The sequence below is a fragment of the Trachypithecus francoisi genome, unplaced genomic scaffold, assembly GCF_009764315.1.
Source record: "Trachypithecus francoisi isolate TF-2019V2 unplaced genomic scaffold, Tfra_2.0 Lachesis_group2, whole genome shotgun sequence".
NCBI classification, from domain to species: domain Eukaryota; kingdom Metazoa; phylum Chordata; class Mammalia; order Primates; family Cercopithecidae; genus Trachypithecus; species Trachypithecus francoisi.
In genome coordinates this window covers 84,082,364-84,226,542 of record NW_022681465.1, presented here as the reverse complement: position 1 = coordinate 84,226,542, position 144,179 = coordinate 84,082,364, and the positions used below count along the sequence as shown (strand labels likewise).

The 144,179-nt window shown below is 38.6% G+C and overlaps 2 protein-coding genes across 4 annotated transcripts; one reads left to right on the top strand and one right to left on the bottom strand.

Moving 5' to 3' along the window:
* Nucleotides 1-13,670: 13,670 nt before the first annotated feature.
* Nucleotides 13,671-25,686, top strand: MOCS2 (molybdenum cofactor synthesis 2). Its single transcript, XM_033179548.1, has 7 exons — nucleotides 13,671-13,737; nucleotides 14,828-14,949; nucleotides 16,261-16,405; nucleotides 21,223-21,350; nucleotides 21,946-22,096; nucleotides 23,021-23,144; nucleotides 25,083-25,686. Exons 3-7 carry the CDS (start codon nucleotides 16,308-16,310, stop codon nucleotides 25,146-25,148), a joined length of 567 nt encoding a protein of 188 aa, XP_033035439.1. The 5' UTR covers nucleotides 13,671-13,737; nucleotides 14,828-14,949; nucleotides 16,261-16,307; the 3' UTR covers nucleotides 25,149-25,686.
* A 3,507-nt stretch (nucleotides 25,687-29,193) lies between these two features.
* Nucleotides 29,194-141,922, bottom strand: ITGA2 (integrin subunit alpha 2). 3 transcript variants are annotated; one of them, XM_033179546.1, is made up of 31 exons: nucleotides 141,350-141,922; nucleotides 127,459-127,579; nucleotides 103,278-103,398; nucleotides 81,725-81,834; nucleotides 80,727-80,818; nucleotides 77,050-77,164; nucleotides 76,758-76,885; nucleotides 73,933-74,081; nucleotides 69,773-69,923; nucleotides 69,312-69,477; nucleotides 66,743-66,819; nucleotides 64,502-64,640; nucleotides 63,468-63,613; nucleotides 61,587-61,730; nucleotides 59,396-59,599; nucleotides 58,523-58,659; nucleotides 57,253-57,392; nucleotides 54,250-54,401; nucleotides 52,142-52,252; nucleotides 51,492-51,574; nucleotides 50,928-51,069; nucleotides 49,712-49,804; nucleotides 49,048-49,124; nucleotides 48,881-48,964; nucleotides 45,270-45,372; nucleotides 43,525-43,635; nucleotides 42,447-42,548; nucleotides 40,700-40,813; nucleotides 37,087-37,176; nucleotides 33,734-33,850; nucleotides 31,155-33,276 (listed from the first exon to the last, which is right to left on the bottom strand). In XM_033179546.1, the coding sequence occupies exons 2-31, from the start codon at nucleotides 127,514-127,516 to the stop codon at nucleotides 33,196-33,198; spliced, it is 3,537 nt and encodes a 1,178-aa protein (XP_033035437.1). In that variant the 5' UTR covers nucleotides 127,517-127,579; nucleotides 141,350-141,922; the 3' UTR covers nucleotides 31,155-33,195. The 3 variants fall into 3 exon arrangements, with proteins under 3 accessions (XP_033035435.1, XP_033035438.1, XP_033035437.1); XM_033179544.1 differs by lacking the exon at nucleotides 127,459-127,579 and having other exon boundaries at nucleotides 29,194-33,276; XM_033179547.1 differs by lacking the exons at nucleotides 103,278-103,398; nucleotides 127,459-127,579 and having other exon boundaries at nucleotides 29,194-33,276; nucleotides 141,350-141,530.
* Between the last annotated feature and the right edge of the window lie 2,257 nt (nucleotides 141,923-144,179).

The window sequence follows — 144,179 nt, the reverse complement described above, 5'->3', positions numbered from 1 at the left end:
TCTGACCCAGACCTGGACCAGTTCTGAGCAAATATGAAATCCTCCAGGAATGTCAGCCACCCTGCTTACCTCCAGTTTTTATTGATTGATTGTTTTGAGACAGGGTCTTGCTCTGTTCTCCAGGCTGGAGTGCTGTGGCATGACCATAGCTCACTGCAGCCTCGCACTCCTGGGCTCAAGCAATCCTCCTGCCTCAACCTCCCAAGTGGCTAGGACTACAGGCATGCTCCATCATGCCCAGGTAATTTTTACTTTTGTGTAGAGATGAGGGTCTCATTATGTCGCCCAAGTTTGTCTCAAACTCCTGGTCTCAAGCCTCCCAAAGTGCTGAGATGACTGGTATCAACCATCACACCCAGCTCACCTCCACCTTCTTAGTGGCTGGTCACCTTTGCTATATGAGAGTATATAAAAAATAACAGTCACACTTGTCTAAGAGTGAAAGTAATTCTTGGGCTTAGAATTCTCTGGTACTCAAGGTATTCAAAGACAGGATGGTTAACTGTTTAGCAGGCAATTGACAGAATGTGTTCAAGTTCAGTTAGTTATTTGGGCTAAATAATCTTCACGGTCCCTTCCAATGTGACATTCTAAAGCCTTTCTATTTAGCCTAATGGCCAGCCCCAGTGAATGAACTCTCACTGCCATTTGTTCCTCTTTTATTCCTAAGATGGCCATGAAGATTTTAATGTAGTCCTTGCAACATGGGTCTGTACCTTCCCCTGAAATTATTCTTTCAAGTAAGCCATCAGGACCTTCAAAGGGCCATTTAAAGTACTCATTAGGCCAGGCAAGGTGATGCATGCCTGTAATCGCAACACCTTGGGAGGCTGAGGCAGGAGGATCGCTTGAGCTCAGGAGTTTGAGACCAGCCTGGGCAACATAGGGAGACCTTATCTCTACAAAAGAAAAAATAAAAAACATTAGCCAGGTGTGGTGGTGTGCATCTGTGGTCCCAGCTACTTGGGAGGCTGAGGCAGGAGGATCACTTGAGCTCAGGAGGTTGAGGCTGCAGTGATCCATGATCACATCACTACATTTCAGCCTGGATCACAGAGCAAGACCCTGTCTCAAAAAAAAAAAAAAGCGGTGGATATTTATCAGGGAACCGGGCCACAATAGTGATATGAGACCCTTTAATCATTAGTTTTAAACAATTATAAATAATCAAGGAATATATAGCTTATCTCCAGCAGAGAATTGTCATGTATAATTAAGGGTGAGATGCTGATTCATATAGAGAAATGTGTAACACAGAAGGCACAGGGGCACATATTCAAGGGAGACATGGAGGCATCCTGAGATGAAGGACAAGTGTGGGATTTGGGGTGAAACAACCCAATTCAAACCCTGGTTCTGTTTGTTGGTAGATGAATGGCCCTAGGTAAGTATCTGAGACTCCCATATTTGCCAAATAAGAACGATTGTATTTACCTCACAGGGTTGTTGCAAGAATTAAATGGCATAAAAAACAATGAGAAGCACAGAGCATAATACTTAATCCAAGAAGGCTCTCAAAAACTGCTAGGTTTACTTTTTTGTTTGTCTTTTTCTTCCCTCAACCTTTATTTTTGTGTGTCTGACAGTCTCATTCTGTTGCCCAGGCTGGAATACAGTGTTATGCTCACTGTAGCCTCAAACTCCTAGACTCAAGCCATCCTCATGACTCAGCCTCCTGAGTAGCTAGGACTATAGGCGTGCACTACCAAACCTGGCTAATGTTTAAAATTTTTGGTAGAGATGGGGGTCTCACTGTGTTGCCCAGGTTGCGCTAGCTTTTCTTATGGCCAGAAAGGGTCCTTGATGTTTAAGGATTTAATAACCAGGGGCTGGGAGTGGGGGGACAAACTAAACAAGTATTTCTTATATGAAATTAAACTGTGTTCACTAATTATCCCTGATAACCTTATCTGATGAATCAGGGGATGAGATCTCCATCTTCCCTAACATTTTACAATATTTTTCTAATAATATTTGATTACTGACTGAAGCACATTTTTATCTCTCAGCATTTGGATTCACACAGTGTGAGTGCTCTTGGCTACCTTGGAACTCATATATTTGTGTGAGCAGATTTTTGTAAGTTTGACCTCACTAGACTTTGCATTAAGGACATCTCTGAAAGCTGAAAGCAAAAACTTTTAGGAAACAACAGGTTCTCATCTCTACAGTGAGGAATCCCTGGAAACCTTGGTAGTTGAGCCCTGACTATTCAATAATTCAGTTAACTACAGAATCGGTTAGGTATATAAACTTGGTGATCACAGTTTTGCTAGGAATTCGCTTCTGGAGACTTAGTAGCATTCAAAGGATGCATAATTTAAGACATACCATTGAAGGATAGTATTTGTAATTTATTAGTTAAAATAGTGTCACCATGTGGCAAGTGCAAAAATAGCACATATTCAGACAGTACGTTTCAAAAATAGCAATTTCTTACTAATTTTTGATTAATTGATTTTGATAATTTGGTTGATTTTAATTAATTTGTTTTCATTTTAGTTACCATTGTTCAAAATGTTAGACAAAATTAGGCTTTTACTGTTTTTTATTTGGATGACTTCTAGTACATGTAATTCAAATGTACATAAACGGCAATAACCCTGTAATTTAATGTTTGTGTTAGGAACTTAATGTTAAAATGGATTCCTGGAGCTAAGTGAAATGTGATGAAGGCTGGACTTGGATAATGTTAAATAAGTATTAGATTGCCTTGCTTTGTTTAGCACTCTACTTAAAAATTTGATTGATTCCCTGGGTGAAAATAAATAGATAACGTGCTAGGAGAATTGACTAGCATTAAAAATGTAAAAGTGGGGCTTTATGGGCCATATGGCAGGCTGACCACATCCTTATTTAAATAAAATTGAAGCAACTTCAACAGGATACACAAAGAGAGAGAAGACACACACACACAGAGATAGAGAGAGAGAGAGAGAAAGAGAATGAGATTTCAGTGGATACCTAGAAGACAAAAAGCAGCTGGAGGAATGGAATGGAGGGAGCTGGAACACAGTCTAGAGTGTTTAAACAAAGGGCTACAACTGAGGAGGCTCTGGTTATGCCTCTGAAATCTGGAATGTGAGATAAAGAACAAAGGTGTGTGGGTGTGAGAACGCAGAGCAAGATATAGGAGTCAACTGAAAATATATACCTAGAAAAGTTGACCCTAAATTCTCAGCCACTAACCTGTCAGTATGCATACAACTCCAGGTATCCAGACCCTTAGATCCTAAGAAACAAACTGGAATGATCTCTTTGGCTTTTATTTCATATAATGCTTTAGAAAAAAAGCCTATCTGGTCATGATGGAGTAACATGGACCAGATTTACCCTTCTGGTATAAACAGCTAAAAAACTGGACAAAATACATGAAACAGTTTGCAGGACACTGACCATCAGAGATTGAAGAACAGTGACTCCTGAGAGATGGAAAACCAATGAGATAGAAAATACAATTGGCATAGCTCACTGCTTGGTGAGAATTTCCAGATTGCAACACAAGAGAGAAACCAGGCAGAAACCAGTGGTTTCCTTGACTTGAGGAGAAGGAGATGAGAATTTGGGGAAGCCAAGTAAGCTAGACCACCAGAGAGGAGGTTTGTGAACAGAAGGGGAGCTCTGGAGACCCGCTGGGGGCTCCTTTAAGCGTTCAGCTGAGTCCTGATCAGTACATGTGTGAGGAAACCACCCAAGGCCAGAGAAAGAACCAAGGCAGAGAATCTGGAAAAAAATCCATGGAACTCACAGGTCCAGAATTAGTGCCTGTCCCCAGCAGCTGACTGGAAATCCTCATAATTCACAAGATGTTGGGTAGAGTGCTCAGAAGAATTCTGACACAGTAGTGGGTAAAATTAACCCTAGACTAACACTGGTTTGATCCTGCTTAACAAAATATACAAGTAAATCCCAAAAGAGTTAATTTAGGATTGTTATGTCTTTTGCTTGAACGGGACCTTTTGTTATTATGTATTAATAATATCATGCTTTCTCTCTAATACTACATCTTGCCTTAAAATCTATTTTGTTTGCTGTGAATATAGTCATATTAGCTGTTTTTGGTTAGTGTTTGCACCATGTATCTCCATTAATTTACTTTCAATCTACCTGCTGTTTTCCCAAGCTTGATTTCCCTGTGCAAGTGTTTAGAAAATGTCCTCAAAGAAAAAAGCTAAAATGAATATGAGATTTGCCATGTGTGTTTTCCTTCTCTCAGGGTCTTTAACCCTTGCTATCAGGTGCCTGCCGATGATAGTGGTAGAAGGCAGATAATGTCTAGGCAGATGGGGCGCGTCCCCAGTGAAACCTGACCTTCAAGCCAGAAACTGTCACGGGGAAATTCTCCAACTGGATTCAAAACCCATCTTCCCATTTGGCGTACTTTCCTCTGATTGTTCCCCATTCTACACCTATGTTACACATACCTACCCTTTCCTAATTAGTTTTCTACCCTGTCATGCCCATATTTGAATGGTGTCTTCACTTTGACCTTTCTTTGGATACTCACAAAACAATCAGCAGACACTCCCTATTCTGAGCCCATAAAAAGCCCCAAGCTCAGCCGTATTGGGGAAATTTCCTGTCTTGAGGTAGGAGAACCAACCCCTGCACCCCCTCTTTTTGCTGAGAGCTTTCCTTTTGCTTCATACATTCGACTCCACTCACTCTTTGATGTCTGTGTGCCTAATTCTTCTGGGTCATGAGACAAGAACCTGGACCTAGCTGAGCAAAGGAGCCAAAATCCTGCATCAAAGACAGTTTTTAATACATCTTTTCACTTCTTACAGTTTTTGTGAAAAGGTAAGCGTGAATCCAGCTACTCCATCATGACCAGAACTGGCATTGTCCCATCTACTATCTAGCTTCCAACATTTTGCTATTGTTTTCTCTCCTGGCCTCCTCATCCTTGTGGGTTTATGCCTTTTAACATCGTTTTTCACAGGGAGAAAAGGTAAACAGGTGCTCATCCTGCCGTGTTTAATCAGAAATCCTCATCTCTGCTCTGCTGGAGTTTTGCCTGAAATTGCACCTCTGTATACTTGTCTGCTTTCTCCCCTTTCCCTACTTACCTTTCCCACTTCCTTGTCAGTATTTCTGGGGAGAATTTCCTTAATATATGACTTTGTTTTCTCATTTCAGGTGGTACTTCTGGGGAACCAGGCCTAAGGTAATTCAGCATACTGTAATATTCACCTCTTAAGTTAAAATGTATTTATAGTCTATAACCATAATTTCCATGTTTATTTAAACTTGGTTGTGTATTTAAATAGTTTGGTTTGCCATTGGTCTTTTTTACAGTGGCTTTCACTTTAATTCCTGTTTGATCAGATTTTATTATATGGAAGGTTTCATAAGATAGTCCTATGTGTACTGTATTTCCCAAATTATTTCATATTTGCCTGCTGTCTTTATAGCTTAATGAAAAGAGGTCTGAATGTCAGACATTTTAGGCTCAGTTTCTTTCCCTCAGCATTTTGCAGACAATGTTCTGCGCCTTTTGATACTGTGAAGAAATCACAAAGTAGCTCAATTTTCATCCAGGTGTAACTTTTCACATTCTTCCCAGATACCCGAAGAAATTTTATTCTTAAAATTCAATAAAGACCAGGAAAGATTTCATTAGGTTTCTAAATTTTATGGGAATACACTGTCCTTTGAATCTGTGATGTACATTTCTCCTTTATTTATGGAAGTTGTCTTCTATTATAACCTAAAATGTATGTCATATTCCATTTGTTTATTCTTACTCGGGGACACAGATTAACTTTGTATTCTGTGGGTTTTGTATCTATTCTCCCTTTATCATGTTATCTGTATTTGCTTAACCTATTTTCTTTTTTTCCGTGTTCATTGAAATTGACTCCAGTGTTTCCTCCAGAACTGCACTTGAATCAATAGCTGCTAGCCATGTGTGACTATTTGAATTTAAATTCATTAAATAAGTTATAAAGTTTAAAATTCAATTCCTTGACTCCACTAACCACACTTTAAGTGTTCAGTAGGCACTTGTGACCACTGCATTGAACAGTGCAGTTACAGAACATCACAATCACTGCAGAAAGTTCTTCTGGACGGTGCTGTTCTCAAGCAATAACGAGTCTCTAAAACTTGCGGCATTTTTTTCCTCTTTCTCATTTATTTACTACTTGCTTCAGTAATCGTATCATATTAGTCCTTAACACTTTCTTATAACCTTTTATTTCTATGTTATGATTTTATCTTAACCTCAAAGTCTTCTTATACAAATTAGTGCCCTTGTAAACTCTTGGGGTGTGAAGTACAGTAGGGAATTTTCCCTTTGGGAGGAGGTTTGCTTTCTACTAGAACATATCCTTTCATCTGTTATTTGCACACTGTCTTTTCACATTAGTTTTATTTATTTTGGGCTGAAATATATATTTTCCCTCCTTACACTGGTTTATGTTTTTCCTGTTTGTTTCTCTTTTTACTGAAACTTATTTGTCCAAACCTGGTTATCCTGTTGGTAATGTGGCTGAATTCTCCCTTACTTCTTTTCTCTTTTCCTTACTTTATGAACTATACTGCAAGGGCCAGCAAATATGGCTTGTGGGACAAATTGACCCATCTCCTCTTTTTGCAAATAATTTCACTGAAGCAGAACTACACTCACTCTTTTGCTCTTTGCCTCTGGCTGCTTTCATGCGCAATAGCAGAGCTGAGTAGTTGTGACAGAGATCACACAGCTTGGGAAGTCTAAATATTTACAGTCTGGCCTTTTACGAAAAATTGTGCTGACCCCTGAAGTGCAGTGAAGAAAGAATTATCTGTAGCCCAAGGGCATGGGGTAGGGTGAGAATAGAGTTGGAAGACATCCTCCATTAGCCAAACTGGGCTGTTTCTCATTTGCAGTTTTGTTAAAGGTCTTTGGCCTGGGTTTACTTAGTGTCTTCGTTGAGGCTGCCATTGTATTTCTCACAGCTCTGGAGACTGGAAGTCTGAGATGAGGGTGCCAGTATGGTTGGGTTCTAGTGAAGGTTCTTCCGAGTTGCCGATGAACAACTTCTTGCAGTATCCTCACATGGAAGACAGTGTGAGCAGGCTCTCTAGGGTCGCATTTATAAGAGCATTAATCCCATTCATAAGGGCTGTACCCGGATGATCTAATTCCTTCAAATACCACCAGGTTGGGGGTTAGGATTTTAAACTGTGTATTTTGGGGGGACACAGACATGCAGTTCACAACACATCACATCGCCAGGTATATTCTCTTTCAGTCCAGGGATAAACCTGAGATTCAGATAATCCTCAATCCTTAGTTCAACTTGGACCTCTGAATTCTGCTACTTTTAAGGAGATGTAGCTCAGTTTATACTCTTGCCCTATACTCAGGCATCAATCATTTCTACGGTCAGAGCTGAAAGGCTAATAAAAGGTGGGTCTGGCTTCCTCACTGAGCACTGTTAAGACTAGAAGAACATTACCCAGGCTGTCCACCAAGGACTCTGGGCTCAGGCCCTTTCTTACCTTCACTGCCTCAGTTCTTATTTCTATTTTGATGAAGACTTCTGCTTCACCAACTTCCCTTTGGTGAGATATTGCGGACTTTTTTCCTCAGCTCTCCTTTTTAACACATCTGAAAAGGCAGTGTTGGGAGCTTTCTAGAGCCCACAATATGCTCCTTAAAAGCAGTGGCTCATGCCTGTAATCCCAGTACTTTGGGAGGCTGAGGTGGGCAGATCATCTGAGGTCAAGAGTTCGAGACCAGTCTGGCCAACATGGTGAAACCCCGTCTCTACTAAAATTACAAAAACATTAGCCGGGTGTGGTGGCGCACGCCTGTAATCCCAGCTACTCGGGAGGCTGAGGCAGGAGAATCACTTGAGCCCAGGAGGCAGCTGTGTCAGTGAGCTGAGATCGCACCACTGCATTCCAGCCTGGGTGACAGTGAGATTCCATCTCAAAAAAAAAAAATAAAGCTTTGTTTTTTATGGTTCAACAGCATCTGTGTGGTATATTTTTCTGTTTCTAAAATCTATTTTTGTGCATATCTTAGATTTTTGCAGAAATGAAATTTCAAGATCTGGCTTTCCTCTGGCATCTGAAACTGGGGGATTTGATACATACATTTTAGAAAATGATCAGTGAAGAACATATTTGAAAAAAAGCTCCTGTAGCCATGTTCTTTCATTTTAACGTGAATGATTTGCAGTTGGAATAACCAACCACAAGGAGGTGTGCTTCTTTTGACCTAAATTTCCTTGAATAAACTAACAAGTACAATACATATGGTTTATTCTGGCTTTTGTTTTTATTTAAAATGACCGATGAATAAAAGTACACAACATGGATGCAGCATTTTAAAGTTACCTCCTTCAATTATAAAATTGACTTAACAATATTTTGTACACCTACAAGGTGCAAGGCACACTGCTGGGCTGTTTGTTAACAGCATACTATACTCTGTCTTCACAAGTCATTTGCATAGAAAGGTGTTTGAAATTCTGTGTGATTTGTTAAAATCAGTAATTTCAGATGGGTTTACTTCAAACAAGTGATACAATGATAGAGGCAGGAGGCAGAGAAATTTTAGGCAGAAAAGGGAGGGTCCCTGACAAAACCCCACCCTCAAGCCAAAAAGCCTGAAGCCGCAGCCCAAAGTGAGAACTTCTCTCCCTTTTGTCTGCTCAAATGTTGCTTTTTCGTAAACTACCCATGGCCCACCCTGCCCGCCATCCTGTGCTATGAAGACCACAGACTCAGCCAGCAAAGAGGAGAAGCAACTGGAAGTGAGGGACTATGGCTGGATGTCAGAAAGAAGTGGCTTGATTTCAGAGGGACATTTTGACGGTGTAACTTTGGAGAAAAATCCAGCCAGAGATGGCAGGACTTCAGGGGAAGATTACCTACCCAGCCCATCCCCTTTTCTGCTCTCCTTCCTGCTGAAAGCCACTTTCATTGGAAATAAAATATCCCACATTTACCATCCTTCAATTCTTTTGTGTAACCTCATTTTTCCTGGATGCAGGACAAGAGCTCAGGAGCCATGAGTGCAGATACAAAAGGCTGTGACACTGGTCCTTTACTCTTGCTGGTGGAGGGCAGCTGCCTTATGCAAAAAGGCAAAGGGTCCACTGAGCTGTTTACATTTAAGCCACCTACGGATGGCAGAGCTAAAAGGGCACTGTAACACATCTTCTGAGGCTCTGGGAGTCACAGGCAGCCCCTCAGTCACTGCTGCAGGGCCCTGCACAGAGTTTGCTCCTGCTGGAGCCCAAAAGTCTCACCCTGACTCCTGCATCCTCTCACCTGCATGCTCCCTCCCATGAGGGGTGGAACAGAGTGTGTCCAAGTGAGTGGAGTTTGATCCCACCAGCGCTGAAGCAGCTGGGTTGTTCCAGTGCTGGTGCACTCCAGTCCTCACCCTTGTTCACTTGTGTGCTCCCTCCCGTGAGGAGTTGTGGGCAGCAGGCTGAATAAACAAGGAACCTCTGTCGTGGGTCCCATGAAGGGGTCAGGGAAATATCCTGCTTCAGTAGTCCTTCAAAAAGTAACTACCGCATCATCTATTTTTAATAAGGAATTTAAATATTAAAATACATTAATGACATCAGTCCAATGTCTACGGATCTCACACTACATACTCCAAACTTCCTCAGATAGAAATATTTTCACTGCTCAAAAATTCTGCCACACTGGGAAATAAAGGAGTAGACATGGGCTGAGATTTGAAAATCTATTACCTGTATTTTTTTTTGGTCACAGGATATGATTATAAACCTCAACTTTATTATTGACTTAAACAAGATCACTGAAGCATTTCACGAAGAGTTCCTGATAATGGTCTACCGGATATCTAGGACTAGATACTATTTAGTAGCTGAAAATGATGGCAGAAAATATATGGGCAACAATAGAAAAAGAATGTGACTAAACATTTTTGGCAATTTGATATAAAATATTTAGATTTTTAAAAAAGTCTGTGTAAACGGATGAATAGGTTGGATTTTAGGGAAAAAAATAGGCTCAGTTCAATTAGAGACTGAATTGTAACATAATAAATCAGAATCAATGGTGGCAAGTTTTATATACTATTTTAATAGCATAGAAAACAAAACCAAAAAAACCTATTACCTATTGGTGAAACAACTGATGGAACATCTAATAACTTTTAAATCCCTGACGCTGCTTCCTTACAAATTTTAAGTTTGGCCTAAAGGTTTCTCAACACACAGTGAACTGTAACCTAACTGGATGTGTAAACAGGCTGTAACCTACTCTTATACCAATCACTGTGTTGCAGACAATCAAAGGCAGCCAACTGTTAAAACCCTCTTCAAGTAAGGTAAACACCAAGCTGTAACCAATCCAGCTGTTTCTGTACCTCATTTTCTTTTCCTATAATTTATTTGCTTTTTTTGTCCATAATTCTTTGATCATGTGGCAGCACTGGAGTCTCTTTGAACCTGTTATGGTTGGGAGAAGGACTCAATTCACAAATTGTTTTTTGCTTATTTTAATTTGTCTAACATTTTTCTTTTGACACAATGACTCTGATTCTGCCAGGTGTTTCTGGGAAAAATTGTATTCCAGAAAACACAATGAATGTTTTTGATAATTTGCTACTACAAGTATATCTGGAGTTGGTTCCTTCCGGTGGGTTCTTGGTCTCGCTGACTTCAAGAATGAAGCCTCGGACCTTCATGGTGAGTGTTACAGCTCTTTAAGGTGGCATGGACCCAAAGAGTGAGCAGCAGCAAGATTTATTGTGAAGAGTGAAATAACAAAGCTTATGCAAGAGGACCCCAGTGAGTTGCCGCTGCTGGCTGGGGTGGCCAGCTTTTATTCCCTTATTTGTCCCCACCCACATCCTGCTGATGGGTCCATTTTACAGGGTGCTGATTGGTCCATTTTACAGAGTGCTGATTGGTGCGTTTACAATCCTTTAGCTAGACACAGAGCACTGATTGGTTTGTTTTTACAGAGTGCTGATTGGTGCATTTACAATCCTTTAGCTAGACAGGAAAGTTCTCCAAGTCCCCACTCAACCCAGGAAGTCCAGCTGGCTTCACCTCTCACAAGCAAAGTTATGTTTCTGATCTTCTAATAGCGCCTTCTGTGAAGGTCTGAGATGCTCCTGCATTTCTAGTCTCATGGAATCTCATCTTTTTAAATCTGAAAACAAAATGGAAATGTTTTTGCCTCAACTTGTTTTTTTTCTTAACCAAATGGGATTCCTTATTGTAAAAATAACTGGGAAAATGGTGGCTCCAACTATGTTTTCACAAAAAATTGTAGTTTAAGTGAAATGCAAATGTTCATAAAGTCATTTTCTTATTACTAAAATAACTTATATACCATTGTGATTATTCACTGATTTAATTAATGAATTCATAAGAAAAGTAAAATCAAAGCCTATGGAATAAGCCTGGAATTTTTTGGTATCAGTTTTGATTGCATATCCACAAATTATAGATGAGGCTGGATTTTGTAAAAAAAAAAAAAAAGAACTGTGTCAAAATAAACAACGTGAACAGAAACTTCACAGAGAAGTATAAGTGCCCAATGAAAATATGAAAAGATTCACCTCATTAGGAATTAGAAAATTAAAAAAATGAAAGCAAGGCAATATTATTGACATACATTTACTTGAAATTATCAACAAAATAACTGGTGAAAGTGACAGGATTACAAATTGTCAGATTATTGTTTATTTGTAACAGATAATTGCTCCTAAAATATTTTCTAAAATAAAGAAGATTACAAAAAATATTAAGAAACCTGAATTGATATTTTGTAACTATGTGTTCGTACTTTGGACAGTTTCCATTTTTTAAAAATATTCTGATGTCATTTACATTTTATTTTATAATCATAATCCCATAATTGATGTCTTAGTTTTGTTTGAGTGGATTAAAATTTCAATGACAGCTTTTTTTTTAGTTTTTCATTTTTCCCATTAATACCTTTATTGTTGAGTTATTTACTTTGATTACTCTTGATTGAGTGGACGTTTTGCCCAAGAAGGATTTTTAAAAAGTGTTCTTGGGTATTATATTTTTGAGTTTTTGTTGATTTAGGAGAATCATGACCCACTACTTCGCTGTATGTAATATTACGGGGTCACGCTTTTGTTCTCAGCCTTTTTTATGTACTGCACATTGCCACCTGCTGGCATCAGATGGCACTGAGGAGTCTTAAGGCCGCTATCATCATTCCCTGATTTTTATGCCTGGGTGTGAATATAATTCTTTATCCTTGATGTTTAGCAACTTTACCAGCATATAAGTTGGTATTAACTGCTCCTTGTCAATTTTTTCTACCAAGGACTCTCCAGCCTCACTTCTCATCACCTCCTTCTTTGCTGGAGGCACACCTGTCTTGCCAACTACTTGCGCTTCCGTGAACTCATTATGCTTTTTCATATCCCTGTGGCTTGTCAGAGGCAAATGAAATTTCCTCAAGCTCTACTCCCACTCTTGTCATTTACTGCCACTATTCTAGCAGATTTATCTCCAGCATCTTCTCAGTGAGACTCACTAGAGCACACTCCCAAGGTGACACAACTACTTTCCCCTTCCACCCTTGAAATGATACATATCCTTAGTATTACAGGGAATTATCATTCATATTTAAAACTCTCCTACCCAGGACTGTGAGCTCTAAGGAAAGGGACGTGTAACTTACATCCACTTAATGATGCAAGCAATTTAAAGCCAAGAGTTCTTGTTGGCAAGAATTGGGAAAGTTGGATGGACAGTATACAGACAATTTACTCAGTGGCCAGTAAACAGGAAAAGTGGTAACAGTTCGAACGTTCTGACCAGGTGGATATTTCAAGTCTTTAAGAAACACTAATCATATATCTATGAAAGAAAAATATCTTGGGCACCATTAATCATATACCTGTGAAAGAAAAATATCTTGGGCCCCTTCAAACTGGAAATTGCTCAGGGCAAATTTGCCTCCTATTCTATGCAAGTCACCTCGTTTGCTCACCGAGATAGATGCATATTCTGATTGCCTCCTTTAGAAAGACTATCAGAAACAAAATAATACTACCATCGGTGTATTACCTACCTGTGACCTGGAAGTCCCCAGTTGGGGGGGGCGGGGTTTGCTTTTAGTTGTCTCTGCCTTTCTGGAAGGAACTAATGCACTTTTTACATATTGACTGATGTCTCCTGTCTCCCTAAAATGTATAAAACCAAGCTGCGGTCTGACCACCTTGGGCACATATCCTCAGGACTTCCTTAGGCTGTGTCAAGGGCATGTCCTCAACGTTGGCAAAATAAACTTTCTAAATTAACTGAGACCTGTCTCACATTTTCGAGGTTCACATTCCGTAGGTAAGTGTCAGAAGCCTAAAGGTGAGCGAGTGGAAAAGCACGAAGGCCCCTGCAAGGTTATTAGCTAAGCCTCCATAACGCAGGCGGCTAGTGTCCACGGGAGTCTGGCCTCTGCTCGCCTACACCACGACCTCCTTCCTGGGGAGGACATGCGTGGTCAGCCCTTTCTCCATTTCCATACTGATTGCTCCCTCTCACCGCCAAGACCCATCTCAGAAGCAACATTAATCCAGGCATAGAACAGTCCGCCAGAGTGAAACAGGTAGAGCCGGGCGCGGGGCGGAGCTAGTTGTGCGCATGCTCCGTGAAGGCGTAGGCGGGGGCCAAACGCCCTCCGGTTGCGACTGCGCACCGGCTACGCCCCGCGCCTGCGCGTCTGCGGCTGTAAGTTCGTCCTGCTGTCCCAGGAGGGATGGTGCCGCTGTGCCAGGTAAGGGTGGCGGGTGTGCGTGAGGGCCTGGGTCCGGAGCCCTCCTCGACGTGTCTCTCCTGCCCTTTCCCTTCATAGACCCAGCCCTGGTCAGTCGGACCTCCCCACTAGCCCCCAACTCACACCCACCCTGGCCGGCATCTTCGGTTTGGGGGCGCCCCCGCCCCCGCTCGCCCCGCCCCCGCCCCCGCCCCCGCCCCCGCCCCCGCCCTCGCCCTCGCCCTAGGGCCCTCAGGGCTTTGCTGCTTCTGCTGCCCCAGCAGAAGTCGGGTCCACTCCGAGAACACCTGTCCGCTCACGGCAACAAGGACAGGTTCATTCTGAAGGAGCCTCGACCTTTTGTGGCCACCTCTTTCCCAGATTATTCCTTTTGATGAAGCTACAATTTTAATCCGAAAAGAAATGCACCTCATTTCTGCTTCATCTGTAGATTTCCACATTCTTGATTATTTGCAAACCTGTAATTATTTCGTAAAGAGTAGTTTGCACGGAGGGACAGGTGCCTATTTTACTTCATCGGATCCCTTACATACCAGGCTGCTGGCACAACTTTGTTCTAGCAAATACCCGTCTGTCCTGGGTTTCAAACCTACTTGCTTCTGTAAATGTCAGATTTACTATGTTGCATAACTTAATCCTTAGCGTCTGGGGACAGTGTTATGCAGACCGGAATCTAAGGTCATTTGACAACCGTGAGAAACAGGTTTTTCGCTTATTTGTTCATTTATTTTATTTGTGTAACTCATCTCTTGACTCAGACATTTGTTCTTTGCTTACATGTTTATAAAAGGTGCTATAGACAGCCTTAACAGGTTTTCATAGAAAATAAATACTTAGGATTTTAATGATGGCACACTTAAGTTTATAAAACTAAAAGGCATCCAGAAATTAGTCTGAATTATATTTAAAACAACAAGTTTTCAGAATTTGAACTTGTAGATATAATGAAATTTTTTACGGGTTATTTAGTTTTCTTTATAAAATTTGTCTTTGATTAAAGCAATACATTTGGAAAATGAGAAAACTGCTCAACATTGACAGTCAGAAGACGAGTATGAGTTGTTATTAAAAGCATTTTCTTTACTTTCAGGTTGAAGTATTGTATTTTGCAAAAAGTGCTGAAATAACAGGACTTCGTTCAGAGACCATTTCTGTGCCGCAAGAAATAAAAGCGTTGCAGCTGTGGAAGGAGATAGAAACTCGACATCCTGGGTAGTGAAAAATTTGTAGAAAGCATATGAGTAACACTTAAATATTTTCAAAATACATAAATGATAAAAGTAAAAATAAGGTTAATTTCGATTTCTGTGCTTAATGTCAAAAAGAATCGTTAGTTGTATTTTTTTGGAACCACTGAAAAACTCTAAATATGCACCGTATTTTAAGAAAAGTTAAAGATATTTCACCCCAAAACACAGTGAACCCCAGAGGGACATAATTATATTCTCTTTAATGATTTACAAAACACTGCACATGTCACTTCTGCAATTTTATAACATTAAATGAATTTGTTACAAATTCAATTAAAAATGTGTGCTTTAAACTTTTTGTTCTGTCCCTCTCTTTAGAGAGCTCAACATAGACATTTCTAAGATTAAAAGAAAAATGAGTTACAACAAATCCTAGATGCTGCTGAATTTGAGTTTTTGTAATATTTAATTTTTTTTTCTGGTTCTTGAAAAGCTATGATTTTACTTCTGTCATTCCCACTTCAAGTTCTTTCTGAAACAAAATATAAAAGTGACTTATTTGAGGGTGATTCAGGAATATTAATTGTGTCACTTAAGCTTGTATAATTGTTTAAGCCTAATTCTGTGTAAAAGATACTCCACAATATATGTTTAAAAGCAAACTACTTCATGATTTCATATCTTTTAAGTCGCCCTTACAGTGGCCTGATAATCAATGAAACACAGTGGAATCTCCTGTTCTGCTTTACCTGGAGGGAGATAGCTGGTCTTGTATACATTTTCACTGTGCCTGAAAAGAAAGCTTACCGTTGTTCAGGTATAAAGGAGCAGCTAATAAAGCTGTGTTGCAGGTGGCTCTATGACCTATGCCATCTTTTCATCTTTCTAAGCAACTTAATTGAGTAGGATAATGTGTACAGGCGTAGTCTGTGGGCAGCTATACTTAGGCTTGTACACATGGGTAGAAGGACCCTGGAAAGGCCATGTACTGATAGAAGGACCCTGGAAAGGGCATGTACGGAAACTTTTCTTTTACCTGGTTTGAGTGTTGCCTCCAGTCTGGTGGGTTTTTTGTGCATTTTTTTGTTATTTAATTCCCCAAGGCATACAACATCCAATAAAGAGTTGACAGCAGCAGTTTAACGTATCTTTGTGGTGTATAAGTATGTTTAGTGGATATGTCCTTTCTCCATATACTATGTGTAAATTTAATTGGTAATTTTGCAGGTGATGCTTTATATAATTATATCTAGGTAGTCTCTCTAGTTGCAGCTGAAGAGATTTGAGGTCTATCATAGCATTGATACTTTGAGTCATACTTTTTCCCCTTTAGATTGGCTGATGTTAGAAATCAGATAATATTTGCTGTTCGTCAAGAATATGTCGAGCTTGGAGATCAGCTCCTCCTGCTTCAACCGGGAGACGAAATTGCCGTTATCCCCCCCATTAGTGGAGGATAGTGCTTTTGAGCCATCTAGGTATGTGAGATTTGTTTTCCTTAATCAGTTGTGTGGGGAAGGATCATACAGATGATAAAGTGTATGTGGTTTGCTGTTAATGTATATTCTTTGTAAGTCTCTCTGTACCAAATCTTTATTGATACAACAACTCTTCATTGGTGCCAATAAATTTATGAATATCTACCACCATCTCTGCATCAAGTCTATTGTAAGCTGTTTAATTACAATAAACATATCAGTTTGATATGTTTCATTTAACATGGTTTATTGAGATCTTACGTGTCAGGCACAGTGACATATTAATATCCATATTTTGCAGGTGGAAAAACAAATTCAGAGGACTTAAAAACCTTGCCTTTGATCACATAGCTAATCCCATAGCTAATAAGTGAAAGAGCCAACTTAAAAAGAATTTATTTAACTTTTAAGTTCAGGAATACATGTGCAGGTTTGTTATATAGGTAAACATGTATCATGGCGGTTTCTTGTGCAGATTATTTTGTCACCCAGGTATTAAGTCTAGTGCCCATCAGTTATTTTTTCGATCCTCTCCCTCCTCCCCCCCCCACCCTCAAGTAGGCTCCGGTGTCTGTGGTTCCACTCTTTGTGTCCATGTGTACTCAATATTTATCTCCCACTTATAAGTGAGAACATTCGGTGTTTGGTTTTCTGTTCCTGCATTAGTTGGCTAAGGACAATGGCCTCCTGCTCCATCCATGTCCCTGCAAAAAACTTGATCTCGTTCTTTCTTATGGCTGCATAGTATTCCATGGTGTATATGTACCACATTTTCTTTACCCAGTCTACCATTGATGGGCATTTAGGTTGATTCCATGTCTTTGCTATTGTGAATAGTGCTGCAGTGAACATACTTGTGCATGTGTCTTTATGACAGAACGATTATATTTCTCTGGGCATATATTCAGTAATGGGATTTCTGGGTTGAATGGTATTTCAGTCTCTAGGCCACACTGTCTTCCACAATAATTGAACTAATTTACACTCCCTGCAGCAGTATATAAGCATTCCTTTTTCTTCACATCCTTGCCAGCATCTGTTACTTTAATAATAGCTCTTCTGACTAGTGTGAGATAGTATCTCGTTGTGGTTTTGATTTGCATTTCTCTAATGATCAGTGATATTGAGCTTTCTTTTCATATGATTGTCTTCTTTTGAAAAGTCCCCGTTCATGTCCTTTGCCCACTTTTTAATGGGGTGATGTTAGACCTTTGTCAGACACATAGTTTGCAAAATTTTCTCCCATTCTGTACGTTGTCTGTTCACTCTGTTGACAGCTTCCTTTGCTGTGCAGAAGCTCTTTAGTTTAATTAGATCCCATTTGTCAATTTTTGCTTTTGCTGCAATTGCTTTTTGTAAATCTTTGCTTGTTCTTATGTCCAGAATGGTGTTGCCTAGGTTGTCTTCCGGGGTTTTTCTAGTTTTCAGTTTTACATTTAAGTCTTTAATCCATTTTGAGTTAATTTTTGTATGTGGTGTAGGGAAGGGTCCAGTTTCAGTTTCAGTCTTCTGCACATGGCTAGCCAGTTATCCCAGCACCATTTATTGAATAGGGAATCCTTTCCCCATTGCTTGTTTTTGTAGGTTTATCGAAGATCAGATAGTTGTAGCTGTGGAGCTTTATTTCTGGGTTCTGGGTTCTGTTTCATTTGTCTATGTGTTCTGTTTTGTACCAGTCCCATGCTGTTTTGGTTACTGTAGCCCTGTAGTATAGTTTGAAGTTGGGTAGCGTAATGCCTCCAGCTTTGTTCTTTTTGCTGAGGATTCAAGAGCTTTTCAAGAGACGACATTTGAACTCATATTATTGGACTGTCTCTGTACTTTTTTCCAACCACACTTACTAATACTAGATGATAGCTCTCCTGGCCACGGAGAAATGTAGAAAAATTACACAGCCAGTAATGCCTGAAAAGAAAGCTTACCATTGTCCGGGACTAAAGGAAAATAGCTTTATTGTTATGGCTTTGTTGCAGGTGGCTCTTCTACCCATGCTACCTTGTCATTTTTCTAAACAACTTAGTCCATATACAAGTCGGATAATGTCCAAGAACATTGTTCAGTATAGTCTAGGGAGATCAGGCTTCTTATAAGTACAGACAGAATGAGGCTTAATTTATTGTCAACTGAAGAACAAATTCAGTAGAAATTAACAGTCATCCCTGAATAAAAACTCTTGGTCAGTTAGGAATGAAAGAAGACTTTCTTAATTTGGTAGGATTTTTATTCAAAATCAGGAGTAAGTATCATACTTAATGGCAAAAACTTGGTTCCATTAAAGAAAGGAACAAGTCAAGGATGGCTTTTTATCTTTTTTACCCATTTTTTCCCCCACCCTCCTGGAGGGCAATGCCACAAGAAATGAAGAATCAGTCTGTAAAGCAGATTGCCTCTCATGTCGACACTAGGCTTCTTTCTCAGGCCTACTATCTGGACATACTAGAAGAATCTCTTGTCAGATACGTATCTCAATGCTATTTAGAAACTGTGGTCACCATATCACCACCATGATTTCAAGAGGTGGAATTTGGGTTTTTTGGTATTTGGAATTTATTCAGAAAACTATAGGTTGCCATTAAAGAGGTATTGTGGTAATTACAGTTGTTCTTTGAAAAGGTTACGAAGATTACTCAAAAGCATTGTGTGTTACTTTAATGTGTTTGGCAAGACTGGCATTATGCATTTTTAAAACCTGCCAGCTAGCTTTTAGTAGTCTTGTAAAATCAGAAGTTGCGGGAACTCAGTATGGTTTGAAGCTCATAGACCATATTTGTATTACCTATATTTTCTTGCAAGAAAAAGAGGTGGAAGACACTTAGGTGGCTTGTGCAGCAGATGAAAAATCCTGGAATCCAGTGGTATATGAAGAATAGTGCTGTTTCCGTGGTGGAAAGGAGATAGGAAAAAGAACATTGGCTTAACTAAGACTCCTTGGTTGGAATTTCAGCACCTTGAGTGAGTTCCTTAACTTCTCTGAGCCTTCTTTCTCTCATCTTTCAATTCAGATGAAATCTTACAGGATTAATAATTATATTCCTCATTGCTTGCAAGATTCTGCCTATCAGTTCAGCCTCAGCCTGTCCTGTTCTCTCCATTCGTTCTAGGTTCTGGAGCACATCACACCCTTTCTTGTCCCAGAGCCTTGGCATTGGCCACTCCCTCTCTCTGCCTGGGGGCCTGTGCCCTGGTTTCTTTACAAGACTTCCTCCTTATCTTTCAGGTTGCAAGTTTTCATACAGCCTCTTGAGAGAAATCTCCCCCAGACCCCAGGTTCTGTTTCCGAAGCCTGTTTATTTCCATGAGTTATCCCTATTTGTAATTCTGAGTTTCTCCTGTAATGCTTTGTTTCTCCTATTTGAATGTGAGCACCCTGAGGAAAGGAGCTTGCGCTTCTTTCCCCTGGTTGATCCCTAGTGCCTGGCCCTAGGCTCTGGCCCTTAGTGAGTATGTAGTAATGTTTGAGGAATTAAATGAGAAATGCATGGCAAAGGGCTTTGCACAATACCTGGTAAATAAGTGTTCAGTTCATTCCCTTATTTCCTCAGTTACTTACCTGGGGTTTTGCCAGGTTGTGAAGGGAACCCAGTTCCGGTAGAATCACTGTCACTTCTGTTCTCCCTTTTTTGTTGGATAAAGAAAAAGGCAGCTTTAGGTGTAGTGCTTGGTACCACAGTGGTGAGAGGGGATGGGCATGTAGGTGAAAGTGGCAGTAACCTCTACTGTACCTTGATGGGAGATATGAATAGCAATTACAGAATTTGGAATATATTGGCATTGAGATAGATTATATTTTAGTGATCATGTTAATGATAGATTACTTTTTGTGTCATGCCTGATTCATTATGAATATTTATACACATAATTGAGTTTTGCTAATTTTTACGCTTGCTTATTTTTATCATTCAGATTAAATCATGCCTCCTGACACATCTAATGGTCGGGAAAAAAAGGAAAGATACATTTTATCTGAGGAATGTGAGCCCCTCAGATAAAACATTAAGAGGCACCGATAGGCACTGGAATGAAATGGCAGTCATGTCACTCCCTCTTAAGCTGCATCATTACCTTTTTTTTTCTTTTTTTCCTTTTTTTGAGATGGGGTATCACTCTGTCACCCAGACTGGAGTGCAATGGCATTATCAATCTCAGCTCACTGCAACCTCCACCTCCCAAGCTCAAGCAATTCTCCTGCCTCAGCCTCCCAAGTAGTTGGGATTATAGACATATGCCACTACCACCCGGCTAATTTTTGGATTTTTTGTAGAGACGGGGTTTCACCATGTTGGCCAGGCTGGTCTCAAACTCCTGACCTCAAATGATCCACCCGCCTCAGCCTCCCAAAGTGGTGGGATTACAGGTGTGAGCCACTGGTCCCTTGAATCCACTTATGAGGGCTGCAGACTAGCTGAAGCTAAGAAACCATAAAATCCATATGCTGGACACTCTAACTTATACCCACCCTATAGTTCAACAGTGTACAGCCAATCCGTGATCAACATTATCTTGGTATGCCTGTGAGAATTCTTGGTGAAACTTTGTATCATTGTATCAGCCCACTTCTTGTTCCCTTTGCCTTTAAAAAGCTGCTTGCAACAAAGGCTGAGGGAGTGCTCCCCAAGGGAACTCCCTGAAGTATCTTAGAAGTATCCTGGCCCACTATCCTTGTCTTGGCTCATGTAAACTCTTTATATTTTGTGCCACAGCCTCTTCTTTTTACATCGACATAATGTAGAAAAAAATATAAATTGAAAGAGCCTGTAAGTTGTTGAGTGTTTTACCTCTAGGACTTTTGTTAATGTTTACTAACGTGTCATTTCTAGGAAAGATATAGATGAAGTTGAAGAGAAATCTAAAGACATTATAAACTTTACTGCCGAGAAACTTTCAGTAGATGAAGCCTCACAGTTGGTGATTTCTCCGCTCTGTGGTGCAGTATCTCTCTTTGTAGGTGAGTGTTAATTTTCATTGTATCTATCACTGCACAAGACAATAGAAATTACCATGTTCTTTCCATGTTCATTGTTAACGGAGGAGTTTAAAATACTGAACTTTAAACCAAGGTTACCCATGATGGTGGGTAGACTTTTTTTGTAGTTCTTATTTTGTTTTAGTAACCTTCAAATTAACCTATATTAAATTACAAGGCATTTTGAAAAGTAGGATAAAAGTCATTGTTAGGAGAGAGAATTCTAGATTTTCCAAAATTGAAGGTAAAAATGTACTTGATAGTCCTGGGAACATAAATATTTTCCTTTTAAGTATCTGTTAGTCAGGAGAGGAATATTGCCTGCTTTGCCAGGTGAGTGTTTTTAATAAGCTTGATTAATCAGTGCTGTTTTATTTCCTTATCATCTTTGTGATTGTCTGTTTTATTTTCCTAATAATCAAATTTCGTTTTTAGAAGATTTCAAAGTAGTTTTAGAAGAATTGGTATGCTGCTTGTTTACTATTAAAAATAATCCTTTTTTATTAACGTGCTATTTCTTTTGTAGGGAAAAACCTTATTTTAATTGTTTTCTTTTTCTATTTTTTTATTTTTAAAGGGACTACAAGAAATAACTTTGAAGGGAAGAAAGTCATTAGCTTAGAATATGAAGCGTATCTACCCATGGCGAAAAACGAAGTTAAAAAGATTTGTAGTGACATTAGGCAGAAATGGCCAGTCAAACACATAGCAGTGTTCCATAGACTTGGGTATGATTTCCTTTATCAATTTAAAAGTTAAGTATAGTTGTTTTCCATCTTTGTACTAACTCTGATTCTTGAATCTTTCTTAGGAATTCTGTATTACCATGACAGGAACATTCATATATTATTTTTGGAGGACAGTAGGGATGGCTGTTAGTACCTTTAGTGACTGCCTGGTGGGTTTTGATATTGGGAGAGCTCTTGTTGCCTCTGTTGCTATAACAAAGTGCACCTATGCCAAGACTTTCAGGCCCTTGGCCTACGGGCCTGTGCTAATGTGTGCTAAAGGCCTTGAGGCCTTTTGAGAGTTGTTTTGTGGTCTAGAGTCTGTTTATATGACAATCTGTGACAGATTCTTTTTGATATAAATGCCTCTGAAAGTCATTAAAGTGGTTTGCCTTTTTGTACCCCTAAAAAGACAAGAGTTCTTGGCTTTAAAAAGAAGCCAGTAATTGAGACTTTATCTATCATACTCTATTAGTTACTAGTTTGTTATTAATAACCAGTAGTTTTATTAATGGTTAATATTATCACTCCTATTATTTGATATTTATTATTTTAAATTTTGTATTATACTCGTTGGGACATAACTTTGTATATCTAGGCATTACCTGGCACTGTGCCTTGTTTGTTTGAGTCAGGCGTTTGCTGTATCAGTGAAAGGATTTCCCTTGGTGCCCATCAGAAGGGTTTAGTGGATAGATTCTAACAAATTAGCTGTAGCATGAGCTTCATCTGCTGCCTCTGCTGAATGCTACTGCGATGAACTACTCTTTTCTCACTGGATGTTTATGTAAAATAGAACTACAGTGTAATTCTAAGACTGCATACCTGGATTTTTTTTTTTTTTTTTTTTTCATCTATCCAGCAGATTCTTTAACACATAGATTCAGAGGTGATAGTGATTTTTTTCTCTTCATCTTGTTAAAGCTTGGTTCCAGTGTCAGAAGCAAGCATAATCATTGCTGTGTCCTCAGCCCACAGAGCTGCATCTCTTGAAGCTGTGAGCTATGCCATTGATACTTTAAAAGCCAAGGTGCCCATATGGAAAAAGGTAAGTTAAGAAAATAATACATTTTACCATGTGGGCCTGATTTCTCTCAGGAATTTTTAGATAAAACCCCCCATATTCATGGACTTTTTACTAACTGTAGTATCTTGTTTTCTTTATCTGTGAAATATCTTTTTTCCAAGATTTGTTAAGCATGAAAAATATGTGCCCCAAAGAATGCATGGCACAAAGTAAGCCTCAACGAGTGGTAACAGTGAGAATTCCTAGTCTGGACTGTTGGAGAAGTTAATATATGAAGTTATTTCTCTTGCATTATAATTCCCTTGAATTAGAAGGTCTTTCTGTTGGAGAGTGAGAATAATGCATTAGCTATTTAGGTGGTGGCTAAAACAGAAATTCTTTAAGGTGAAAGAGGCTTTTCCTAGAGGTCCTTTTTAGGGAAAAAAAAAAGGTGAGATATTGCTCCCTCTGAGAAAATGCACAGTGAGTGGGTTTAAAAACAGAAATAGGAACTTCTGGCATGTTTTCTGTCAATAAGGGCAAGTAATTCTCTGGTTAAATAGAGCATTCTGATGGGATGAAAAGGCCCAACTCCCTAGTTTCTCCTCTGGTGTAGTAACATTTCACAGTGGGATTGTTCTGTGGTTGTACATTCAATGTCTAGAATTGTCTAGAATTGCCTTCAGCATTATTGCTGACAGCAAAGCAGAAGAGTTAATGAACAGCTCAGTAGATCAAAAGACCAGAGCAGAGAGCCAAGGCTTTTAAAGGGCACTTCTCCCCTCCTTCTCAGGGGACCTGCCTCAGTCAGTAGTAGAAATAAGCAAGTTGGACTCATAACCACAGCCTGGAAAATTTGGTGACCGTGTTTTCAGAATAAAATTGAAGCCCATTGTTGTAAGAGAATACATAGGGATTAGAGGATAAAATATGTGAAAGGAAACTTAGTGAAGCTCAGATGTATTGTTCCCTTGCTATCAACAAGGCTGACACAATTTTGACAGAACAGGAGGCAGACCCCCAGAGAGGGAAGGTAGGAAGAGCTTTCTAAGATCTGCTGCAAGCCTGAGAGGCAGGGGTAGCTTTCTCTACCAGGGAGGAAAGGGTGCACAGTCAGTGGACAGAAAGTAGATGGGAGCAACCCCAGAAATACAGGTAATGAGCAGGAGTTGGGGCATATTCTTGTTTTCATGCTTTGAGGACTAGCTGGGCTTCGTATTTTGCTTTTGTTTGTCCATAGAGAGTCGGACGAAGTGCAGGAGTTCAGAGAACAGTTGTATTTGAATTCCTCTCCCCACAGAAATGGAATGTGACTAGAGAGTGAGAAGAAAAAGTGATATGTTTTTCTTACCACTTCTTTCCACAAACTATGTAACTTCTAGTCTGGTTCTAGTCTTGGCCTGTGCTTTGTGATCATCTGTGATATAGGGAAGGGTGGCAGGTAGGTAGAGTGCATATGTCACAGAACAACTCACACCAGAGTGCAGCTCAAACTTGTTTAAGAACTTCTGAGAGGTGATCACGTAATTTAACAGCTAATGAAGATATTTGCCTTTGGAAAAGCATATTTAGAAATGTTGAAGTAGTAGGTGTGTTTGGAAAGAAAAAAAATGTTTGAAACTAAAGACCTTCTATGTATCTTCCCCTATGTAACCTTCTGTCTTCCCCTGTGTAACCTTGCCCATGATGTGTCTCATCATGACCCCAAATAGAATTGTTTATTTCCTTCTGTGGTTGTACCCTGTTTTGCTATAGCTTCTTGTCTCTTATGTTTGCAGTTGTGTTGAGAGTCCTTAAATGTAGAGAACATGTCCATTCATTTTTCTGCTCTCAGTGCCTTATACAAATGTCTAATGGATTGTTGAAAGAGGAGCCATTGAAATAGATGTGATATGCATTTGTCTGATTTATTCAAATGTATTTTGTATTCATATATTAGAATGGTCTATTTTTAATACCTCTTATGATTTTGTGTTTTAGGAAATTTACGAAGAGTCATCATCTTGGAAAGGAAACAAAGAGTGCTTTTGGGTATCTAACAATTAATCACTTAGTTTTTAGAGCCTGCGATCTTAACTTTGTTAAACTATTATCGTTGATCACATTTTGATTTTTTTCTCTCCACATTAGGATAGTTTACTGAAGCAGAGTCTCTTATGTTATACTAGTGGGACAAAAGGGAGAAAAAGGAGCAAGATAAATGGGTATGTAGGATGAAGGGTTATTTAAAATGGAACTAAAGATAGAAGGAGGACTGTAGGAAAGAAATGGAATAATTTGAATGTGAGGAAAGATGTCTGTGGTAGACATATCCTTCCATGACTAATTTCTAATTGTAACTCAAACTCCCATTGAGGTATGGGCCCTCCTCAGTGACTTTAACTGACTCAGAAAGATACTCCCCCACCACCCCCACCTCACCACCCCCGTCCCGGTTCAGGGATAGCATTATTATCAAGGATGCATGACAGGAATGTTGGCAGAACTGGAGAGTATTAACAAATCATTATCAGACAGTCTTAATATATATTTTCAGAAATATATTAAAAATAATAAACTGAAACCGATTTCAAAAGTTTAAAAATAGTATTTTCTTTTTTTTTAAATTGCCTAAAATTGTTCTTACTATGGAGATTTCTGGGATTTCAGAATCTATAATCTTACCAGAAAACTTTTTGTTTTTATTAGTTGTTAATTTTGTATCAATATATAAATCAGGACAAAATTGTCATAAATACCTGTTATGATTTTGTGTTTTAGGAAATGTACGTGGTTTGTGTTAAAATGTTTAGGTAAATAATGCCCTAATTTTTAGTTGGTTAAGCTTTATAGTATTTTGATAGACTTGTATATGTAAGTCCCATATATTTCTTAAAATTTTTTCCAGCTTTATTGAGGTATACTTGACAAAAATTGTATATAAAGTATACAATATGATGTTTTGATACACATATACATTGTGAGGTGATTACCACACTCCAGCTAATTAACATATTCCTCACCTCACATAGTCCCTTCTTTTGTGTTGTGAGAATGTTTAAGATCTACTCTCAGCAAATTTCAAGTAAACACATAGCTCATAAAATAATAAAATACTAGCACAATTTGGGCAGTTGTCGTCATCACAAAAAATTTGCATTATGCATATTAAGAACAAAAGGTATACTTTCAGACACTTAGATTGAAGGATTTTTTTCTTACGTTTGGGCAAATAAGAAACCTAGTAATCCTATTTGTTATATCTAGTGAAAACATCTTTTACTTAAGGAACCCATTTATTCAACAAATATTTATTGAATGCCTATTTTGTGCCAGGCACCCACCCAGTGATCTTTTCTATCAACCTAAAATACCTCCGGGAACACTCTGCATCTTATCTGTGGCTGGGACCCACAGGACAGCCACACTGACTTTAGGAATCACCTGGTTACATCAGTTGATGCTTATTCCTGGAGAGATTGGTCCAGAAGGATACTGGAAGGGCAGACAAACCCTTCTCCTACTTCCTCTGCCGGGTTCGGGTTGCCTATTTGGTCTCAGCCTTACCCTCTCAGTTCAGTGACACTCACTCTGTGCTTGCCATCGAGCTTCAGCCTGTCCCCATTGGAGAGCAGGGGTGGGTGTTGGCTGTTGATTATATCTGAAAGCACATTATCATGGGGTTACTGGGTCACTGTAGATATTTCTAGGATTTTGTACATAGGTTGTGAAATGGATGTTTATTTTGTCATATGCAGTGTTGATAGGTATATGTGGATTTCAAGATTTTCTTACTTAAATATTTCTTTAGAAGTTCCTTATTGAGGGTAATGATGTTTTTAAAGAACATAGAACATTCTTTATATTTTAAAAGAATCATGCCTTCAGTAAGTAGGCTTTATTCTAAGTTTGGAACTGAGACTGTTATGCTTTTAAAGTCTACAATAGAGAGGTTAAGGAGTTAACCTGGGGGCATCCCAGAACTGGGATGCAATGGCCTTGAAAGATTTTAGTGCATTGCACTTGACTTAGATAGGATCTTTCCTGACCCTTGCTTACTTAGGAATGGCAGAGTTAATTGGTGGTTCAGGTATTAAGGGGCTACTATCACTCTGATATGTAGCTTTTCCATCTCTGTAACTTGTCTTCAAGTAACTGGAAGAGTAATAAAAAAAAAAAAATAGCCTTTAATCAGATTGCCTGCAGAAAAAAAAAAATAGCCTTTAATCAGATTGCCTGCAGTGTTTCATGGTCACTTTAAAGCCATGACTTTGCATGATTGCTAGGTAAGTTCACTCAAGAAATAGGAAATTCAAATTCTTTATGTTTCAAGTATTTTTGAACAAGTGGTAAAATGAAATTGATTTTTATCATGTGTAAATGAAACTAACAGCAGATATTCAATGAGTGACTTATTTTGTGGATATTTTTGTCCTTTGGATATGATGTATAGAGTCACAATATATTTTCATCTTTTTTGAGAAATTAGTGATTTGGATATCTTACATAGTTACTGAGCACCTGGTACAGTAAAGATCTCTTAAGAATGATTTGTGTGATGTAGTTAGGTGGACCATCCAGCAGAGGGCGGTAGAGCCAGGGCCATAGTAAAAGTTACAGTAAAGTTGCTTTTAGCAACTTGAGTCTTAGATTTAATTTTGCATAGAATCAAAAGTTCAGTTTAGTAGCCATTTTCTTTAAAGTCAGGCTGTAGTGGTTCCTAAATGAAAATTAGGCCCTGATTTTGTGTAAGATGATGTCCAGTCTTTGACACCTTAAAAATATTAAAAGATGATGATGAGGAAGGAGTTTTTAAAAATGCAATTTGTAGTTTTTAACAAGTGATGTAGAATAAATAAAAGGAAGTACTTTTTAAAAAGTAAGTATAAAATTATTTTCCAGTTAATTCTATGGGACAAAATGATTGCTTTAATACAGGTCTTTTAACAGCATTTCCTAACCTGCTCTGTGAAAAAGAAATAAAAAGTAGTGCTCTTTTTCTGTAACATTTTATTTTTTTAAGAGATGGTGGGGGGGAGTCTCATTATGTTGCTGGCCTTGAACTCCTGGGTTCAAAGGATCCTCCCTGCCTCAGCCTCCCAAGTAGCTGCAATTCCCACACTCAGCTCTCCAAGACTGTATTTGAATGTGAGAGATATAGCAGATGCACTTATTGATGGTCGTGCTGCAGTGAGCTGCCCTCCTAAGACGGCTCAGCACAACTGCGATGGGCAGGGAGGCATGTGAGACAGCACTGCAGACATGAATGGAGATGCTGGTGCATCACTATTGATGGCAGCACACACTCACTTTCCACCCCATCTTTGCATTACTCTGCCATCTGTACAGCGATGGTAGTCTGTGAGCCCAACGTGTACTTATTTTATAACTTCAGCACATTTATTTCGGCATACTCTTTAAAAATATTTAAACCCTCCTGCTTACTACTATTTTTTTAAAAAAACAACTATGCAGATGACTCTGCTTTTGCATGTTGCAGCAGTTTGGCTGATTTTTTTTCCCCTCTCTATTCAAAGCACACATTTTATTTCAAGAGGTAAGTTGTGCTTTAGAGCTTTAGAGCAGTGCTTCTCAACTTCAATGCAATATGAATCACTTGGGGATGCTGTAGAACTTCCAATTTGACTTGAATCGCTTTGAGTGGCCCCTGGGATCTGTGTTTTTAACAGGCTTCAGGTGATGCAGCACCATCTGTCCATGGGCCACACTTTGAGGAGCAATGCTTTCTGCTGTCTCAAAACTTTGAAGGCAGTTTAAAGTCCTACAAAATATCCTGTGGTCACTGCTAGAAACATAGACTGGACAACTATGGCGAATTATAGCCTCAGTCTTCTTTTATTGAGTCTTGGATGTGAGCAAAGTGAATGTATAAGATAAAAATAGTAAAATATATAACTTTTAAAAGCCCCCCAAAAATAACTTTATTTTCCAGACAATTGTAACAATATTCAATAATGTGGTATGAAAAGAGTGGTTTACAATTAATGAAACTTTTCTGTTTGTTATACTTGGATATGAGAAAAGCTATTAACTAGTTTATGTTGACAATTTAATGTTTGTTTCTCGTAAATCAAATGAATTCTGCAACTTCTTGTACGAACATGCATTTATTTTTATAGTTTTTGTGGAAAGGAAAGAGGCAAAACACATTTAATCAAAACCATCAAACACATTTGAACAAAGACTTATCTATTATGTATAAAGGAAAATATCCAAGACAATTTCTTTAAAATATACACAATTCTAACATCGTTATGCAATATATACATTCATATTTTGACAATCTGCCAAAATAAACAGGTACATATGAAACTATATTTACATAATGACTACAGTTTCGGTCTTTAGAGTTCAAAGAAATAGTTAATATTTTCACTTATTTCACACTTTTCCCCCATGTTTCTCATTCACCTCTAGATTTTAAATTAACCTTTCAAATTGGTTAAAATGGGTATGCGTACACAAAAGGGCATAGTCCTACAAAGTTGTTTATATAATTGTTTTATGTGTGGAAATTGAAATATGAAAGATGGATCAAGGATCTCAGTTTAAGGGATCCTGCCTTCTGTATGATGATGTCTTAATTTTTGAGATTTTCATATATTGGGTTATAGCTATATATCAGGACAGGTAAATACATTATAAAATTATGCACTTTATAACAATTTTTAGTATAATCACTTGTGTGATTATAATAAATTGGCTTTAGTTTTCTTTACTCTTCACAGTTTTGATAACTATTTTACAAAAATAACTTTGCTAGCTAGAAAAATTTCTGTCCAGTTAGGAGTTCTTATTTTGCTGCTGAAATGAGTGATGCACAATTTTAAATCTCTGTAGTTTCTTCATAAGTTATTTTACTATCTTACTATTTTATAAGCCTTGTGTGGCAGTCAAGTTTTTACCACATTCTATAGACCTTGTCTGTATACCATTTATGAAATGGAAATTTGATTTTGACATCTTTTATGCCCTCTACTGACTTTTAAAGCAAGAATATTGTTGAATAGGAACACATAGCTTTTATTTAAAAAATGGTTTTCCCCTGAATTTCTTGTATGAATACTCACCTTTGCTTAAAAGTGCTTGAGAAATACTGCCCCCCAGGAGGCATTTGACAATGTCTGGAGACATTTTTTGATTGTCCTGACTGCAGGGGGAGGATGCTCTGGCATCAGGTAGCTAGAGGCCAGGGATGCTGCTAAACATCATACCTTATAGGACAGGACTGCTGTCCTACAAGGTACAGGACATTCCCTGCAAGGAAGAATCACCTGGCCCCAAATGACAGTAGTGCCCAGGTTGAGAGACCCTGCCCTGGTGTGATAAATGGTGCACAGACAAGTGACTAATGGTTTATAGTAATTCAACTACTCCCTGTAAACAGTGTAAACTAGGTTGATTACCTAAGGCGAGGCTAACCAAAGCTTTCAAGTTCTGTATATGTATGTTTAGTACTTATTTAAGGAAGTACTCACCTAAAGAAGGTGAGACAGAGTAAAATAAAAGGAAGGATGTGCTATAATTCTTTGTATAGCACATTGAAAAGCTAATATTTATATTTACAGTACTTTTTTTTTTTTTTTTTTGAAACGGAGTCTTGCCCTGTCGCCCAGACTGCAGTGCAGTGGCACGATCTTGGCTCACTGCAGCCTCCGCATCCCAGGTTCAAGTGATTCTCCTGCGTCATCCCAAGTAGCTGGGATTACAGGCACCTGCCACTACGCCCAGCTAATTTTTGTATTACTTGTAGAGATGGGATTTCACCATATTGGCCAGGCTGGTCTCAAACTCCTGACCTCATGATCCATTGGCCTCAGCCTCCCAAAGTGTAGGGATTACAGGTGTGAGCCACTGTTCCCAGCCACACTGTTTTTTTAAATAGTCATTTTTTTGAGACAGGGTCTTGCTATGTTGCTTGGCTGGACTTGAACTCCTGGACTTAAGCGATCCTCCTGTCTCAGTCTCCCAAGTAGCTGGAGCTGCAGGCACACACCAGCATCACTAGCTGTTAAATATTCTTTATCAAGCTAATGACTAGTTTCTCTAGTCTTTTTTTTTTTTTTTTTTTTAAATAAAATTTTTGTTGGAACAAAACAGCGAATTCTCACAGCCGTTAAAAGAATTGGACTCTGGCATACCTAACTAGAGAATACCATGCTATTTTTTCTATAAACCCCTGGCATTTTATGCCTTTTTTTTTCTTGTTTGTTTTGTGTTGTCAATTACAAAGTAATTCTTTAAACAGTACAGATGATAGCCCTGGACTGCCAACATACGGGCTGGGCCAGGGCAGTCAAGGTCGTCCATATGCACATGGGCAGATAACCTGTTTTCCTCTGACATTTTTTTCCAAGTCAAATTCTTGGAAGATTGTCTATTTGTATTATAGAAATCCAGACCATAGACTTTTAAAACTAAAAGCATCACTGCTGAACTCCAGCTCAGTCTTCCCATTTTATAATGAGGACTCTGAAGTTTATAGAGGTCAAGGACTTGTCCAAAGCTTTAGATGTGTGTAGTGTCTGTGCCCTTTTCCTCTAAGTTCCTTCTAGAGAATGTGGGGGCTCAGGAACAGAGAAAATAAGGTGCAAAAAGTAGAAATGGGTGGTGTTTCTCAAAGTGTGGTCCATCTGCATCCTAGTGACTGGGGTGCCTGTTAAAATGCATATTGCTGGGCTTTATCGCAATCTGACCAGATCATCTCAGGATCTACCTTTTGAACAAACTTGCCTAGGTCAAATTCTTTCTTATGGAAGCTTAAGTTCTTCAGAAACAAGACAGCCACAGAGGGTACACCTGCCAATTTGGTGGCTTCCAATGCCTCATCTGTAACTTCTCATGAAATCCTGAGATGTTTTACTTTACATTGTTTACATCCCCTCACATTCCAACATTTAGAAATTCACTCGAGCTTATTTTTCTTACTTGTTTAGCACTAAATGAAAATAGCTTCCTGAAGGTAAGGAGGTTATATGCAGTAATTCATGCAAGTGTGTAAATTAAACATGACTTTTCCCAATATCTAATGCACAGCAGCCGTCCTGAAGGAGTGGGAACTTTGGATGAGGGGTAAAGGAGGGGATAACTTTGGACCACTGGAGAGAAAGTCAGGCTGTAGAGGGCTTCTATAATAATGGGACCACCAGGAGGTGGGAGAGTGGTTCAGTAAGGGAGGAGGAAGGTTGCCAAAGAAATACTCATCTTTCAGAAATTCACTAGGTTACTGCCAGTCACCCAAAGAAGTCCTAAAAGATAACTGTTGTGCCTCCTAAAAGAGAAAGGAAATGTCCTTTTCCTTCCTCTGGCACGGGATGGGCCTCTAGCAGATGGGATTTTACATAAATGTTATATTCTGAGTTTTAAACAAAATTTTGTGCCTCGGTCTCTATATCGCCCCCTCTCCTAACTTAAAGGGACATATAGGAGGTATACTCTAAGCTCAGTTATTCAAGCATGTTTTGATCATTAGAGCAAGATGGAGTGTGGAAGGGGCAGCCGTGCTCTAAAAGGAACCAACAACAAATTTTACTTAGTTTATAAATAAAATTATCACTTAGAAGTATCATCTGTGGCAACTTTGGATGAGCAGCATAAATTGAAAAACAACCTGTGTTTTTGTTAACATCAATAGTCATTAAAATATACACAAGTGGAAGTACTTACATATCAGGCACTTCCGCTTTTGTTGTTGCTGTTTAAAGACAAGTATTTTAAAGAAAACAGTTTTCCCCCTTAAAATCTGAGAGTATCATATTTTTCTTTAAAAGTTGTCATGCTTGGAAGCATTTCATGTTTCTGACAAAATGCACATTAGAATGTAAACTCTGGGCCAGCCAGTGTAAAGATTACTTTTTTTCCCCATCATATAAAACAAGTCTTTTACCCATTATATTCCTACCCGCCCCCCGCACCTCCCCAACCCCCCACAATATCTTCATGCCAAACTGACCTGCAGTTTTCTCTTAAAATACCAGGTTAGTTTACCTATGACATGATAAAAAAAAAAGGGATTTAAAAAGAAATCCATTCACGCAAACAGCAAACTCTGGCTGGGATGCTGCCAGTTCCCATTGCAGGTAGGTCTGCTGGTTCAGCTATTGAGTTCTGTGGTCTCGTCAATCTCATCTGGATTTTTGGTCATCTTTTCATATTTTCTTTTGAAGAAGCCAAGCTGTAAAGGTGATGATATAAAAATGTTACCACCCGTGGCTTATTTTGTAAGGTGCCTCTGACTGCCTTGGCTGCCCACGTCCTCTGACACACCTCTGGGAATCCCTGAGGCTCTGAAGGGAGGTGTGCAGACTGATGACCTGGTACCTGTCACCCGCTAGAAGGAAATTTATATCTAGAGAGCTCAGCTGCATTGCATAAAGCTACATTTTTCAGCGTCTACTTATTTGAAGCTGAACAAAACATGCAGGGCTCTGGATAAAAGGAAAGTTTAAAAGAAGATAAAATCCTTACTGGTTGTTTTTAATGACATGAATAAGAAATTGTAAACAAACTTGCATTTCTTTTCTCCTTGTGATAGAGAAGGTACCATATAAAACTTGAGGTTGGTGTTTTGTAAGCAAATTCAAGGCTGGCCTTCAGGAGCCCTGTATTTTAAAATATGAAGCTTTTCTTACCTTCCATAAAATTGCAACCAGAGCTAACAGCAAAAGGATTCCAGCGATTATACTTCCTATAATAACTCCTATTGGTACTTCGGCTTTCTCATCAGGTTTCATTATCATCAGGGGAATCTGGAAATGTCAGTTTACAGTTGAGTTATTTTAATACCACAAAAAAAGTGGGGAGATGGTCTAGTCCAGTTCTCATTCTGTAAGTGAAGGTCTACAGCTCTAGAAAGGTGACATGACTTGCTCTTGATGGCGTATCTCAAACACTAGCAGAACAATTTTAGAGGAAATCCTCCTGCAAAGTCCATCCAGCTAAAAAATACAACTTTTCTAGTTTCCCTCCTTTAACGTCATCAATGTCTTGTGGCTACTTCATGCCTGAGAATCTCAGATGCTTATTTTACTTAGGAAATAGAAACTTCCATTTCTGGCATACATTCAAATCAAGTGAAAGCATCATCAAGTGAAAGCAAAGAGCTTTGGGGAGAGGAGTCAAAGAAACTCATTAAACCCAACTTGATGGTGATGAAACCACCGCTTTGTATTGGGTCTAAAATACTAGTTTCACTTAAACTTCATTCCAAGTTGATATTGTTGGAAAAGTAGAAATAGTATCTCAAGGGTCAAGTTGACCTTTTCAGTGGGAAAGTTGTCTTTGAGGCTCCTTAGGATTCTTTATGTCTGCTTCCTGGCAATCTTTGAGATGCTGTAATGGAGTGGCTGCCCTGAGTTTTAACAGTAAAACTGTATATTCAGTTTTTAATTAATTAGGGGAAATTTAATTAATTGGGGAAAGAGTCTCAACCATTCTCTTTAGAAAATATTCCTAAAGAGCTATATGTAGAAGCAAAAGAAAGGGATAATATGTATTTTATTTACTTGATTTAACATTAAGTTGCAGTGGCAGATGAGCTGCTTTTTGTCATATAATTTATGGGCTGCACTAAACTTGCAGCTGACCTTGGCGACTGTGTTTCTTTTCATTTGTATCTTCAAGAACTAAAATATACGGCTTGATAAATTTATGAATAAAGTGATGATAAATTCGTGTAGCTCACTGCTTAATGGCAGTCATAAGCTTTCTTCTCTCTTTTCCACAGCTTTCTAACCCAAGGAACCACAGATCCCTATGGACCCATGACTATAGCATTTTGTGGATCAGATTTTTAAGTGGGCTAGGGATTCAAATAAATATAACAGACACTTAGAACATGTGAAGTTGTTATTTAGGTTAGACACCTTATTCAAAAATTTATCCAAATTGATGTTTAGATTAAAAACATTTTCATAGACACAACTGAGTAATATTAGGCTGGTGTAAAAGTAATTGCAGTCTTTGATATTAAAAATACTTTTTCTTTACCTTTTTTTTTGAGACAGAGTCTTGCTTTGTCATCCAGGATGGTGTGCAGTGGCGCAATCTCAGCTCACTGCCACCTCTGCCTCGCAGGTTCAAGTGGTTCTCCTGCCTCAGCCTCCCGAGTAGCTTTGATTACAGGTGTGCACCACCACACCCAGCTAATTTTTGTATTTTTAGTAGAGACAGGGTTTTACTATGTTGACCAAGCTGGTCTGAAACTCCCAACCTCAGGTGATTCGCCTGCCTCTCAAAGTGTTGGGATTACAGGTTTGAGCCACCGCGCCCAGCCTTTCTTTACTTTTAATGGCAGATACCACAATTACTTTTGCACCTAGTAATTGGCTTCTGTTATTTATTAGTATTGCTCAGAGAAAACCAATAAAAGAAGAATCTAATGGGTTTATTAAAGTTGTTCATAAAACAAACAAACAAAAAACAAACAAACAAAAAAAAGGCCGGGCGCGGTGGCTCAAGCCTGTAATCCCAGCACTTTGGGAGGCCGAGGTGGGCGGATCACAAGGTCAGGAGATAGAGACCATCCTGGCTAACACGGTGAAACCCCATCTCTACTAAAAAATACAAAAAACTAGCCGGGCGAGGTGGCGGACGCCTGTAGTCCCAGCTACTCGGGAGGCTGAGGCAGGAGAATGGCGTAAACCCGGGAGGCGGAGCTTGCAGTGAGCTGAGATCTGGCCAGTGCACTCCAGCTTGGGTGACAGAGCGAGACTCCGTGTCAAAAAAAAAAAAAAAAAAAAGTTCATTTGAATTTCCGATTAATTAATACTGCTTTCTAAAAATGGTCTTCAGTGGAGTTTCACATATTGTCTGAACACTGTTTTTCTAAAGTGAGCTTTTTAAAAAAATCTATAATACTTCTCCCCGATGCTAAGTTCATAGCATTTTGAATTTGAAGTTTGCATTTCCTTTGGCTCTATTTCTGATTTTCCAGGCCCTAGTCTCTGAAGAGAGGGTGTGGGCTTTCACTGAGGCTCCTAAACCAGAGGCAGAGAAGTAAGCTCTGTTGTGTGGAATCCTTTTTTCTTGGACAAGAGTGGGCCCCAGTGCTGTGAGCTTCACTTGCAGGCATGGAGTGAGGAGGCCTAGAGTTCATGGGGCCATAACTTTTTGACCAAGTCTGTAGGCTGGAGCAGTGGACTGAGGCCAACTGCCAAGCTGGCCTTGGGGGCCGACTCAAACTGGCTTTCAACTCCTAACACAAGCATTGGGAGGAAAATGCTCAGGGCTCTGCCAGCAGATTAGCTGGGCATGGAAATCCCACTATATCTAAACATGGCACAGTCTAACCAGAGATGTAGTGCAAAGGAAAATTATCTCATGCCAGCTTGTGGAACAGAGAGCCTTTGTTTTCTGTGAAAGTACATTTCTCTGTAAAAGCTTTTTTTTTTTTTTTTTTAAATCAAGGGGAGCATTTATAGTCCTCCAGAACGTAAGATCTAATGAATGGACATGCCACACAGTATCAGTGTCTAGTTGTAAGGAGAACTATTTTTAAAAACCCTCTAATAAATGCATTCTTTATTAAGCATGCTTCAGTACCTTTCTTTGAAAATTATTCAAAATACAATTTTTGATTTAAATAAGCATAATTAGGTTTTGTGGCCTAAGCTCCAGACCATTTTGTGTAAGCAGGAGGAGAGAGGAAGAACTGGTGCTGCTGGCTTAGTCATGAGAAGAGACACCCTGGAGTCCCAAACAACATAGAGTCCCTTTTGTTGTGCTTCTCACTGGATCACCACTTCTAGGAAAGCCAGCTTTGCTGACGTGGGTCGGGGGCATGGAGGAGGGCAAGTACAGCACTGAGCTTTTTAAGTAGCACACACCCTCGCTGAAATCTCAACAGAATAAACATCAGATCTTTAAAGTTTTAGTAAGATGTTTCTACATACATGTAGGTGAGAAGAGTGACTATTCCGGGCTTTTAGAAATAGAATGCCTATCACAGACCCTGAGGCTCACAGGGAAGGTGTGATATGCTCACCGTAACAGTGTTATCTTCGATCACGTATATCTCAGGGTTATAGGTGTTGATTTCTGCAGCTGCCGTTAGCTGTACTGTCTGGAACGTTGACTGGAACATAAAGGAATATGTTTTATGCTAGCAGCAGAAAATGCAGAAAAGCTGGCATGCTTCTGATTTATGTATTTATTTCCTGGTGGAATGTGACAAGAGCAAACAGTTCTGAAAACCTGTCCAGAATCTGTGTGTGTTTAAACCAGTGCTGTGTAACAGGACTGCCCATCAGAAATACCTAGGGTAATTTTAAGACATGTAGATGCCTGCACCTTGCCACCACAAATCTCCTCTTTGGGGTGGAGCCAAGACATGAGTGGGTTAAAATATCTCCCTAAGGAGATCGGAACTTGAGAACTGGGTTGAAAAACGAGGATTTAAAAATGAATTTTTTTAACTTGGAAGATCATAGTTTAGATTTTTTTAAAAATAAAGTTTATAACATGAGAGAAAATTGTAAACTTGGCATCTTTGTATACTTACCTGAACAAGTCACACAATGGAATGGAAAACCGACATTTAAAAGGGAAGAGAATTTTCCTTCTGGGTACATGTGTATAAAGTAATACTGTTTGAAAGTAAACTTGAATTTGACCACCCATGGCCCTGAACCTTTCGGCTTGTTATATCGCATCAGTATAACTTCAAATTTCCTACCTAAGTGTTTCTATCAAATAACACTTAATTTGGGGCAGGTATGTAGGAAGGATATTTTATGCTGCTGTTACTGGTAACTTCCTAATTCAAAATAACTTTACATTCATTCCTCCATCTAGTTACAGAAAAAGAGCCTAGTTTTCAGCCAGGCACAATGGCTTATATGCATAATCCCAGCACTTTGGGAGGCTAAGGGGGGTAGATTACCTGAGGTCAGGAGTTCAAGACCAGTCTGGTCAATATGGCAAACCCCTTCTCTACTAAAGAATATAAAAAATTAGCTGGGTGTGATGGTGGGCGCCTGTAATCCCAGCGACTTGGGAGGCTGAGGCAGGAGAATCACTTGAACCCGGGAGGCAGAGGTTGCAGTGAGCTGAGATCAAGCCACTGCACTCCAGCCTGGGCAACAGAGCAAGGCTCGTCTAAAAAAAACAAGGTTATTTTTCAATAGAAACATTATTGATGTGTCTGTTTCACTATTTTCTCTATATTAGGTCTGATGCTACTGTAAAGTAGAATGCAGTGCTCAGATGTTAGAGCTGCTTTCACATGATGTGGCTACTAGGACTCAGTTTTTCTGGTTACTAGGGCACATTGTTGGACATACTCTATGAGGTAATTTACTAAACAATATCTGGGAGCCAGAAAGACTGTATTTCCAAAAACTGAGCATTTTATTTCCTTTCCACTGGCTCAGTCTCTGGTTACTGTTAATTTTCTCAAGATAGATGACTAGATCAGAAATTAACCATGCTCACCAGTCTCTTAAACATATTATTGGGGGAAACATTAAGAGTATTGATAATGGTTTAAGTTTAAGAAAAAAACTGACAGTTAAGTAAATACTGGTTTCATAATCCCCAAAGACTAAAGATGAAAGAATTTTTCTTATAGCATTCTCAAAATAGGCCCTTCTCACAGGCACACAATATCCTACTTATTAACACAAGGTTAGTAAGTAGAGGTAGGCATGCCACACACATCTGGAGAGTGAAGGAACGCACCTGCTAGCATTCAACAAGACTTCTCCTTACAAATGGCAGTAACTCTGTCATCAATTTGGAGGCCTGATCAATCACTTTGTAATGAAATTACTTGAAATGTTAAGTTGCCTTGCACTACATCAGAGAAAGGGTAGCAACAAAAGGCAGTGCATCAATGGGTTCAAATCCAGGAAATGAAATCCATACTTCAGACTGGACCTCCTAAGTGGTCTGAGAAACATCCACTTTGCTGCTTTAAATTGCTGGAAGCAAGGTGAGGATAAACATTTGACTTTTCATGAAGGAGGAAGATATGTAGGACTTGACACCAATCCTTGTATGTCATTTGACATCTCAAGGGTGTTTCCTTAGTTGAATCACCATAGCCACATTAAAGTGGCATAAATACTACACTTTCTAGGAAGTTTGCTCCCAGAAATAAACTACTGCTTCTGAAGATCGTTGGGAAGGTACTTTAAAAAGTCTCACAGTTAAAATGATGTAGTCTTAAACTCGAGAAAATCCAAATGTGTTTTACAGAGCTGGCATGCATGCATTTTGATGTGCAACAGTCAGTGTTCCTTCCAGTTGGCAAAATTTGCTCTGAAAACATTTGTTCTTCAAATCCAAGGAGCCAAGAACCAATGGAGCAAAACTAAGCACCACACGGCAGCAGCTGGGAAGGTGGTAGAACTAACAGCACTCTTTACATCGTAAGGGACCTAGAATTGTCCTGAAGGCTTGAAACAACTGTGACTAACAAGAAAACAAAGTAAAAGCAAGCAAGCCAGAAGAAATATTCAACTCCTCACTTCCCCATTCCCCAATTCTGCATTTTTTCTAACTTTTACTATTCATTTTTCTTCCATGTCTTTATCCAAGAATATTACTTATATTTGACTCCAGGGATGAGTTTGGAGGGTGCTGAGTTCTCCAGTTTTATAAAACTCTATAGCAGGAAGTGGGTTTATTGAAGAGATCATGAAATGGTAAAAAGCAAAAAAAAAAAAAAAAAAAAAAAAAAAAAAAAAAAATGAGTAGCGTTTGGCTGTAAGCACCTTGGGAACGGATTTATTGTGAAAAAGAAAAAAAAAAAATTAGTAAGAGCTACAAAGGTCCCCAGGAGGTTTCAGACTAATTTCTGTTTTTCTTCCTCAGTTGGAGCTCATGTCAGTAAAAGGAATGCTAGCCACACAAGCAGTCCAATTTAAGGAGGCCTGTCTATCCTTATATTTTTTCATGCCAGATTGAAATTCTGGCTACCAAAATCCCTGCTGAAAGCAAATATCACTAGAGCAGATTCACAGTTGCCGCATGGGAAAACAACAACAACAATGACATTGTTTTGGCTTTTTCTTCAAACTTTTCATGGGGATTGAGATGACTTAGAAGGTCATGTGCCCACTGGGCTCTTCCATCAGGGAAGGTAAAACAGGAGAGCAGGGTGATGACCTGGCTGTAATATAGGAAGACATATCCTTATGCTAGATTCATCTACTGGGTGGTTTGAGATCAATCATACAATTAACTGAGAGTTCAAGGAGTGAGACAGAGCACAGGCACTTTGATTTGGGTGTGGCAGAGGAGACTGGGAAGATGGAGAGTGGGTAGGTCCTAGAGCGGGACAAAGCAGGCTGCCTCTTGTAGCCCAGGGCCTCAGAGATGACCTTGACACCATTCCCATGAATGTGGTAGGTCGCATGGAGTCTGAGAAACAGACCCTTTCACAAGTACCCCAGGTGACTCTGAGGCACTATGATAAATTGGATGAGCATTGGAAAGGGATGGAAGTGTGCTGCCTTCCAGGGTAAAATGCTCTGGGTGATTTGGCCACTGCAGACATTAGCTAGAATACGTATTTTGTCAAAGGGAAGAACTTGTCAGTGCAGCCTTACATTTCCTTGCTGTTGATAAATCTAACAAATAAAACTGATACTTACTGAGGCAAAAGTCCCGTTCCAAATTCTTGTAGTCACATTAACAAAGTATTCTCCTTTCATGTGAAGGTCTTTCAACCAGCAGGTAACATTACTACAGGAAGCAGTTCTGCAGTTCTTATAGTATGGAGTCAAAGGTAAAAGAGAGAGAAAGTTAGTAGGAGTTAAAAATAAATGCTAAAATTTTAAAGATAGATAAAACCCAGTGCTGGGATGCATCTAGGGAAACAGACAATCTCATGAGCTATTAGTAGTTCTAACCCTCCTGCCCTCCTTCAAGGGATTTTGGGACTATATCTCAAAATGTACAAAGCGCACACCCTTTGCCCCATCCATTTCCTGTCTGTATAGACAGCCTCGGGATAATCAGCAATGTGTGGAACAAAGTACCCCAAGCCTGTTTATTGCACTACTATTTCTAAGAGTAAAAAGACCTAAAAACCCAACCCCCCCAAACTGTAACTTGTTTATCAACAATGCACTAGTTAAATAAATTATTAAACATACACAAAATGTACTACAATTTTGTCATTAAACCTAATGACAGACTCCCTAGATTTTAAGAAAAGTTGACAGAAAGAGGATCAGTGGTTCCAAGGGCTAGTGGGGCGGGTGGAATGAATAAGCAGAGCACCGATGATGTGGAGGGCAGTGAATATACACTGTATGATACTATAGTGGTGGATACATGTCATTTTACATTTGTCAAATTCCACAGCATGGATTTTAACAACAAGAGTGAACCCTAATGTAAACTATGGATTTTGGTTGATAATGATACATTAATGTAGTTTCATCGATTGTAACAAGTATACCACTCTGGTGCAGGATTTTGATAGTGGGGGAGGCTGTGTGGGACAGGGGGTATATGGGAAACTTCTGGACTTTCCACTCAATTCTTCCATGAACTTAAAACTGCATTAAAAAATGAAGTGATTAATTGAAAATCTATGACATATTGACTATGTTCCAGGCCAAAAGGTAGCATGGCCCACTTCCGTTACAGCATGCATTTACCTATTTGTAGATTAATACACATTAAAAGAAACATAATTTTATTCTTCTGGTTTCCTGTTTTCCCCATCCTTCACAAAATAAAACAATCGCAATCAGAGAAAACCAGGAGAATTCCAATACTGTTCATAGGGGAGAGCTGTGGTTTGTTTAGGAGTTATTGCTTACTAAAGGTTTACTTATTTCAATATTTAATATGTGCCAAGCACCATGCCAGATGCTAGACTCGTCTCTTTCCCAAAGAAGCAGGCATAGCTTGACTGCAGGAAATAACAAAATATTGAAAAACAAAGAAGTGCAGCAGCATATTTCACAGCTAAATAAAAAACATCAGTATTATGTGGAAGGGGGATTTAAAGGGCTTCTCTGTAGCACACACCCAGTTCCTTCACAGCTCTTTGCCTTATTTCCAAAGTGCACAATGCATAAACACAATAGCTTCACATGAGTTTTTCTGATGTCATGAAATCTGGAACCTGTATTTTATAAGAAGTGGCATAAGATAATTCCAGTAACCTAGATTTGAACACGTATTAGGTTGGTGCAAAAGTAATTGTGGGTTTCAAAACCGTATTTACTTTTGCACAACCTAATATTTTCTAAATCTTGACTCATATAAGCATCACAGTCAAAATAAGTAAGCTCTATGATATCAGTTGGTAGGAGAAAAGCAGCGTCCTGATCACAGGTGAAATAAATGAGTGAGGGGAGCTTTCACACGTTAACTTGTCCTCACCAATTCTTTGGTGTGCCTGAAATTTTCACTTTTGAAAGATACAGAAGATGTTTGTCCTGTTTTCAGTGGATTGATATCTGCATTACAACTGATGTCACCAGCCTATAAAAGAAGAACACCTGATCAGACTTCAGAAACAAAACAGTTTATAATGTTCCTTTCAACATGTTAGGAAATCCTCCTGTCACTTGTAGGGGCCTGGGAAGGGCTGTTAGGGTTCTTTCAATGACGCTGACCTGGCCACACTTCATGTAATTGCCAGGTGAACATGAAGTATTTAAATGCTCCTGATGTGAACTGATGAGGTGGGCTAGGTTCTTATAGCCCACATATGATGAGGCAAATCTGTAATAGCTAAACACTGTGAATAATTCAGGGTAATTTTCTCTGGAACATTTTAGGATTTTGATTTTCCTGTAGCCCCCTATGCACACTACAGGAATAAAGCAACTATTGAATAATACAACTGTTGGACTGAAGATGAGCCAGTGTCAAGGGGTTTGGCTAGAGCTGTGCTTGTCAGCCCAGGATGCGTGCTAGAACCACGGGGTGGATGGAGTGGGGGTGGTTAAAGAAAAACCCTAGTGTAAGAATCTTATCCCTAGAGATTCTGATTTAATTACCTGGGTTAGGTCTGGGCACTCTTATTTAAAAGAGCAAACAGAGGGATTAAAATGAACAGCCAGGGTTGAGTATTACCAGGAGAAAGTCCAAGCTGGCTGCTTGAAGACCAGCTCCTCACTGCAGCTGTGAAGAAGACCTGCTATGCTTCCCATACAGGTTCAGCCTCTCACTTCCCAGCCTGCAGAGGGCCTGTCAAAGTCAGATCTTCACCTGGCCAAAATGGGGTTTTTGGAATAATTTCTGCCACCTGCAATTCCCTAGACTCAAACATTTGTTTTCTTGTAACAATATTCTTCTTCTGATATGAAATTAACTGCTAGTCAGTTGGCACCTGGGCTGCACAGGAGTTACCGTCTGGTTCCCATCCGTAAAATGTCAGACATGATCACCCTAATCTCATGGGTTATTTCCATCTTGAAAGTGCATATTTTTTAGGCAATTTTGTAATCTTTACCTTGTCTGTTTGCACCCCAGTTAGGTACATCAGTGGGTTCTTTTCTTTGGTATATTGAGGGATGTGGATGATTACAGTTGCCATGCTTACTGGAACACTTCCTGTTGTTACCTATGTAGAGAATAAAACGTGCCAGTACTGCAAAAGGATGTACGTGATGCAAGGAAATTCACCAGTAACCCCTGTGTTGATGAAGGGCAACTACGAGGTGGTAAGACTGAGTCCAAATGAAAGTGAGCCATCACTTTATAGTCACACTTCAAGTCTCTGTGTCTCACCTCTTAAAACACATTTATGCCCGAGGTTGCATTTTTTTTGAAATTTCAATCATACCTTGGCGATGACCTTGAGCAGTAGGATATAAGTAACTTCCACATGCTTCGTGTTCCAATAATGGAAGAGTAGGCATAAATGGCTCAATGGAAAAAAACTCAACATCTACAATGTTAATGGGTAAGTAATTTGTGACTTACAAGACATGTGGTATAAATGGTTAAAAATGGCATCTGTGGAGTTGGGCTGCCAGGGTGTGCTGTCCCAGTCTGCTGCTGATTAGCAGTGTGGCTTGGGCAAAGAACTTGACCTCTCTGTGCTTTTCTTATTTGTAAAATAAAGATGATCAGAAATTCAGTAGGAATGTGCTGGCACAGGGCACTTGTACAGTATCTGTTCTCACTGGTGGGGGTTTCTGTTCTAATTGGCCAGGGCTCATACCCTACTGGTTATTTAAATATTTTAAATAACATATCTGGAAATAATACCAAGCTCAAAACTGATCTGGGAACTAAATGGGATAACATATGTAAAGCACTTGATACAACGGCTGGTACTTATTACACACTCTATGAATGTTATTACTACTACTCCGATAGATGCCCCATTAAAGAATGTAGTTGCCAAATACCATCCACATTTTATAAATTCTATTAAAGTATCTAGATCATAAAGATTCTTCTAAAGATTTTTTTTATCACAAAATTGCAGGGTTGCAACCATGTAACAAACTAGTGAGAAATGAACAAAAAAAAAATGGTATTGACTTAGGATAGTGGATAGATTCTTTTTACTTTCCAAAGTTATTTAATTTTATTACATTATAAAATAGTTATTCTTTCACAAATTAATTTATCTTCATATATCTGGTAGTAATCTTTAGATTAATGATTGCTTACTAATAGTAAATAGAATTTGGTTCAAAAATATTTTTAGATACTACCTAGTATTACTGTACAGATTTGTATACAAAAGGAAAACTCAAACAGAAGTGGTCTCTAAGGATAAATTGACATAATAATTATATTCCAAAGACTTTTACCCACAGCAATACCTTTATAGTAATACTCTGTTGGTTAATATTGAACATTTGCCTTCAAAATATATCAATTATCTCTTACCCAAGACACATAACTATGCACAAAGCCCAGTTGTTTATTTATCTATGATCTAGCCTATTGGTTATCAAAGTATGACACCTGGACCAGCAGCATAAGCATCACCTGGGAGCTTGTTAGATACGCAAATGTATAGGCCCACCCCAGACCGACTGAATCTGAAACCCTGGAGATAAAGCCCAGCATCTGTGTTTTCACAATTCCTCCAGGTGATTTTAATGCACACCCAAGTTTGAGAACCACAGATGTATTTCAATTTCTTTTTACTATTTCCTTTTATTTCTAGACTCATTTTTTTTTTTTTTTCTTCTCGCTTTCTCCTGGATTTGCCATCCTTATGACAGGCTTACCAACCTTCAGGGAGAAGATGAATTTTGGACCAATATCTTCAAAACTGTGCACGATTGAAGGAACATTCCCATCCGAAGAGATTTCATAAAAATTTATGTTGGTAGATCTGTTGGATGATGTTTGTAAAGCCAAATATTTTAGTTTGCTTTTGTTCTTGAAGGTTAATATTTCTTTTATTTAAGTATCTTATAGCTTAGGTTAAAATAAATTTTACTTTAGTTACAAAGGCACCAAATCAAAAGAAATGCTTGTTATGGGCTTATGGTCCAATGTATGTTTCTAAGACTAACATAAGTTCCTTTCAAAACATATTTCTTTGTGGACTTTCTGCTAAGAGTTTGTGCATTATATGTCTACCAATTGTCAAGTTTCTAAATAAGTACAAAAGTATTACTTTAGAATTGACAGTAGAAGTCTTTCCAAGATTACTGTTACATTGACTAGCATGTTAACATAGTAGACAGTCAGTACTTGTTGGTTGAATAAATGGATTTATAAGCCAGGGGTTTTCACCTTGCTGTGGCTAAAATGTAATAACAGGGTATTGAGCACCTTCAGTGTTCATTACTGGATGCCTGTATTATTCATTCTTCCTATCCTTCTTTAGTTGCAAACCAATTCAAATGGTTTAGTCTGAATGGGGTTGGTCAAATCTGTTTCTACCATTAGTGTAGAGACCACCTTTAAGATGGCTGACCCAGAGGTTTTAGTATTCTGGACCTAAAGACACTGGATTGGTCTTAACTTCTTTGCTTAAGATTGCCAACAAAGTTCTGCAAGCAAAGTGATGATGAGATCAGAGAAACCCTCATAGGACCACTCAGACTAGAATGAGACTGGGGACCTCCCCTCTCCTCACTCATTTCTGGGGCTCTGAGGTGGGATTCCAACTAGGGTAGCTTCTTTGGGTTGGGGATTAAGTGGTGAGGGTATGAGTGGTGAGGGTAGGGGTCTGAGAACACTGTGCATATCCTTTCCATTTATTCCCACTGGACAATTTATGTTAATTATAGAATGTTAATTCTATTTCTTAAAAACTTGGGGTGGGCATTTTCTGAAGTAGAATTTTTTTGGGTTTCTGTACTAAAACCTTGTCTTTCCCTCTTTTATGCCTTAACGAATTTTTTCCAAATCCATAAAAGTAAAATATGTCATAGGGAGACTTGAGTGGATGTATTTGTCAAGGTTATATATGAGAGGAAACAATGATTTGTCAGCCTGACATGGAAAATGGGAAAACTGACTAGGATTTGAAACAGAAAGCTTGGATGTGTGTGCAGGAATTATTTCCTATGCCTTCCAGAAGATCTTTGTGTGAGATCCTAAATGGGGCCAATTTCTAAATTAATATGGTCTCTCTTTGCATTTTAAAGAGATCTGACACTTTTCCATTTGTTACTTAAGTGTTCCTTAGGCTACTTAAGTGTTGATCAATATATTTATAATAGTAGTTACCTATACTCAGGGGGATCCTGCTTCAGAAATAATACTATTATCGCTATTTCTACCCATCTTTTTTTTACAGTATAACTGTACAGTTATACAGTATCAAAGTTGTTGCTAAGAAATACACTACGTTACTGGGTAGGATTTTTTTTCAAAAGTTTGTAAAGATGTTTGTTAAATTTTTTTGCAGCATTGCTTGTGATGGTTAAACCAAACAAAATAAAAATGCAAAGCAACCAAATATCTTGTTAATATTGAATTGGTTATATAAATTATGATCCAGTCAGAACTGGAATAAGTTGGGTCCGTATGTCCTCATATGAAAACTTTTCTAAGATTATGTAAAATGCAAGGTATAGAAGAGTGTTTTAGCATTCATTTTGGGTAATACAATGTGCATGTGTGTGTGTGTGTATATGTGTGTGTGTGTGTGTGTGTGTGTGTGTTATATGCATATATCCTGGTAGATAAGCAACCCTGTATCTGGAAGATATTCTGAAAAGTCTTGTTAGTCCCCTATGGGGAGTGGCACTAGGGAAGGTGGGGAGGGATGACCTCTCACTGTGTATCTTTCTCTAATGTTTGGGTTTTCTAGGTAGTAGGACTAGAAGCCATTTTAGCTTTTGTCCTTTATAATTCTCTACGTTAATGTTTTTGAGGATATATTTTAAAGAACATTAGAATACATTTGAATTCAAGTTGCCATTACAAAAATACATGCCTAATATGATAATTAGTAAAAGTAAAGTATCATTTCAATCTTATATTTATTTCATTCTTAAATATCTGGGAAAATATTGGCCATTGTAGGACAGTAGAATAATAAAAAGACTGCATTGACAAAAAATATTTAGAAGAAAGGATCAATATAAGAAGGAAAAAATTCAAGTAATGCGGTAACATCAATTTGGGTTGGTTGCATTTGTTTTCAATGTCTTATTTTAGCAAGTGGGGATCCTTTGAAGTCTGCAGTTACTGATGACTTTTTCAGAGATGTATTATTTGGACTGTATTTTGCTTCTGCTTGTGCTGTTTGCAACTCACTTGATACAGAAGCATTCTTTTCATCTTTGCTCTTTGGCTCAAGCTCTAGACATGATGACATATTTTCCTTTTTGTTTTTGCTCAGAGAACTATTGAATGATCTACAGATTCCATGCTCTTAGGGGCTGGGGTGATTGTGGTAGAAATTAGGCAACCCTGCTGCCACTGGATTTCTTGGGAAAGTGCTGCAGTGTGCTATTCAGGGGTCATTGATCTGTGCTGGGAAGCTGTCCTAGTGCTTCACCAGCTAGAGAACTCTGGCTCCCAGGCCTGTAGGAGGGCATCACCTGGGCCCAGTGTACCTGCACAACTGTGCCCCAGTTTGTCTGCCATGAACTCACTTTATTTCTGAGTTAAAGTGATATCAATCTATTAGAACCTGTGAAATGTGGATGTTACCCACTTCCCAAGACACCCGTCCCCCTGAACAATTAAAGACAGCTGGTATCAACCAGTAACATTTACACCACTGCTCTCAGGTTTGCTTGCTTTGGGCAGGTAAAAACAGGGAACAAAGCATTTCTTTATGGATGACCTCCTTTGGAAAAAACCTCATCTCCTCCTGGCTGGAAGAAAACCCTAATCTGGTATGTTAGGAATTTTTCACTCAGAAACTAGACTTGATCTAGTTTCAATATTTGAATATTCAAACCGTGACTAGATTCAATATTTATTGTGGAACTACTGTGTGTAAAACATTGTGCTTGGGGCCTCAATGTCCAGGAATGGGGATACCGCTTGAGATCTCATATACAATGGGAAGCAGGCAGTGAGAAGAAAGTGCAGACAACTCTCAGGACCTTTGAGAGTTCTGTTTCAACATTTTGAGAATGTTTGCAGCTACTCAGAGGGCCTGCAATGTGAAGTGTGCCTGTGATGTGTGGCTACAGGGATCTTTCTCTGCCTTTCTGGGCTGTTCTCATTAGTTTAATAAACCTAATGAGTCACTCAAGGTTTTCCTAGGGACTGATATGTCTGTGGACTTCTATTTTAGTTGACAAGAATTTTAATTCAAATTCTTCAGCTAAGAATGAGCATACAGAGGACTTTTTTAGCCATGAGCCAAAAATCTTCTGATCTAGAGTTGGTGTTAGTGATAACAGGTTACCCACTGCTTCACCTACCTTGTTAAGTGAATTTCAGCATCGTACAGGAGAGGAATTTTGAGGTTGACCAAATTATCAGCCTTGTTTTCTTCTTGGCTTTCACTATAGAAAGAAACATTAGGAAATTACTTAAAGAGAAATATAAAGCTATCCATCATTCCATTGATGACTTCATTATGTTTTACCTTAAGGCTTGGAAACTGAGAGATGCCTGATTCTGAAGGTTTTGAAGATTGAAGTCGAAGTTAATAGTAAAGGTCACCTAAAGACAAAATTAAAATTTCTCAGTCTATGATGCTTCATACTCAGGGGTCAATGTTAAAAAAAAAAATGCTTCCCATAAAAGTAAACTCACTCAAATTTGATTCTGAATTTTATATACCTTAAGTTTTCCAATTTGTAGAATATCTTTATTTGTCCACCTTGTTTTACTATGCTTCTTCACATTAGAATTAGAGAAGCTTGACTTCCAAGTGACACATGTAAGTTATCCAGGTGCATATACCTGTCTGAATTTAGAAGCTATGAGCTGATGTGAAACTTGTTAACAGGGGTTAATAAATGATCTCCGTGACTCTGTGTATAGTGCTTTGACCAATGTTGCTCGACATATTTACACAAAAGGAACCTTCCATATTGTGTGTACCTTTTGGAATGAATTGCGTGGAGAAAATCCCATTTTTATTAATAATTTAAAGAAAACATTCAGATATTGAAAACTTCCCCTAAGTATGTAGCCAGTTATTTTGTGATGCCTATCAAATGATGATAGCAGGATGTTATGTTGGTAAATCAGCATATGTGCTGAGGAGGGCTTGTATGGACTGGAGGATGAAATGCAAGTTGTACCTGTTGTTCTCTCTTTAAAGCAGGGTAGCCTACATCACAGGCAACAGACTTCTGAGATGCAGCCACCTGGCATGTTACTTCTGTCCCATCAACCTGAACAAGACCAAGGAAACAACAATGATCAATTGGCATATAACATTTGGCTGTGTATGCACACACCTGGTGAAAGAGGTACAGTGACATTTTAGCAGTAAGGTTGGCTCATACTGAAATAATTTATTATCCCTCAAGACTTGAAATTTTATACTGCCCAGGTGGCTAATATACTATTTTTACTGCTAGCCCTAAAGATACCTAGGACATCCAACAAACCAAAGAAAAGATTAAATACTGTATTTTTTTCCCCAGAAAAAAATAGTAAAATAGTTTTTAGATTTCAGATGCACAAATAGCTTTAATTCAGTATTTTAAAATGCTGACTTTAGGAATATGTTTTTCTCAATTTATTTGAAGCATTTTCAAGAAAAGAAAATAAAATCATATATTGGTGTTTGTATTTTAAATAATTTGAAGGTTTTTTTTTTTTTTTCTTAGTTTTCTTCAGGTTTTTCCCCCCCTTTAAAAGAAGTAGTTGCCACTTGGCACAGGATGTTTAAACAGCAAGGTCAGGTTAGGTTTAGAACTCTAAGCCTATTAAGATCACATTAACTTTAAATTAAATGAAATCATTGTTTAATCCTTTAATCAAGTAGTTCATTTGGAAAATCTCAGCTTTTCCTTCTCTCCCTTTTTTCTTCATCACTTGGTGGTAGGGGAGGGACCAGGGAGCACTCACGGTCAAGTGTGTTCCTGGTATAACGATCAAGTCAATGTGATTAGCTGGCTTTGCTGGTGTGCATCATCTTGGCAGCAGCAGCAACCGTAGTTGCAAAGCTCAGGCTGAGCTTTGGGACTCAAATATCTCAGAGCAAGTGCACCGCATCTGTGCAGAATGCAGCAGCCCCATCACACTGATGGCTCAAGAAGAGTTATGGGAGTGTCTGGCCACTGCTGCCAAGTCTCAGGATAAGGGAAAAACTGACCCGAGTTGTCAAGCAGAATCTAGATATAGAGCCAGACTATGTTCTCATGCGTTTAACTAGTCGGAAGCCACAAAGTTCAGACTGATCATGCTGAGGGTTAAGGTGCTTCTTTAAACAACTCAGAGGACATAGAGAAGACAGTGATCGATAAGTAGGAAGCATAGTGGAAGTAAGCGCAGGGTCTAATCACATACCGGCAGGGAGAATGATGCAAAAAACAAGTTTTCTGAAAAATCAACAACAATTCCAGTGTTGTATGCACTTTCCCTTTTGTTTTTCAGTGTTACTGAAAATGTTAACCTTTTGTTTTGGTTGCTGACAGTAAAGGGTTGTTCTCTGTTAAAAGCAAAAAGGAGGGAGGAAGCCATTACTGTTAAATAAAAAGGCCAGTATTTTAAAATTTCACTCATTAAAAAACTAAACTCTTTAGACTTACTTGCAATACCGAGAAAATTGCTTTGTAATAAACTATCTTTGCATTAAAATGATACTGACAACAAATAAGTAAATGCATTTGGATTTTGTTCTTTGTTGCTATTATATTAGAGGGAATGGAACCATTTAAATACAGATAATTTTATATTTCTTATTAATTTACTCTTATGTGTATGGTAGACATTGAAATTTAGTTTTTAAAGGTCTTTATTAGTTATGAATGTTTCTTTTGTAGAAAAACTCTATAAACATTCACTTGAATAAAGTAATCTAGTGTGTCTTTTATTTCCACATTTTACAATGAGCTTTAAAGTAAAACTTACTGAGCAGCTGGTATTTGTCGGACATCTAGAACTAGATCAGCAATGCAAAGTCCATCCTCACCACAGTCTTTGTGGAAAGGAATCTACAAAAAAGGAAAAAAAAGATCCATACATTTGCTCTTGGGTTGAAAAAGCAAATTATAGAAGAATACATACAGTATTATTCTATTTACATAAAGTATAAAACCAAACAATGTTCTAAGAATATATAAATGTTTAACAAAATAATAAAGAAAAGCATTAATAAACACAAAATTCAAGATAATCATTTGTGCAGGGGGAGCTAGATGAAAGTGTCTATGGTGGGGACAGCTATCCACAGAGCTTCATATGTATTGGTAATATTTTTTGAGTGGTGAGCACAAGGCATTTACTTTATTTTTATTTATTTCTTCAACAAATATGTGTTGAACATATACAATGGGCCAGGCCCAGGTCTAGGGACTGGAAATACAGCAGTGAACAAGAAAAACAAAAATCCCTGCTGTCATGGAACTTAAGTGTTAGTGAACTTTACGCAAATATAATTGTATTTCATTTAGAAAATTAAGAATTTACAGGCTGCATCCTAAGTATCCTTCAGACACTATTGTAGTGACTGTGAAACTTTGTTTGCCAGTCTAAATCCAGGAAGTGTAAGTTGCACTTACACTGAAGACCTTGGTAGTCTCAGAATAGGCTTCAAGGGCAGGGCTAGTGCCAGGGTTTTCCAGACTGATGTCCACACGCAAATCCAAAGAGTTGACAACATCAGAGGGCTCCTAAACATACACACACACAAACATACAGGGAGAGACAGAGTCAGTTTATTAGGGCATAGCAGCATTAACACAAGAAAACGATTACAAATGTGTTTACAATGAAGAGCACAGTCAGCTCTCAATTATGTAGAATATCTTTGTTTTGAATAATCAAGACTCTCACTTCTTTTCTTCCAACCTAATTCTGCTTTTAGCCTCTCTTCTACTAAGAAACCAAAGGAGACTTGGGTCTAGTAAGAATTTGAAGCAGGGATTCTTAGTTAATGAAGCTCCTCAGTTGTTGTCAAGAAAGCACTATGTCTATACAAGTGAAACCCTAACATTTGAATTTGCCTTTTCCTCAGAAGCGGTATCTTGGTATTCTTTTTTTTTTTTTTTTTTTTTTTTTTTTTGAGGCGGAGTCTCGCTCTGTCGCCCGGACTGGAGTGCAGTGGCCGGATCTCAGCTCACTGCAAGCTCCGCCTCCCGGGTTTACGCCATTCTCCTGCCTCAGCCTCCCGAGTAGCTGGGACTACAGGCGCCCGCCACCTCGCCCGGCTAGTTTTTGTATTTTTAGTAGAGACGGGGTTTCACTGTGTTAGCCAGGATGGTCTCGATCTCCTGACCTCGTGATCCGCCCGTCTCGGCCTCCCAAAGTGCTGGGATTACAGGCTTGAGCCACCGCGCCCGGTATTCTTTAGTCCATTCACAGGCAGGACTTACTCTTAACTCTTGGGGGCCTCCCAGAAGTCCTCCCAGAAAGACTTTCTCCTTCTGGGGGCCTGTCTACCATGACAGCTCTGGACTATGAGATGTTTCCTTGGCTGGCTATGGGCTTAGCAAGTAGGATGTACTTTAACTGGTATTGATATCAAATAGAGAAAGAGGATTTTTTTTTTTTTTTTTTTACTTTAAAGAAAAACAGCTTGGCTGTCTCCATTTCCTCACTAGGGATTACGAGTATAATCTGATCTACCACTTAGCACAGGATGGGAGAGAAGGGAAAAAAGATTTTTTCCTTTAAAGAATCTATAAAATTGTCACCTTAACAACAAAAAAGTCCAAAGTTTCTTCACAAACAAGAAACCTTCAAACTGAAAAATTAACTAAACAACTCAACTGATTTTAATTCATCTAACCGTCAACTTTATGTTTTTCTAGTGTTTACACTTAGCATTTCTTGAAGTAAGATCTCTCTGTACATTTACATAAGAAATATTTGCGGTGCTCCTTAGACCTGCATATTCCTTGGGCCTTCAAACCTAGATTTCTGATGGTAAGAACCCAGAATATACATTTCCCAAAAGTTTCCCTGGCAGTTCCTTTGCTCCTTAAATTCTGAGAACCATATTCTAAGAAAGTACTTAAATATCCTTTTTAAAAAAGTGGTTTCCTGAGTAAATTATCCTTTCAAATGCCATTACGTGGTTTCCAAGGTGGAAATATTCACATCATTTATAAAATAAATTTCTGGTTGGAAGTTTTCTCCTGAAAAGCATTTTTCTTACTTGGAAAATTTTCAAAATCCATGTTAAATACAGTAATTATAGCATACAATTAGAACAAATAATTGTTATCTCATAATCTACTATATTGCATCTATGTTAACTGAAATCTAATAGTAGAAACCACAATTGGACTTATTTTTCAGTAGCTGAACAATAAATAGAATTTTTCTCTGATAGGAAACTATCAAAATAAAATTTATTGCCAATGGAAAGTTCTCTCTGTTAAACATTTAAGAAAACACTGTACCTATGATTTCTTTAAGAATTGTATTTTTAGCCCTTCCACTGCAATTCCAAATGAAATCTGATGCTGCTGACTTATATAATAATAGATTGTGACCATAAGTATTAGCATAAAGTAAATATGCTTCTTATTTATGGAATTACATAAGAAAGGCATTCATTAGAAGGGCAAACATTTTCTAACTCATAAGCTTCCATTTTAGACTTTTACCACTCATTTGTCTTTAAGAAGAAAGAAAATGAAAAGGGATGGTCCTGAGGCCTCACCTGTATATAAATGATGTGCTCAGGGCAACTCTGTGCTTGATTTACTACCATATTCTTCTGCAGGCACCTTTCATTGTTTTCTTTAAATAACCCCCTGGAGGTTACTCTGGATGAAAATCCGTCTGCATCAAGGGTGATGTTATATACAATGGCTATGATAAAAAATCATAAAGAAATGTTATTTCAAATCAACTTATAGGAAAAAGCATCTCTGCTTTATTGTGTCTTCTTGGACAAAGTATCTTACATCAAGAAAATATGGAAATAGTCTTCGTATTGGTGGCTTGTGAACCATAGCTAGCATCACATACCATTTGTCATTCTAGCTCTGATGTGACATAGGTGACTGTGCATACAAAGAAATGTGATTCAGAGAAATGTGGCTGTGAGCAGTGGAAAGAAAACTAGACTTGCCGCCAGGAAACCTACTGTGATGAACCTGGGCAAATTGCTCACTCCCACAAGCACGGGCTTCATTACTCATAACGCGGAGACACAGAATGGAAAGGAACAGTTGCTGAGCACCAGCAATCGGACACATTCTCATATATGCCATACAAGTTTTACAATGAATCTGGAAAGTGAATTTTATTATCTTATTTTTCAAATAATGAACTAGAATAAGTGATGTAAAATAATTCACCTAAGTTCACGCACCTAGTCAGAAGTAAAAGTTGGGTATTTTTGAAATAAGAACTCATGGTCTTTCTGCTTCTATCCAGTTGTAAGAAATAATTGTTATTGTGAAGATTAACAGAGATACTCTAAGATAACATGGACAGTGCCTGGCCTATTCTAGATGCTCACATAGGGAAATGCATGCAACACTGCAGCAATAAAGTCTCAATCAGGCAGACTTGGTTTGAATCCTAATTCTGCTGTTTATGAGCTCTGTGACTTGGGGTAATTTACTTACCCTCTTTGAACCTCTGTTTCCTAATATCAACCCATGAAAAAAAATTATGTGATAATAACTGATGTCAGTAGCCAGTGTCTAAACTATCAGAATTATTACCTTCAACTAAAGTCCACTGGCCGTATGTCCAAAACTGAGAGAGAACATCTGGTGCCATTCACAGCATCAGCTGCCTTACTGCCTTATTTGGGGTTATTCTATCTTACTTTATTATTTTCAATATTTTAAAGGTTGTATAGACTTCCCAAAATATGAATTCTACATGTTACCTTGAAAAAAATCTATCATATATATTGTACAAGTTTTCTTGCTCTAGTGACTTAACAATGCCAACAAAGATAGATAAAATGTTAAAGAATTAAATAAACTAAAAATAAGTTGTGAAGATGATGTAAAGGAAAAACAATGGCAGGGAGGTGAGTGCAGTTAGGACAAAGTTAGTCCACGTTATAATGCTTTTCCTTTTCTTTTTTCAAGCAGCTTTGTAAAAATGATACATAGCTTTGTAGGCTATGTTATTAATCTTAAACTGGAGTGTGCACCTGATGCAATAAATGATAGAAACCATATGCTTTATAAATTCACTTTCCACAGTTGTGAAGATGGGATTCGTGTCTTACACACTATTATTGCCAAGCAATGGAGTGACAAATGAGCTCACAATCATTTCACTTGGCTTGTCTGTGTGGACCTGAAGGCATCAGGAAAAAAGATTTACAGTGAAAGATGCCCAATAGTAAGAAAGGCCAGAAACCCTCGGCAGGCTGTAGATGGAAAGGAAATTCTCTGAAAGTAGAATTTTTGAGTGTGCATTGCTATAAGGGTTGAAGTATAGTCAAAAAGGGAAGATAACGTGAGACACATCTTTGCTTCAGGGCCAGAAGAGCTGACCAGCCCGCTGTTTCTGCCAACTAATATATTTCCCAAGTTAATCTATTAGGCAGACTAGCCACAATGTTTATACAGCAATGGTGTTTGACTTAACTATCATGTGTGCTCAGTTAGATGTGCTACAAGGCAGGTCAAGTGAGATATGCCACTCAAAATTAGGTCAATCTTTGAACACCAGCAGGGAAAACTTCCAAATGGATATGAAAAGTAGGAAAATATGGAAAGCACGTTGAGATTTGAATCTAATTTTGTTTGTGTTCTCACCTTATTTGTATCTTGGTATGAATAATGGCAAATAAACTGCTTCTGTATTTTCAGTTTTAAGTTAATGTATTTGTCACTTAACTGAATTCGATAGGAGCTACAGGTTCTGAAGTTTAAAGCCAAATTCTGATGGAAGGGGAATGGGGACCCATGAAGCAGCGGTTCATGAAAGAAGGTAGTTTTGAATCAAGTGTTAAATTGCAAGTTATGTATTGAGCATGGTGAGATAACTGGGGCAGGAGAGATGAAGGTGAGATAATGTGCTTAGAAAAAGCTTCGAAGAGGAGGCAGGACCTTTGCCAGGCCTTGAAAGACAACTTGGCCAGCCCAAGAGAAAAGACAACAATTCCTGCTGACACTTGCCCACAATGATTTCCTCACCCTTCCCCATCTGATGAGACATAATTCTGACTTGTATTCATTTCTCTGTATTATTTAGAACATTTAAAACACTGGGCAAAAGTTATATATTGCTTTTCATGCTCTCTTTCATTATTTCATTTTTATTAATTCCTCAAGAACAGGAAAAATACTTGATACTTTTACTGAACCTGTCCTATATAGATCATGACATAACCAACATGATATAGTCATCTGAGTGACAGTTCAGCATAATCTGTGTATGCTCAAGGTTTTAAGTAAGAGAAGTGGAGGTAAGAGAAACTCAAAAGATGGAGACAGGAGGGCCCTTGGTTATGTCATAGAGATTACAACTTTTTGCAGCAGAACCTTCTAGAGATGTGGAAGGAAGATCTAAACTAACCTTCCATGACTAATGAACCATTCTCAGGCATCTCCAGTGTATGGAAACTTAAGTGTCTGTAACTAAAGACCCTTATTTCTCTTGGCCTACAAACCAAAATATGTTATATTCAGGACTAAAACTCTGTAAGCCAATCAATTTCTATACAGATTATTTCAGATCTACGCACCCACTTGATTATTTTGCTTAGTAGGTCTGAACTTTGCACTGAAGCAGAGTTTGAGAATTATCTGAGCATTCTTATTGACCAAAGTGATTTTTTCTGGTGTGAATGAAGCTTCTATAGCTATATCAGCAATACTTTGTGACCTAAAAGACATAAAGAGGAACAGATGGATGGATGTTATTACTGAGCACACGTATTATATCCTTTATCAAAGAGGACCCAGTACCAGCATTACTGAATTTTTCTCTCTAAAGCACATTAGCAGTAGTTTATATTTGAAGGCTCTAAGATGGCAGACAGACATAATTTTTTTTTTTTAAATTTGTGACTGCATCACTGACACAATCCACATTTAACATATTATTTATTTATTTATTTATTATACTTTAAGTTCTGGGATACATGTAGGTAATCTTGATAACACTACTCTGAAATGATTTTAACTGATTTGTTCAGTAAATATATTTTCTTGTTTTTTAATGTCTTAAATATTATTCTTGAGTTTTATTTTTTCCACATAAAAGCTTCATTCTGCAATAAAAATAATGCACTTCATTCTTTAAAAGCACAAGTGAGATTTGTAAATAGTATCATTAAACTCAGAAATAAAAAAAATCAATGAATATTATTCTGTTGTTCAAATATTTGGACTTTAAAGCACATTTTTTGACAGAGACAAATGAATGGAGATTCTTGATTGAATAATCAACTTCTTTCTGATTCTATTCCCTTGCCAGTTCAATATATTTATTTTTGACCTTGAATCACATGACCTTCATATTGTTCCACTTGAATCTTCAATTCCTATGGAAGTCAATGAGAGGTCAGCTAAACCTAAATAATGGCTTATTGTTTATGACTAATAATTTTAAAATATACCTTTTAGTCACATAGAAGTTACACTTTACTTGTGCTGTCTGAATTTTCAGTATTCTGAATGCACTCTCATGAGGCTTCCCTTCTGTATGCTGAGATAAGGCTATTTATTGGAAGATAACATTCAGAAATAGCCTGGATACCATTTTCAGAAATTTATGTTTTCTATGCACTGTTTTTACTCACCATATGAGGAGAGAAATGTATTTCTAATGGTGAGCAAATATATCTATTTTTCACACTTGGAAAAACATATTTATTCCTTTAAGCAAACTATGATACATCAATTTCCTATAGTCTTATAGAATGCATGTGGCATTTCTATAATATGAGTACAGACATGTTCTGCTTTCTTAGCAGGTAATTTGTAGTTTGTGTCTGGCTCTTGTTGACTCACCAGAGTTGAACCACTTGTCCAAAGGCACCAATGGACACATCGGTGATGGAATCCCCATTTAAATCTCCATAGCCATCCAAGGACCGCCCAAAGTACTGGAGATGGCTCCTAAAGGCTCCATCGGATCCCAAGATTTTCTAAAAGAGCAAGTTTGACACGAAATTATGGTACACAACAGCTGAACAAGAAAATGGCAGCCTCTGCATTTCATTATTATGTTTTCTATGTAGTCATTTTCCAGATTGTAAACACAATCTGGAATAAACATTCTCTACAAATTCTGAAGATTAGTTTTTAAATCACGTCTTATTATCTGATCTCTGTATCACTCTTACAGCCACATTTTCATCAAGGGGACAGCATACATCTTTAATAAAAATCATAAACCAGTGAAAAGATCAGTGGGCTGGGAGCAAATTGAGGCAAGTTCAGGTACAGGGTTCCGTTCCTAGTTCTTTTCCCTCAGGTCTTACTTCAAAATTGACTGCTCAGTGAGGCCTCATTAGTCACCCCTTCAACCACCTCATACTCTTATTTCTGAAATTTTATTTCCTATTTTAATTTCATTTGCTTTTAAAAAAATTTCTTTATTACTATCTGGAACACTTGGTCTTATCTACTTCTTTTTTTTCATTTGTCTCCTCCAATATCATATAAGGCACACAAAGATCAGAATTGTGTCTGTCCTGTTCTTATAGCATCCCCAGAGTCTAGAACAGTGCTTGGCACATAGTGGAGGCTCATTTAACATTTGTTGAGTGAAATAATGAAGTTAGAAAATAAGAGGGATGGATTGCATGGTTTACATGATGCTTTCTACGTCTAATATGGTAAGACCTACAAATAAATACGTCACGGCAGCTCCTGGATTACCTGGGAATACTTCGTGCGGACAGTGCCCTGATGACCATTATAAATGTATACAGCTCCAGAATTCTGATTTTCTAGTGGTGAACCAACAATCACATCGTTAAAGCCATCCATGTTGATGTCTGAAAGAGCTGCAATTGCTGAACCAAATCGAGCATTTTCAATGCCCTCGGGGCCTTCAAGAAATTGGTGCTGACCCAAAATGCCCTTGCAAAGGGGAAACAAAAGGATGGTTAGAGCAAACCTTACAACTTGTATAATTAAAATTCAGAGCAGCTGGGTGTGGTGACGCATGCCTGTAATCCCAAAGATTCCAGAGGCTGAGGCAGAAGGAGTACTTGAAGCCAGGTATTTGAGACCTACTTAAGCAATAGTGAGACCCTGTCTCTACAAAACATTTTTGTAAAAGGTTAGCCAGGAGTGGTGGCACACACCTGTAGTCCTAGCTCTCAGGAGGCTGAAGTGGGAGGATCGGTTGAGCCCAGGAATTAGAGGCTGCAGTGAGCTATGATCATACCCCTGCACTCCAGCCTGGGTAACAGAGCAAGACCCCATCCATTTAAAAAAGTGAAAAACATATGATAAAAAAGAAAATAAATTTCAGAGCAATCGATGACCAAACTAATTTTTTAATGTTAAAAATGGATAAAATTTTAAACCTGAACTATTTATGATCAGAATTATAAATAAGAATTTTAGTAAGGTCATAAATATCTGCTCCTAAACCAAGGTGAAAGGAGACAATTCTCTTTCCTGTAGCTGAACAGCATCAATTTCTTGGTCTCATTTTTCTCTCAATAATACGATCTTCACCTATTTCCAACCTTTTGATTTAAAATTTTTCTGGTGAAAACTACTAATATCTTGAATGAAATTAAAGCAGACACAGAACAAAATAAAACACAATATCTTAATTTAGGCTTTCTGTAAAAGTGACCAAATAGTGACATAATTATAATGGTACAGGAAGTCAAAAATGAGATTAATATCTCCATTATTAAAAACACTAAATAATTCTGTGTGAAGGAAAAGACATTTCCTTGTAAAACACAGTTTTTTTCCTTAGATTTCATAATAAAGTATGGAAATATTTCATGACTTCACAAGAAAGCAATGTTTCTCAACCATGAAACTGGGTCAGTGTTGATTCTTTCTCCTTTATTATAATCTTACAAAAATTGTTACTGAGTTTGACATGGTATTAAAAGATCTTTTAATTTTCAACAATTAATGACAATTCAGTATATCTCACAAGTAAGAAATATTTAAAGAATGGGGGATTTGTCAGTTTTTCAAACAAGCAAATAGGTCCAGCCTTTGTGGATACTCAATTATACTTTCTTTATATGTATAAATGCTTTAGAATTGTTTTAATTAATTACTTCTGTTAAGAGGTTAATGTTTACATAAATATCAGTACATCAGGTACGACAAAATATCACAACACTTAACCATAATATTTACTACTTTAACATTAGCTTCTCTTTTCCATCCTTTCCCTTCTGTTGTCATATAATTTTCTGTGTCAATCTGTGCCTTTAATTTGGTTTCCTTTTTTTATTTCAAGGAGTTAATTATATTTATATACATGGATTTAGAGAGTTCAGTCTACAAATTGGAAATATTATGCTTTTCCTTGTTCACGTATGGTGTTTTTTTGTGGAAGGACTTGAAACTTCAAGAGTTGGACACATGCCTAAATGTTACACTAAGCAATGACATTTCCTGACAAACTAATGTAGGAAGCATCTGGGATCACATGGAATTTACAATGTGCCTGGTACAACTTGTGTTTTTCACTGTCATCTGATAACAAGATAGCATTGCCCTGTTATTTCTGTCTTTATAGAAAAAATTACACGTGATACTAGAGAAATACACAAATGTTTGTGTGTATGCATATTTCAATAAACAATGTACACTTATAATGACTTTATTTGCATGAGACTATATATTCAAAGACCTCTCATGGAAAATGGCAGTACACTATACATTCAACTCTAGTTTTTCCCATTAATGTAATTTTAAAAATCATAACTTAACGGGGACATCCTCAAAAATGATGAAATGTAATCCATACTATCTGTGCAAATTATCATGCAATAATAATAAATTTTTCTTTCCAAATGCAGGTTAAATTGTCAATACTAAAGCAAATTAAACTGTTAGTTTAACGATTTTTTCTTTTTTTTACCTTTTTGATAGTAAACAGGTAGACTCTTCCTTCCTCTTTCTTTAGGTCATTCATGTACATTGGTGCACCTACCAAGAGCACATCTGTAATGGTGTCTTTATCCACATCAACTGAACACAGCACGCTACCGAAATAGGAGCCTATCTGGAGCAATAAAACATGTTAACCTTAGAATTCCTAGGATTCACATACTTCTAATATTACACTGAACATTTACTTGCTCATTCAATACACAAAAATTGAGTGTTTACTATTTGCAAAGTGCTAGGAATATGAAGACAGACAGCATAGTCCCTTCCTGCAGGTTCTAACACCATCTAACACCTGGTTCTTAAATCTTAGTGTGCACAAGTATCTCCAAGAAAATGCCTTTGAAATACAGATCCCTGAGACCCATTTCTAGAGATTCTGATGTAATGTCTAGAATGTGATCCAGAACACAGCAATTTAAATTAGCATTCCAGGTGTTTCTGACGCCAGGGGGTCAAAGGCATACTTATAAGGCAAACTTTACATAGGTATGTGAGGTCTGTTGTAGTGAAAGGCAGGAGAGGTAGAGGCAGGGAGAATAAATAATTAAGCTTCTGTAGTAAAATAAATTGTAATAGAGGAAAGTTCCAAATGCTGAGTGATCAGAGAGCAGGAGAGTCAGGAAGGCTTAGAAAGTTAAAATATCATTTGAATTGCAAAGTAAGAAGGACATGGAGTTTTCTAGGCGGAGGGAAGTGGTGAAGCACATATGATGATGTAAGTGTACAAGGCATGATATGAGACAGGTAAGCAGTTGCTGGATAGATTGGGACAGGAGGACTAGGTGGAGATAAATTAAAATAAGAAAAGCTGAGACTTTGAACATTCATCTCATTCAACAGCATTCAATGCATGCCTATGTGAACACTTTTTAAGGATTTAGAAATGACTAAGAAATGATTCCTTTCATAACACTATCACTGTTATTTTCTAAATTAAAAAGGAACTTCTTTAAAATATCAAAAGAGAGAGAAAGTATGTGACCATAGCTAATTTATGGTCATGGAAGTCAAGAGCTCAGGTCTTCTTACTCCTAGAAAATCCATAGCAATAGCAGGATCACACTTAATCTAAGAGAAGAGAAATCTTTGTAAGTTTCTCCAGCTCAAAGAAGGAAACCACTTTTTGTTGGTTGTCAGGGATTAGTGATGCTCATTTTAAATGTGTGTCAAGCCCCTGGGTCAAAACTGTTTAGTAAGGAAACAGGAAGCAATCAGCTGACCTTTGCCCTAGCAACAGATCTTTGCTGTAGTGGGCCATAACTGGGATTCATCATAGGGTCTAACTACCAAACTGTCACCCATCAGTTGAAAGTGGCAGAGAAGATAATTGCTTTACTTTTAGAATCTTCAAAACTAAAAGGACATTTTGACAGGTCCAGATGCAGAAGTTCAGTTTTTATAATGTTATGTTGCTCCCTTCTTCTGATTATTTCCTCTCCAAATCCTTGTTTCTGGTGTGTGCTTACCTACAAAGCAGTGGTTAGGTGCCTGCCATCACAACTAAATAATGTCCATGCCTTATTAATCCAGGGAGTCAAAAACATGAAGGGGATGTAATCAAACAGGACAACCTCTGAGTCCAGCAAGGACTGCGTTTTAATGACAGCTCAATCCATGGACACAGTGTGACCTAAAAAAGCTAGCTAAATTCCCAGTCAGTTGTCAAAAAGGAGGGCTATCTTCTTGGTATTGTTGTGACGATTTAAGGAATACACTAGTAAACTCAGATTACAGAGCCAATCACAGAGTAGGCACTCAGGTCATGTCGGTTTCCACTTCTGCTCACCCGACTCCCCACCTGCCCAGTTGCCCATAAAATTAATTTCACCTGCTAAACAGTGAGATTTACCTGGTCACCTCGGTGAGCCTGAATAACTGTGACATTGCCACTCTCATTCACACTGTACAGCACTATCTGGCCGGTGTAATTTGCCCGAGGAGCACCAGCAACAAAGTGGGTGCTTTCTCCAGTAGAAATTGCAGCCACAGAGTAACCTAAAAGATAAGGAGCATCAGAGTGATTACCATTGAATATCTGAGCAAAACAAGGTTAAAATCAGTTAGTAAAGGTGACCAGAGATCCTTTTGTGTTAGATGTGATGCAAAGTTTCTCGTGCTCCTGAATACATCACTGAGGACATGTCTTCCTTTTTCTAAGATGAATTACTCCTGTGCTTTGACGTGAAGCACTTCCCTGTGTAGATGGGACTTCTACCTATAAAACTGCCTCTAGATTCCAGTTTGTCCTCATTGGCCACCTGTGAACTTGGTATTCAACAAATATTTCTGGAACGAATGAATAAATGTATTTAAAAGGTAGTGTTGCACAGTAGAAAGAACACAGGTCTTGGAAACAGTCCGAGGTTTGAATTCTGGATTTGCCACTTACTAGGTTGTTGAACTTTAGACAAGTTAATCTTCCTATCTCTCAAAGGCAAAACATCCCCGAAAGACTGGTTGGAAAGATTTAAATGTTTATGTAGACAGACTAGCCAGCTCAGGAACTGTCCCATAGTAAGTCTGCAAAATCAGTAGCTGCTTATTATAAGAACAAGAAGACTAAGAGCTCTAAAACAATATAAGATTATCACTTACTGTATTTACTTTTGGGAACTATTTCCATTTTGGAGGAACACAATCATGTTCCAGGAATTACAACCACTTGACCAGTCAGAAGAAACTAGTGAGTATAATACAGTACTCCAACAAGTAGTTATGCCTTTAGGGCCGACTGGCAGAGACAACATATATATGTGTAATAAATATGACAATTAGATGACAGACAGTTCAAGGGTTTTGCTGAACACACTCTGAGATTCAACAAAGAGCTGGTTTAAAGCAAGGGAACTTAAGTTTGCTGAGCCAATTATTACTATGCCTTACCTAAATATGAACTGTGATTTCTGTCCTGCAGAATTTGGTCAAAGGCCTGTTTAGGAAAGATCAAATGGCCATGAGATGTCTTCTGGACAATGGTCCCACTCCAGCCAAAAGCTCCCACTGCACCCAGCATCAGAATATCCTAAAATAATTGAAAAATGAAGATCATTAAACAAACCATCTTTAAAGCATAAGAATGCAGGGGAGGCAAAACATTGAAATAAATTGTTTAGATTTATTAAAAATGATGAAATATATATGAACATATATTGATATATCTCTGAATTGTCTTAATATATTTGTGCTAGAGAACAAGCCTTCCCATTGGCTGTGTTATTTTGAACTTTATTTAGTATGACATGTTATACAGACAAACCTTTGTAATAACCTATAGTATAGGACAGGTACATAGCCATTTTCAAATGTCCCGTTCAAAGGCATATATTTGCCAATGGTAAACCCTTATGACCTTTAGAAAGGAGTCAGAAGTGGGCCTCTCACTCCACATATTTATAAGGAAAGCTCACAGCCAGATATGAGACATGCTTGAGAAACAGGAAGTACTGACACAGGAGAGACGGAGATGCTGCTGCTATCCCAGACACATCTTGGGAGGCCCTCTTCCGACTTGCTCTATTTTCAGCTTTCTTCCTCTCTCTTCCTGACCCCTTCTCAAATGTTCCTGTATATTCACATATTCCATCTATTTGATAATAGCACAGCTACAAGAGGCACTTATAGCTGTGATATTCAATCTATTGGAAGGAAAATAACCATTTGTCAGCCCTGTGGGGAGGGCAAAGGAGGAAGCCTACTCTGAATTGACTTGAAACCCAATCTAAACAGTCAAAGCTACAAATCATCACAGAAGGCAGATTTGGTGAGGATGAGATACACTATTTTAAATTTTTTATTCTTCCATCTTAGAACATACCAAAGATATGATGTTGGACTAAAAACTACAAGCCATGAAAAATAGCAAGTAAGGAAAAGATGTGTTCTACTTTGAAGATAAGAGACCATGAAGTTATGTGAATGACTGTAGTATTGAGGGACTCTGGAATGTGGGGTGCATGAAAGGACTTTAGGGTATGTACAAAAACCTCATGGGATTGTGTGGAAAATTCTCCATGCATAGATCCATTTATATATTTTGTTTTCTGAGGGAAAGATCCATAACTTCTTTTTTTTTTTTTTTTTTTTTTTTTGAGGCGGAGTCTCGCTCTGTCGCCGGGACTGGAGTGCAGTGGCCAGATCTCAGCTCACTGCAAGCTCTACCTCCCGGGTTTACGCCATTCTCCTGCCTCAGCCTCCCGAGTAGCTGGGACTACAGGCACCCGCCACCTCGCCTGGCTAGTTTTTGTATTTTTTAGTAGAGACGGGGTTTCACCATGTTAGCCAGGATGGTCTCGATCTCCCGACCTCATGATCCGCCCGTCTCGGCCTCCCAAAGTGCTGGGATTACAGGCTTGAGCCACCGTGCCCGGCCAAGATCCATAACTTCTATGAGTATATCTAAGGATTGATGATCGAGAAAAAGTCAGCTCCTTTGATTCTAGACAGAAAACAAGCTGTTTTTGGTCCTCTGACCTGCCAATGAAATCCTCTGACTTCCTATTGTTCCTTAAATATTTCCCAGGATCTCTTTCTCTTTTTCTTTTTTCCCTCCTTTCACTATCTCTCTCATCTCCTGACTCAAATTAGAATCAGGGGCCCAGGAGGTGGATGTTTGTGAGAGATAGAAATGAACTTCCCTGAGCTGAAAAGAGTGTTGTACTCCAATCCCACGTCACATTTTTCCTACCTCCTTATTTTTTCAACTCTTTTCTATCTGCTCTTAGAAAAAGACACTATGACAACTCAGAATTTGACCATGACAGTGATGACAACAGTGAATGTTTTTAACAAACATTTCCAGTAGTTAAAAATTGATTCAAAGACAATTCCTGCAGGAATAATACCTTAAGTTAATATACTGTCTATGCCCTGGAGTACTCAAAGACTTTCTTGTATACTATCAGCTTTCCCCCATATAAGATCCCTGTGAAACAGGGAAGGGAAAGACATTGTTAACCTTCACATTTTAGAGGTAAATCAGCAGCACAAAGAAACTAAACGACCGAGACTAGGAATCAGAAGGGCTGATCCCTAGATGGCTGTCTTCCCACTTAATGTATAAGGTTACTGTGTCTGGAAGTGTTATGCCAAATGACAACATGGCTTGAAGCTATCTGATATACACACATTTTGAGGAGAGTAATCTGCGCTGAATCCAACTTGTGACATTTCCATCTGAAAGTTGTCTCCTCCTTGAACAGTACCTGGAACATTCAATTTAAAAAATTTTATTACTGTCAGTAATTTTAAATCAAGTTTTCTTTTTTTTTTTTTTTTTTTTTTTTTGAGGCGGAGTCTCGCTCTGTCGCCGGGACTGGAGTGCAGTGGCCAGATCTCAGCTCACTGCAAGCTCTACCTCCCGGGTTTACGCCATTCTCCTGCCTCAGCCTCCCGAGTAGCTGGGACTACAGGCACCCGCCACCTCGCCTGGCTAGTTTTTGTATTTTTTAGTAGAGACGGGGTTTCACCATGTTAGCCAGGATGGTCTCGATCTCCCGACCTCATGATCCGCCCGTCTCGGCCTCCCAAAGTGCTGGGATTACAGGCTTGAGCCACCGCGCCCGGCCTAAATCAAGTTTTCAAACACAGGCAGACATGTATGTACATACACGCCTACAAACACAAACACACACTGTTCCAACACTCACCCCAAAATACAGAGCTTGTGTATTCTGGGAAGAAGAAATTACTAAGAAAGTGTTCTAGCAGGTTATAGAAATAACAATATTTCCAAGGTAGTGTTCATAGTTGGCATTAATCTTAATTGAACACTGATGTATTTAGCAGAATATGCATGACGTTCTTGATACCAAAGGACACTCAACAAAGGGTATAAGGTAAGGTGAAAACTGAGATGATAATTTTTTAAAAATTTGATCATTACTAACTAAGAAACTAACTGAAATTTTAGCTTTGAAATATTGGTACTGATAATGTACACATATCTCAGATGCAGGTGGACTAGCTGGGCAATTGATCTGTAGTGAAGACTGCTGGGAGATAATTGAGTTAGCTATTAGGAATCAGAATTCAAGACTGAGTAGGAGTTTTACCAACTGGGAAGTTTGTTCTGGTTCTGTATATGTGCTTGCCTCTGTCACTGACACTATAAGATCCAATTGGCGGCCGGGCGCGGTGGCTCAAGCCTGTAATCCCAGCACTTTGGGAGGCTGAGACGGGCGGATCACGAGGTCAGGAAATCGAGACCATCCTGGCTAACACGGTGAAACCCCGTCTCTACTAAAAAATACAAAAAACTAGCCGGGTGAGGTGGCGGGCGCCTGAAGTCCCACCTACTCGGGAGGCTGAGGCAGGAGAATGGCGTAAACCCGGGAGGTTGGAGCTTGCAGTGAGCTGAGATCCGGCCACTGCACTCCAGCTTGGGCGGCAGAGCGAGACTCCGTCTCAAAAAAAAAAAAAAAAAGATCCAATTGGTACTTATTTTCCATACAGTATGATCAAAATGGTTACATTTCACTAATCTCCACAAAAAGGAAGCTAAATTACTGGACTGACACTTTAACACAGAAAAGAAGACCAACTGCACTGTACAACGTAGTCTTATTTAGAAGATAAAATAATTTACACAGGATGAGTAGAGATAATTTTTAATAAAATAGAATAATGTTCCCCAAAGTCCATAATAGCAGATAATGCTCAAAATCATTTCTAGCTAGCTTGTAGACTGCAATTGTTCTCATTCATTCCATTACAAACAAATACAATTATCAGTGTGGATAGCCCAGTGATTTTGTGTTATCTCAGGGCACATTGGATTTAAATGGTTATTTAAACAACTTTGAAGCACCATGGGATACTGAAGAAGCAATAAAGCTTTTTGAGTAATTCCAGTGGATAATCAAATCAAGATTTGACTATATGAATGAATAATTTATGCAATACCTTTAGACCCAGACTCTAAGGATGTACCTGATACATAGGATTCCAATAACATATGTTCTTTATTGCAAAGAGTTATTTGGGTTAACCATCAAGAACTAGGATTTGGGTCATGTGTATTTTTTTTTCTTTTAACCCGCTGTGAAGTGTGTGCTAGTTCCCCACACAGTGAGCTCCTGAACATGTGATCTTTCTGCACTAACTAGATTTTCCAAGGCCACCTAAGTAAATTATTTTAGGTCCTATAAATAAAATTTTTCCTCAAAAACTGAACTATTAAAAATATTTGCTGTATTTTTCTAATTTTAAAAATATATATGCTTAATGTAAACAAATTCAAGAATTTTAGTACTTACATAACACAGTGTAAAAGGATAAAACCATTTATGATTCTAATAGATATGAATACATCATCCCCCAAAAGTCATAACAATTTATCATTCTATCAACAGTGTTTGAGCTTCTTTTCTTCCTGATAATCTCTCCAAGATTAAACATTATTATTCTCTGTCATCTTTCAGGCAAAACATAATGTTGGTTTAATTTATATTTTTTAATACTTACTGAAAGTATTTAGAAATATACTTTGTAAATTGGGAATCTTTTCTTATGTTTATCAGTCATTTGTATTTTATCACTTATAAACTATTCATGTTTTTCATCCATTTTTCTTACTAATTGTAGGAGCTCTTTTTATACAAGGTATACAAGTTAACATTGATAAAGCAAATATGTGATAATAAACAACTATTTAAACATTTTGAAAGAAAATTCTTGAAAGGAATTTTTTTTTTACCTTCAATGCTGAAAATTTGTTCTCCTAATGTCCCAGCCTTTTCTAGTAGAGCTGCTTCATCAGACACATTGAAAAAGTATCTTTCTGTTGGAATACTAGCGATTGCTTTTATTTCTTTTATTAAATTTTTAGTATCAAGGGCATTTCTGTTTAAGTACCCAAGAACCTTGAAAATAGAGGAAGAGAATGTACAGTCATTATTGCTGTACGTTTTCCCTATGAGTACATTCCAGTCTATTTTGAACACAATAGCCCTTCTGGAGAAGCAAATCAAGCAACATTTCCATAACCCTTTATTTAGTAGACAGGATTGAAAATTATCAAGAAGCAGAGATAGAGTAAGAACTTTCTTTTATATTCAACTATGAACAGCCAATGGGAAAGTGTAGCTTTGAGAAGTGAGGCTATAAAGGAAGATTTACCCAATAGCTGCAAGACAAATAAAAAGAAAAGCCACTTACTGCTATGCCAAACCTCAGTATATTGTCATGGTTGCATTGATCAATCACAGCTTTCAACATTGAACCATCATGTGATTCACCATCAGTTACAACTACCATTACTTTGGTAGCACTTCGTCGTCCACCAGAAGCTGCTGAATAAGCATATTTTCTGTGGCAGATAAAGTTAAAGACTTGTTATCAAAATACGAAGTTAATATGAGAACCTCTGGTTTAAAATAGAAACATGAAACTAATTCTTTAAACAGAATATATTGTAACTCCATATTAACTCTGGCAACATATTTAATGTTCCATTTGTAGCTTGGAGAGAAATATATACAAATGTAAGTCTTTCTTGACATTAAAAAGTGTCTTGTATGTCAGGGCATATGTGTGTATATGTGTGCATGTATTTATCCCAGTATTCCTTAGAATTATTTTCTTCTAAGAAAGTTGAATTAATCAGTACCAATCAATAGAGCAAAGATATTTCTGTTATAAATTGTATGCATTAGGCTTGTGTTTACTTTTTCAATACTTATTTTTTTAAAGTAATAGATATCCATAATAAAAAAAAAAATCAGAGTATTTGGAAAGGTATAAACCAATGTGACACTAAACCCCTCTCCATAGGTAAGCACTATTATCAGTTTCTTGCATTTCCTTCTAGAAAATGTTTTATTTAGATGTAATATAGGTACAAGCATAGTCTACCCCTTAAACTTTTACTCAAATGAAGGATCATTCTTTTTTAAAAATTGTTTTATTTCCATAGGTTTTTTGGGAACAGGTGGTATTTGGTTACACATAAATCAGTACTTTAGTGGTGCTTTATGAGATTTGCACCCATCACCTGAGCAGAATACACTGAACCCAATTTGTAGTCTTTTATCCCTCACCCCCCTTCCCACCATTTCCCCCTGAGTCCCCAGAGTCCACTGTATCATTCTTATGCCTTTGCATCAAATGAGGGCATATTCTAAACAGTTGTTTTTCACTCTGATGGAGACCTTTCCATATCAGCACATATATGAAGGTCTCATTATTTTATTTTATTTTTTTAAATTTTTTTTTTTGAGACAGAGTCTCGCTCTGTCACCCAGGCTGGAGTGCTGTGGACGGATCTCAGCTCACTGCAAGCTCCGCCTCCCGGGTTCACGCCATTCTCCTGCCTCAGCCTCCCGGGTAGCTGGGACTACAGGCGCCGCCACGTCATCCGGCTAGCTTTTTTTGTGTTTTTTAGTAGAGACGGGGTTTCACCGTGTTAGCCAGGATGGTCTCGATCTCCTGACCTCGTGATCCGCCCATCTCGGCCTCCCAAAGTGCTGGGATTACAGGCTTGAGCCACCGCGCCCGGCCCATTATTTTTTTTAAATGGCTGCATAATATTTATTTAGAGGACAATATGAAGGAAGACTGGTTTATTTAACTGGTTCCCCATTATTGGGTGTTTAGGCCATTTTGAGTTTTATAAGTAAGGCTGTGATAAATATCCCTGTGTATATATCTTGGCATACTTTTTCAAATCGGATAAAATCTTAGCAGTAAAATTACTGGGGCACAGGATACACACATTTCAAATTTTAAGAGATAATATCAAATACATTGTCTTTAAAACTGAGCATATCATTTTATTTCCTAAAATCTTTTTTGTATTCTATAATGTAGACTATAGAAATGTAGAAAACTTCTGTATTTTTCGGCCAAATTTGAATTACACTATTCACATCAGATCCTTTTTGAGTGTCACATACTCTTTATGACACACTGTAAATTTCACGTATGATTCTAAGGTTTTTGAGGACATAAACTGTGTCTCATTTAGTTTTAATTACCAGCAGTGCTTAAAACAATAAACTGCAACTGTAGGCATTGAATGAAATGAGGTGAATGAAAACATGGCAATATTTACTGAAATAATTTCAGATTATCTTCAATGTTTTAAAGAAGAGACGAGAGAGAGAGAAGAAATATAGAGGCAATTACATTCTAGGAGGGATGAGTAAAAAGTTGGGTGATTCTCCTAGCACTGGGTAGACTAAATCCTGTTAGCTTGGGAAATAAGCTAACAGTGGGAAGAGGGAGATAGACAAAAGTGCAAGAGAGAAAACCAAAGTTTTGAAAGATGATGAAAGCCAGGCAAGTCCTTCCTTAAGGGACAGTGGCCATTGTCCTGGAGAACAAAGCTCACCAGGGCCCCAGGCTCCAGACAGGGAAAAATACTACTCCCACCTTCCCTGCTGAAAACCAGGGCCCATTGCAGTTTCTAACTCCAGGAAGGCCATTTTTCATCTCAACTTCTTTGTCCTTCTAGTCCAGTTTGCTAGATCAGGAAGGGCACTTCACCTAATGGCAGCTGACCTGCTGACTGTCCAGTAGCTTATGAGATGGCTTGACCCAAAAAACCTTTATTGTCCCTGAATAGAGACAGTAATGATGAACTAAACCAATCATATCTTCTCTTGTGGGGAATCCGCTTTTGAGACATTTAGGATTGTCACCAGTTGATGGAAGCTGCAACTGAAATACACACACAGAAGAAGAAGACAGATAAAATAGGAAATGCAGAAATAGAAATGACAGGATGTGGCCACTGACCAGATGTGTGATGTAAGCAAGAGTGGAAAGAATAAAGGAAACCAAAGTTTTAGTTCGAATGACTGGGCAAGAGACAGTGGTACAAATCAAAATGGCAAGTTCATGAGGAGTGGCGGGGAAAAGAATAAGGCCAATGTGGGAGGGATTGAATTTGATAAGTGAGCGAACACTCCAAATAAAAATATTCAGCATCAGCTAGATGCCATTGTAAGTTTTGGGAGAAAGTGTAGGGCTGACAACATAGCAATGAGATAATCGACACAGTGCTGCTGCTGATGCCATGACAGTGGACAGAATTCCTACAGGAGAAGGGCAGTAAAGAAGAGAGGGCTCTGTTTAGTGACGAAAAATAGGAAAAGGAGCTAGTGAAGAGGCAGAAGAATTTGGCAGGAGTTCGAGAAGTGTGTGGTGTCATGGCAACTTGGTTAGGAATAGCAGAGTATGTTCATCATTATCATATGTTCAGAGGAGCCAGAAAGGATGAGGTTTGAGGTGGGACCACGGGGTTGGGGGATGAAGAGGGTCATGCTTATTTAGTGGCAGAACTGTAGGTTTCAAGGAAATGGAGGGAGGGAATAGAGCTGCTTTTTTCAAAAAGAATTATGGTGGTGAAAAGAAGGAATGTACAAGACAAAGAGTGAGAATAGGTTTAAGGGAAGGCAAGCTTGTTGTTCTAATTAATTTGTTTAACAACTGGAGTGTGTTTAGCATTTTTGTGATGGTATCTAGTTTGCAGGGACATGGATGAAGCTGGAAACCTCAGCAAACAAACACAAGAACAGAAAACCAAACACTGCATGTTCTCACTCATAAGTGGGAGCTGAACAATGAGAACGTATTGAACAATGAGAACACAGGGAGGGGAACATCATACTCCGGGGCCTGTTGAAGGGTGGGAGACTATGAGAGGAATAGCATTAGGAGAAATACCTAATGTAGATGACGGGTTGATAGGTGCAGCAAATCACCATGACATGTGTATACCTATGTAATGAACCTGTACATTCTGCACATGTACCCTAGAACTTAAAGTATAATAAAAACATATTAAAGCATAGAGTGAAGACAAAGGTCAGTGGATCTGAGAAAATAGAGAAATTGAGATAAGAACCAAGAGAGTGCTGTATAGTTATAATTTCATATTTCCCACTGATTGTAATAAGTGTAATAAACTTAAACTCATATGTTTAGATTCTGTGGCCTTTGTTAATTTGCACCAAGTGGCCCATGAGCTCAATTTGTCTGGATCTCTGATGAATCTTAACAAATTATGACAGATTGCCCCATTTCCTACTGTTTTAATCTAAGGTCTTCTCATTTCATTTATTTCATATAAATTCATATAAAAATCAGGTAATATCTTATAAATATCCTAAAATCAAACTTTTAACTTTCCCAATTGCCTTCTCAAAGTATTCAAGACATAGAATGCTCTTATGTTTTTTTCTTTATTAGTTCTGATTTAAGTTAGGTACCAGGTATATTATTTTTCTTTGTCTTTTCCTTACTTTTTCTTATTTATCACATAAATATAATGTTTTACATTATGAAAACATTGGCCTATTAGCCCCAAAACTTACCTTGCATATTGAATTGCTCCAAATGTGTTTGTGAGGTCCCCACCATATTGGGATGTCTGGGATGTTGCTACAATCATTTCTTCTTTGGTTTTATATGTGTTCAAGTTAAACACAACTCTTGGATTATTGGCATACTGAATTAACCCCACCTTCAAAAGAGGAGACATTTATTAATGGGCTGTCATTACATTATAAATAATTTCTACTTAACCAATAAAATGAAAATCAAAAGTACATTTAGACATGGGCCAATAGCTTAAAGGCATCACTTCCAACTTTTTTCTTGATAGTTACTTTTCTTTCAATGGAATAATTTCTTCTCGTTAGAGGCCATCAGTGTACAACAGCAGTACTATTGCCAAGAAAGATGATGTCCTACAGTGTATAATTTGATTCCCAAGGGTAATATTTGTAGTTTTTAATACTACCCTATAATATTTTAATATGGATGACTATTAGAACATTGTTTTTAACAGGAAGATTAAACTTGATTTAAATAAACATTCTAATTACCAGTGGACAGAAGCTCACAAACAACCATAAGCAATCACAGATGAAGAGTAACATGTCATTGAAGGACAGTAACTATGTAATAAATAATTAGAATTGAATACAACAAAAACCAATGTGCTCCTAATCAGTGTAGTCAATTGAGGTCTCTTTATTGTGCTGGATTTCCTCTATTATGGACTTCAGCAACTCTGGGAAGAAGATGCTATATGTGCACGTGGGGCAGGGAGTTTCTGGCTTCTAGAGAAAATGCCACTGGAAAGCATCTTATTTGAAAGCACTGAAAGAAAGAATTTCTGAACAAGATGTTTGGGAGCATTCCCTAATCCTAGAGATCAACAAGGTCACACCCTTCTGTTAATGTCTTTGTTTGTAAACATTGAGATCATCCTCTAAGCCTAGGAGATGGGCTTTCCACAACAGGAGTGGCAATGAGGGATCAGTGTAAGAGGCTCTCTGAAATACAGGTCAGTATATAAGGAGGTGGAAGGAGCAAGGACTGGATTTCTGAGTTCCATCTGCTGCGTTTTGCCAAGGGGACAGTAAGCTAGGCACTGGGAAGATAGTCAGAAATATAATATTCCTGGACCCCTTTCTCTAGGGATGTAAGACTTGAGAGGGAGGAAAGAATAAAAAATAACTGAGAATTTCAGAGTCTAATATGAGAGGAAGATGATAGTAATCCCATGACAGAGCCCCAGGACTTCTGTGTGAAAAAGAAGAAGAAAGATGTAAAGAAATGTGGTAGATTAGGATTTATAGGAAGGTCAAATTTAGGCTGTAAGAAAAGAGACTGAGTTAAACCACTTCTAGAGAGGAATCAGATGCACTGTGGTAGGAAGACACAAAAGAGCAAGACTGTGACTTCTATATAGGAGGCTATTAAATAAAATTAGTCACATTATGAGGGTAACTCATTTAGAAACAGAGGAAATAAGAAGATACATATGAAAACTTATAAGGGGCTATAAGAGTAGTGCTTTCTGGAAACCAGTGCTATATGTAGTTTTATTTAGCAGAATGTCCTGGAAAATGCCCACAGGGAAATTTCCAAGGCTTCTGTGGGTATTGAGATATTCTTGGTACTGAAAAGCAGTTTCAATGGGGGAAAACATATAACAACATGATAGTGAACAGGAAAGCAGAGAAGCAAATTTCAATAAAGATAGCTGGAAAGCATTTAGGGAAAAATACATCAACAATTTGTATTAGATGTTGGACATTGGAGTATCAGATGTAATCCACGAACATACACTGGTAACGGTGAACTGGTCCAGGCTGACACTGGTTCAGTATACTGCTACAACCAGAATGGCTCAGGAAATGGCAGAGTCAATCAGAAAGGGGAAAAAAAAAAAAAAAAAAAAAAAAAACACTAAAACCAGAAATTGAACTTTAAAATAATACTATTGAGCTTTGGTTGCCTACTTCAAGAAGACATAAAAGCAAATTAAAGACTTCTTAAAATATAAAGAGCTATATAAAATTATTGAAAAGACCTTTTCTGTAGGCAAAAGGACAAGCTAAACTGGAATATGATAAATAACTATAAAACATTATCATAAATGGTAGAACTATGCTTAGTGACTTATTTATACAAATTTCGGAATTCAATACTTGTTTTATCAGCAAGGAATAAACAAAATAAATTAATTATTAGTCCAAATGGACATAAAAATACATACTGAATTTTAAAATGTAATGCATGGGTTAGAGGGGAAAGACAGGAAACTAAAGGAAGATTAAAATGTTATATCCCGGCCGGGTGTGGTGGCTCATGCTTCTCATGCTTGTAATCCCAGCACTTTGGGAGGCGGAGGCGGGTGGATTACCTGAGGTCAGGAGTTCCAGACCATCCTGGCCAACATGGTGAAATTCTGTCTCCACTAAAAATACAAAAATTAGCTGGGTGTGGTGGCAGGAGCCTGTAATACCAGCTACTCAGGAGGCTGAGGCAAAAGAATTGTTTGAATCCAGGAGGTGGAGGTTGCAGTGAGCCTAAATTGTGCCATTGCACTTCAGCCTGGATGACAAGAACAAGACTCAGTCTTAAAAAAAAAAAAAAGTTATATCCTATACCTTTAATCTTTAATGCTTGTGTCAGAAATAGAACTCTAAGGTCAAAAGACCAGTATTGGGAAAAGCCACAGGTAGAACAACCCCAATGTAGTACAAGTTTCAATTAACTTCAAAAATTACCATTAAATGCATTTAAAATGGGGATTCGGCAAATATAAAAATTAAGACTTTATATCTAACAATTTTTTATCAGAAAGAAAGTCATAAGTTAGTTTATGCATTTCTGCTGTCCATACCTGTGTCTTTGTGGGGCCTATATCCAGGCCTTGTACAAATTTTTCCAAAAAATTCTTCACTGCATCCCAAGGATAAATACTATTTGATTCATCACATACAACCACAACATCTATGAGGGAAGGGCAGGCTACACAGGAAAAGAGAAAGAAGCAGATTTCCAAACGTAAGTCACATTTCACAGCCATATAAAAATGAGACTTAAGGAGGGTTTGGGTGCCACTAGTTGATAACCTTTTCCCCCTCTTTTAACTGTAAGGCATTGCTCAGACCATCTGCACATTAATAACTTACGCTGAGCTGCAGGTGAGAAGCTGGCTGAGAGCTGAAAATCAGGACTGATGTCAGAACACACACCTGTTGTGTAATACTGATTCCCACACTGCTGTGCCCACAGAGGACCACATGTCTTCAAAGAAATGAGAAAACAATCAATGGAAACGTATGAATAATGCTAACTTCTACCTCTCCATTATGGAGCTCAGAAATCATCTCTACTCTTTTCCAAGATACTAATAATTGTCAACTCAAAACCAAATGAGTCAGTAATGTATTTGGGGCAAGCAGAAGTGATGGAGAAGGCAGCAGATGCTCTGTGCCCAGTGGCAAGCCTTGTGAGAGGAGGAGTGCTGGGACTGTTGGGAGCAGGTGTCAGCGAAGGGAGGAGTCTGTGAGGTCTCCCAACAAGCTAGATAAAACAGGTGCTTTCCTTCCAGAGAACACCAAGGAGGAGAATGCATGCAAGTTTACTTTTTGTCTCTCAGTTACCTGGGCCTCAGGTGCTTCATCTGTAAAATGAGGATAACCACACATTCTATCTTTAAATATTGCTGTAAAGATTAAATGGGTCTATAGATATAAAACACTTAGAACAATGCCAGGTAAATAGCAAATGCCATATAATATTGTTAGCTAGCATCATTATCATTGTTCTTGTTGAACATTAGTTTTCTTCAGTTCCTTCCATTCATAGTGCTCAGAAGAAACCATAAACCTAATGGCAGTAACCCTTGAAGAGGGCTTGGGGTCAGGTATAGACATCATGGTGAATGAAGAACCCATGCCTATGTACAGACCACTGTGTTTTCTGCCTGCCCACTGGTGTGAAATAGGCTGTGTTGCCAGATTCCCTAATTTATAAAGGAGAGTTGAGAGGGCAAATTTTGTGTGAAAATTCAGTTCGAAATTACTCCATATGCTAAGCAAACACAAATGAGGTTCACTGACTACCAGTTTCTAACCTTGCCCACTTCCTAATTAACTGCAGTCACTAATTCTGAATGGTACTTGTCTTCTTGCTCACATTATACTTGCTCCAATCCTTAATATCTCCATTAATGCAATCCCAATTCTCTCCTTTTCAGGAGTCCTTGAATGCCAAGAACTCCTGATTAAATCACGATTAAATAACACAGGAAACATTAGATTAAATAACTTTAAAATTGAGAGATGAAAAAGGAGACAAGTGCAAAAGAGAATCTAATTAAGATCCTAAAAAATGCCTACAGAATGTAGCATTATGTAAAGTCGTGAATCAGTTATTTAAACTGAACAGAAGAGTATGGGCTTGCAAGAAGTAATTGGAAAAATAAAAGGAAACTTATTTGACCCAGTTTAACTGTCAAAGGGGAAGCAGCTTTGGCCATATTTCATGTGCAATGAACAAGGCATAGTTTTCTCCCTATAAAACTGATTTATTTTGCCAATTAATTAGAAGAAAGTCATTATTAATGTCTTTGGTTTGTTTACCAAATAACAGATACCAATCATTGGTTTCTATATCCCCATTCCTAAGCTTTTTTAAATCACTTTGAAAAAGAACTCAAGAAATATTCAAAAATTTTTTTTGTTTTAAAAGCAATGGAAAACAGCATTAAGAAGTTGAAATTAAAATATGCCAATTGTAAGTGCCAGAACTACATTCCTACTTTAAGCCCAGAACTTAAGAAAGTTCAAAAAAATGTGATGATTGTCAGTCTTTTCCACATAATTCTTAAGAGTATCTTATGATTTTGACCTTTTAAGTATGTAAAGGAAACTTTGGGTTTTTTCTTTTTTTTCTTTCTCTCCCTCTCTCTCTTTCTGCCTCTCTGCTTACTACCTGGAATGTTAATTAATCTCTCAAATTCTCTGGTTTTTTAACTTTTATTTTTTACTTTATCTGGAGTTATAGATTAAAAATTTTGAGGCACATTCTGTAATCTCTAAGTATCAGTATGTTCTTTCTTTACATTTTTGCAACCTTAAAATCAAACAAACAAAAAGATTAAAGAAACCTTATTGTAAAGACTTTGGAATATCATAAACCATAAAGATCCCTTGCAATATTCATTTATGCACTGATCTTAACACATATCACAAGCAATATCTAATTCACTTACTGGCAGCACAGTCATCAGAATAATAATATCCATTAGTAAAAATAGAATGACATTGTTCAAAATTGATTACATTTTTAGAATAATACAGTTATAAAACATAGGATTTTTAAGGAAGCATGCCAATGGTTGAGATAAAACTGATATAAAGTTGAATTACACTCTCTAAGACTTTTTTTTCTTTTTCTTTTTTTTGAGTGGCACGATCTTGGCTCACTACAACCTTTGCCTCCTGGGTTCCAGTGATTCTCCTGCCTCAGCCTCCCGAGTAGCTGGCATTACAGGTGTGTGCCACCACTCCTGGCTGACTTTTGCATTTTTAGGAGAGACAGGGTTTCACCATGTTGGCCAGGCTGGTCTTGAAATCTTGACCACAGGTGATCCACGCCTCAGCCTCCCACATTGCTGGGATTACAGCCATGAGCCACCATACCCGACCTCTTTAAGACAATTTTAACAGGGTTATACATACATATGCATACCTATGTGAGTCAATGGACATTTCAAATAAGATTGTGTTTTTATTTGTTTTTAAGCTTTTTTTTTTTTTTTTTTTTTTTTTTGAGGCAGAGTCTCGCTCTGTCGCCCAGACTGGAGTGCAGTGGCGCAATCTCGGCTCACTGCAAGCTCCGCCTCCCGGGTTCACGCCATTCTCCTGCCTCAGCCTCCCGAGTAGCTGGGACTACAGGCGCCCGCCACCTCGCCCGGCTAGTTTTTTGTATTTTTAGTAGAGACGGGGTTTCACCATGTTAGCCAGGATGGTCTCGATCTCCTGACCTCGTGATCCGCCCGTCTCGGCCTCCCAAAGTGCTGGGATTACAGGCTTGAGCCACCGCGCCCGGCCTTAAGCTTTTTTTTTATTGGTGTGTGATGCTTTTCCCTTTTATTATATAGTCAAATCCTTTCAACAATTTGCTATGTTTTTTTTTATTAGCTTTAAACTCAGAAATTTTTCCATCCTTCAGAAAATTTCCATTTTTCTCTATTTTTTTATATTAACTTTCAATTCACTTGACAGTGTATTTGGATACGTAAATATTAATCAATTAATTGTTCCAAAAGCACTTGTTAAATAAGGCATTCTATTTCACTGATTAGTGATGTCTTTTTACTCTTTTCATAACTAAATGAACGTGAACACTGATATGATATGAGAGACTGTTCCGTGCCTCAAATAACACCAGATTACTCAACAATTACAGGAAATGTTTAAAAACCAAAAATACTTTTTAGCTTTGAAACCTACTTTTTAAATTAGCAGTACCTATCTTGACTGATCCTACAGGAAGTAGAAATGAGATTTGGGATTCTGCTGTTATCAACAAATACTCAGCACACTTTTCAAGGGGAAAGAATCAGGATTCTTTTTGTTCCCTTTTCTTCAAAACATTCAGTAGCAGTGGTTTCGCTGAATATCCTAAAAAGTCTACACATCAACATTATTTTGAATATTCAACACTGGATAGCCAAATAAATAGCATAATTTATCAATAAGCTAGTTCTAAGCATCTAAACCCCCAGATTGGGAGGGATAGTGACGGGGATCTACATACTTTCTTGAGAGGAATAATGATTTGTAAAGTAAACACTCACGAGAAACCCTCCAGTTCCCATGTTCCTTGTGAGGGTCAAGCCGAGGCTCATGTTGGTTTTCATCTCAGTAACATTTGGAATGCTTGTTGAAGCTTTCAAAGGGAAAACAATTTTTTAAAGTGATTAAATATTTCTCATTTACTTAAAGATATTAAAAAAAAAAAAAAAAAAAACCAGGCGCACCCATGTTTTCATGTAGCATTGAATTTAGTGTCAATATAGGTACCTGAGTTATATAATGAAGTGTGGAGAAATGCAACGCCTTCAGTGATCTGGTAACTCACATTAATGTGTGAGGCTGCAGAGCATAAGGCAATAAGGAGTGGGCTCTAAAGAGGATATGACTTATAGATGTTTAATTATTATTATTATTTTTTACATTATTCTGGCCATACAAAACACATTTGAGGACACCATTTTTTCCTCTCTTTTGAAAGTCATAGTAGCTCTATCTAATGCCTTTTTTTTTCTGGGTCAGTAAGAATATCCTTGAAGTGTTATCAAAGAATGCCCTATGATAGAATCTGGCTCAAAGCAATAGTGGGTGAATGTTGAAAGGAAATTAGACTAGCCATATAATATACTAAATAAATCTCTCCACCTCCTGTCTTCCACTGACCTAGGGCATCAACCACTGTATCCATTCTTGAGTTATGTTTCCAAGCTTAATGGTTTATTTTGCAAAGAGGAGAGAAAGAAATATGGATGGTTTCGGACTTCTGTAAGTAATCATCAAAATTATTGTAAATGTTGATGGAAACCAGTCCATGGTCTGGAGGCAAACGGTCCAGGAGGCAGCACATTTTCCACACATCTCATTAAGTTAAGTCTCCAAACTCTTTTGGAAATTTGGATACAATTGTGCCCCATATTTCTAAAGACATAAGGGCAAAAAAAGCTGCCTATATTTCTTTAAGACAGAACAATGATTGTTTTGATGTTATTTTTCCATTGAGTCTAAGACAAATCACTTGCTTTGCAAGTAAATTTAAACTTACTCTGCAAATTTAGTTTTTCACATGTGGCAGTGGATAGGTCAACAGGACACTTATACACATCTCCCATTCGGTTCTCAGGAAAGCCACTCCAGGGTGAACCAACCAGTAACCTAGAAAGAGACTTTTTTTATTAGACACAAAGTGTTAAGTGTAGTTTCTTAAAGATAAACTTGATCACAAACAGTGAAAAACACATTTAAATTTCAATGTGAATAGTTTATATTTGTTCAGCTATGATTTGACCTGCTTCATTTCTGCTTAGCTGATCAAGAGCCTTGATCAATGTCTGTAATACTGCTGCTTTGCCACACACCCTAGAAGGTCTCTTTAAAGCAATGTCATCCAATAGAAATATAATGCAAGCCAAGAATATGAGCCACACATATAATTTCAAATTTTCTAGTAGCCAGCCACATTAAGAACATAAAAAGCAACAGGTGAAATTAATTTTAAAAATATATTTTATTTAACTCAATATATCCAAACTATCATGCAATCAAAACTAGCATGCAATATCAAAATTAGTAATGAGATATTTGACATTTCTTTTTCCTAAGTCTTTGAACTTCAGTGTAGACTTTATACTTAAGAGCACATCTCAATATGGAAAAGTAACATCTCAACTGCTCAGTACTCACATGTGACTCATGGCTACATATTGTTCAGCACAGCTCTAAAGAATGAAACAAAATTAAAATAAAGAACAACAACTAGCCTTTGTTCAGTGTTTTCTATGCCCTGAGCATTTTCATATGTTGACTCATTTAGAGAGCAGATATCTTATCTAAGTGGCTTTATGCTAACTGTCTTTATAAGGGGATACTTAGCAAAAATATAGAACAAATATGTTAGGAGCTATCTTTATGTGTAACAAGGTGCATATATCTAGAATACAGGATGAGATTGGTGTTTACATCCTTCCTTTGGTTAGTTTCACTTCCTTCAGAACTTCACCTAGAGACTATGGGTTTTCCTGAAGAAGAACTAACCTGACACTTGGAACCACAGAAGATTACACAGAAAGAGCCCAGGTATCAGTTTGATCTTTAGAAACTGCAGCAGCATTCAATTAACATGGAAGCATATTTGCTTCCATTTTTTTATGTCAATATTGGGAAGGATTAAAATATCAAAGAAACTAAAATTCTTTCTTGAACCTTCTGTATATATATTTTATAATTATCATTAAACAACATATGCCCCATGTTGAGGTACAGTAGATACAAAAGGATTAAAGCAGACTGCTGTCTTCTAAATCTAGTAAAACTAGATATATGTGACAAGTAAAATAAAAATTCAAATGACCTGGAATATATGATCTAGTTTACCAGTAGAAGAAACATTAAAATGGTCCAAGGTTACAAAAATGGACGCCAAAGGATGAAGGTTTTAACCTGAAGTGTTAGCAGACAGAATAGCATGAACAATCAGGGAAAAAGGAAAATACAGATTATTTTGAAAGTTAATAGTTCAGTAATAAGTTCTCGCCTCGTACATCTTATAAAATTATTCTCAAACTAATATAGAGCATTCTAAGATACTTTAATTCAGTTAGCCTTAATGTTAGAGTTGAAAGATTTTTTTCTTCTTGTGAGTTAACAATTTAGCATAATTTACCTTTTAAAATATTACCGTAGTTAGGTTTACAATAATACCAGGTAGATAGGTTAAGGCTTTTGAAAAAGATAGAAATTTGAATGTTGGATGTTAGTAAGTACCAATAGTCACTTTAATGAAGGGAGGGAACCAGTGCAGAATTGGAATGCGTGTTTGAACATATCTGATGTCTTTCAAATTCATGATAGCACAGAAGAAATTAGGAATCTTAGAGAGCCTGTACTGAGAAAATTGTCTTCCAGAGCCTTGATTTTCTCCATCTGCACAGGTCTTCATTTCGTAGTAGTACTACACAGCATTAACGCTGATTTTGCATGCTGGACATAAAGTATAAAAAGGAAAGAATCTGACTCTAACTTTCTTCTCTAATCCTGTCTTTTTCTATGCGTCTTCCTAAAACCACATTTCAGTCATATCGAATTTAGCTCCTCCTTGAAATCAGAGTCTCTGTTGCTTCTAAGCCTTCATACGTGCTGTTTTCTGCCTGGCAATGTTTACTCATTAGTTAGATCTCCTGTTTGACACCATTTCTTCTGGGAAGTCCTCCGGCTCTTTTAACTCTAGGTAACCCTAAGTACCTTCATAGCCTCTGACCTTTCCGCATCCCATTTAAAAAATAAAAAGTCATACTGCCCCATAGCTGCCTTCCCACTGACTAAATCCCCCACTAGAGAGGTAAGGTACATGAGGGCTAGGAAATCTGTGCCTGTAGCAATGAATAACCACTCGTTGAACAAATGAGTTAAAAAAAAAACAACAACAACAAATGAACAAGCAAATGAATGGATGATTCTATGCTATTATTTTATTTTATTTTATTTTATTTTTTGCTTGAAAAAATATGTAATCTCTTTTTTTTATTATACTTTAAGTTCTAGGGTACATGTGCATAACATGCAGGTTTGTTACATATGTATATTTGTGCCATGTTGGTGTGCTGCACCCATCAACTCGTCAGCACCCATCAATTCATTATTTATATCATGTATAACTCCCAATGCAATCCCTCCCCCCTCCCCCCTCCCCATGATAGGCCCCAGTGTGTGATGTTCCCCTTCCCAAGTCCAGGTGATCTCATTGTTCAACTCCCACCTATGAGTGAGAACATGTGGTGTTTGGTTTTCTGTTCTTGTGATACTTTGCTAAGAATGATGGTTTCCAGCTGCATCCATGTCCCTTCAAAGGAGGCAAACTCATCCTTTTTTATGGCTGCATAGTATTCCATGGTGTATATGTGCCACATTTTCTTAATCCAGTCTGTCACAGACGGACATTTGGGTTGATTCCAAGTCTTTGCTATTGTGCATAGTGCCGCAATAAACATACGTGTGCATGTGTCTTTGTAGTAGAGTAATTTATAATCCTTTGGGTATATAGCCAGTAGTGGGATGGCTGGGTCATATGGTACATCTAGTTCTAGATCCTTGAGGAATCGCCATACTGTTTTCCATAATGGTTGAACTAGTTTACAATCCCACCAACAGTGTAAAAGTGTTCCTATTTCTCCACATCCTCTCCAACACCTGTTGTTTCCTGACTTTTTAATGATTGCCATTCTAACTGGTGTGAGATGGTATCTCATTGTGGTTTTGATTTGCATTTCTCTGATGGCCAGTGATGATGAGCATTTTTTCATGTGTCTGTTGGCTGTATGAATGTCTTCTTTTGAGAAATGTCTGTTCATATCCTTTCCCCACTTTTTGATGGGGTTGTTTGTTTTTTTCTTGTATATTTGTTTGAGTTCTTTGTAGATTCTGGATATTAGCCCTTTGTCAGATGAGTAGATTGCAAAAATTTTCTCCCATTCTGTAGGTTGCCTGTTCACTCTGATGGTAGTTTCTTTTGCTGTGCAGAAGCTCTTTAGTTTAATTAGATCTCATTTGTCAATTTTGGCTTTTGTTGCCGTTGCTTTTGGTGTTTTAGACATGAAGTCCTTGCCCATGCCTATGTCCTGAATGGTACTACCTAGATTTTCTTCTAGGGTTTTCATGGTATTAGGTCTAACATTTAAGTCTCTAATCCATCTTGAATTAATCTTCATATAAGGAGTAAGGAAAGGATCCAGTGTCAGCTTTCTACTTATGGCTAGCCAATTTTCCCAGCACCATTTATTAAATAGGGAATCCTTTCCCCATTTCTTGTTCCTCTCAGGTTTGTCAAAGATCAGATGGCTGTAGATGTGTGTTATTATTTCTGAGGACTCTCTTCTGTTCCATTGCTCTATATCTCTGTTTTGGTACCAGTACCATGCTGTTTGGGTTACTGTAGCCTCGTAGTCTAGTTTGAAGTCAGGTAGCGTGACGCCTCCAGCTTTGTCCTTTTGACTTAGGATTGTCTTGGCAATGCGGGCTCTTTTTTGGTTCCATATGAACTTTAAAGCAGTTTTTTCCAATTCTGTGAAGAAAGTCATTGGTAGCTTGATGGGGATGGCATTGAATCTATAAATCTCCTTGGGCAGTATGGCCATTTTCACGATATTGATTCTTCCTATCCATGAGCATGGTATGTTCTTCCATTTGTTTGTGTCCTCTTTGATTTCACTGAGCAGTGGTTTGTAGTTCTCCTTGAAGAGGTCCTTGACATCCCTTGTAAGTTGGATTCCTAGGTATTTGATTCTCTTTGAAGCAATTGTGAATGGAAGTTCATTCCTGATTTGGCTCTCTGCTTGTCTGTTACTGGTGTATAAGAATGCTTGTGATTTTTGCACATTAATTTTGTATCCTGAGATTTGCTGAAGTTGCTTATCAGCTTAAGGAGATTTTGGGCTGAGACGATGGGGTTTTCTAAACATACAATCATGTCATCTGCAAACAGGGACAATTTGACTTCTTCTTTTCCTAACTGAATACCCTTGATTTCTTTCTCTTGCCTGATTGCCCTAGCCAGAACTTCCAACACTATGTTGAATAGGAGTGGTGAGAGAGGGCATCCCTGTCTTGTGCCAGTTTTCAAAGGGAATTTTTCCAGTTTTTGCCCATTCAGTATGATATTAGCTGTGGGTTTGTCATAAATAGCTCTTATTATTTTGAGGTACGTTCCATCAATACCGAATTTATTGAGCGTTTTTAGCATGAAGGGCTGTTGAATTTTGTCAAAAGCCTTTTCTGCATCTATTGAGATAATATGTGGTTCTTGTCTTTGGTTCTGTTTATATGCTGGATTACGTTTATTGATTTGTGAATGTTGAACCAGCCTTGCATCCCAGGGATGAAGCCCACTTGATCATGGTGGATAAGCTTTTTGATGTGCTGCTGAATCCGGTTTGCCAATATTTTATTGAGGATTTTTGCATCGATGTTCATCAGGGATATTGGTCTAAAATTCTCTTTTTTTGTTGTGCCAGGCTTTGGTATCAGGATGATGGTGGCCTCATAAAAAGAGTTAGGGAGGATTCCCTCTTTTTCTATTGATTGGAATAGTTTCAGAAGGAATGGTACCAGCTCCTCCTTGTACCTCTGGTAGAATTCAGCTGTGAATCCATCTGGTCCTGGACTTTTTTTGGTGGGTAGGCTATTAATTATTGCCTCAATTTCAGAGCCTGCTGTTGGTCTATTCAGGGATTCAACTTCTTCCTGGTTTAGTCTTGGGAGAGTGTAAGTGTCCAGGAAATTATCCATTTCTTCTAGATTTTCTAGTTGATTTGTGTAGAGGTATTTATAGTATTCTCTGATGGTAGTTTGTATTTCTGTGGGGTCGGTGGTGATATCCCCTTTATCATTTTTTATTGCGTCTATTTGATTCCTCTCTCTTTTCTTCTTTATTAGTCTTGCTAGCGGTCTGTCATTTTGTTGATCTTTTCAAAAAAACACCTCCTGGATTCATTGATTTTTTGGAGGGTTTTTTGTGTCTCTATCTCCTTCAGTTCTGCTCTGATCTTAGTTATTTCTTGCTTCTGCTAGCTTTTGAATGTGTTTGCTCTTGCCTCTCTAGTTCTTTTCATTGTGATGTTAGAGTGTCAATTTTAGATCTTTCCTGCTTTCTCTTGTGGGCATTTAGTGCTATAAACTTCCCTCTACACACTGCTTTAAATGTGTCCCAGAGATTCTGGTATGTTGTATCTTTGTTCTCATTGATTTCAAAGAACATCTTTATTTCTGCTTTCATTTCGTTATGTACCCAGTAGTCATTCAGGAGCAGGTTGTTCAGTTTCCATGTAGTTGGGCGGTTTTGATTGAGTTTCTTAGTCCTGCGTTCTAGTTTGATTACACTGTGGTCTGAGAGACAGTTTGTTATAATTTCTATTCTTTTACATTTGCTGAAGAGTGCTTTACTTCCAATTATGTGGTCAATTTTGGAATAAGTGCGATGTGGTGCTGAGAAGAATGTATATTCTGTTGATTTAGGGTGGAGAGTTCTATAGATGTCTATTAGGTCCGCTTGGTGCAGAGATGAGTTCAATTCCTGGATATCCTTGTTAACTTTCTGTCTCGTTGATCTGTCTAATGTTGACAGTGGAGTGTTGAAGTCTCCCATTATTATTGTATGGGAGTCTAAGTCTCTTTGTAAGTCTCTAAGAACTTGCTTTATGAATCTGGGTGCTCCTGTATTGGGTGCATAGATATTTAGGAGAGTTAGCTCTTCCTGTTGAATTGATCCCTTTACCATTATGTAATGGCCTTCTTTGTCTCTTTTGATCTTTGATGGTTTAAAGTCTGTTTTATCAGAGACTAGGATTGCAACCCCTGCTTTTTTTTGTTCTCCATTTACTTGGTAGATCTTCCTCCATCCCTTTATTTTGAGCCTATGTATGTCTCTGCATGTGAGATGGGTCTCCTGAATACAGCAGACTGATGGGTCTTGACTCTTTATCCAGTTTGCCAGTCTGTGTCTTTTAATTGGAGCATTTAGTTCATTTACATTTAAGGTTAATATTGTTACGTGTGAACTTGATCCTGCCCTTATAATATTGACTGGTTATTTTGCTCGTTAGTTGATGTAGTTTCTTCCTAGCCTCGATGGTCTTTACATTTTGGCATGTTTTTGCAATGGCTGGTACTGGTTGTTCCTTTCCATGTTTAGTGCTTCCTTCAGGGTCTCTTGTAAGGCAGGCCTGGTGGTGACAAAATCTCTCAGCATTTGCTTATCTTTAAAGGATTTTATTTCTCCTTCACTTATGAAACTTAGTTTGGCTGGATATGAAATTCTGGGTTGAAAATTCTTTTCTTTAAGAACATTGAATATTGGCCCCCACTCTCTTCTGGCTTGTAGAGTTTCTGCCGAGAGATCTGCTGTTAGTCTGATGGGCTTCCCTTTGTGGGTAACCCGACCTTTCTCTCCTGGCTGCCCTTAAGATTTTTTGCTTCATTTCAACTTTGGTGAATCTGGCAATTATGTGTCTTGGAGTTGCTCTTCTGGAGGAGTATCTTTGTGGTGTTCTCTGTATTTCCTTAATTTGAATGTTGGCCTGCCCTACTGGGTTGGGGAAGTTCTCCTGGATGATATCCTGAAGAGTGTTTTCCAACTTGGTTCCATTTTCCCCCTCACTTTCAGGCACCCCAATCAGACGTAGATTTGGTCTTTTTACATAATCCCATACTTCTTGCAGGCTTTGTTCATTTCTTTTTCTTCTTTTTTCTTTTGGTTTCTCTTCTCGCTTCATTTCATTCATTTGATCCTCAATCGCTGATACTCTTTCCTCCAGTTGATCGAGTCAGTTACTTAAGCTTGTGCATTTGTCACGTATTTCTCGTGTCATGGTTTTCATCTCTGTCATTTTGTTTATAACCTTCTCTGCAGTAATTAGTCTAGCTGTCAATTCTTCCACTCTTTTTTCAAGATTTTTAGTTTCTTTGCGCTGGGTATGTAATTCCTCCTTTAGCTCTGAGAAGTTTGATGGACTGAAGCCTTCTTCTCTCATCTCGTCAAAGTCATTCTCTGACCAGCTTTGATCCGTTGCTGGCGATGGGCTGCGCTCCTTTGCAGGGGGAGATGCGCTCTTATTTTTTGAATTTCCGGCTTTTCTGCCCTGCTTTTTCCCCATCTTTGTGGTTTTATCTGTCTCTGGTCTTTGATGATGGTGATGTACTGATGGGGTTTTGGTATAGGTGTCCTTCCTGTTTGATAGTTTTCCTTCTGACAGTCAGGACTCTCAGCTGTAGGTCTGTTGGAGATTGCTTGAGGTCCACTCCAGACCCTGTTTGCCTGGGTATCAGCAGCAGAGGTTGTGGAAGATAGAATATTACTGAACAGCGAGTGTACCTGTCTGATTCTTACTTTGGAAGCTTCCTCTCAGGGGTGTATTCCACCCTGTGAGGTGTGGGGTGTCAGACTGCCCCTGGTGGGGGATGTCTCCCAGTTAGGCTACTCAGGGGTCAGGGACCCACTTGAGCAGGCAGTCTGTCCCTTCTCAGATCTCAACCTCCATGTTGGGAGATCCACTGCTTTCTTCAAAGCTGTCAGACAGAGTCGTTTGCGTCTGCAGAGGTTCTGCTGCTTTTTTGTTGTTGTTTTTTATCTGTGCCCTGTCCCCAGAGGTGGAGTCTACAGAGACAGGCAGGTTTCCTTGAGCTGCTGTGAGCTCCACCCAGTTCGAGCTTCCCAGCGGCTTTGTTTACCTACTTAAGCCTCAGCAATGGTGGGCGCCCCTCCCCTAGCCTCGCTGCTGCCGTTTCGGTTAGATCGCAGACTGCTGTGTTAGCAATGAGGGAGGCTCCGTGGGCGTGGGACCCTCCCGGCCAGGTATGGGATATATTCTTCTGGTGTGCCCATTTGCTTAAAGCGCAGTATTGGGGTGGGAGTTACCCGATTTTCCAGGTGTTGTGTGTCTCAGTTCCCCTGGCTAGGAAAAGGGATTCCCTTCCCCCTTGCGCTTCCCAGGTGAGGCGATGCCTCGCCCTGCTTCAGCTCTCACTGGTCGGGCTGCAGCAGCTGATTAGCACTGATTGTCCGGCACTACCTAGTGAGATGACCCCAGTACCTCAGTTGAAAATGCAGAAATCACCGGTCTTCTGTGTCGCTGGCGCTGGGAGTTGGAGACTGGAGGTGTTCCTATTCGGCCATCTTGCTCCGCCCCTATGCTATTATTTTAAAAAGAGTTTCCTGCTTAAGGAAAAGTTAAGCAGAAAACCCTAACTTTTTTATTTTTTATTTTTTATTTTTTTGAGATGGGAGTCTCTCTCTGTTGCCTAGGCTGGAGTGCAGTGGCACCATCTTGGTTCACTGCAAGCTCCGCCTCTCAGGTTCAAGCGATTCTCTTGCCTCGGCCTCCCAAGTAGCTAAGACTACAGGCCCACACCACCAAACCTGGCTAATTTTTGTATTTTTAGTAGGGGGTTTTGCCATGTTTGCCAGGCTGGTCTTGAACTCCTAACCTCAGGTGATCCTCCCACCTTAGCCTTTCAAAGAAAATCCTTCCTTGTTCTTCTGGGGAGCATGTATTTTTGCTTGTTTGGTTCAAGTAAAAGTAAAAAAAAAAAAAAAAATCAACCAAGTTGAGAGAAAAGCATCATACATTCTGTTACCATTGTGTTATTGCATCATCAGTTCCTGACTCAGCCTCTGCATATCTACTATGCATCAAACTGGCATTTTTTTTTTTCTCAAACAAAAGCTTACTATAGAGTAAATGTAGAGAACAAAATAGCACCTTATAGCAAGAAACTATCATAGGAACTGTGGCTCTGCCCCTTGGTATTCATTAATTAATTCCTATCAATTATAGTAAAATTTTCAACATCTGGTACTATGTGATTATCTAATTTCATCTGCAGAAGAAGCCTGAGATTATCTTTTTCTTTTTTGAGATGGCGTCTTCCTGTGTCACTTAGGCTGGAGTGCAGTGGCGCGATCTTGGCCCACTGCAACCTCCACTTCCTGGGTTCAAGTGATTCTCCTGCCTCAACCTCCTGAATAGCTGGTATTACAGACATGTACCACTACGCCCAGCTATCTTTTGCACTTTTTTAATAGAGATTGCATTTCATCATGTTGGCCAGGCTGATCTGGAACTCCTGACTTCAAGTGATCCACCCTCCTCAGCCTCCCAAAGCACTGGTATTACAGGCGTGAGCCACTGCGCCCAGTCACTGGGGATGGTCTCATCTCCATTTTACTCTATTTCCATTTTACAGATGGAATCACTGAGACACTGAGACACAGATTGATGAGTGACTTGTTCATATTCCCATGGCTACTGAAAACCAAGTGCGGAAGCCCAGGTTCTTAACCTTTAGGCTAATGTCCTTCCTCTTAGCTGCAGGAAGGCCTGGCAGAGGGCCCAGATTGGGAAAATGATCTTAGCAGATGAGGTGGGTTCTAGAACTAGCATGGATTAGAAACCAGACACAGGGAGTCAGATCACACTTATGTGAAGGGGTGTGTGGCTGTGTGATATATGAAGGGGCTGTAGACTGGACACCAAGCACAGCTGTCCTGTGAGGGCACATCCATACTGTGGGGCCTAGGCCACACTGTTCTCAATGGCAGGTTGGAACAAGGTATGTTCAGACAACACCAACTACAAACTCAATGGCAGGTAGGAACAGGGTATGTTCAGACAATACCAAATGCAAATGCCAAATTCAGGTGATTCTACTATGCACATTTCCAACCATCCTCACCACAGTCCAAGAGAGGCTTGCTGAGAAACAAAAGAGGAGTGTGTCTGATCTAAAATTTAACTGTTTTGTTCATCAGAGCCTCCGGTGGCAAAGCTGCAACTACTAGCCGTTTTCTCCCTGAGCAGACTATTTGCTTTTTTTCTATCAACTAAGCACTCCCTGGACACTCTCCCTGTCACCTCCTACCACCTTATCTAAGAATTCAGGATTTGATAACCTTGCAGCTCAGGAGGGGTTATAACATCAAGACCACCTCTGTGAAAACTGCAGCTCTTCTAAGTTAATCAGAAAGAAAAGAAAAGTAAGCATCTGTGCAGTTGCGTGCCACTTAACAAGAAGGATGTGAAAGCACTTGAAATTCTCCGAAAGATACATGCAAATACATCTCTGACAGTATTATGCTATCTTAAACTCTTAACACAAGGCAATAGAAAATAGTGGAAAAATAAGCCATTTTGGTAACTCTTGAAGAACAAGGGTTTCTTCATCATGTATGACTCATTTCTTAAATATTGTGAACCACATTAGTAAGTAGGCTACAGGTCATGTTGGTGACTACAGAGAAGTCACTAACCTTTGTTTACCTTCTTTACTAGAAACATTTCCAGCAGACTCTCCTCCTCATTCATACCCTAAGGCCTCAGTGAAATCCTAGTTCCTGACAACTCACCCTCATAAGAAGAGGCTACGACATCACCAATGGCTATTCCAAGGAAATTGTGACATTCTTAACTTAATCAGACAGGAAGATGAGGGAGGCTGTTATATTTCTCTACGAAATCTTACATGCAGGAAGAGACACATCACGAGAGACTGTTACCAAGGTGGGAAATAAGATATGTTGGTAAGTATACCTGCTAAAGTATGGCAAAACCTTTTTGAAGTAATGGATTTAATTTAATCCCAACCAGACAAAAGAGTTGCATGAACAGGCATGTGTGCTGATTCTCAAAACAAAACAAAATCCCAAGATATAAACTTTTCTTTTCTTCCAGTGAAACTGGGAATTATTCCAAGACTACTTTAAATAACACTTACTGTTCAATTATCTTGTGGGAAAGTAGTGATTATGTAGACTTTCAAAACACAGCCAATTCGCCTACCTCCAGTGGAATTCAAAATACTTTGTTTAGTTAGCAAGCAGTATTTATGGTGGTGTAGGTAGGACAGTTTTAAACTCACAATCTACGTGCTGTTATAAATATCTTCCTTTGGTCTGTGAGTCTGTAAATTCTCCAAGTGTTTTCTTCAATACTCGAGATTTTTACCAGAGATTACTGACAGAGGTGTACTTAAGATAGTAGGGCAAAACATTTTGTTTTATTCAATTTTATAACAAATGTTTATTGCGCTCTTAGGGACTGAAATGATACACAACTCCAGTGGATACCATTCCTCAAATGGTGTGTCCAGGCCTTGTGCAATATACAATCTGTGAGTCTATACATGGTGGCCAGGCCTATTATGTACCAGACCTCATTCTAGGTACTGAGGATATACTAGTGAATAAATTAGTAAAACAGTTTCTAGCCTGAGGAGCTTATGTTCTAGTGGGAAAAAATAGACAATAAATGTAGTAAGTAAGTAAAACATATAGTGGTAGTGATCAGTGCTTTGGGAGTAAAATAAGCAGGCTGGACTTAGGAATGTGGGGTGGAGAGCAGTATAATCTTTATTGGAATGGTCAGGGATGGCCTCGCTGAGAAGGTAATTTTAAGTAAAAACTTGAAGGAGATTAAAGAGTAAACCTTAAGACTCTAGTGGCAGAATAGTCCAGGCTGCAGGAACAGCACATGCAAAAACCCTGTGGCTGGAAGAGAATGAGTGAGAGGGTAGCGGAAAGAGGTGGTAGTCCTATTGGTAATGATAGATTATGTAGTGACTTGTATGTAATGATTAATAGAAGGCCTCAGCTTTCCAACTGAGGGAAATTAGAATGCCATTGGAGGGTTTTGAGTACAGCATGATGTGATCTGACATATTTTAGAAGAATTTTGAAGGCCACACTGTTGGGAATGATAGTATTGAAGCACAGTTGAGTCGGGTAAAGTACTTAGAAGGCAACTGCAATCATTCAGGCAACAGATGATGGAGTGCTCATACAGGGCTGACAGAAGGGAAAGTGGTAAGAGATGGTCTTGTTTTAGACACAGTATGATGGTAGGGGCCACAGGACTTCTTGAGGAGTTGGTCTTTCAGTGAATGAATGAATGAATAACAGTGAAAGACAGCCTAAAGATGTTTGGCTGAGAAACTGAAAGAAACTAGTCACTACCATTAGATTAAAGGGGATGCTGTCAGCAGAGCAAGATTTTGTGATAGGGGAAGCTCAAGAGTTCACTGTGAGATATTTTAAGTTTGAGAGTTCTATAAGTCATCCAAGGGGATATTTTACTTTGGATTAGAAACTTATCATAGCTACATGATATCTACATGGATGTAAAAATTTTCAAAGTCTATAGTATATAAATATTGTTTCTTATATTGTTTAGTTCCAGGCCATGGACTTCACAAGGTGCTTGGTGAGCTCTAAATGATACCTGCTTTCTGCTGGTAAATGTAAAATGAGTTTGTGATGGAAAGAATTCACCCATGAAGGCTGCTCGTCTCTGGGAAGAAGGAAGACAGGTAAAGACAGTCATTTCATTTTTTAGGTCTTCTTTGGAAATACTGCTATTATAAATTTAATAATTAAATTCTTTGGCATATATTGAAAGGCAATTTTAGTATTTAGGTCTCATTATTTTGCCTCAGACTTCTAGGCTTCCACGTTGTTTCCTCAATTAGCGGGATGGCTAGACCTTCAACGTCTTTCAGTTCATGATAAAGAGTCCACCAACTTCACTACTGCTAAAACATTTTAAGCTAACTGTTCTGTCTCATAAAAACTCCAGAAATTAGCTTCGGCACTAGAAGAAATACAATCAATATAAACTGATTATGTTACTTCTTGTCATCCAACAAGTAGTTTTCTTGAAGTTAAAATCAAAAGCTAAAATATTAACTGTAAAGCCCTGTGATAATACAAACTCCTGTTCTTGGCTATTGGAGGGAAAGAGGGGGATAATTTTAAGACTACCACATTTTGCAAATCAAAGCCCATGGGCAACTAGGTGCTTTGGCAGATGGTTGTTTCATCGATGATAAAAACTAGAATAGCAACATTTGTAAACTGCTTTATAGCTCATAAAGCATTTTTTATGTGCATTATCTCCTTTGATCCTTTAAACACTCTGTGAGTCAAGTGTATAACTATTTATGTTTTCATTTAAAGAAATAGACTTTAAGGGTCTAAGCAAAAGCATTGCCTATATATCTGCACTCCTGCCCTTCTGTTCAAAATCACTGGTTCTTTTTACCATATTAAGTTCCCTTGGAACTCTCCTAGAGAAGCACTGTTTGCTTTCCCATCATATGGGGCATAGCAAGTTAATAAATAGTTTCCACTTATGCCACTTAGCATTCCCCAGATCCTTCTTTAGATGGAGATAGATGGATGTAAATGTCTTTGACAACCAGATACTAGGAAGGTGTGTCTGTAAGTTCTAATCACCTTTGTAAATGAACTTTATTCCAGAAACAGATATTCACACATTATCACAAAGGAAAGCTTAAAATTATAAGACTTGTTGGTGAGGCACGGAGGATTTTTACAGATCATTAAAGCACCCCAGACATTCTGGAGCAACATATCTGTCCCACGTGTGAGTCACAAACAATAGGTATGTATGTATTCATGTGTTTGTAGGTGCACACACAAACTTGTATCCAGAGTGAAGGAATAAAGAAGCAAATCAGGGGATATTCAAAGTGTCCTTCCTACTATAATTTTGTTTGTTTGTTTGTTTGTTTGTTTTTGAGATGGAGTCTAACTCTGTCACCCCGGCTGGAGTGCAGTGATGTGATCTCGGCTCACTGCAACCTCTGCCTCTCGATGGGGGGTTGTCATTGTTGATATGAGACATGTCACTTTGGATACCTGTATTAATAGTGTTGAGGATGGCTTAATTGTACAGCAATAGCATAATAACTGTTTATAAAAATTTTAACAATAAGTATTTAAAGTTAAAATAGAAGTGTAAGAATATATTACAGTTGGATTTCTAATGTCTTTACAGAATCAAACACTGGATTAAGTTATGAGTAAAAAATAAAATTGAATGGAAGAAGAAAAGGAATGTATATGTTATAAATTTAAAATAAAAGTAAAGCCAGGCTCAGTGGCTCACGCCTGTAATCCCAGCACTTTGGGAGGCTGAGATGGGATCACTTGAGGCCAGGAGTTTGAGACCAGCCTGGCCAACACGGTGAAACGCCGTGTCTACTAAAATCACAAAAAATTAGCCAGGCATGGTGGCGGCCGCTTGTAGTCCCTGTAGTCTCAGGAGGCTGAGGGAGGAGAATGGCATGAACCCAGGAGGAGGAGCTTGCAGTGAGCCAAGATCGCCCTACTGCATTCCAGCCTGGGTGACAGTGTGAGACTCCATCTCAAAAAAAAAAAAAAAAATTAGCCGAGTATGGTGGCCTGTGATTCCAGCTATTCAGGAGGCCAAGACATGAGAATCACTTGAACCTGGGAGGCAGAGGTTGCAGTGAGCCAAAATTGAGCCACTGCATTCCAGCCTGGGTGACAGACTGAGACTCTGTCTCAGATAAATAAATAAATAAATTTAATTAAGTCAAATAAGATAAAAGCAAACTCTGAATAAATGAAGCTGGCATGTTAAATGGTACTGCCAGAACAACCTAAGGCAAGAGACTTTTATCTTTGAAAGAGATATAAAGGATGATAATTGGCTAATATTTAAAAGGCTATATCATAAAAGACAAAGACATGATTATTTTGGAAAGAGGATTGGAATAGCATTCTTGGCCAAGAAGAAGAAGAAATGGACAGAAGCTAATCAATATGCATGGAAGCTAATCCATGACAGATGAGAATTGGTTGAAGGGATAGGAAGAGGTAGGGAGGACCCAGTTTTGTTTTTGAGACGGAGTCTCCCTCTGTTGCCCAGGCTAGACTGCAATGATGTGATCTCAGCTCACTGCAACCTCTACCTCAGCCTCCCAAGGAGCTGGGATTGCAGGTGCCTGCCACCACGCCCGGCTAATTTTTTATAGTTTTGGTAGAGACAGGGTTTCACCATGTTGGCCAGGCTGATCTCAAACTCCTGACCTCAAGTGATCCACCCGCCTTAGCCTCCCAAAGTGTTGGGATTGCAGGCATGAGCCACCGAGCCGGGCCCTGAAGTGCTTCACTTTTATTCTCACACAAGGTGCTCATAACATTCCAGTTTGATAGGGAGGGCATACTTTCTGCTCCAGAGAAGTTGTGTGACTTTCCCAAAGTCACCCAGCGGGTGGTGGGGAAGCTGAGGGAAAACCCTTGTGCTCCAGCTCCCGAGTATATTTATACAAGAAATTCCTGTCTATGAGAGGATGAAAAGATGGATGGTAACTATCATCTTTGCCCAGGAAACAGTTGATGGTAAAGCCAATGATGCTATAAATTCTGTAACAGAATTTTCCATTCAATATTCCGAAAGTTTCTCTTACTTTGTAAAGTTTATGTTAAAATAAAATTTAAATATTATTTATAAATGCCAGTTACATCCTGTCACTCTCCTTCTTGGATACTTACAAAAATATGTACATTTGGAACATTTTATCTCATTTTGCATTAGCTTCCCCTATCGTTATTAATTATCAGCTCTGTAGTCTTAGGTTAATTACTTAACCTTTCTGAGTCACACTCCTCCCATTTGTAAAGGGGGTAATAATTTTGCAAAGCTCCTAGAGTAATTATGGGTATTACATGTTTGGCGAGGAAAGAGTACTCAATAAATACCAGGTATTGTTATTACCAAAGTATCAAGTGACATAATCTTTGATATCTGTTATAGAATTAAACATTTTTTCTTATTTTTTTAATTTACAGTTCTCTTATAGGCACATCTGCAGATGACAATGTTATATTTACAACACACATAAAGCTTTATTAAAATTTTTCTCAATTAAAAAGTTAAAACTATATTCATATATAGGTGGATTTTTTTTTCTTTTTCTTTTTTGCTATGACACATGTTCTATTTCTCCTCTCTCTTTAAGGAAAAAGAATGTACTAGTCCTTGCTAGAATGAAAGACATTTCTACAACTGGAAATACCCTAATTCCCAGTCAGTCCTCTTCAACAAGTGATTGCAGTTCTCTCTGGTTTTTGAGTCACATAATGAGCTCAGATTGTTCTTGCAACAGGCCTTCAGATTAGACAAACAGAAAGAGTGCATATCACCACAAACTCCAGGAAATGATTTTAAACATATCTCAATCCTTTGTAGATTGTTTGTGATAAGAATTGCATCATCCACATTGGAACATCCTGTGTGTGAAGTAAGGGCTCTGAAGCGGGATGGCCCTCCGCCTACACTGAAAAGAGAACAGACCCAGCCTTACTTACAGCCAGAGGGCTGCCCAGGTACTCTGCTTGGGAGGTCAGCTTGCTTTAAAATTATCCTGCTCACTTGAGACTGTTAAAAAGGCTCCAGAATTATCAAAGCCATGTCACCACTGTTTCTAGAGTTGAAGTTCATAGTGCAATGAAAGTCTCATAAATGAAACTAGCAAAATAATTAAGATTATTTTGTTAAAATCTGGTAGATCCTGATGTAAATATGCCCATAAATTCTTAGAAACATGGCACATATGAAAGAGCTAAAATTGTACTTTAAAAATAACAGAGTATGATTTAAGAATACTCAGACTAGAGGCTTCGGTGAGTTGTTTGAGGGAAAGGCGTGAAGTCAGGACTTAAGATAGACAGATTATAAAGGAAGTCAAAGTAAGCAGAGGAAAAAGGTACCAAAATGACAGCTTCAGAATAAGCAGTAAGGGAATAAAGAAAACAAAGTTGTGTGTGTGTGTGTGTGTGTGTGTGTGTGCATGCATGTGTGCACATGTGCATGTATTATATGATAAATCCATGGAAAAAGGACTCACAATTTGCAAAGGAATAATTCATGATCATACCACTTTCTGTGTCCAAAGCTAACTTGATTAGTATCAGAAGGAAAGTCAGTATTTAAACAGTCCTTCCCACATCTGCTACTTCCATAATGCCTATGCAACTGTCATAAATTAAGAGTAGAGAAGGGCACAGGGCCCATTGTCAAAACAAACAGGCAATTCTGGGTTCCAAGTTTCATACGATTTTCCTTGAGCCTAGAGTCGTGAAGACTGCTTGTCCTAACGTGGCCCACTCTAGCACTGTAATGGGATAACCCACTCACCTGGATCCTGGCCACAGCCCTGCCCTCTGTGGCAAGGTACCTTGGCAGGGCTGGGTCATGAAAAAACCTTGTCTCTCTAATGATCCAGGCCTTGGGAAAAGAAAATGAACTCTTAATATTAAGTGATTATAGCTAGTGACACTAAAAGAAAACCAACACCATTAACTGCAAGGAGTTTACATTGAGTGATGTCTTCTGTATTATTCAAAGCTGTCTATTCTGCATATAAATCTTCCTCACTGACTCTATTCCACACTCCTTAAGGCCAGCAACTGCTTTGCACTTTCTGTACCTCGTGTAGTTCAGAAAATCATGTCCATGGTTTTGCATCTCTTGTTTCTTTGCTTCATAAGACCAGACCAACAAAAGGACCCAGACAGACTTGCCTGGCCAATTTTTGTTCTCTGTCCTTCCTGCTTCTCAATTCCATATGGTTCAGCCCTTCAGGTCAGACAGGTGCTGTCTCTTCCTCTTGCATAGTGGGGTATGCTTGTATCATCTGGTGGTTAGGCCTTGAGCCTAAACTCAGTGCTACACCTTGCCAGAAAGCTATATACTGTTGTTCAAAGCACTGGCCCAGCCAATAATAGAGTGGTGCCTTGCTTCCCAGACCTATTGTCCTGTGTTTATTCATCATTCAGTGATGTCATGAGAAGGTCTAGGCAGGATTTAGAAATGTCCAGTGTCCCTGGTCTTACTAGCACTATAATCTCACTATAAACTGCAAATATACTTGTCTTTTAACAATGTCTTGGATACTTAGAGGGAATCTTAGCTAGAGAAAGGAGATATGGCTGCCTCTCGTGTTCCCAGGACTGCCTGGTGGGATCCTCTCAACTCTGTGTCCGTTTTCGTCTTGTTCAACTTCCAACCTGCAGCATGGCCAGTGGTTGAGCCCCTTACAATCCTTGAAAGGCTTATCACCTTCAGTAATGTCTATTACTGATGTTGGCTCTTTCTCTTAGATTCACTCTGCCCAGGAAAGCTGTTACTTAAAAGAATCACTTCAAATTCAGTGCCAGATGTCCTCAGCTAGGACATGTCTATGGACTAGAACAGTGGAGTTCATCTGAACCTCCCTTTCACCTCATAGGTCCTAAGTCAGTCTACTATAGCTCACTTTGTATAGCACTTGGGATAAATCATTTAGAATTAGGACTTCCATGTAGTCATTTAACAAATAATTATTGATCTTTTACTCAGTGCCAGATATCAGTCTGGGTGCTGAGAATGCAGCAGTCAACAAAACAATGTCCCTGAACTCAGAGACAGTGGCAGGAGACAGATAATGAGCATATAAACAAGTATATATCATTTAAGATAGTACTAATTGTTAGAAAATAAATCCACCTGTAAGGCTAGAGTGACTCAGCAGTTGAGTGCTATATAGATAGGGTTGCTCTGAAAGGTCTATGAGGAGGAAACATTTGAGCTGAGACTGAAAGATGAAAAACATTTGAGTGATGATCTTAGGGAAGACTCTTCCAGGCAGGAGAAAAGAATTTGCAAAAGCTTTGAAACAGGAATGAGTTATGCATGTTCAAGGAACAGACAAAAGACTTAGTCCTTGGAGCATAGAAAGCAAAGGAGAAAGTGTAAAAGATGGTAATAGGAAAGACAGGCTGACACCCAATCACAGAGCATCCTTTAGGGAATTTTAATCTAGGGAGTGAGCTGTGGTTTTTGTTTTTTGAGATGGAGTCTCACTCTGTCACCCAGGCTAGAGTGCAGTCGTATGATCTTGGCTCACTGAAACCTCCACCTCCCAGGTTCAAGCGATTCTCCTGCCTCTGCCTCTGGAGTAGCTGGGATTACAAGTGCCCACCACCACACCTGGCTGATTTTCGTATTTTTAGCAGAGATGGGGTTTCATCATGTTGATCAGGCTGGTCTTGAAATTCTGGCCTCAAGTGATCCACCCACCTTGGCCTCCCAAAGTGCTGGGATTACAGGTGTGAGCCACTGTTCCTAGCCGAGCCATGTTTTTAAAAGTTCACACTGGCTAGAGCAAAGAGAGCAGAATAAAGCTCACAAGAAGGGAAGCTGAAGGCAGGTGGAGAAGCTGCTGCAGCAGTGCCTGTGGGAGCTGGTGTTGGCTTCTATCAGGGTGGCAGCAGGAGAGACAGTGAGGAATGGCCAGGTATAATTGGTATTTTGGTGATAGGATTAACAGGACTGGCTCATGGATAAGATAAAGGGGAGGAGAAAGAAGACAAGCCAAGCTTTTTGGCCTCATTAGCTTGTGCAGAAAATCAGATACTTGTGTTCTCCCAGTTAAGTTTGGTATGTCTACTGGCCATTAAAGTGGAGACATTGAATGAATTGTTTAATATAGCAGTCTGAGGGAAAAAATTAGGGCTGAATATGTAAAACTGTGGGTCACTAGCTACTTCATCTGCTAGATTCCAAGGTCAAAATATACTGACCATATCATCTTTCTAGCCTTCTCACCACTTTACGATTATCAAAGCATCATTTGATAATTGTTAGACATGCAACTCTCTCGTATCCCAAATGGTTACAGTAATTGCTGATCTTTAGTTTCCAACCAGATGTTCTTATCTTTCCAGATGATTGATAAATTGTCTCTACATGCATTGTTTTCCATGTCTCCTCACATTAGTTAATACTCATCTCCAGCCTCTTCATCCCAACTGCTTAAAACCCAGCTCACGATTTACATCCTCCAAGACACCTCCTGAGAAATGCTGCCCTCTCATGGGATGATATCATTTTGTTTCCTCATCAAATAGACAGGCATGCCCCAACATGTGATCCTGAACCTTTCTTTGAATTCAATTGTTTAGGGTATCAAATGGAAGTTCACACAGAAAAAAGGCTTATGTATTATAGGGTTTTTTTTGGGTTTTTTTGAGACAGGATCTTACTCTGTCACTCAGGTTGGAGTGCAGTGGTGCCAACATAGCTCACTGCAGCCTCAAACTCCTGGGCTCAAGCGATCCTCCCACCTCGGCTTCCTGAGTAGTTGGGACTGCAGGCCACCTCCATACCCAGCTGATTTTTAGATTTTTAATAGGGATGAGGTCTCCCGATGTTGCCCAGGTGGTCTCTAACTCCTAGGCTCAAGTGATCCTCCTACCTCAGCCTCCCAAAGTGCTCAGATTATAAGCATGAGCCACTGCACTTGGCCACACATTACAGTTCTTATTTGATAAGCCAACAACAGCCCATTTACTCATTGAAAAGAGCTCTACAGAGTGGAGATTCAGAATCTGAAGTTCCAGGGTGAGTGGGGATGGTCTGGAGCCTTCTGCTGCAACAAGGAGATAAGGTCCCCATGGCAGGACCTATGTCCACAAGTGGGCATTAACTCTGGCAGAATAGGAGCTATGGCTCTTCTTCCCAAATACAACTTTCAAATTACCTCATTTCTCTGGGTTCACTTGCATTATTATTATGGGAACTAGATTTCCATATCCATCGAGGTGGTTGTTTTTCACCTGGGTAGAATGGCCATGCTTTGAAAACATAACCATCACATAGCATGAAAAGACTGGGGGCACTTTGAGGCAAAAATAAAAAGTGTTAATATGCTAGAGAAAGCCACCTTTGTACATTTTGCATTGATGTTTGTGAGGACCCTTCACCACATGGAGGGGAGAAGGCTAACTTAGAACAAAGCAAGTAGACAAAACCTTGCTAAAGAAAAAATTTAGGGAACAATTCTACCATTTAGAAATGGCCCAGAGATAGCATTAATAACTAGGTGATGATTTACAAAGTTCAATGAATATCAGTTTATGTGATAAGAAATGAAGACAAATCTATCATTCTATCTATCAATCTACCTACTTATGTATTAGATGGTCAAAACTGGTATTATAAATTTGCTTTTGAATATTTAGAGACAATTTTCTATCCAGGTTTTAAAAAATGAACCATTATACCATCCCATTAATGATCAGTCTGCAGTTGTCAACTCTCAAAGTAAGATTGTTCATTTAAGGATATTTGAGGGCCACCCATTTGTAGTACATTTATTAAAGGCACCAATTTGAAAAAGCAATTGAAGTCAAATATGAAATTTATTTTGTGTTTTTATTGAAATCATAAAGAAGAGAATATTCTTACCAGTTGCCTTTTGGATTTATGAACTGCTGCACTGCATAGCCAAACTGTTCACTTGAAGGACCAGAAAATATTTTTGCTTCTGGGAGACCAACATTGTATGCCAAACAACAATTTAAAATGCCTATTAAGAAAAATATGAAACAGCACATATTTACAATTCATGAATATAAGTGTGTCATATAATTCTTGAAGGTCATTTTTAAGAAAACTTGCTTGACCTAATAATTATTACTTATCAACGATTACCCAGAAAAAGTAACTACTGCTTTTTAAGTACTTATTTGGAGGCCTGGCACCAAGCTAAATACTATATATGCATAATTCATTATATTATTAATCTCTTCATGGCAACCCTAGAAGATAGTTACTAATATTATCTTTGTTTTGTAGAGAATTTTGAGGTTCCAGGGGATAAGCATATCTCACCGCTGGAAAGAGGTAAGGATGAAGGCAAAATTTGAACACAAGACTTAAAACCACTAAATTACTTCTAAGTATTCTTAAGTAATTTGAGTTATATTTGTCTTTCCCAAAACAACAAGCCTCTAAGCCACCCAAGGGCAAGGGCTGAAGGGTATCATCTATTTATTCTGAATCACCTTGAATATCTTCACATGGACTCTATATGAAACATCTGTTGAAAAGGCATTGATGACTACATCAAAGAAGATAGAAAATTACAGCTCCTTGAAAATTGTATTATTTTCTTTCAGAAGAGATCATTATCATTTTTGAGGATGAAAATGTAGGGGTGTCATATCTTTTCTATTCCAGTGGGAACTGTCAAAAGTGGTTTTGTTTCTGATGCTTCTTTCTGAATGATTAAGAAATGCTAATCATTTCAAAAAACAGAACAAAGACCAAGGCAGATAAAGCCTTGATAAACTTTATTTTTTTTAATTCTTATTTCTAATGGAAAGGAAGTGAAGGAAAGGATAAGGCAAATCATGTTTCTCTGTCTGGCACTGACAGCATTAATGTTGCCAGTTCTTCATCCTACAGAAAGAAGGTTGTGTGTATATTAATGCTCTCTCTGGAGATGGGAAAGTGCCTTATGTTGCTTAAGATCAATATTTACCTTTGCAGACACTGAAGACAGAATGGAATCTTTAAAATCAACATCAAAGTTCCATTAACATGTGCTTTCACAAAGAAATGTCCTACTTTCTAGGCAGCATTACAAGTGCACAGTATTTCATATGTCTATTGTTTTAGGCACTAAAAGGTCAGAAGAAAAAGGCTTGCTCTTCCATTGGGCCTCTGCATTTCTGGGAGCAGATTCTATAGAGTGCTCCGAAAGGATAATGAAGTCAGTGATGAAGCAACAGGGACTTAAAGTAGTTAACGTGCCTCTGTAAGTGCCAAAATCACTCTACCAGGGATTTGTCCACACAAGGAGTTCAGCTCTTTATTTCTTACAAATAATGTGCTGCCATGAAGAGAAATACAAATACTTATTCTGAAATACTCTGTAGCAAAATCTACAAAGCTTAACATCTGCAAATTTTCTCCTTAACATCTATTTTTCATATGCATCATTGCTCCTTTTTATTTTTGAATAATAAAAAAATGCAAAAGAAAATAACAGCAAATTAAGCAGAGAACCAGAATTGGCATGCAGAATACTGGTGTTTTCAATCAACATTTATCTTCATCCCATTGTGGAGAGCTCAATAAATGGCATTTGAATATGTTATCAATCATCCAACATACTAGCGTGGAGAGATGATGCCAAACTGCTTTCACTTTTAAAATACCTAATGCTGGAAAGGACACATGTGACTGTATATACAACAACCTCATTTTCCCCCATTAATTAGAACTGGGCAGATTATGTAATGACAGGAAATTATGATGGAGTTCATTTTATCATTTAGCAGTTCAATTTTATCACATATATAGGCATATATGTGTTACTATATATGTATATATGTATATTATTAACTTAGGTCTTGTCATTGAACTGAGAATAAAATCTAATTTCCTCACTGTAGATTCAAAGGTCCTTCATGATCGAGCCCTGGTGTATCTTTCCGACTTCACTTCCCACCACTCTCCTCCTCCATCCCTGTGTTCCAGCCACACTCACTTCCCTTCTGTTTTTTGAACACATGCAGCTCAGTCTGCTCATGCGCTTTGCAGCTGCCTGTTCCACTGCCTATAACATCCTCCCCCAACACGGCATGTTGGACTTTGCTCAAATAGGTTTCTGCTCTCCCTTGCCCTTCTGTGTAGCAGCAGCACCCTTCTTTATCACCATATCACTACTGGAGCAATTAGCCAAAATTATCTTATATATCCATATTATTTTGTCTGTGCCTACTAAAATGTAAGCTCCTTGAGAAGTCAAACCTTGTTTCTTTTATTCACTCTTACTTTCTCAGCACCTAGGATAATTTTTCTAATAAAATGTATTTTAATTACTATATGTTCTTCAATAATGATTTGGAATATAAAGAAAACTGGAGGGAAAAATCATTCATAATCTTTTCATTCTACTGTAAGTACAGTTAATTCAGATGTATTTCCTTCCAGTATTTTTCCTCTATTTAAATTATAATGTTTATTCCAAATTGCATCCTACTGTTTCTTAATGCTTATGTGTGCCTATGTCAGAATCATCCTGACTCATTTGAGTGCCACAACAATCCTGTGAAACAGCAAAACCAAGCTATTATTAACAAATTACAAATTAGGAAACTGAAACTCATGAAGGCTAAATGTCTTTCTTGCGCAATGTCACCCACTCTGGGTCTAGGTTTGGCTCATCTTTCAACTTTATTGTCCAGAATTTCTATTAATAAATGATCTGCTCATTTTTACTCACAAAGCATGTCCTTCTTTATCACCATCCCTTCATTTCATTGATACTAAATATCCTCTTTTCTGCTACTTAAATCTTTCCCTTTATATCCTGCCTCTTTTGATAAATCTGGACAATCTCAAGTCTCTATACTTTTTCTCTTAATATGTATTTACAACTCAATTCTCTGTCATCATTTCACACTTGGCATATGATATTTAAATAGCTCATAAACATTTAATGGAAGTATTCTGTCTAATTCATCATCTATTTCTTCTTTGCAATCCCAACGCCTATATCTTCTGATGTCTGTCCTCATAGCTCAACTGAATCATATGGATAATGAGAACCATATTTGGTTCACCTTGTTTCCTTCCTCCAAATCATACCCATGTGTCTACACATACTTAAAAAATGGACCATTCAACATATATTTATACAGCTCCTTTGTACCAGGCATTTTTTAAGGTACTGAGGATATTGCAAATAAATAAAACTAAACTATCCCTGCTCTCTTTGCATTTCCATTATGGTAATTTTACTAAAAAGATGGCATCAAAATGTATAAGTGTTAAAATAAAGAGTGGTAAAAAGAGCCTTGAGCTCAGTATTGAGAAGAGGGTAAATCTAAGTTCAACGGTTCCACAAAGGAGGTGGCAATTAATCTGGATTTTGGAGGACAAGTTGGAATTCACTACATAAAGAAGAAGGCAAAGTTCATCCCAGGCACCAGAAACATCATGTTAAACAGGCCTAGGGTGTGAAAGAGAAGAGTATGGCAATGGTGAAAAGTCTGGCACAGAAAGTCATAAGTTGCTTCATTAATCTATACATTTCCAGTTCTCTATGAGATCCAGTGAGTCTTCAACTGACTTGGGCTTTGCCAGGAGCCTATTATTACCCAGAGTATAAATCTTCCTTCTTTGTCCTCATGTGAATGCCTGGAAATGGAATAATTGCATAGAAAACTCAACATATTTAACAAAGGTGACCTTGTTATACATGTGTTGACTGTAACCAGCCAAAATATTCCAGTAAATCTCACCACAGCTTACACCAAATACAAACATTTTACCTCATGTAGAGTTAACTAGTTTCCTCTATTTTCACAATAAAAAGGGGATAGTGTTTCATCCTAGATTATAACAGGCTGATTGCCATTTTAATATCCATAGGTAAACCAGATAATCAAACACAAGTTAACTAATGTAGATTTCTTATTTTTCTTAGAGTCTGAGGCAGGAGGATAGCTTGAATCCAGGAGTGCAAGACCATCCTTGGCAGCCCAATGAGACCTCATCTCTACAAAAAATAGACAATTAGGTGGGCATGGTGGTGCATGCCTGTAGTTCCAGCTACTTGGGAGGCTGAGATGAGAGGATTGCTTGAGTTCAGGAGGTCCAGACTGCAGTGAGCCATGAAGGCACCACTGCACTGCAGACTGCGTGACAGAGGCTCTGTCTCTAATTCAAATAAACAAAAATTTACAGGATCTCCTTTTCTGAGGATTCCTGACCATCTCTGAAATAATTTTTTTGGAAAAAATTTAAGAATTAATTTTAATAAATATGAAATGTATTCTACTTTCTTCTGGAGCCTAATTTTAAGTTATAATTCAAAAGAGAAATATATGATTGGGGATTGAATATAGTTAACCTATTTGTGTTCTAAAAATATAGCCAAGGCTAAGCATGGCAGCTCACACAGGTAATCTCAATGGCCAACTGAGACAGGAGGATCATTTGAGCCCAGGAGTTCAAGGCTGCAGTGAACTGTGATTGTGCCTCTGTAGTTCAACCTGGGCATCAGAGTTAGACCCTGTCTCCAAAAAAAAAAAAAAAAAGCAGTGAAACTCAGAAAGGAAAAAGTCTTTTAACAACAAGACCATAAATAATGTATAAAACAAAACACGTTATTTTATATTCAACCACAAAAATTTGGCAAGGGAAGTTTATTGATATCTATGATATCAGTGTCAGAACTGAAGGATGCATTTTTTTAGGAAAGGGTGGCCAAAAAGGTTCTAACTTTTGTGGTCAATGCAAATTTGAGCATATCTACATACACTGAAGGGCCAGGGGTAGGGATGGGTTTTTCATAGAAGGGACTCATTTGCAAAAGGTGCCCAGGGACATACATAGGAAGAAATTCAGGTTAAGAGAAGAGAGTAAAGGCCAAAAGCAAGAGGTGAACTTGGGAAGAGAGGTGTGGTTTTGACATAGCCTCTCAGATTGCAATTTGGCCCATTCCTGAAGATGCATGCTGCACTTCTAGGGGGAACAATGTCTCCATTAAATACTGAACAAAAACATAAGAACTGTAAGGCCTATCTCTAAATGTGAGCACCGAATGTCATTACTTTAAGAAGGTGGAGCACATTTCTCCCATGCCTGAGGGACTGGTCCTCAGTAGCTACAGAAGGATTGACAGGGAAGAGGGCAGATAATGGTGAGCAACTAGGGCATGCAGAGGGCAGGGGCCATGGTGCAAGTGACCAGGACACAGGGGATACAATTAGGGGCAGCAAAAGTTTCCAGGAGAACCATGCTCTAGAGTCTGGGAGAATGTTCTCTACTCCTGAAGAATGAGAAAACAGTGTTTAGGCACTTAGGCTCTCCGTATGTGTAAGTAGGTGGTTGGGCCCCAGAAGTTCTATTTTGTTAATAACAATTTTGTATTTTATGTCATCTCTCAGTCTTAGGTGGCCTAAGAAAACACACTTCATATATATTAAACAGCTTTAATGATTTCTAGCAATCTAAAATAATTAGTTGCTAATGACCACCATTAAAATTATCTGAATGTCCAAGATTAGGGGAGTGAATATGCAAATAGTAGCATATAAACTAGACGGAGTTATATCCTGCCATCAAAAAAACAGCAATTGTGAAGAGGATGAAAGTGCTTAACAAAAATAAAATACAAAATTATATTCAGAGTAGAAGAAGGAGGTAAAAATACATGTGAATATTAACAGAGCAAAGAGTACAATTATGAGTGTAATGTCGCTGCTTTTAAATTTTCCTTTAGTGTATTATAATACACTTGCAACAAATAAGAATCAGGATAAAAAAGCCAGCACGGTGGCTCATGCCTATAATCTCACCACTTTGGGAGACCAAGGTGGGTGGATCACCTGAGGTCAGAAGTTCGAGACTAGCCTGGCCAACATGGTGAAACCCCGTCTCTACTAAAAATACAAAAAAAAAAAAAAATTAACTGGGCACATATCTGTAGTCCCAGCAACTCTGGAGGCTGAGGCAGGATAATCATTCGAGCTCAGAGGTGGAGGTTGCAGTGAGCCAAGATCAAGCCACTGTCATCCAGCCTGGGTGACAGAGTGAAACTTCATCTCACCAAAATAATAAGAATAAGAATAAGAATCATGATAAAAATAAGGAAGAAAGAAAATTGCTACTCCTACCCTAGACTAGGACTGTAAGCATGAACTATTTGATTTCAACCTCATTTGCAGTGTCTAATCTGACTGTCACATGCACAAATATATCATTTATAATATATAAAGGGAAACTCTGGCCCATTGGGTTGCATTTGACTCTCATTTCATTTGCTAGGCATGTCCTAAGAATTGGATCCCTACATTTATGCCTATAGACTTAAAAGTGCAATGGTTATAAATGTCTTTCATCTCAATAACTCAAATGGTCACATAATAACATTTCGAGTCCATGGAACTCTATGTTTGTAATAAGTCTTGTATAAACTTGTTCATATCTGTATGATAACTTGTGATGTTTTCTCCATGATTCTATGGTTTTTCTCTCTATATTCAAAACTATCCATAATACAAAATTAATGAATTTATGCACATAGTTAATAAATAGATTTTATTTTCCTATTTATTTAATTTTTGTTCACTCAATAAACTTATTGAGTATGATGTGGTAAACACTGTTCTTAGTGCAGGAATGAGAACTACATTAATCCTATCTTATCCTAAGGGAATGTGTTCTAAGTCCCGGCATCCCACCCCCCCAACCAAGTAGATGCCTAAAACAATAGGTAACACCAAACCCTATACAGTATATACTGTTTTTTCTATATATACCTACCTATAATAACATTTAACTTATAAAATTAGACACAATAAGAGATTGAAAACAATAACTAATAATAAATAGAACAATTATAACAATATGCCAGCATTACTACTCTTGCACTTTGGGGCCATTATGAAGTAAAATAAGGATGACTTGGCCAGGTATGGTGGCTTATGCCTATAATCCCAGCACTTTGGGAGGCTGAGGCGGGAAGATCACCTGAGGTCAGAGTTCAAGACCAGCCTGGCCAACATGGTGAAACCCCATCTCTACTAAAAATGCAAAAATTAGCTGGGAGTGGTGGCACATGCCTATAATCCCAGCTACATGGGAGGGTGAGGCAGAAGAATCGCTTGAACCCAGGAGGTGGAGGTTGGAGTGAGCCGAGATCGTGCCACTGCACTCCAGCCTGGGTCACAGGGCAGGATTCCATCTCTGAATAAATAAATAAATACATACATAATTAAATAATGGTGACTCAGACACAAGCCCTGCAATAATGCCATGACTGTTGATCTGATAACCAAGACGGCTCCTACGTGACTAATGGGCAGGGGCCACAGACAGCATGCTGGACAAAGGGACGATTCACATCTTGGGCAGGATGGAGTGAGATTTTGTCACACTACTCAGAAAGATGCACAATTTAAAACTTATGATTTGTTTATTTTTGAAATTTTCCATTTAATATTTTTAGGTCACAGGTGACTGTGGGTAACTAATTTATATATTTTGCTCAAGATAAAAAATCAGTTAGTTTGCTTATTATATATGAATTACTTCTTTTATTCTTTGTAGTTCAATAAATCATTGAATCATTTTTAAATGATTCAACTTATTTTAATTTTTTAAAGTACCCTTTATTTTCATTTAAAAAACAAAATATTTTATTTATTCATTTGACGTTTATTTATTTATTTACTTTGAGATTGGAGTTTCACTCTGTTACCCAGGCTGGAGTGCAATGGCATGATCTCCGCTCACTGCAACCTCCGCCTCTCGGGTTCAAGTGATTCTCTTATCTCAGTCTCCTCAGTAGCTGGGATTACAGGTGTGTACCACCACACCCTGCTAATTTTTGTACTTTCAGTAGAGACAGAGTTTCACCATATTGGTCAAGCTGGTCTCGAATTCCTGACCTCAGGAGACCCAGGCACCTTGGCTTCCCAAAGTGCCGGAATTTAGAGGTATGAGCCACCGAGTCCAGCCTAAAAAACAAAATGTTTTAAAGAGCATTTTATTAATTTTAGATATGACCTCTTCAAGAATAAATGTAATTTCTATAAATATTTTATATGCTTTCTATAATCCTCTTTGTGTTATTCAAAAACTATACTAAGACGGAAGCCAAGATGGCTGACTAGAGGCAGCCGGGAGAAATCTCTCCCACCAAGAAACCAGGACATTGGGAAGGATGGCACACACTCTGAACAGGTCTTTGCAAGCAAGGCACTGAGAGTGGATGATGGAGGACGCGGATGCTGGGCTGAAGGGGGAGAAAGCTAGGCGCCCTACACGGCGTTGCCCTGCACCAGGAATCCTTCCTGGTCCCCAGCAACTTCTGGGGTGAGTTGAACAGAGAGGAGTGACTTGTTCCTACCACGGACTTCCGGCATCCTAGCAGCAGAACTCACGAACCCCACGGACACCTGAGCTGACACAAAGAGAGCTGCTTAGAGAGGTGGCAGAGGCAGGACACCAGCCAGCACGGAGCCCAGAGGGTTTGACAACGGCAGAACATGGCCAAAGACACCCATCCCTCAAGGTCTGCCATGCTCCTATAGGAGACTTTAGCTTTAGGGTGACTGTTGGACCTGGACAGAGCAGGGCAGTCTTGCCCGTGGGATGGGGCCAATCCTATCTGAGCATCTCCTGGTCTGCTGGCCTTTGCAGGAGCTCCAACTTGACCATGGCCGCTTGCAGAGCAGCTTCAGATGCCCAACCAGAGTGCTTCCTAGGGCACCTCATCAGAGCTCCTGTACTGACAGACCATGCCTGGCCATCAGGAGGGCTCCAGCAGAACAGCCCTTACCGAGGCACAATGGTTTACCTGCAGCCTCCCCCAACGGCAGCCTCCCCAACCACAGCCTCTCCCCACCATTTTGCCAGCATGCACTTGCCCACGCCCCACACCCCTCCACTTCCCCCTAACACTGCTTTGCTAGCCCACATATGCCAGAAGACCTTGTCTCTCCTCCCCTGCCAGTGAATGCTCATCCTACAACACCCCCGGCTGATGTGTGGGCAACCTGCTATGCTGGCATGAATGCACACAGGAATACTGGCAACCTCATCCCCACTGGTGCCCTGCCCCTGCTGTGCTGCTACCACGTACCACCAGCAGGAGCTCATGTAGAAACGCTGCCGCCCTGCTCCTTCTGGAGCCCCAACCCAGCTGACACATGTGCATGCAGCCATGCTGCCACAGCTGCTGTCACATAAAAGTGAGCATAGATCCTGCTGCCACCACCCCAACAAAGAGCTTTGGCTGGCATTCCCCATCGGAGTGTTGTGGACGATATAGACCGTGAACACTTTGGCCCCTCCAGTGCAGCAGATGCCTAACCCTGAGGAACCAGAGAACAAAGCCGGGGGCCCAGTACCAGTTCCTCAGAGTTAGAGTATGCAGCCCAGGAGTGCAGGGCTGAGCTTTTGCTCCCTATAATCTTACAGAGACAATGCCAGTTCACTAAACACCACAATGAACTCCTCAAAGGGCATCAAAGAAGATAAAAGCAAAAAACGACCCATCCAAAAAGTAGCAATTTCAAAGACTGAAGGAACATCAGCCCACACAGATGACAAAGAAATAGCCCATGAACTCTGACAACTCATAAAGCCAGAATGTCTCCTTACTTCCAAACAACAGCACTAGTTCCCCAGCAATGGTTCTTAACCAGCCTGAAGTGGCTGAAATGACAGAACTAGAATTCACAATATGAATAGAAATGAAGATCATCAAGGTTCAGGAGAAAGTCAAAACCCAATCCAAGGAATCTCAGGAATATAACGAAATAATACAGGAGCTGAAAGACAAAATGATTATTTCAAGAAATAAATAAATTCATCTGATAGAGCTGAAAAACTCACTTCAAGAATTTTGTAATACAATCACAAGTACTAACAGCAGAATATACCAAGCTGATGAAAAAATGTCAGAGCTCAAAGACCAGTTCTCCGAATTAACTCAGACAAAAATAAAGAAAAAAGAATAAAAAAGAATGAACAAAACCTCCAGGAAATATGGGAGTATGTAAAGAGACCAAATCTATGATCCATTGGTATCCCTGAAAGAAAGAGGAAGAAAGACAGCAACTTGGAAAACGTATTTGAGGATATCATCCGTGAAAATTTCCCCAACCTCATTGCAGAGGACAACATTTAAATTCAGGAAATGCAGAGAACCCCTGCAAGATACTAGACAAGATGATCATCCCCAAAACATGTGGTCATCAGATTCTCCAAAGCCAAAAATAAAATAAAGAACAAATGTTAAAGGCAGCCAGAAAGAAGAGCTAGGCCACCTATAAAGGGAACCCCATCAGGCTAACAACGAACCTTACAAGCAGAAATACTACAAGCCAGAGGAGATTTGAGGTCTATATTCAGCATTCTTGAATAAAAGCAGTTCCAACCAAGAATTTCATTTCTGCCCAAACTAAGCTTCATAAGTGAAGGAGAAATAAGATCCTTTTCACATAAGCAAATGCTAAGGGAATTAGTTATCACCAGACCTCTCCCTTACAAGAGGTCCTAAGGGGGGTGCTAGATATGGAAAGGAAAGACTGTTAGCAGCTACCACAAAAACACACTTAAGTACATAGACCATTGACACTGTAAAGCAACTACACAATCAAGTCTGTATAACAATCAGCTAACATGATGATAGGATCAAATTCACACAAATCAATGTGAACCTTGAGTATAAATGGGTTGAATGCCCCAATTAAAAGGGACAGAGTGGCAAGTTGGAGAAAGAAGCAAGACCCAACTGTATGCTGTCTTCAAGAGAACCATCTCACATGTGATGACACCTGTAGGCTCAAAGTAAAGAGCTGGAGAAAAATCTACTAAGCAAACAGAGAAGTGAAAAAAGCAGAGGCTGCTATTCTAATTTCAGACAAAATTGACTTTAAACCAACAGTAATCAGAAAGGACAAAGAAGGGCATTATATCATGTAAAGGGTTCAATTCAACAAGAAGATCTAACTATCCTAAATATGTATACACCCAAAATAGGGGCACCCAGATTCACAAAACAAGTCCTTAGAGACCTACAAAGACTTAGATAACCACACAATAATAATGGGCAACTTCAACACCCCACTGACAGTATTAGACAGATCATTGAGGCAGAAAACTAACAAAGATATTTAGGACCTGAATTTGACACTTGACCAAATGGACCTAATAGGCATCTAAGAACTTTCTGCCCCAAAACAACATAATACACATTTTTCTCATCTGCACAAGGTACATACTCTTAACACTGACCACACAATTAGCCATAAAACAATTCTCAGCAAATTAAAAAAATTTAAAAAGTCATACCAACCACACTCTTGGACAACAGCACAATAAAAACAGAAATCAATACTGAGAAGATTACTCAAAACCAAATAAAAATTAAACATCCTGCTCCTGAACGACTTTTGGGTAAACAATGAAAGTAAGGCAGAAGTCAAGAAATTCTCTGAAACTAATGAAAGCAAAGATACAACATATGAGAATCTCTGGGACACAGCAAAACCAATATTAAGTGGAAAGTTGATAGTGCTAAACATACATGTGAGAAAGTTAGAAAGATCTCAAATTAACAACCTAATATCACACCTACGGGAGCTAGAACAATAAGAACAAGCCAACTCTAAAGCTAGCAGAAGGCAACATATAACCAAAATCAGAGAAGAACTGAATGAAATTGAGGTACAAAAACCCATACAAAAGATCAACAAATTCAGGAATTCAGGAGTTCCTTTTTTTTTTTTGAAGATAGACTGCTAGCTAGACTAAAAAGAAAAAGAGAGGCAATTAAAATAAACACAATCAGAAATGACAAAGGGGATATTATCAGCAACCTCACAGAAATACTAAAAACCCTTAGAGTCTATTATGAACACCTCTATGCACACAAACTAGAAAACCTAGAAGAAATAGATGCATTCCTGGAAACATACAACCTCCTAATATTGAACTACAAAGAAATCGAAACTGGATAGACGAATAGTGACTTTTGAAATTGAATGAGTAAGAAAAAGCTTACCAACCAGAAAAAATCCAGGACCTGACGAATTCATAACTGAATTCTACCAGATGTATAAAGAAGAACTGGTACCATTCCTACTAAAACTATTCCCAAAAAATGAGGAGGAGGGACTCTTTCCTAACTCGTTCTATGAAGCCAGCATTATTCTGATACCAAATCCTGGTAGAAACACGATAAAAAAGAAAACTTCAGGCCAACATCCCTGATGAACATAGAAGAAAAATCCTCAATAAAGTACCAGCAAGTCAAATCCAGCAGCACATCAAAAAGCTAATCCACCACGATCAAGTAGGTTTTATCCCTCAGATGCAAGGTTGGTGCAACATATGCCAATTAATAAATGTGATTAATCACATAAACAGAACTAAAAACAAAAACCACATGATCATCTGAATAGATGTAGAAAAACCTTTCAATAAAATTCAACATCCTTTCATGTTAAATACCCTCAACAAATTAGGTTCTGAAGAAACATACCTCAAAGTAATAAGAACCACCTGTGACAAACCCCACAGCCAATGTCATACTGAATGGGCAAAAGTGAGAAGCATTCTCTTAGAGAACTAGAACAAGACGAGGATGCTGACTCTCACCACTCCTATTTACCATATTACTGGTAGTCATAGCCAAAGCAATCGCACAAGAGAAAGAAATAAAGGCATCCAAATAGAAAGGGAGGAAGTCAAACTATTTGTTTGCAGATGATATGATTCTATACCTAGAAAACGCCATAGTCTCTGCTCAAAGCTCCTAGATTTGATAAGCAACTTCAGCAAAGTTTAAGGATACAAGATTGACATAAAAAAATCAGTAGCATTCCTATACACCAATAAAGTCCAAGCTGAGGGCCAAAACAAGAAAATAATCCCATTCACAAAAGTCACAAAAAGAATAAAATACCTAGGAGTACAGATAACCAGGGAAGTGGAAGATCCCTACAGAGACTTATAAAACACTCCTGAAAGAAATCCTAGACGATACAAACAAATGGAAAAACATTTTATGCTTGTGGCTAGGAAGAATCAATATTGTTAAAATGGCCATACTTCCCAATCCAATTTATAGATTCAATGCTATTACTATCAAACTATTACTATCTAAACAGAAGTAGAAAAAAACTATATTTGAAATTCATATGGAATCAAAAAGAGCCTGAATAGCAAAAATAATCTAAGCAAAAAGAACAAAGTTAGAGGCATCACATTATCCAACTTCAAACTATACTAAAAGGCTACAGTAATGAAAACAACACGGTACTGGCACAAAAATGGACACATAGATGAATGGCACAGAACAGAGAGCCCCAGAAATAAAGTTGTACACTTACAACTGTCTGATCTTTGACAAAGTTGATAAAAAAAAGAAATAAATAGGGAAAGGACTGCCCATTTACTAAATGGTGTTGGGATAACTGGCTAGTCATATGCAGAAGATTGATACTGGACCCTTTCCTTACACCATACACAAAAATCAAGTCAAGATAGATTTAAGGACTTAAATGCAAAACCCGAAACTATAAAACCCTGGAAGATAATCTAGGAAATACCATTCTGAACATTGACTTTGGCAAGGATTTCATGATAAAGATGCCAAAAGCAGTTACAACAAAACAAAATTGACAAATGAGACCTAATTAAACTAAAAAGCTTCTGTACAGCAAAATAAACTATCAACAGAGTAAACAGACAACCTACAGAGTGGGAGAGAGTATTCAAAAACTATGTATCTGAAAAAGGTTTAATATACAGAATCTGTATGGAACTTAAGCAAATTTACAAGCAAAAAACCAAACAACCCCATTAAAAAGTGGGCAAAGGAAATTAACCAATGCTTTCAAAAGAAGACATACATGTGGCCAACAAGTATATGAAAAAATACTCCACACCATTGATCTTTAGAGAAATACGAGTCAAAGCCACAATGAGATATCATCTCATACCAGTCAGTGTGGCTATCAATAAAAAGTAAAGTAAAAAAAAAAAAAATAACAGATGCTGGTGAGGTTGTAGAGAAAAGGGATCACTTATAAACTGCTGGTAGGAATGTAAATTAGTTCTGCCATTGTGGAAAGCAGTTTGGTGACTTCTCAAAGAACTTAAAATAGAATTATCATTTGACCCAGCAATCCCATTTTTAGGTATATACCCAAAAGACTATAAATTGTTTTACTATAAAGACACATGCATGTCCATGTTCATTGCAGTGCTATTCACAATAGCAAAGACATGGAGTCACCTAAATGCCCACCAAGGGTAGACTGGATAAAGAAAATATGGTGTATATATATATGGAATATTATGCAGCAATAAAAAAGAATGAGATCATGCTCTTCTCAGCAACATGAATGGAGCTGGAGGCCATTATCCCAGCAAACTAATGCGGGAACAGAAAACCAAATACCACATTTTCTCACTTATAAGTGGGAGATAAATACTGAGTACACACAGACACAAAGAAGGGAACCATAGACACTGGAGCCTACTTGAGGGTGGAGGGTGGAAGGAGGTTGAGCACTGAAAAACTACCTATCAGGTACTATGCTTATTACCAGGGTGATGAATTTTCTGTACACCAAACCCTCATGTAACTTAATTTACTTATATAACAAACCTGCACATGTACCCCTGAACCTAAAATAAACGTTTTTTTTTTTAAAAAAGCTATGTTATCTGACAAGACCTTTAGGTAAATGTGATTAACTTAAATAGAGGCAGCATGACCTCCCACTTGAATCCAAGTCTTATTGTTTAAAAATAACAATAGAAAGCAATAAATGCTGATGCTTAAGACAGAATCATTTCTTCCTTCTCCAAAAGTAAAAATAGAAATTAATTTTTTTAACGTTCTTTAAAACTTTCCAGTCAATTCAAGTCACCATTTGGATATAATGTTGCTATCTGGTACCATGAACAGAAAACCAAAGCTATCTCATGTGTATTATGAACAAACTTATCCTTTTTTATCCAAATAAATCCAAATGCATCCACAAACATTACAAATTCTCAGCAAGAGTGTACAGTAGGAGAATAATTTCCCACCTTGTAGAAACTGTTAATCATCATTGAAATTCAAAATACAGTCCTCATCCTGAGGAAATCTCCACTCTAGTGTGTAGTGCAGAATGACAGCTAGGCTGTGATCAACTTCCTAAGACTGTAATGATATTTTACATATAAATAATCCCTTACTGCTCCCAAGGATTTTTTTTATAACCATGACAATTTCTTTGTACTTAATTTACACAGATTTTGCCAAAATCAATGATGACAAATTTATTTTCAAATACACTCATTACTTACATTTTAAGTTGGCAGATTCTTCCACTTGTAACTTTGATATCTGAATGCATGAGACCATATTCTCAGCCTTGAGGACCTTGCTTCTGTAGCTCTGACTGGTTCTAATTCCAATATCCTTCTGATTCCGGGTTTTCTTGGTCCCATCCTACCTTCCTCCATTATTATCAATTCCCTCACTCCCCCCCTCCCACTTACATATTCACCACCACTACATGGAATCTCTCAAAGTTCTTTTTAAACACTATTATTCTGATGCAATCATTTATTATTTAATGGGGAAAATATTTTATACTTATATTTTAGAGAGAAACTATCTTTGTGTAGAAAAATCCTTGATAAACTGAGGTGCAGATAAAACTTTTAGGGTATCAGTAATAAAGAGGTGGGGCCACTAAGGAGGAAGCTGAACAGGACTTTGAGGGAAGCAGGAACAATGACAAGAGGGAAAGAAAGGATGACCAGCAACATAGCAGTGTGGCTGGAAACTTGCAGAAACAGGGATGCCTAACACGGTAGTTTAGTCTGTTTGTATTGCTGTAATTGGCTTGCCGCGGATCTCACCACACCTTGGAGAAAGCTCACTACACACACAAAGGTTATATATGAATGATTCTGTGGGAAAGTTAAGGAAGAAAATTCAACCTTTTAGGCAAAATAAAGGGACAACTAGAGGATTAGTCTGCTGGGAAAGACAGTCCTCTATGGGTCTCTTGCCCCTCTGTATGTCTTAATGGATGCATTAGTTTCCTCTGGCTGCTGTAACAAATTACCATAAATGTTGTGGTTTAAAACAGCAGAAGTTTATTCTCTCACAGTTCTGAAGGTCGGAAGCGCAAAATCAAGGTGTAGGCAGGCTCTGCTGCTCTGCTCCCTCTGGAGGCTCCAGAGAAGAATTCATTTCTTGTTTCTTCTAGCTTCTTGGGGCTGTGAGCATTCCTTAACTTGTGTCTACATCACTCCAATCTCTATCTCTGTGGTCACATCGCCTCCTCCCCTTTATGTGTGTCAAATCTCCCTCTGTCTCACTCTTACAAAAACATTTGTCACTGGATTTAGGTCTCACCCAGATAATCCAGGATGTTTTCATCTCAAGATCCTTAAATTATACCTGTAAAGACCCCTTTTCCAATTACTGGTTCCAGTGATTAAGACATGGACATATCTTTTTGGGAGCCACTATACTCTGCCACCTGGCCCCCCAAAATTCACATTCATGCCACATGCAAAACCCATTCATTAAGGTATCTCAACATTTCCAAATGGCTCAACCCATTACAGAATTAACTCTGAGCTCAAAATCTCATCTAAATATTGTCAGCTCAAAAGTCCCAAATCTCATCATCTAAATTTGGTGTGAGTGAGGTGCCAGGCATGATCTGTCCTGGGGCAAAATTCCTCTCCATCTCTAGGTCTGTGAACCTAGAAAACAGGTTATTTGCTTCCAAAATATAATGGTGGGGCAGGCATCTGATAGACATTCCCATTTCAAAAGGCAGCAATTGGAAGGAGTAAAAGGGTCACCAATCTTAAACAAATTTGATACCTAGCAGGAAATTTTCCATTAGATTTCAAGGCCTGAGAATAATCCTCTGTTGCTCGAGCCTCTGTTCTGTGGGCTCTCAACCATAGGCCTCTGGGCTCTCAACAGCTCCTCTGGCCTCTGCCTCTCGATCACCTTCAGTCAAAGATGGCAATGTTTCTGCTGATATAACATTCTTTAAAAAATTTGTAGGTTTCTTATGTAGGTAATGCAGGATTCATGCCACTAAACAAAAGAGCTCTCCACAGGAAATCTTTCCTGGATAACCTCACTATTTTGATTGCTGCTGAGATATTTGAGAGGATCCAGCAACCACATACCTAATCTGTTCCACAAAAGGATGTCTAGCCACACCCTTTGCTTTCAGAGCATGCTTTTCTAACAATGAAACTCCTAATATGAGTGTCTTCGTTCTGGCTGTTATAACAAAGCACCATAGACTGGGTGGCTTAAAAACAACAGAAATTTATTTCTTAACAGTTCTGGAAATGGAAGTCTAAGATCATTGTGCAGCATGGTCAAGTTCTGGTGAGAGTCTTCTTCCAAATTTCAGGCTGCTGACTTACTGTTGCATTCTCACAAGGCAGAAAGAGAGCTCTATTCACATGACCTAATTATGTTCCAAAGACGCCATCTCCAAATGCCATCACACTGGGGACTGTCATTCAACACATGCATTTTGGAGAGACACAAACATTTAGTCCATAGCACTTAGCATATATATATATATATATATGCTATATATATGAATATATAGATTCATATATCATAAGACTTAGCATATTATATATATATATAAATATATATTTAATCTGAATAGGCTGAGAATTTGCCAGATCATCAAGTGGTGATCCTTCAATTTATCTTTTTCCTCTCACAATTTACTGTATCTAGCAGGGAAAAAACAGGTTACACCTTGAACATTTTGCTTGAAAATTTGCTCAGCTAAATATCCAATCTCCTCACTTAAAAGCTGTGTGCTTTCTGCACAACTGACCCAATTAGGCCAAATTTTCTGCCACTATATGAGGATATTTCCTGCAGTTTCCTACAGCATACTCTTCGTTTCCTTCTGAGCTCTCATCAGAAGTAGCTTGAGCCTTCATGTTATTACCATCAGTCTCCTCAAGGCAATCTACAGAAACCCTCTTTCCAAATAAGGTAATATTCATAGGTTTTGGGGATTAGAATAGAGACATATTTTGGGGAGACCACCATTCAACTCAATACAATGGGTATATCAAGAAAGCAAGGCCCTGACTACTATTTATCTGAGCCATTTCTTAGCGTTATGTTTATGGTGAATAATACAAAGGAGTGAAATAATCTCTTACCCCAGATCAAAGAGCAGGCTTGCTGACTACTTGCTATAAAGCAGCAAGTCCACCAAGCTCATTGTTTCTTTCCTGTAGTGCATCCCACTGTGTGCAGGTGTCTGTCTAGGGCCCTTCATATAACACCATGAGACTAGAGTGGGGAAAGGGGAACTGATAGAAGCATGCTCGTGCTTGTGCTGCCTACTGTGCTGTGAGTAATAAAGTCCTTCTCTGACTCATGCATGTCATGGCATCTGGCAGCATCCATGAGACAGTATCAGGATAATGTATTGACTGTACCTAGGGTCAAAATCAAATACCACACCTGGCAGAGTGGAGAATAAACACTCTGCAGTCAGGAAGTGAGGGCACAAATGGTAATGAAAATGCACATCTCCTGGGAGTTCAGAGAAATCTTGAGAGGGCATTGCATTTTCTTATAAGAATGGAATAGGTATTTGAAAAAATCTTATCTCAATTTTAAGAGGCAGAGAGACAGACTGTAGTTCACATCTGGTGACAACATCCTGCTTCATGATTTGTGGCTATTTGTTTTTTACAATGTGTCCATATATCATATGTTTGACACTTACTTTGTGTTCACATCAAAGAAATACATGAGCGTCACTGCCACGACCAGAAATAAACTCCTTAAAATACCATTAAGCCTAAGGAGGTGTTACAAACTGAATTGTGTCTCTCTCAAAATTCCAATATTGAAACCCTAACCCCCATTGTGATTGTACTTAGAGACAGAGTCTTTAATGAAGTGATTAAGGTCAAATGCGGTCCTAAGAGTGAAGCCCTAATCCAGTATAACTGGTGTCCCTACAAGAGAAGAAGAGACACCAGAGATCTTTCTCTCTCAGGACACACATTGGGAAAGGTGATGTGAGGACACAGTGAGAAAGCACCCATCTCTAAGCTGGGAAGAGAGACCTCGGTAGAAACCAACACCAACCCTGAGAGAGCCTTGATCTTGAACTTTTAACCTCCAGAACTGTGAGAAAATATGTCTCTGTTGTTTAAGCCACCTAGTCTGTGATATTTTGTTATGATATCCTGAGCTGACTAATACAAGGAGAAAGTAGATTACACCAGAAAATTCCAAATTACTATTTTAGGTTTTGAAGATAATTCTGTCCATACATTTGTGCACTGATATAAATATAAGGACAGATATATACTAATTCCAGTTGTATCATTTAAGGTTTATATGTTGTGTGAAAACAATCCAAAGTTGTTTTCATTTTGTTTGGTAACTGCATCAAGTCCTGGAGTACTGCGGCATGTGTTTAGATCATTTGGAGTCCTTTTCACATTTCAAAAATTCAATCTTCAGCCAGGAACATCTCCAAAAGCCCATTGCAATTGCCTCTAATGTCCATTTATTATGAGTTAGTGCTTCCTAACAACTCAATAGATTCCCTCTTTTCCATAAGATTGCTGGAGGGTAAGCCACCATCTGGTAGACTTGCTGTCTCTCAGTGACTGAGAGGAAGACAGTGAAATACAGAAGAAAGTGTGTTGGCCCAAGAGTTACTAGAAATACCATCTCATGAAGTCACTTTCTACTTCTCCACTTCTTCCTAAATTGCTTCTATGTGAAAGGATAAACTTTCTTTTTTCTCTCCCTCTCTCTCCCTCTGTTTCTCTCTCTCAAAATAGCATATTTTCTGTGTATTTAGCAAGTCTGTGCCTGTCACCTAACTTGCTCATTAGCAGGATATGTCTCACATATCTTGAGGCAATGTATGGAAAAACAGACATAACTGAAGTTAGTATTTCTTGTATTATGTCCCTGTTCACAAGCCACTTCTCTACAAAGTTCTGGTTGGGTTCTTTTCTGATCATCCTAGGCTGTACATATCTTTCTTCCAACTCCTTTGATGCTCACTATTGGCAGCTCTTACTGTAGTGTGCTTCCTGGAACTCTAACTGCCTGATGCACTTATATACCGTGTTTTTTTCCTAGTTTGGGGCTCTGCTCTAGATCACCTCTTCACATGACAGCGATTTTATCAAGTCATATTCTCTAAAGAGAATAAGAGAATTCATTTCTTCTTCTAGCATTCTAAATTGAATTGTTAAAATTATCATTATTCGTAGTTAGGACAAGCTCCTTTCACTTTCACACCTCCCTGTTTGTAATGCTATGCACAGTTTAGGACTGTTTTCTAAGTTTGCATAGGAGCTACAGCATTTCAAGGCACCTCATGCTTTGTTTTACAAGATTAATCCAGAAACTCTGAATTGATGAAGTCGATTAATGGATTCTTTTTTTTGATGTTCTTATTGTTGAAATATGTTGTGTTAGGATAGAAAAGAGATGGTGACCTTAACCTTTTGCATGTTGAATGAAAATATCTGGCACTGTGAAAACAGAGGAAGGGAAGTGCACAGGGAAGGCCCCTGAAACTTCAGCTTCACTTGTTTTATGAAAAATATGCCTCTGACCCTAACAGAGAAGGGTTGTGTCTATTTTGCTCACTGATATATTCCCCAGCACTTAGAGTAATGCCTTGCACATGGTCGTGGTTCAATAATAATCACCGAATAAACACTGATTGTTTCACCTTTCCACCTAACAATAAGTTATGAATATAATAGGAGATTAATAAAGAACAGTTTAATTAATAAATCCTCAGAGTTCTAAACTGATTCAAAGGAAAATGCTTGAATGCAGGCTACTGTGCAGGTATATACATCAATGAATTAAAAGACAGATTAATTTTTAAAATATATACCTATATATACATATGCAAATAATCACAGTGTACTTTCTACTTAGAATTTGACAGAACATTTAACTTTTTCAAAAATCTAGCTATAGGAGAACCCTAAAAAGAAGATTGACTATATTATGGGGTGATGGCATGACAGAAGTATGCTAATACCATTAAGAGATGTACATCTTTTTTTTTTTATTTCACAACTGTAACTTTTCTTTTCTTTTTAAATTTTATTTTAAGTTCTGGGATACATGTGCAGAATGTGCAGGTTTGTTACATAGGTAGACGTGTGCCATGGTGATTTGCTGCTCCTATCAACCCATCACCTAGGCATGAAGCCCAGCATGCACTAGCTACTTATCCTGATGCTCTCTCTCCCCCCGCCCCCACTGACAGGCCCCAGTGTGTGTTGTTCCCCTCCCTGTGTCCATGTCTTCTCATTGCTCAGCTGCCACTTACGAGTGAGAACATGCTGTGTTTGGTTTTCTGTTTCTGTGTTAGTTTGTGATGTGCAGCATTTTTTAAGCTGAAAGGTCCACTTACTGAGCAAAGCCAACAGTATATCACAGTGCCTAAGAGCTTGGCCTCTGAGGTTTGTATAGTTCTATGACCTTGAGCAACTTCCTTGTTTTGTATAAGCCATTGCTTTCCCATCTGTAAAATAGATATCATGTATATGTTTACCTCATTGTGGTCAGACAATGCATATAAAACTCTCGATGCAGTGTCTAACAAACGGTAAGTACTTAGTAGATTTTGTTTTTATGATTAGTATCATTATGCGCTACTGAGGGGGGCACACTTCTTGAAAAATTTAATAAGGCATACAAATGTATTATCCTACCTTCACCTCTTTTTTTTTGTTGACACAGAGTCTCTCTGTGTCGTTCAGGCTGGAGTGCAGTGGCACAATCTTGGCTCACTGCAACCTCCACCTCCCAGGTCCCAGGTTCCAGCGATTCTCCTACCTCAGCCTCCTGTTAGCTGGGATTACAGGTGCCCGCTATGATGCTTGGCTAATTTTTGTATTTTTAGTGCAGACGGGGTTTCACCACATTGGCCAGGCTGGTCTCGAACTCCTGACCTGCAGTGAGCTGTCCACCTCGGCCTCCCAAAGTGCTAGGATTACAGGCATGAGCCACCGTGCCAGGCCCCCACTTTCATCTCTAACATAAAAAGTGTATCCTGAGCAAATTTATATTTAAGTTTCTGAAAATTGCTGTCTAATGGGTAGGAGGACGACATGTTGTTGCATTTTGCTGAGGCACATAAGAAGCACACCACAAAAGCCAAGAAAATATTATCCATCCATGGACCCTCCAGGAAGTCACACAAACAGGAAGTGGGGTTACTCAGACCCTGACTCTGAACCTAAGCAAATAGACTTCAAACTCTAAAGTGTATCTCATCATCACTCAGAATATGCATGGCAACGGGAAATGACCACAGGTCACATGAGATCTTTTGAACGCATACGTCACCACAGGAAATCTCATTTTCCAAGGGCATTGTCTTCATGTTGAAAGGACAGTAATGCAAGTAGAAAGTCCTCCCCCTTCTCCAAAAATAAAAATAAAAAAAAAAAAGCAACTAAACTTAGAAGTTGTAGGCCCTTTGGAAATGACCACTGTGTAAAGATTTGAGTTCTATAATGTTTGGTTTATGACTCTAGTCCTTAAACAAAACATTAGAGCAAAAGCCAAAAGCACAGGGACCCTTACAACTGCTTTTGGAAGGTAGTGGCATAACATTTCCCCCTGCTTTTATTAAAAAAAGAAAGATGCGATTTTCTTAAAAAGTCCTTGCTTTAAGTGTCAAACTTTACATTCACTAAGGATCTAATGCTGCTATTTTGTACAGTCGATACTAGAAATGGAAAGAAGAGCTTCTGTAAAGGGGCTGGCTGCCTCAATCCTCCACTTCCCCAGGCCTGACATTCTGTGGGTATACAATAGGCACTCCACAAAAGTCTCTTAAGAAGGTCCCTTAAATAAATGAATAATGATAAAAATGAATGCATACCAAGTGTACTGATTTTTTAAAATAATGTTCTATGTGCTTTTACAATCTGCAAAATACTTTTTCACTTATAATCCCCTTTGATCTTCCCAATGACCCAGCAAGGTAGGGAATTGTTTGCCTATGACTTATCTAAAGTCACTCAGAAAAATGATGGGATTTAACTTACTCTCCAGAGTTAGAGTTCTCTTTATGTTGCCATGAACATTAAATGTGCTTAATATATGTTATTTAGTGCAGTGGTGCTCAACTGATGCAATTTTATCCCTCAGAGGACATTTAGTAACGTCTGGGCATATTTTTGGTTGTCACTTTGGGGCAGCTGGAGTAGTGTATTGCTATTAACGTCTAGTGGGTGGAGGACAGAGCTGCTGATCAATATTCTACAATGTACAGACCAGATACCCCCACCCTACCTTACTACTTCAAAAAAATTACCTGGCCCCAATTGTCAATAATATCCATACCCAAACACTAGTCTAAACAACAAATGGGGCCTCGCATGGTCTCTTAAAAGCTTGTAATCCCAGCGCTTTGGGAGGCTGAGGAGGGCAGATCACTTGAGCTGAGGAGTTCAAGACCAGCCTGGGCAAACATCATGAGACCCTGTCTCTAAAAAATAAAAAATAAAAAAAAAAAACAATCAATGGTCTTGTGAGGACCATTAAGTTCATTAAGTTACTACTTTGTTTAAAAATATATCTGAGAATTTTTTGACACTCCTCATCCATAGGTGGAATCTAAGTCTCCTCCCCTTGAATCTAGGTGAGACTTTGTGATTACTTTGATGAATAGAGGCAGTTATATGTGATTTCTGAGCCAAGGTTATAAAAGCCCATCCATTCTGTCAGTTTCTTTTGGGATGGTTGCCTTTGGTGCCCTACTCACCATGCAAGAAGTCAACTTACTCCGAGGGCACCATGTGGAGAGGCTTGAGGATACCACAGGAAGAGAGAGAGCTGCCTCCCTCTGACAGTATGTGAGAGACTTTGCGTGAGGCTGCCCAGTCAAGCCATTCTCAAAGCTCTGACCCAAGACACCATGAGAGATAATAAATGAGGTTGTGGTTTTATGTCACTAAACTTTGGGGTGACTGGTTACATGTCAAGGGATAACCAGAACAGTCTACAGATTCAGTTACTCACAGTCAAGTGCTCTGGCAAACAGAATGTCTTCCCTCTCCCTTAAAGGGTTCTGACCCATGGAAGTGTGGAAATCTTAACTAGAAGATTGCCATTCCTCAAGTGAAAATGGACTGTAATCAGCCTGTGGGGAATAAAAGACAAAGGGCAGTTTGTCAAAGAGATTTTGAGAAGGAGACCCAATGGGTAGCTTAAAATGATGGACAGTATACTGGCTGGAGTGTTCTGTTCAGGTTGGAGTCCTGGGCTTTAGTCACTTCAAGGTTGGTTATCATAAGAATAAAGCAGGACGCTGAACTAGATAATATCTTGAAGTTTCTTCTAGGTCAAAATTCTAGAATACCCTTCTCTAAAAATACTTTTTCAAAAGATAGGCATTTTTAAATCATAACTTGAAAAAATGCACCCTCAAGAATAAAAAGAATGGAAATAAATATGGAGCATCACTTTACATCCATCAAACTTCAAGAAGTAAATGAAAATCTAATGTTGGTGAAACTGGTAAATTCCACATTACAGATGGCTACACTGTTCCATATGCAATAAGAGCTAAAAAGCACACACACTCTGTGACATGTAATGCCCCTTCTGGAAATGATCCAAAAGTAAAAAGAAAAGAAAAAACTTCTAGTACAATGATGTTTATAGCCACATTATTTACAGTGAGGGGCAAAATATCCCACAGGAAACAACCTAAATATCCAACAATGGGACAAAAGTTAACCATGGCATGGCAGGATGCATTAAACTTATAAATATAAAACTCACATGGAAAAGTATATACAAAATATATTACGTGAAAAAGTGCAGTATTCATTGCATCTAAATAGTGAGTATATCTATGAAAAGATTATGTTCATATAATCACATGTAAATGTCAAAAGAAAGAAATATAAATATTTTTTCTGTTGAGTAGTATGTGTCATTTTTCTCTAAAGATATTTAAATATTCAACTTTATGAAGAAAATTCAGAAAATAAAAATATTAATCAAGTTTAGTATTTCAATGGACACATTTACTTCACAGTTAAAGAAAAGGGAGTAATTAATACAAGCAAATATACAGATATATATTAAAAAGTCAGTTGAATTTATTGGCTAAAAATGTTTTCTACTATAAAATTACATTTTTAGAATACTAACCAATATTGAATACTGTTTTAATCCATTTTGAAAAAAAATCTAATTTTCCATCAGTTAAAATGCCACATCAATAAATAGTGTGAGGGGAATTTGGAAAATTAAAAATCAATATTTTTTTAAAAGGTGACTCTAAAGCACTACTCTAGATTTTCTCCTTTGGCAATAAAATACTTTGTTGTTTTAACCAACTCTCCCACTGAAGATCACTGAAAAATTGGAAGAAATATAAAAAAAGACATTTAAGATGTCTTCTAAAGCATCAAATTGCTAAGAAAATGGGGTGAAGAAAGAAGTTCAGAGAAATGACTCTGTGAGACAGTTGGATCACTTTTTTTTTTCTTTTTTCTTTTTTTAGAAAGGGCCTTGTTCTGTCATCCAGGTTTGCTGCAGCCTTGACCTCTCAGGCTCAAATGATTAAATGATCCTCTTGCCTCAGCCTCCGGCGTAGCTGGGACTACAGGCATGCACCACGATTCCTGGTTAATTTTTAAATTTTTCTTTTGTAGAAACAGAGTCTCACTATATTGACCAGTCTAGGTTCAAATTCCTGGCCTCAAACAATCCTCCTGCCTTGGCTTCCCAAAGTGCTGGGGAGTTGAATCACTTTTTGTCTTGCTAGAGGACAGTGAGGAAAGGGATTTGCCAATCCTGAAAAGGATCTGAAAAGTGAAATCCAAGACCTGTCAAAAGTGGGGTATATGATAATTCATCCCAGGTATACAGTTTACGCTCAAAACTACTGCTCCTTACATGACATGTGAACCATAAGTAAAGCAATCCTTGAATGAATTGTCTGGGTAACTTATAAAAAATCAAGCCCTGAAATTGTATGAAACTGATAGGGAATTCTTGTACCTTCAGGGCACTGATTCAATTAGCAATAATCACACCTCAGATAAACCTCATTGGTCATCACACTGCGACTGCAAAGCTTCTAGGGTATTGTCTCAATAGAAGCAAATGAAAATGCTTTCTTGCTGGGTGTGATGGCTCATACCTGTAATTCTAGCACTTTGGGAGGCTGAGGTGGGTGGATCACTTGAGGTCAGGAGCTCAAGACCAGCCTGGCCAACATGGTGAAGCCCCGTCTCTACTAAAACTACAAAAATTAGCTGGACGTGGTGGTGCACACCTGTATTCCCAGCTACTCGGGAATCTGAAGCAGGAGAATCGCTTGAATCCGGGAGTCGGAGGTTGCAGTGAGCCAAGATGGCATCACTGCACTTCAGCCTGGGCAATAGAGTTGGACTTCATCAAGAAAAAAAAAAGAAAAGAAAAGAAAAAAAGAAAATGCTTTCTGTAGAAAAATATACCCAAGCCTCAAACTATTTTGTCAAATAATTTTTTCTAATATAATGTCTAGCTAAGATAAGCAGGCACCAGAGGAAAGAAGGTAACATAAATGAGAACCAGCACTAACTTTACAAAAGTTGTGAAGAGGACAAGCTAAACTTAAACATTTTAGCAAAGAAATTTAGAAAAGAACCAAATAGAAACTCATAAACTGAGAAATATAATAAACAACATTAAGAACTCAATGAATGTCTTAACTCCAGAATACACACTATTGAAACAACAATTAGTGAATAGTAATATAGGATAAAAGAAACTAACCAGAATGAAGTATAGGCAGACATATGGAGGGAAAATACCATAGAGAGAGTAAGAAACATAAAAATTATAGAATAGTCACACTCATGAACATGAATACAAAAATTCTAAATTTTTGAGTTTTGAATACAAAAATTCCAGCAACCTATAAAAAGAACATGTTGAGCAACTTGGGTTCATACCACAAATACCAGGTTTTCATCATATTTTAATATCAATCAATGTACTTTTCCACATTAATAAAGAAGAAAAATTTATGTAATCACCAAAAGATGCAGAAAAATATTTATAAAAGTTAATACTCAATTGTCACTTTAAAAAATCTCTTAGCAATCTAGTGATGAAGGAGAACTGTGTGATAAAAATACTATACTATTTACTGTACAGTAGTGAAAACAAAAGAACTACATCTATGTGTAACATATAGATTAATCTCAAAAATGTAATGTTAAAAAAGTCAAAAACAAAATAATATGTATTGTATAATTCTGTGTGTGTATATTTAAAATCTAGCAAAATTAAGCCCTTGAGTGTAGATGTATATTTAACTAGTAGGAGTACAAATGAAAGCAAGGAAATTATTGCCAAAAAAATAAAGCTAGAGAAATGGATTTGTAATTGGAAAAGAACATGTAGAGGACATCTGGGATCCTGGAAATCTTTTATTTATTTATTTATTTTTATCTGAGTTGTGGTTACACAACAGTTTAAAAAATAATGTGTTAAGCTATGCTGGGAGACCTGCTTCCATGGAGATCTCACACACCTACATATCTGCTGAGTATGCCTCAGATGCAAGACCCTGATGACTCTTTACCATAGCATTTCTCAGGTGTGTCTTAGCAGTGCGCAGCTTTGAAGAATGAGGTAACATCTCCCTGTGGGACAAAGAACAGGCTTTCTGACTTGCTACAAAACAGCCGATTCACCAAGCTCAGTGTTCCTTTTCTGTAATGCAACCTACTGCATGTTTAGGCATCTATCTGGGCCCTTTGTGTTGCCCCTCTGTGTCTTGGTGGGCAAAGGGTATCAACACAAATATGCTGATCAAGTTGCTTGCTGTGCAATGAGTAATAAAGACCTTTGTCTCTGACCCAGAAGTTTCGTGTCTTGTGTCAGTGTCTGTGAAATAGTAACAAACAAAATTACTAATTCTAAGTAGAGTAAAATGAAACTCAAGCCCTAAAAAGCTGTACATTTACCTTTTATGCATTTGTCTCCATGTATGTTACATTTCACAATAATAAAGGTTTTAAAATTTACTGTATTTGAATTTTGATATTTTTTCTTTCTTTTTTAATACATCATTTTCTGAGTGCTTACTATAAGCTAGGCTCCTGAAATACAATGATAAGTAGGACAGAAGATAATCTTAAAGAATGTATTCAATGGGAGGGAGAGTCAAGCTGAAGATAAATTATGGTGTTGCTTTATGAGAACAGAAAAGGAGAACAGAAAAGGGTTTGGGGAAAAAAATGATATCTGTACTGTCCTAGTACTTTCATTAATCTTGTTGCTTGTCAACAGAGCTATCCTAGTTAGACATGTCATGAAAAAGGAAAAACATTTTAAAAGCAAACAAACTCTGTCAAAGAAGTGAAAACAAATTTATCAACTAAAGGAATATTTTAGCAAATTCAGATATACTTACAAATAGAATTATTTTTGCATATACTAATTGGAAAGAAGTAGAAATTTCTTGGCTTGGCCTTCATTCAGAAAGTGTGTCTTTAATCCCGTTACGGTAGCTGTCATACATGGTTCACAGATTCTTCACTCATTGAATAAAATGGTGCCAAGAACCCTTGATACAAGTGAAGATGATATGGGCCTGTCTTCTCAACTTGCAGTCTGTAGGAGCTATAGCCGAGTTCTGATGGGTTATTGAAATAGAATGTAACATTGTTGTGGAAGGGTCAAGTGAGGAGTGATATCTAAATTGGATGAGAAGATTGGTAGGGTTCCTAGGGTACATGAACCTCATTGAAATTAAGATTTGAATGATGCATAGAATAGAGGTTGGGGCTAAAGAAAGAGAGGACATGAACAAAAGCAGGAGCTCATGAGACTTTGCCTTTTTTTTGTTTTCCTTTTTTTTTCTTTTTTTAAGACAGTCTGGCTCTGTCACCGGGGCTGAAGTGCAGTGATACCAATCTTGGCTCACTGCAACCTCTGCCTCCCAGGTTCAAGCAATTCTCCTGCCTCAGCCTCTCAAGTAGCTGGGATTACAGGAACCCACCACCATGCCTGGCTAATTTTTTGGTATTTTTAGTAGAGATGGGGTTTCAACATGTTGGCCAGGCTGGTCTAGAACTCCTGACCTCAGCCTCCCAGGCTGAGGTGAGCTGCTCGCCTCAGCCTCCCAAAGTACTGGGATTACAGGCATGAGCCATTGCATTCAGTCTGGGACTTCACTTTTAAAAACAGCTAAGGTGATAGATCACTTGAACCATAGCAAAAAAAAAAAAAAATAGTAAAATGACACTAATATATTAAAGGCTGATTATTTGAGTAGCAAAAATTAAACACTGTGTAATAAAAAGGCTTTCTTCATTACCATGACTACTTACACAAATTTTTAATCATTTTTCAATGTGGCATTAGATTTTCTCCTTAGGGCTATTTATTATATTTTTATACTGAAATGATAACAAAGATCACATATAAGTGCTCCAATTTCCAAGGCTAGGTTTTTCCTTCCCCTTCTCCATCCAGAGAACAATGTTAATAAATACATAGAAAACTAAGTTAACTATTTTGAAATATCTATTTTTATGCACCAGCATTCAGAATATGGTTTAGAAGAGGTTATAAAATCCAGGATGGTTTGGGGTCTCTATTCTACCAAGCACCCAAGAAGCTGTTGGCTAAAGGACCTGAAGGCAACTGGTAAACAATTTGGAATAGAGTTGTCTGACTGAATTGACCCGAGGCCAGCTTGTGTTCAGTCTGCATTTCTACATGGTATCCATGGAAATGAGATCAGGCCTGCACAAAGACAAACAAAGGCCACCTTCAAATGAATCCGGGAGAATGACAACTGCCAATGTTCAAGGCATCCATCGGCGTGATAGCTTTGCTCATGCCTTTCAAAACACAATGAAGTAATCTCTTACACTGACAATACAGTGATTCTTTTATTTCCATTGCTCTATTTTATTTCCATTTTTTTGAACACTTTTATTTCCATTGCTCTGTTTAAACATTAACTTCATTTTTATACAGAAAGCCTTTCAGTGGTCAGGAGTTATATACGGCTTCTGTAGCAAAAACTGTCTCTAGACTCTTTAAACTAATACATGGAAGAACTGCAGTCACCTTTTCAGAACAAGACAATAATGCAGGCATCTTTGCTGACAGAATTGCAAAGTTTCTGTTACCTATTTGGGCAACAGAACAGACAAGTCTCTCAAAGGAAGTAAAATATATTTGAAAATCATTAACTGTCCCAACAGTCTATGGAGCTGAAAACATTAGCCAAATATGCAGTTCAAGTTTATACTGGTTCTAAAATGTAAATTACGTGTTCAAGAGTTAGCAGGCATAGACTGGGAAAAAAAAACTTGAATATAAGCACTTTAATTATGACTAACAAAATTAAGAATAGACATCAACTTCTGTTCTAATTTATGATTCAATGAAAATGTTTTAAAATGCTTTGAAAACAACACTAAGTTACAGGGCAAAAAGCTTTCACATTTTACTAGCAAAATCTTTCAGAGCCAACACTATTTCTCTGTGATATATGAGACTGTTATTACTAATAGGATTATTTTGGGGATCTTTATTAAACTAGATAGAAAAAAGGAATTGAAAGATTAACTGGAGAAACATAAATCTATATTTCTAAAAGAACTTGTTTGGTTTTTAGGAAATCTGACTAAAGCACTGATATTAATTCTGCCACTGGAATTGGAGTGTTATATATTGCATGCCCTAAAAGCAGCTTATTAATCATAACTACAGCAGTGTGAAAAGTATTTTTGAAACCAAAATGTATAAATGGGCTCATCAATCTAAGCAGCTACCCTGGAGGATGAGAGGTACCTTTTTCCATACCTCTGCTTTCTTTCCCTCTTTGCATACCTGGATCAACTTCACCTTTCTCTGATTAATTAATATCCTCTCTATTTCATAGCCCAGAGTCTGCTTTGCCTACCTTCCCATGATCACCTGTAGCTTCTAAGCAGGGGCTCTTTTCTGCCAGAGCTGTTACTGGTGCTGGACACCTAACTTTCTTCCTCTCCTTTCTCTCTGATAATATCTTTTGTATAGTCATCGAAGTTCCTCCCCTTGCCTCAGTTTCTCTTGTGCAATGAATCTCTGCCACATACATATACCTCAATGCAATTTTAAAACATTGCAAGTGTACCATGCAGCACCATAAGTAACAGAAATAAAAAATCTTCTTATAATAATTTTTATGCAAGCCTTGCCCATGTTTGTTTAAAGGCAGCTGTTCCCATTTTACCTCTCTTGCTACTCTCTCCTTCCTTTTACTATCATACCAAACTTTGTCACACTCTCTACATTTCCTCATCTACCATTTACTCCTCAGGCCACTCTGTTCTGATTTCTCTTTTTTCACTCCATGTAGACTGTCCTTCAAGACTGTCAACTTGCTTGACTTCTATGAAGAAGTTGACCCTATTCACTACCTCTTCCTTCTCCAACTATTTGTGTGCTACCCCAGTTCTTGCAATTGTCTTTCTACTTCTCCAGCTGTTCCTACTCTCTCCCTTCACATCTCCTCTTCCTCATCTGACCCTCTAAAGCAGTTCCTTGAGCCATGGCCAAAGCTCTCTTCTAGTCTCTTTGCCTGACTCATCTTGCTAATGTCATGTCTTCAATTATTCCCTAGGTGCCAATGACTCTTAAATCCCTATCCCCATCTTACTTCCCTGCCTGTTCCTAACACCACTACACATAACTATTTGCTAATTAGACATATACATCTAGGTGTACATCCAGATGTCTCAAACTCAATCTATTGACCTGAACTGATCTTTTTCCTCCAACTTGTTCTCCTTCAGCATTGCTTATCTCAGCGAATGGCACATCAACTGACTTGTCCATATCAGAAACCTAAGTATCAGCCTTATCTTCTCCCTCTCTCTCCACCTCCATAGTAAATCAATCATCAAATCCTGTTCATTCTTCTTCTTCAATGCCTTTCCAATAAATCCTCCAGTCTCTTTCCCTACTGCCACTATCTGAGTTTTTACAACCATCATCTCACAACTGGCCTCTTAAACTAAAATTAAACCCAAACATATTCTTTCCTAAATGATCTTGGTGCCTTCCACCTGGCCTCCATCCGATCTGCTCTCCTCATCTGATCATTTCACTCCCCCTGCTCAAGGCCCTTCAAAACCTTTCTATTGTCTTCAGGATAAAACCCCTGCTCTACATCATGATTTACAAGGCCCTTCAAGGTCTGGTGGCTGCAATTCAGCTTGCACTCTCTGGGAACAACTTGAATACCACATTGTGGGCATAACCACCTTCTGTTTTCATTGTGTCAATATCCTAGTCAAGATCCTAAACACCTGCCCCAAGAACTAGGAGATGAGTCCTGTTGCTAGTTATGTTGCTTGCTTTTCTAGTATCACTTACATCCATTTTAAAAGGTAGAAACTATACTCCAGGATCTCTGAGGTTCTTCATGGAAGATCTAAATTGTAATGATTCTTACCTGTTTCCATGAAGACATCTCAGGAGGCTCGACACTTCACTGTATCACAATGATATCTCTCCATCCTCTGAATTCAACATGTTATCTCTACCACTCATTAATTGTGAACACATGACATCTATTATGCTATTGAAACTTATGTTACAGCCCTCTAAGTTATAGAAAATGATATAACCAAGTTTTAAATTATATGAAAATTTTAAAGACACCACGACATACTATAGTCTTAAATTCCAATAGTTCAGAAGTGAAAAGACAACATCAAAGTCCATTTCTTTCCACAAGGCCAGCTCCAATATACTGTCTTTATCCTTAAGCTAGCTGACATCGCAGTTGCAAGATGGCTGTAGTTTTTTCAAAGTTCACATACAAACTTGACAATGTTTTCTTTAACAAGTATCTCCCTTAGGAATGAAAATTCCTTTCCCATAAGTCACCCAGCAGATCTCATTGGCCAACCTTGCATTACATGCCCATGACTAAATCAGACACAGCCCAGATGTCTGGGACCAGTCTAATCACCCTTCAGTGTCACCTCAATTTTTTAGCTATGCAGAAGAGGATGGTAACTCAATAAATGAACTTCTGCTAGAAAGGAAGGTGGCAAGGGGGCTGAAATTGGTTAAGTATGCTTCAGGGCTGAGACAATTTTCTTTCCCCATGTTTGGATTTGTTTCCAAATAAACTCCAACCTCTTTCGGCCATGTTTCAAGTTTTCTCTGATTCCACCTTGAGTCTAACAAACAGCCTTACATAAAGTAGATACCTTATAAGAATATGATCAAGCATTAGTTTTACGAAATTCACCATAGCCAGATCAATAAAGTCTCTATGGATCACCTGAAGGGGCATAGGAATCACTGTCATACACAGAGTCTATTGTCTCATGATTTGCAATGCCAGGATTCTCCCCTGTAGGGAGCCATTCTTCTGTATGTTCTGCTGGTAAATGATTGGTCACTGTAACAACTGGAAAAAAGAACTCCACTCACCTTCCATTTCTTTCACTTGCCATTCAGAGCCGTGATGTTTCATGGTTTCTCTTCTTTTATGCTGTGCTAAATCTTTTAGTAATATCCCAAGCTGAGCAGGTTTGGTAGTCAAGACTTCTGGCTTTGGTGGTAGAATTTATATGATGCCTGGACACTTTTGGCCCCAAATATTTTCCCCATTCTTCCTGAAGTTCTTGACTTTATACACACTGACTGAACATGGGTCTTTATTTTGCTGAATGTCTAAAATTCCACCATGAGAAGCTCATCTCTTTACATTAACAAGCTTCTACATTTTAATATCTCCAGAGCTGTCAGCATATGAAGATGGGGAGTAGTCATCTCTCCAGAGCTGTCAGCATATGAAGATAGGGAGTAGTCATCATCCACTTTGGAAGGTATTAATTTAACTGACATAACTGCTCACAGCCACTGACTCTTGGTGCTGAAATCTACCTGTCTTGGTGTTCATCCCACAAGGTGGTATGGGGTGGGTAACACTGCAATTTTAATTTTAGGAAAGTGGGGAGGGAGTGATTATATTTAAGCAATCACTTCCAAACCAGACTGAACATCAGAAATATATGAGCTATTGTAAATACTGAATCCTGAACCCCAGTCCATAAATTTAAGTCAAACAGTGGCTCAGGACCTAGTATTAAGAGAGCAAAGCTTAGCTGAGGTTGGGCAGGTATAGCTGCTAAGCCATAGGGGAGCAAAGTTACTTTATCAGAGGGTGGCCTAAGTCCATTAAGGGGCTGAGGATGAGACCAGAGAGGTGGTTTAGGGTGGGACCCAGCAAAGGTAGGTTACCTCAAGTTTCCTTTTTGTTGCAAAAGTAAAACTTCTCCACTTTATAGTTTTTCTTGGTATTGTCTCTTCTAGCATTGGATAATGGTCAGTTGCAAAGAGATGAGTGAAAAGGGGTGAAAGCAACAATGCAACGAAGGCAAAGGGAGTATTTGGAAAATATTTTCACACTAAATATGGTATGATCAGGTGTAGTCATAACAAAGAATGGTGTATATAGATGGCTTTAGTGTGTGTACATGTATAGGTATGTGTGTGTGTTGTGTGTGTGAATGTACATTTGTGTTGAGGAAAAGGTACGGTAAAGAAAAGATTGGAGAGGCAGAATGTACCTTTTTATGACATGCCAAGAAATTTGCACTTTACCCTACCTGAGATGGGGAGCCACTAACATTTGAAACAAAGCAATAATTGGATACATATAAGTGTCTTAGAAAGATATCATTGGTGAAAATGGAGAGAATGGGTTGGAGAGATAAGAAAAGAAAATCCAGCTTAAAAGTTACATCAGACATAAGATGAGGGACTGACTGGGTGGCAGGAGTTGCATGGATGGGAGGAGAGCCAAGAGAATTTGGAGAGTGGCTGTGAGGTTGAAAACATGGGGACAAAATCCTGACTTTCATGTTTGTGTGATAATAATACTGCCATTAAACAATGGTAGCCAATGGAGGAGAAAATTTTGGAAGACGTGTATTAAATTCAGTTTCATAAATGTTGAATCTGGCTTATTTACAGACTATCTAGATGGAGAAATTTGGTGGCTGATGGAAATACTGATCTGGAACTCAGAAGGGGAGTCTGGCTGGAGATAGTGACTTGTGCAGGGAGTAGGCCCAGAGACAATCTGTAGAATGAAGAGGAGGATTCAGGATGAAACTCCGCAAACACGGACAAGGAAAGAGCCTGTGAAGGAGATGAAGGGAGAGCAGCAAGGAAAGAAAGAGAAAAACAGGAAGGAAACAGAAGCCAGAAGTACAGGGTGTTTCAGGAGGAAATTAAATATCAAAAGAAATTTTTTTTTACAGTGAGAAAAATTAGAATATTTACAGACTGACGGTAAGTTACATCAGGGAAAGAATTTGAAGACGTGCACTGAAGAGGGATGAGTGCTGGGGCAGGGTTGCAGGGGTAGTAAGAAAAGATGTGGTCTAGAACTTGGGTGGAAGGACTATCCTTGACCTGTGAACATATTGGAGAAAATACATGATGGCCTCATTTCAAAATTACATTTGCCTTCTCCTAAGGGCCTATATTTAGTTTATAGGTTATCTAGGCCTCTTATGTTCTCTCTTTTTCATCCTCAAACTGCACATTTGCCATTTTCATGATATTAAGCACTTAGAAATGAGCAATGAAAGGTGATAAATATGGGACTAAACTATGAGTAGTTTCTTCTTAAGTACCTGTGAAAAGGTTTCTGGAAAGCAAATTTGAATGTAAGTGTTAAAATAAGATTAGAAGGTGATATGTTTTTAAAGTGGTTTGCATGTATGCTACAGAGGATGCAAGATGTCTAAACACATATGTGTTTTGTACATATTAACAGGTATATGAATGTATATTATGTATATACAATTGTTTATGCATTTATATTATGCATATATAATTGCTTATTGTATACTCAAGGAACAGGTTTTCTCTTAATTTAAGATCATCACAATAAAGCTCTGTTACAGATACAGATACAGCTTTTAAATTTGAATTTTTGTATGTGATCATATTATGCAATTGTATATGCATATAATTTTATAATAGCTATATGTGTGTGTAGTGATAGTGAATGAGACATTTTATACAGATAGAGTAGTGCCATACACAATTTTAGACTCTACTGAGCTAGAGATTTCAGTTATTCATGTTAGCCTGGAATACTCATGGTATCAGAAAACGATGCTGCTTCTCCAGGAGCCTCAAGTGATATCACAAATGAGAGAGCTTTCTTATGATGATCTTAAATTAAGAGAAAACCTGTTCCTTGAGTATACAAATGATTGGAGCAGGAGGAAGGAATAAATGGACAAAACTTTTGCAGATGTTATTTTAGATCATCTCTGCTTGCTTGCCCTGAGGTGTCCTTATTAACTCCAGGTTAAGTCTCTGTTCCTGACTTCATGCCTTGCAGTGCTACATTCCATTAAAGTGTTTCTCACTGCTCTTTACATAACAAGTCTCAACACTTCAAAGATAAGAAAATGACGTTATGTTTCCATAGCTTATTTTAATACTAGGTAATTATAGAGAGATGAAAAGCTTGGGTTTATATTTCTATTAGCTCTAGAAAGGTTGTATTCCAGAGACTCACTTTCAATGTCAAGTACAACTTTACCTGAAACCGGTAGATTAGGGTTGGTGGCCCCTCAAAACAACTCAAGTGGTTCCCTGAGAAAGTATCTGAAGCACCCAAAACAGGTGAGACAGAAAACCTAAGATGCCCATTCTCTGCTGGGGCTGGGGACAGTGGTGCTATTTCTCTCTTATCTCTGACCTGGAGAAAATGCCACCAGGTTGACGTGGACTAGGATTCATTCCTCCACAATCTAGAATAGCAAGTGGCTAAACGTCAGTCTCAAAGGAGAACAGCTTAGGAAATATTTATCTTCTTTGTAAAACACACACACACACACACACTTTAAAATCAGAGACAACTTTTTTTGTTTTGTTTTGATCGCTGTTCAAACTACAATATACACGTGACTCCTTCTCCCTCCAAATAAACTAAAGTTCTTACATTTGAGCACACTCTAGCTCTGCCTAATGGTCAGGGAAAAAGTGCTCACGTATTCGCGATGGTCCCACAAAAGCTCCCCACCCCAGCCTTATTTCCTCCTCTTAGTGTAAAAGAACTCAGGAGGTGGGCGGGCCCCAATGCCACAGCACTACAGTTAGAGCGGTTGATCAGGCTTATTCTCTCATTGCGGCATCTAGGATCCAGAAATGGAAAGAACTTTTGCTAGCCTAAGTTTACATTCGCCGAATAGGCAATGTTACAACAATAAGAGGAAGGCAGAAGGAAAGAAGAATTTCCTTCTGCCAAGTATTTAAGTGGTGATTGATTTATTCCAAGTCCCTTCTGGGAAGAAAAACAGCGCTTCGTCCTCAAGTAAGAAATGGAGGCATTATTCACATCCTTGGGTTGAAAAATAAGCCTTTTGGGGCTCGGAGGCTTCTGCAAAGTCAGCAAGCACTGCTCTGGGGAGCTGTAGGCCGCCATCAGCACTGGATTCCGGGTTCCCCCAGTCCCTGGCAGGCGTGGCACCTGTCTGAGCCAGGGGAAGTTGGGCTGCAGGACTGGCGGTCTTCAGGACACCCGCGGATCCCCACAATGTCCATGTTCGAGTGCGTGTGTGTGTGTGTGTGTGTGTGTACCTAAAACAAAACACTCACTGAGATGACTTTGGAGGGTGCTTAACAGACAAAGCGAGACATGCCTAATGGGGACGCAAGGCCTGGGAGAGCAGGAAGGGGAGTAAGAAAGTATCTCTTTCCAAGCAGGTCCTGGTGGCTGGGAGCCCGAGTCCACGTGGAATCCGTGGGGACACACATGGAGTTTGCTCCCTAGTTCCGCCCAATCCCTCCCGCGAGCCCCAGGGAGCCGCGCGGGTCCCTCCTGCAGCAGATGCAGAGCGAAATGCCCGCTTACCTTGACTGAGCGCTAACACCAGCAGCAGCGGCAGCGGCGAGGGCCCTGTCGGTCCTGGCCCCATCCTGGGTCTGTCCGGGGAACCGTAGTTGCGCTGGGTTTGCAGAAGTTTACAGAGGATACCCTTGACCGAGGGATACGAGAACCTGCACACTCTAGAAGCTGTCCAGAGGGCTTCTCTCCCTCGCCCGGTGAGAGCAGGGAAAAGTTGCTGGGCAGCTCCTGGAGCGCCGAGGGCCCGCCCCGGCCCGCCCCTCCTGATTCCGCAAACACCGGATCTGCCCTGGCCGCGCCCCGCCCCACCCCGGCCCTGAGGCTCCGCGGCCCCGCGGGCTGCACCTCAGCTGGTCCGCACCCGGGGCACCGCACCTTGGCTCCAGTACAGCGGCCCAGCCCCGACAGCCTGGAGGCGGTGGGGATGGGGATGGCGCCCTGGCAGGCTCTCCTGCCCTGGACGGACGGGTGAGCACATCCGACGGGGGAGCGCCCGCCCTGGCACCACCCCGCCCCTGCAGCCTGTCGCCAACCCGCAGGAGATGCCCCAGTCCCCGGGAGAACCTGGCCCCTCCGCAGCCCTTGGCAGCGCCCGGCTCCTGGCAGCGGGTGCCGAGGGCACCAGCCCTAAACCACAGTTCCTAGGGGCTGCGCGGTGCGTCGCTTTCTCTGTCTTTCCTAAGTGGGTGGAGAAAGGGACAAAAATAAGCACAGAATGACCAGGTTAGAAACTAACTCATCAGGAAAGAAGATCTGCTCACAAGTTATGATTATCCGAGGTGATATTTAAGCAATACCTGCCGCAAGAGCTGTGTGTGTGTGCGTGTGTGTGTGAGAGAGAGAGAGAGAAATCATTATTACTTCCTCTCCTCCAAGCCTCCGAGATAATGAAGAGCTGATTAATGACCGAGTTTAGGAGAGTAACTTCAAGGCCAGAGAGAAGGCTGAGAGCCCATACATGCACTTGTGACACTCCCTGTCTAGATTACACAGTGACATGGACTGTGACCATTTTCTTCCATTATTTCAGTCTCACATCTGGAAAGAGAACATACTATATCCGAGATTTTTAGTTAAAAACCTAAGAAATAGGATATTAATTTTTCTTCTCTAAATCTTATGTTTTATCCAAAAGTTCGGCCACAAATTTTCAGCACATTGCTGAAACCAGAATTCTTCCAGTGACTACTTTTGTGAAGGAACCAGGTGTTTCCATAAATCAAGCTTAAGGAGTTATGAGTCTAATAATCATCATTATTGTCACCATTCCAGATTTTCATGGAATGCTACTATGAGCAGAATGGGATGCCTGAGATACTGCGTCTAGGAAGCAAAGTGGCTCAAGGTGGGAAGGACTTAATAATTCATAAAAATCAAAGCTCTACTGTTTACTATACATAGGGCTGAAGTGTCACATTGTTAAAGTATTAAATTGGTATGCATCAGATGTTGCTGCAGACGGGTTATGACTAACACCCTTTGAACCCAAATTATATAGACCCAGGCTCTTTCCTGTTTTCTTATCAGTCACTTACTGGCTCTACTTACTCACCTTGACAAACACCTGAAGGCTTTTTTTTTTCTGCACTGTCTGTGGGATTCACCTGCTTACTAAAACTCCAGCTATCACCTGAGAGCTCTTAGGTGACCGCTTACTAACCTATGACACAATTTTAACGTTCCTTACAGACTTTTTGAAGGAAGTCAGCCAGGTTTCAGGGAGATGATATCTGTCTGTTTCCTTCTGACTCACTGAAATGTGAGTAAGTGTTTGGAACAGACCTGTGTTTGGGAGTCAGGACAGTTCCTTTAATGTGAGACAGGAATTTGTGCTTTATCTCTGGGGGTGAGGGGAATAACATGCATCCTTCTTGGGTTTTGTTCTCAGAACTGGACCAATTACCATTACACTGGCATGAAGTGCAGAATAAGTCAGGAGCTATGATTTTCCAGAGCCAGGTAAAACTTTTAAGAAACAAAGAACAAACTCCTGTCTCACATTAATTTTAAGAGGATAAAGTGTTCCTGAGACAAAGTAGTTTGAGAACCTCTTCTGGGGTGCTCTCCTGCCTAGGTGCAGTTGTGAGGGACACCACACTCAGAGCAGGAAATATGGAAGGTTAAGCTGGGGTTTCTCAAACTCTTTGGTCTCAAGAGTCCTTTACTCAATAAGTCCTTTAACAAAAAGTCTATTATGTGTGAACATAAATCATGTATATTTTATGAAAAATAGCTATATTTCTGCAAATTAAAGAATCCAGGAGAAGAGTGGCATTGTTTTACATTTTTACTAATACTTTAAATATCTGGCTTAGAAACAGACATTTGGATTCTCAGATCTGCTTCTGCATCCAATCTGTTGTGGCATGTAGTTTTGGTGAAATTATATTGCTTAATCTGGTGTTACACAGATAAGGACTTAGAAAAACAGGAGATAATTCTGGATAATCCCCTGCTACTACACCAAAACTCAACAAGTGGTAGTTTCTTAAAATTGCAAAGTGGAATCGGAAACCATATCAATGGTTTTTCCTATTCCGTGGCATTAAAATTCATTGATCTGATGGCCTCTTCCTGTCCCTCTCCCTTTCTCTTCCTGTGAGTGCCCAGTGATGAAGAATACGATGACCACCAGTCCCCATCCTTGTTCTTGCACCATCAGGGCAAATGTCAACACAGTGAAAAAGGCAATAATGTCTCAGTATTGTTATGAAAATAGTTTTAACTTCACTGGCCTCTTGAAAGGATCTTGAGAGACCCAGAGACCCTACTCTGAAAAGCACTCAGGGGTGAAATGAGGCCTTTCCCTTTTTTTCTTTTCCTAAGAAAATAATTT

Bases quoted from the DNA above. Each gene is read 5' to 3' on its own strand.
- ITGA2 (XM_033179544.1), bottom strand. From the start codon at position 141,413: ATGGGGCCAGGACCGACAGGGCCCTCGCCGCTGCCGCTGCTGCTGGTG. The intron at 59,600-61,586 runs GTAAAAAAAAGA...CCCCTTTGCAAG, and splicing joins ACCTGTTTACTATCAAAAAG to GGCATTTTGGGTCAGCACCA. The intron at 51,575-52,141 runs GTAAGTGCAACT...CCTTTTTTGTAG, and splicing joins AGACTACCAAGGTCTTCAGT to ATTCCTTTCCACAAAGACTG.
- MOCS2 (XM_033179548.1), top strand. From the start codon at position 16,308: ATGTCGAGCTTGGAGATCAGCTCCTCCTGCTTCAACCGGGAGACGAAA. The intron at 22,097-23,020 runs GTATGATTTCCT...ATCTTGTTAAAG, and splicing joins GCAGTGTTCCATAGACTTGG to CTTGGTTCCAGTGTCAGAAG. The intron at 23,145-25,082 runs GTAAGTTAAGAA...TTTGTGTTTTAG, and splicing joins AGGTGCCCATATGGAAAAAG to GAAATTTACGAAGAGTCATC.